Source organism: Amblyraja radiata, chromosome 3, assembly GCF_010909765.2.
Source record: "Amblyraja radiata isolate CabotCenter1 chromosome 3, sAmbRad1.1.pri, whole genome shotgun sequence".
NCBI lineage: Eukaryota > Metazoa > Chordata > Chondrichthyes > Rajiformes > Rajidae > Amblyraja > Amblyraja radiata.
In genome coordinates this window covers 94,097,492-94,200,580 of record NC_045958.1, presented here as the reverse complement: position 1 = coordinate 94,200,580, position 103,089 = coordinate 94,097,492, and the positions used below count along the sequence as shown (strand labels likewise).

Genomic DNA, 103,089 nt, shown 5'->3' with positions numbered 1-103,089 from the left:
GACCAATATTTCAGAGATGTGAGTGGTTTTGCATATAGTGAAGATGGTTGTGAAAGATTGCAGCAGGATCTGGATCAATTAGCCAGGTGGGCAGAGGAATGGTTGATGGTTGCATGGTTCCTTGAAGGTCATGTCGCAGGTATATCAGGTGGTCAAAACATATTTTGGCACTTTGTCCTTCATCAGCCAGAGTATTGAGTATAGAAGTTGTGAAGTCATGTTGCAGTTGTATAAGACGTTGGTGAGACCGCATTTAGAATATTGTGTTCAGTTCTGGGCACCACGTTATAGGAAAGATGTCAAATTGAAAAGAGTACAGAGATCCCCATCCTGGATCAGTCCAATCGGTTGTGTCGTCCGCAAACTTGAGAAGCTTGACTGAGGTGTTTGTGGAGGTGCAGTCATTGGTGTGGCGAGAGTAGAGGAGAGGGGAGAGTACGCATCTTGCGATGCTCCTATGCTTAGCGTTTGCGGGTCCGAGAAAAGCTTTCCCGTTTCACATGCTGCTTCCTGTCTGTCAGGAAACTGGTGATCCACCGACAGAGGGGTTCAGGCACAATCAACTCAGAACGTTTGGAGAGTAGTAGCTCTGGTACAATGGTGTTGAATGCAGAGTTAAAATCAACAAACAAAATCCTTGCATAGGTCCCCTGGCGGTCTAGGTGCTGGAGGATGAAGTGTAGGCCCAGATTGACTGCATCATCCACAGATCTATTGGCCCAATAGGCAAAATGCAGAGGGACCAGCAGAGGGATTGTGATATTTTTCAGCTTGGTCAGCACAAGCCTTTGAACGGTCTCCATGACTACAGAGGTCAGTGCGACAAGCCTGTAGTCATTAAGACCAGTAATCCTTACCTTTTTGGGTACAGGGACAATAGTGGAGACTTTGAAGCAGGCAGGGACAGTGCATCTTTGCAGGGACTGGTTAAAAATGAGTAATTGGGTGTGAAGTGTTGGTGGGGGTGGGAAAGGGTTCACTCTTTTCATTACTGGAGTCTTGCCTTAAGTAGGTGTGAAGTGGTGAATGGGAAGGAGAGGGTGCAGGGTCCATTCTTTGCAGACTGGGGTCTGGCTGTGTTTGTTGGGGAGGGGGTACCAGGGTTACGTTTCTGATTTTCAAACCTGCTGTAAAACTCATTCAGGTAGTTCGTCAGCTGACGATTGTCCAAAGAGCGGGGGGCTTTCTTGCTGGTGATTTCTTGCATGCCCTTCCAAACTGAAGAAGAGTCATTAGCTGAGAACTTGCTCCTCAACTTCTCAGAGTACCTTTCCTTGGCAGCTCCGATTCCTCTTCTCAGCTCTTTATCGCTTAGGCTATCTTTTAACTCTTTAACGATTAGGCTATCGGCTTGATGCATATTTGCACCCCCCCCCTCCCCGATCTCGAAATGGAAATGTTACATCTGTATATAATGATCCCATTAAAATGTATATTTATGTCACAAACTATGGAATTTTTCAGTATTATTATCAAGGAAAAGAAAGCAGTTCCAATTATTTGATATTATTTGATATTGTTTAAAATTATTCATTTATGGAGGAGAAAATATAATAGCTCTAAAACCTACCTTAATTTTGCAATCTCACTAAAGATAATCCCCCTTTCCCTCTTCCCTCCCCCATCTCTCTCTCCCCTCCCTTCCCCTCTCTCTCTCCCCCTCCCACAAACGAAGATGAAGGTGGCATGGGCCCAGCGTGGGGGGGCGTGGGCCCAGTGGGGTTCAGCGGGGGTGGCGTGGGCCCAGTGGGGGGTGGCTTGGGCCCAGTGGGGGGTGGCTTGGGCCCAGCGGGGGTGGCGTGGGCCCAGCGGGGGTGGCTTGGGCCGTGGGGGTAGCTTGGGCCCAGTGGGGGTGGTGTGGGCCCAGCGGGGGTGGTGTGGGCCCAGCGGGGGTGGCTTGGGCCCAGTGGGGGTGGCGTGGCCCCAGCGGAGGTGGCGTGGGCCCAGCGGGGGTCAGCCGGGGTGGCGTGGGCCCAGCGGGGGTAGCGTGGGCCCAGCGCGGGTGGCGTGGGCCCAGTGGGGGTGGCATGGGCCCAACAGGGGTGGTGTGGGCCAAACAGGGGTGGTGTGGGCCTAGCGGGGGTGGCGTGGGCCCAGCGGGGGTGGTGTGGGCCCAGTGGGGATCAGCGGGGGTGGCGTTGGCCCAGCGGAGGTGGCGTGGGCCCAGCGGGGGTGGCATGGGCCCAGCGGTGGTGGCGTGGGGGGAAGATGGCTTGTGCCCCGGCGGCGGGGGGAGGCGAGGGGAGCGGGCCCTACTGCAGCGGCGTCTGGTGTTGGGGTTACTATCCTAGTGGCGGCGCGGCTCTGGCTGCAGCGGCTCTCCGACAGTCCTGTTTGTTTTGTGTTTTTTGGGTTGTTTATTTTCGTTTTGGTTAGTCTAGTTTTGGTTTTTAGTTTGTGTTTTTTGGGGGGGGGGGGTTGAAACGGGGCTTGCGGTCTCTCCCTGCGGGGGAATGCGACTTTTTTGTCGTATTCCCCTTCTCTGCCTCCGTCTGCGCTGAGGCCTAATGGCGGAGCTGGCGACCTCGAGGCTCAGGAGGCAGAGCCCGCCAGGACTCGCACTGAGCTCGCTCCCGTGAGGACGGCCCGGCTCGGGGCTGGAGCAGGGCTTTTGTGAGGGGCTGTGACGGCCGGCCCGAGGAAGGAACGTGCTGTCGGAGTGGCCGAGCTCGGGGAGGTACGGCGTTCCCAGCCCGAGGGAGGAGCGGCGCCCGGCGGGTTGAGGGCCCAGCCCAGAGGGAGGCGGTGCCCGGGGGGGCGGCCCCAGCCCAGGGAGGAGCGCGCCCGTCGGGCTCCCATCCCGAGGGAAGCGGTCCGGTCGTGGGCCGCCAGGGAGAAGCGGCGCCCTTCGGGCGGCCGCCCGAGGAGAAGTCGGGCCACCTATTGGAGCCGCCCGGGGGTTCGCCCCGTGGAGAGAGGAGATCGGTCCTGGTCTTTTCCCCTCCCGCAGTTCACTCTCCCTACGGGGAGCCCATCCAGGGAGGAGCGGCGCTCCGGTCGGGGCGGCCCAGCCCGAGGGAGAAGCGGCGCCCGGTCGGGGCGGCCCAGCCCGAGGGAGGAGCGGCGCCCAGTCGGGGCGGCCTGGCGCGAGGGAGGAGCGGCGGCCTGGCGCGGGGCTGAGACGGTGGCAGTACTCACGTGAGGGCGATCCGGCCCGGGGCTGGAACGATGCTCCGGGGGCTGGGACGGCAGTTCTGGCGGCGGTGGCCTGAGACCGGGGTTCGGCCGCGGGCCAGCGGCTGCGTCAGCAGGTCTGGTGAGCGGCAGCTTCGACCACCCCGGGCCGCGGTGTTTGAGCCGCAGGACAGGTTTTAACATCGCCCGGGGGGTATCGCCTCAGCGCAGAAGGAGAAGAGGAGGGAAGAGACTGCAGCCCTAAGACTCATCAGCCCTAAGACTTTTGCCTCCATCACAGTGAGGAGATGTTGGGTGGACTCACTGTGGTGGATGTTAATATGTGTTTATTGTTGTTTTTTATTGTATTGTATTGTATGTATGACTGCTTAAATTTCGTTCAGACTTCGGTCTGGATGACAATAAAAGGCTATTCTATTCTATTCTACAGCCGCTGGGTTCAGATTCAGCCACTCCCGCCCGGCGACAGGAGGACGGTCTCCTGGTCGCCAGGCAAGCCGTTGGTGAGGCTCCGATGCCGCGGATGGAGACGCTGGCCCAGGCGGGCAGACACCGCACCCCCCCTGGGCCCGGAGAAATGGGCACTCCCTTATCCCGCGAACCAGATTTTTTTTGTCCGATTTTAAAAAAAAGAATCCGATTTTTAAAAAAAAAAAATTTCCCTCGGGATTTTTTCTTACTCTGGGGGGGAAAAGGGGGGTGCGGTCGCACCCAACGCACCCCCCCCCTTCGGACGGCCATGTCCAGGAACAGCTTCTTCCCTGCGGCTGTTACATTACTCAACACTGTACCTCGGTGATTGCCAATCACCCCCCCCACCCCGGCCACTCCTTCCACCAGGAAAAAAATAATTGCACTACTATGACTGTATGCACATAAGTTCAAAGTTCAAAGTAAACTTTATTGTCAATTCAAAAAATGCAACAAGTAGTTACACAGAGGATTGAAATTGCGTTTCCCCATACTCCAATGTGCAAGTAATATTTATAACACAGACAGACAACATACCAATAAAGATAGACAATGGACATATACATTATATAATATATTCACAGTGTGCCAGAGTGTAGTAAAATGTTGAGGTATGTTATTAAGGTGCAATATAGAAAAGTGCAAATAGCATCCTGCAGACATTGAGTTAAAGTTAATTTGACAGTCAGTTGGTCTTTGTTTGTGTAATGTTCATGGAATTTTCTTGAGTGTGTTGAGTAGTCTGATGGCCTGAGGGAAAAAGCTGTTTTTGAATCTGGTGGTTTTGCTCCGCATGCTGCGGTAGCGCTTGCCGGATGGTAGGAGGGTGAACAGTTTGTGTGCTGGGTGGGTGGTGTCTTTGATGATATTGGTTGCTCTCTTGCGACAGCGAGATGGGTGTAAGTCCTGGATTGCTGGTTGGGGTGATCTAGTGATCTTCTCCGCTGTCCTCACCACTCTCTGTAGGGCCTTCTGGTCAGCAGCAGAGCAACTGCCATACCAGACTGAGAGACTGCTGGTAAGAATACTCTCAATGGCACCCCTGTAAAAAGTGGTGAGGGCAGAAGGGGGGAGGTCGGCTCTCCTCATCCGTCGAAGGAAGTGGAGGCGCTGCTGTGCTTTCTTGACTAGGGAGATGGTGTTGGTGGACCATGTCTGATCATCTGTGATGTGCACTCCCAAGAACTTGGTGCTTTTCACAGACTCCACTGCACTGCCATTTATGGTGAGTGGGGTGTGTGCTGTCTGTTTCTTCCTGAAGTCCACAGTTATTTCTTTTGTTTTATTGACATTGAGTTGAAGGTTATTGATGTCACACCAGTTGATGAGTTGTTGTACCTCCTCTCTGTAGGCTGAGTCGTCATCGTGGCTGATGAGGCCCACCACTGTTGTGTCATCTGCGAACTTGATGATGTGGTTCGAATTGTGTTTGGCACAACAGTCATGTGTCATCAGCGTGAACAACAGAGGGCTCAGCACACATCCCTGTGGGACCCCGGTGTTCATGATGGTGGTCTCTGATGAGTTTTTGCCAACTCTTACTGTCTGTGGTCTGTCAGTGAGGAAGTCCAGTAACCAGTTGCATAGTGGTGTGCTGATGCCTATTTCGCCGAGTTTATTCACCAGGTGTTGGGGGATGACTGTGTTGAAGGCGGAGCTGAAGTCGATGAACAGCATCCGCACGTAACTGTTATTGTTTTCCAGATGAGCCAGGCTTAGGTGGAGTGCTGTTGCTATGGCATCATCAGTGGAACGGTTGGGACGGTATGCAAACTGGAATGGGTCAAGTGTAGAGGGGAGACTGGATGTTATGTGGGCCTTGACCAACCTTTCAAAGCACTTCATCATGATAGACGTGAGTGCTATGGGCCGGTAGTCGTTCAGTGTTGAGGCTGGGGATTTCTTGGGTAGCGGTATGATGGTGGTGGCTTTGAAGCATGCTGGTATGATGGCTTGGCTCAGAGAGGTGTTGTGGATGTCCGTGAGAACATCTGTGAGTTGGTCAGCACAGTCTCTGAGCACACGCCCTGGTATGTTGTCAGGACCTGCAGCTTTTCTGGGGTTCACCTTGAGTAGGGTCCTCCGCACATCAGCTGGGTCCAGGTGAAGTGTTTCATGGTCTGGGCAGGGAGGGGCTTTTGTTGGTGTGGTGGTGTTGTCTTCCTCAAACCGGTTGAAGAAGGTGTTAAGTGTGTTGAGGAAGTCTGTGTTGTCCTCGCACGGTGGGGGTGTTGGCCTGTAGCCGGTGACAGACTGGATGCCTTGCCACAGGCGCTTGGGGTCCTTAGTGTCTGTGAAGTGTGCTTGAATTTTCTGTCCATAGACACGTTTGGCTGTTCTCACACCCTGGTTCAAGTTGGCCCTAGCAGTACTAAGGGCGTCTTTGTCCCCGGACTTGAAAGCAGCATTCCGTGCTCTCAGGAGCTCACGTACCGCCCTGGTGAACCAGGGTTTGTTGTTGGCCCTCGTGGTGATGTTTTTGATGACGGTCACATCTTCCATGCATTTGAATATATATCCAGTCACAGATTCAGTGTATTCCTTCAAGTTGACATGATGGTTGGTAGTGGCAGCCCCCCATAAAAACGGTCCAATCTGTGCAGTCGAAACAGTCTTTGAGAGCTGAGGTGGCTCCCTCTGGCCATGATCTGATCTGCTTCACAGACGGCTTGTTCCTGGTCAATAGAGGTCTGTAAGCTGAAAGTAGCATAACAGAGAGGTGGTCTGAGATCCCCAGGTGGGGATGGGGAGCAGCTCTGGATGCCTGTTTGATGTTGGTGTAGACTTGGTCGAGTATGTTATTTCCTCTGGTTGCAAAGTTCACATGTTTGTAATAATGTGGTAGTACTGTCTTCAGTTTGGCCTGATTGAAATCGCCAGCGATTATGTAGACTCATATTCTATGTCGCTCTTCTAGGGAGATGCTAACTGCATTTCATTGTCTCTGTACTGTACACTGCACAATGACAATAAAGTTTGAATCTGAATCTGAATCAGGAAACTGTGAGAATATCTCATTTATGGACAAACAATTAGTTAATTTTAATTAAAATTGCAGGTTATTAACTGTTGCAGGTTTATGGCAGGTATTGGTGGGATTCAAACTCAGGTGTCTGCATTGTTGGCCCTGGCCTTTGGATTAGTTTAGTTTAGTTTATTGTCACGTGTACCGAGGTACAGCGAAACAAAAATGTTTGCATGCTATCTGGTAAAAGGACAGACTATAAATGAATACGAACAAGTCGTCCACAGTGCACAAATCAGTGCACAAATAAAGGATGAAGATTACTAGTAACCAGTGTGGTACAGTGAAACAGCAAGCCCAGGTGAATACATCATGAAGAAGCGATGTGGAGTTCCCACCTGAGATATTCTGGGCCAGAGACCCAGAGTTGACCCTGACCTCAGTGCTGTCTGTGTGGGATTTGTGCATTCTCCCTGTGACCGCATGCGATTCCTATGGATGTTCCGGTTTCCTCCCACATCCCAAAGACATGCGGGTTTGTAGGTTAATTGGCCTCAGTGAAATTGCACATGATGTGTAGGGAGTGGATGTAAAAGCGAGAGAACATTGAACTATTGTAAACGGGCGATCGCTGCTTGACGTGGTCTCGGTGGATCAAGGGGCCTGTTTCCACCCTGTATCTCTAAACTAATCTCTTCTATATATCACTAAAATTTTCATCTTGTTTGTTTGTCCGTTTGTTTGCCCAGTTTGTATTTGCACAAAAACGGTACATGATAGGGCTACAATTTATGGCCCATCTTATTAACCATTGTCCTGTGATGTAAATTAAACACGTTTCATTCAGATTGATGGTATATTTTACAAGTTATTGACGTTTAAAAGGTTAAAAAATTAAACAATGCCCCCATGTGCCCCGCCCTCACTTGCCATCTTGGCAGGCATCACAAAGGCCACCCCACGGGTCATCAACACGGCGACCCGACGGCTCCACGGGTAAGTTACCTTCTATTTTAATTTCTCTCCCCTCGGGTCCTGGGCTGGGACCGGGGTGGGGCGAGGCCAAGCCGGGTACCCTCAGCCTCTCCCTCTCCATCCCCTGGCTCCAGGATGCTTGCCCCCTCTCCCCAACAGCCCCTGCCTCAAGCCCTTCCCCTCCCCCAGCTCCAGGACACTAGCACAACCCCCGACAGCCCCCGCCTCAACCCTCTCCCTCCCCCCGGCTCCAGGATGCTCGCCCCCTCCCCCGGACATCCCTGCCTCAAGCCCTCCCCCGGCTCCAGGATGCTTCCCCCCCCGACAGCTCCCGCCTCAGGTACAACTTAATCGCCACCCTGATGGAGAAAACAGGACCGGTGGGGGTTTACATCGAGATCCTGGGGAGGTGAGGAATGAGACTGGGGGGATTGAGGGAGAAGAGGGGGTAGGGAGGGAGAGGGAGTGGAAAGTGGGGGAGGTGAGGAGGGAGAGTAGGGGAGGAGGGGGGATAGAGGGAGATGATGGGGGTAGGGTGGGGAGAGGGGTTATGGATGGAGGGAGGGAGTGACTGAGGGTAGGGGAAAGGAGAGGGAGGGAGTGGGGGAAGGGAGGAGGACAGGGGAAAGAGGAGGGAGTGTGATGAGGATAGGAGGGAGTGCTTGGGGATGAGGGGGAATGGAGGGGGATAGGGGTAGGAAGAGGGATGGCAAGGCACTGTTGGGGGAGGGTTGCCGTGGTGGCGAGGCACAGTGGGGGAGGATTGGCATGACTCGCATCACAACGGGGATCTCTGGCGTCAGCCATCAGCTGTGCCTGCGCAATTTGGGGCTATGGGTGAGTGCTGGAATATTGCGTTGGGGAAACGGGACCCAACGGGTCCCACTTGGTCTAGTATATTACTAAAACTCTCATCTTGTCTGTGAGTGTGCGTGTGTGTTTGCGTGTGTGTGTGTGTGTGTGTGTGTGTGTGTGTGTGTGTGTGTGTGTGTAATTCATGGCCTGAATTAATCCAAATTGGTACACAATAGCACTACAATTTTTGGACCACCTTACTCACCATTGTCCTGTGGTGCGGTGTATCAAAGATTTGTTCAGATTGATGTTATATTTTACAAGTTATTCATATTTTTAACTTTACAAAATCCTGCTTTGAGAAACATTTCTTCTATCTGCCCAGGCAGTTACAACTATGATGTCACAATAGGATTATAGCCCTGCCCGCTACAATGTTGCAAATCCCAGGACACTGAGTCCTGCAATTACAATTTTTTTTCCTGGCTGCATGTGCAATTGGATTTTTTTTAAACGTTTAAAAATAGGGAGGGTGAATAAGGGGAACTGAGCCGCCCCTGCACATATGCGGGCTGTGGGTGAGTGGTGGAATATTGCGTTGGGGAGATGGGTTACGTTGGGGGAACGGGTGAGTGGTGGAATATTGCGTTGGGGAACGGGTTGCATTGGGGGACCAGGCCTCCCATGGGGGCTATGGGCAAGTGGTGGAATATTGCATTGGGGGAACAGGTTGCATTGGGGGACCAGGCCTCCCATGTGACAGGGACAATGGCAAGCAGTGACTAGTGGGGTACCGCAAGGCTCAGTGCTGGGACCCCAGCTATTTACAATATATATTAATGATCTGGATGAGGGAATTGAAGGCAATATCTCCATGTTTGCGGATGACACGAAGCTGGGGGGCAGTGTTAGCTGTGAGGAGGATGCTAGGAGACTGCAAGGTGACTTGGATAGGCTGGGTGAGTGGGCAAATGTTTGGCAGATGCAGTATAATGTGGATAAATGTGAGGTTATCCATTTTGGTGGCAAAAACAGGAAAGCAGACTATTATCTAAATGGTGGCCGACTAGGAAAAGGGGAGATGCAGCGAGACCTGGGTGTCATGGTACACCAGTCATTGAAAGTGGGCATGCAGGTGCAGCAGGCAGTGAAGAAAGCGAATGGTATGTTAGCTTTCATAGCAAAAGGATTTGAGTATAGGAGCAGGGAGGTTCTACTGCAGTTGTACAGGGTCTTGGTGAGACCACACCTGGAGTATTGCGTACAGTTTTGGTCTCCAAATCTGAGGAAGGACATTATTGCCATAGAGGGAGTGCAGAGAAGGTTCACCAGACTGATTCCTGGGATGTCAGGACTGTCTTATGAAGAAAGACTGGATAGACTTGGTTTATACTCTCTAGAATTTAGGAGATTGAGAGGGGATCTTATAGAAACTTACAAAATTCTTAAGGGGTTGGACAGGCTAGATGCAGGAAGATTGCTCCCGATGTTGGGGAAGTCCAGGACAAGGGGTCACAGCTTAAGGATAAGGGGGAAATCCTTTAAAACCGAGATGAGAAGAACTTTTTTCACACAGAGAGTGGTGAATCTCTGGAACTCCCTGCCACAGAGGGTAGTCGAGGCCAGTTCATTGGCTATATTTAAGAGGGAGTTAGATGTGGCCCTTGTGGCTAAGGGGATCAGAGGGTATGGAGAGAAGGCAGGTACGGGATACTGAGTTGGATGATCAGCCATGATCATATTGAATGGCGGTGCAGGCTCGAAGGGCCGAATGGCCTACTCCTGCACCTAATTTCTATGTTTCTATGTTTCTATGACCCTACTGGTCCAACTTGGTATTCTAACTAAGAATTACCCTAGTCAAAGTGACTATATAAGGTGTAGGGAAGGAACTGCAGATGCTGGTTTGCACTGAAGATGGACACAAAAAGCTGGAGTAACTCAGCGGATCAGACAGCATCGCTGGAGAGAAGGAATGGGTGAAGCTTCCAGTCGTGACCCTTCTTCAGATTATGATTTTCTGGTTATTGTGGTATGCTGCCATGCAGAAGTAATCGGCTGCAGTTCCTGTATTGCAGTAGTGACGGGCCTTCAAAAGTATGTCAAGATTTTTGGGAACTCCTGAGGTTGTGAAATACAGTGTAGCGTGACATGCCTTTCATTGTTTGATGGGAGTTCAGTGACCGTGGCATGGAACCTGGCTTTCTGCTCTTGGCCAGCAGGGGGAGCTAAGAGCATAAATTGCTATTGGTATAAGTTCATAAATTCATACGTTCTGGGCGCAGAATAAGGCCACTCGGCCCACCATTCCGCCATGCAATCATGGCTGATCTATCTTTCCTTCTCAACCCCATTCTTTTGCATCCAAAACCCCTGAAACCCATACTAATCAAGAATCCACCTGTCAATCTCCACCTTAAAAATATCGATTCACGGCCTCCACACCCGTCTGTGGCAATGAATTCCACAGATTCACTCCCCTCCGACTTGACAAATTCCTTCTCATCGCCTTTCTAAAGGGACGTCCTTTTGTAAGCGAGTTCGGTATTCCGAAAAACGCAAGGAATCATGGGATTTGTCAAAGGTGATTCACCATAAAGAAAATGCGAATGAAGCGCTGGCTGAAGAAACAGAGTATAAATTCTTATCTTTATTCATAATTTATGTGTAAAACTCTCACCCCCCCCCCCCAAAGGAACAGGTAGCAGGAGAACGGGGTGTAACAGCGAGAGAGAGGGGGCAGATGCGAGTGGGAGACAGGGGAGAGCGCGCACAGACCCACGCCTCATCCGCAGCCAGGATCGAGCCCGTGTCCCCAGCGCCGCAAGCACTGCCGAACCCCCACTGGACCACCCCACCTCCCCCCGTCCACCCAAGTGTCCCATCCCTGCCCGGGGAGTGACCGGAGACGTCCAGGGCGACCCCGGACCGACGACACCAGAGACCCCAGGCCCACAGCCAGCGCGGAGAAGAAGTGCCAACCCCAGCTCAACTACGCTTGTCCCGCTGGGTCAACCGACAGCCACTAGACAAGGCGAGAGGCGCAGCCGATGGTCCCTGGCCTGGGAGCCGGAGCCAGCTCCTTCTCCCCACGCTGGCTGCAAGCCCGGCCCAACACCTCCGGCCACTTCTGGACCCTCACGGGACAGGGACGGGACACCCGGGAGGTGACGGGGATGGCCCAGCAGCGCCCGCAGTGCCGGAGACCCAGGCCTAACCCCTGACCACGATCTTGCTCAGTCACCAAAGCATAAAGCAATAAAAACAACAAAATAATTTTAGCTTTTAACAAAGGAACAATAAATACAACTAATTCATAGATTGAAAGCAGTATTTTCTTATCTAGAAGAATCAAAGCAGGAAAAAACAGATGAAATGAAGGTCTACAAGTACACAGCTCCACTTCCTCCAGCAATGTTTATGCATAGTGACCTTTGACCAGGGCATGCACAGTCGGAATAACAAACTCGGTTATTCTGAAGCTATGGATTTTGGTCCTAGACTCTCCCTCTTTGTATTGTGTAATGAACTGGATTTGATAAAGGTACTCAAGATAAAGGAACCATTAGGAAGTAGCGACTACAACTTCTAAGTTTTAATCCGCAATTTGATAGGGAGAAGGTGAAATCGGATCTGTTGGTATTGCAGCTCAGCAAAGGGGGCTACAGAGGCATGGGGGAGGAGCTGGCCAAAGTTGACTGGAAAAGGACCCTAGAAGGGATGACGGTGGAACAGCAATGGCAGGAAAATCTGGGAGTTATTCGGAAGATGCAGGATCTTTTCATTCCAAAGAGGAAGATTCTAGGAGGAGATGGAGGCGACTGTGGCTGACCATCAATCACCCACTCACGCTAGTTCTATGTTATCCCACTTTCTCATCCACTCCCTGCACACTGGGGGCAATTTACTGAGGCCAGTTAACCTACAAGCCCTGCACGACTTTGGAATGTGGAAGGAACCCGTAGCACCCGGAGAAGGACGAACGTACAAACTCTGTACAGACAGCACCCGTAGTCGGGATCGAACCCGGGTTTCTGGTGCTGCAAGGCAGCAACTCTACCAGCTGCGCCACTGTGCTGCACTTAGTTAGTTGGCAGGGATAAGTTGGTCCAAAGGGCCTGTTTCTGTGCTTTATGACTCATATGAACTATGAGCTATTGGCAAAAGGAATTTCACTACATCTAGGTGTATGTGACAATAAATCAACCTTTGAACCTTTGAACCTTTGAGCTATGAACCATGGTCCCTGTCTTTGGTTGCACTAATGACTAATTTATCGAATTGTTGTTTATTATATCTTATCTGTGTGTGTTGTGTACACAGGGCTGTTAAGATGCAGCCAGTAAAAATATCACGGTTCTGTTGGTACACATGACAATTAATGACGCTGGACACTTCTCGTTGGTGCCTGCAGGCAGTCCCAGCCAAAGATCTTTGGTCCCAGCGAGGCAACTCCGCCTCTCAGTCCCCAGCCACAGGGGGAAAGGCGCTAGTACCAGGCAAGTACCCGCTCGGAGAATCCAGCGCCCGAATGGCATTCAGAAACTGAACTCTCACAAAACATTATTGGCAAAGGCCACCGACTTCTTTCTCGCCGCTTCCAAAGTTACAGAAAGAAAATGTGAAGTCGTTGTATCGTTTTGAGGAAGTACAGAGAGAGAGAGGAGGGTGGGGGCTCAAATAACGAGGAAAATACTTCATCCCAAATGACTGTCTACTGAAATAACGTTAAGTTGGATTCCGCTGGGAGCTTTACTCAGGTAAGGCAACATTTATGGGTTTAAATAAATAGAGTTTAGCTAGATTGAGTTAAGTGCAATGTAAACTGTACCTTTGGACAAAGCGTCAAGCGTGTGTGTGTGGGTTGTACCCTCTCTCGGTGTGAGTGGAAAGTGTTCGCCTATAGACAGTGGAAACACGAGCTTAGTCCGGGCATTTGTGTGGTGTGTGTTTATTCCGGGCACATATGTGTGTATGTGTGTGTGTGGTGCGCTTAATCCGGGCACACATATGCGTGTGTGTGTGGTGCGTTTATTCCGGGCACATATGTGTGTGTGTGGTGCTTGGGTGTCAGGCTCCGTGCTGTAAGGGGCAAAGGGGAGAGTTGCAGGGAGAGAGCAATTCACCTCTCCTGTCATTTATGAGCACGACCCTTTGCAATGTTTTAATGGGATTTCCGCCGGTGACTCTCACTCTAAAATATAAGACCATTTGTGTGCCGCCGAGACGGAAAGGAATGTTTCCACCGAGTGTTGATGGCAGTTTACAGGGTCCAAGAGTCAAATATTTCGACTGGCGTTAAGTGTGTCTTGGTATTTCAAACCTACAGCCGGTTAAATTCCGAAAATCAGTCTTTAAAAGAGCTTGTCCAACAAATCCACCCGTGGCAGTCACCAAATGGTCTTATCTATACTGGGAAAAGTGCTATCAGGATGTAGGTAAACAAAAATGCTGGAGAAACTCAGCGGGCGAGGCAGCATCTATGGAGCGAAGGAAATAGGCGGCGTTTCATGGTCGAGGCCCTTCATCAGACTGATGAGGGGGGGATAGAATAAAGGAAGAGGCGGAGACAGTAGGCTGTGTCAGGATGTAGTTTCTGCTTCCATGCACAAAGTGCTGGAGGAACTCAGCGGGCCAGGCAGCATCTGTGGGGGGAATGGACAGACAACTGAAGGAAGGGGGAGAAAGCTGGAAAAGAGAGTTGGATTTGGACAATGGCAGGCAAGTGATAGGTGGATACAGGTGAGGTGGGGTTGATTCAGATTCAGATTCAGATTCAATTTTAATTGTCATTGTCAGTGTACAGTACAGAGACAACGAAATGCATTTAGCATCTCCCTGGAAGAGCGACATAGCAAATGATTTAAATAAATAATAATAAGTGATAATAAGTGTCCGGGGGGTGGGGGGGTGATTGGCAGTCACCGAGGTACGTTGTTGAGTAGAGTGACAGCCGCCGGGAAGAAGCTGTTCCTGGACCTGCTGGTTCGGCAACGGAGAGACCTGTAGCGCCTCCCGGATGGTAGGAGGGTAAACAGTCCATGGTTGGGGTGAGAGCAGTCCTTGGCGATGCTGAGCGCCCTCCGCAGACAACGCTTGCTTTGGACAGACTCAATGGAGGGGAGCGAGGAACCGGTGATGCGTTGGGCAATTTTCACCGCCCTCTGCAATGCCTTCCGGTCGGAGACAGAGCAGTTGCCATACCATACTGTGATGCAGTTGGTAAGGATGCTCTCGATGGTGCAGCGGTAGAAGTTCACCAGGATCTGAGGAGACAGATGGACCTTCTTCAGTCTCCTCAGGAAGAAGCGACGCTGGTGAGCCTTCTTGATCAGAGTTGAGGTATTGTGGGTCCAAGAGAGGTCATCGGAGATGTTGACTCCCAGGAACCTGAAGCTAGAAACACGTTCCACCTCCGTCCCGTTAATGTGGATGGGGGTGTGCGTGCCGCCCCTGGACTTCCTGAAGTCTACAATGAGCTCCTTGGTCTTCTTGGAGTTAAGGGCCAGGTTGTTGTCAGCGCACCATGCTGCTAAGTGCTGGACCTCCTCCCTGTAGGCCGACTCATCGTTGTTGCTGATGAGGCCAATCACTGTTGTATCATCTGCATACTTGATGATGGTGTTAGTACCATGTACAGGTGTGCAGTCATAGGTGAAGAGGGAGTAGAGGAGGGGGCTCAGCACACAGCCCTGTGGAACGCCGGTGTTCAGGGTGAGGGTTGAAGAGGTGTGCTTGTCTAACCTAACAGACTGGGGTCTGTTGGTTAGAAAGTCCAGTATCCAGTTGCAGAGGGAGGGGTCGATGCCCAGGTTACCGAGTTTGGTGATCAGTTTTGATGGTATAATGGTGTTGAATGCTGAGCTGTAATCGATGACCAGCATTCTTACGTAAGTGTCTCACTGTGGCAGATGTGTGGAATAAGTGACAAAGGCTAGAGGTGAAAATGAGACAAAAGAGTGTGCTGATGAGGGGAGGAGTGAAATGTAAAGTCAGAGGGAGGTGGAAGGAGAAAGAGGGGGGATAAAATGAATTCTGGGACTTAGGGATGGGGAATGAGCATACTGGGGAGCAGGAAGGAGCAGGGTGACTGGGGTTGGCTGATGGTGGGAGAAATATGTGTATGGGGATGGAGAAGGGGCAGAGAAACGAGAGGAAGGGGGGGTATTACATGAAATTGGAGAATTCAATGTTCATACTGTTGGACTGTAAACTTTGATTGCTTGTGTACTGAATGTTGTTAGAGTTTCTTCTGGAATTTTTTTAGGATGTAACAAGAATAATGCATAAGGGAGAGCCAGTGGATGTGGTGTATCTGGACTTTCAAAAAGCCTTTGATAAGGTTCCACACAAGAGGTTAAGGGCGGTCACGGTGGCACAACGTTAAAGTTGCTGCCTTACAGCGAATGTGTGGCCAATCAACCCACACATCTTTATGGGTGTGGGAGCCTCAGCAGCCGTGTGCAGATTGTGCATGCTCCACACACAGACAGCGTCCGAGGTCAGGTTCGAACCGGGGGGGGGGCTCGCGTTGTGAGGCATCAGCTCCACACGCGCGCATTATGACCTTCCAACCTACCTTGTAGTGGCCCTTGCACATTTTTTTTACCTGCACTTTCTCTACAGTTGTAATGCTCTGGGGAAACATTGAGTTTATTTTATTGTCATGTGTACCGAGGTACAGTGAAAAGCTTTTGTTTGTTGTTGTTGCTATTGCACGCTGTCCAGTCAACGGAAAGACTATACAATCAAGCCGTCCACAGTGTACAGATACAGGATAAAGGAATAGCGTTTAGTGCAAGATAAAGTTCAGTAAAGTCAGATTAAAGATAATGTGATGGTCTTCCATGATGTAGATGGTAGGTCAGCATCTTTCTCTAGTTGGGTGTGTAAGAAGGAACTGCAGATACTGGTTTAAAGGCAAAGGCAAGGCAAATTTATTTGTATAGCACCATTCGTGCAAACAGCAATTCAAGGTGCTTTACAGGAAAGAAAAAATAAAATAGTCAATAATTAAAAATTGCAAAATAAGCAATACGACAAATGTATGAATAATAAAACAACGTCAATGAAACAATAAAACGATTTTAAAAAGCACATAAAAGGGTTAAAATTAGATGGTTAAGATTACCTGCATGTCGGGTTATGGAAAAGCTATAGTAAACAGTGTTTTTAGGCCTGATTTAAATGCGCTTACAGTCTGTGCACACCTCAGGTGTTCAGGGAGCTTGTTCCACAGGTGTGGAGCATAAAAACCGAATGCTGCTTCAACCTTTTTAGTTCTGACCCTGGGAACACAGAGTAAACCTGTCCCTGAAGACCTGAGGAGTCTAGGCGCCTCATATACAACAAGTAGGTCAGAGATGTATTTTGGACCTAGACCATTCAGTGCCTTGTAGGTCAGTAACAGAATTTTAAAATCTATCCTCTTACACACAGGGAGCCAGTGCAAAGATTTAAGGACAGGTGTAATGTGGTCCATTTTCTTGGTGTTGGTCAAGACTCTGGCAGCGGCATTTTGGATAAGCTGCAGTTGTTTAATTGATTTTTTATTGAGACCTGTAAAGATGCCATTACAATAATCTAACCTACTAAAAATATATGCATGAACAAGTTTTTCAGTGTCTTCTTTGGACAGAAATCCCTTGATTCTTGCAATATTTTTTAGATGGTAATAGGCAGATCTGGTAATGGTCTTTGTATGGCTGTTAAAATTCAAATCCGAGTCCATAACTACACCAAGGTTTCTGGCTTTGTCTGTGGTTTTCAGTGCAATTGAGTCGAGTTGAGCACTCACTTCTAGCCTTGTTTTTTTGGGATAAAGGCAATAATTTCTGTCTTATTAGCATTGAGCTGGAGGAAGTTCTGGTTCATCCACTCATTGATATGTTTGACACACTGGCTCAGTGAGTGTCATGTGGTGACACTGCGATATATAGTTGAGTGTCATCGGCATAAGTGTGGTAGGATATGTTAAAATGCTCTATGATCTGAGCTAGGGGGAGCATATAAATGTTGAACAAAATGGGTCCAAGAATGGAGCCCTGAGGAACCCCGCATGTGAGTTTTGTACGTTCTGATTTAAAATTACCAAGGGAAACAAAATAATCCCGATCTTTCAAGTAAGATTTGAACCAGTCCAGCACAGAACCAGAGAGTCCCACCCACTTCTCCAGTCTGTCAAGCAGTATGTTGTGGTCCACCGTATCAAAAGCAGCACTGAGATCTAGCAGTACCAAAACTGAAGCTTTTGATGCATCACTGTTTAGATGTATGTCGTTTAGGACCTTAGTGAGTGCAGTCTCGGTGCTGTGATGTGGCCGAAATCCCGACTGGAAAACATTAAAAATATTGTTTTGGGTCATAAAGCAGTAAATTTGTTGGTAAACTACCCTTTCAATAATATTTGCCAAAAATGCTAAATTAGATATGGGCCTGTAGTTGCTCATAGCTGAGGCATCCAAATTAGGCTTCTTCAATAGGGGCTTGATCACTGCTGTTTTTAAGGCTTCGGGAAAATGCCCCGATTGAAGGGAAGTGTTTACTATGTTCAGTACTTCTGGTGCAACACTGTTAAAAATATTTTTAAAGAAGCTTGTGGGCAGCAGATCAAGACAGCAGGTAGTGGACTTTAGCTGTTGAACAGTTTCAGTCAGAGATGCACAATCTAAAAGTTTAAAATGTTGTAGATCATTAGTGAAACTGGAGGCATAGGTGACAAAGCCATGTTCCCTGAGGTGGAGCTAGACATTGTTTGTCTTATCTTCAGAATTTTATCGGTGAAGAAATCTGCAGTCATTGCACGACTTGCTGGACAGGAGCTCAGGAGGGATTGATGATGAGGCAACGGCAAACAGGGTGCGGGAATTATTATTTTTGTTGATAACCTCTGAGAAAAAGGACTGCCTTGCCCCTTTCAATTCCTGATTATAGATACGGAGGTTGTCTTTGTAGATGTCGTAGTGGACCTGTAGTTTGGTTTTTCGCCACCTACGTTCGGCCTGTCTACACTTTGTTCTTTGGGATCTCACTGCTGTGGCATTTCTCCATGGTGACTTTTTCCTTCCAGATAAAACCTTGGTCTTTAGTGGTGCAATAGCATCCATAAGAGTCATAACATTGGAGCTAAAACCATCCACAAGGTCATCGACAGAGGCCGAGGGCAGAGTTGGTGGTGGTGTATAGGCCTGAGTAAACAATGCGCCGGTGTTTTCTTTGATACAGCGCCTTTCGATCACCTCTGGTTCTTTTCTGATACTGCTAGCAGAGATGGTCGTTTAAAAAAATACACAGTGGTGATTGGAAAGAGCAACATCAGTCACCATAACATCAGAAATGTCGAGACCCTTGGAAATAATCAGATCCAATATATGCCCCCTATTGTGAGTTGGCTCTGTTACGTGCTGATTAAGTCCAAAGTTGTCCAAAATGTTCAGGAGCTCTTTAGTACCTCCATCCTCTGCATTATCTATGTGAATATTAAAATCACCCACTAAGACAACACAATCGAAATCAATGCATACAATGGACAGTAATTTGGCAATCTCATCAAAAAACTGTGCATCATATTTAGGTGGCCTGTAAATAGTTAAAAGTATTGTTCGCTGGGGAGAACTCAGCTGAGCAGCGACATATTCGAAGGAGTTGAAAATTCCACAGGACATTTTCTTGCATTGTAAAGTCTCTTTATATAAAATGGCGACTCCACCTCCTTTTCTGTGTATTCTGGCTTCATTTATAAAAATAAAACCGGGAGGTGCTGATTCAATCAAAACTGTGTCACTATTATTTACACTTAACCATGTTTCTGTTAAAAAGATAAAGTCAAGATTGTGCTGAATAATAAAATCATTGATTAAAAATGACGCCTATTAGTGATCTAATGTTCAATAATGCCATACTTGTATTAAAAGCATGATTTGCAACAGTTGGTAGAGTTGGTAGAGGTGTGTAGTCCACCGACCGCAGATTGTCCACACAGACTCCAGCGCCCCTGTTCCTCCTCTCTCGGGTACAGTGCAGCTGGAACGCCAGGCAAACTCGGTCAGGGACGGCCAGCTGACGCGACAGGTCTGGGAAGAGTTGATTTGAGGTGCCCCGGGGAGCCAGCCGGAGGAATGACAGCCCCGCACCGGGAGTAGCCGGCAGCCAGAGTGGAGGCGAAGGGTCTGGGTAAACCAACCGGAGGCACGACGGCCTCGCAGCGGGACCAGGAAGCGCTAACAGCCATGGTGCAGGAGATGTGCATGCCGAGTTCGAGCAGGAGTGAGACGGGCGAGCCTTCTCGTCCTCACCGAGACACCTGCCCGTTTTCCCCGTTTTCCCCGTCTCCTGGTTCGCCTGCGCCTGCGGGGACAGCTGCAGCACGCATTCACGGCTCCCTCAGGAAAACTCCGATGCACGGCACAATGGAAAGTCCTCGCCTCGGGGCCTCGAGAGCACGCCACCGAGGCACCAATGTCCAGTAGCGCCTGGCTTCTTCCACCAATGTCCAACAGTGTCCGACGGTCGTAGGAAATAAATGACTGTGCACTATGCACACACAGCGACACGAACAGAGACAGGTTTAAACCAAAGATAGACACGAAAAGCTGGAGTATCTCAGCGGGACAGGCAACATCTCTGGACAGAAGGAAAGGGTGACGTTTCGGTTCGAGGCCATTCCTCAGTTGCCTGATGACAACTGAGGTATAGAAGTTTGAAAACGCATACATGCTCTGCATGTGTGCCTCTGTGTCGTCCTTGCACCTGTCCTGCCAGGCTTCTTAACCTGCTCCTTAAACATGTCTAACCCTCGTCTCTCTTGAGTCCGTTCTGCCCGTGAATGAGTAGGTTATGTCTCAGGGCTGTACATTTCTGAGGGGAAGTGTTACTGCAACACCATTTAAGCGTCAACTCTCTGTAAAATTACTCTGCCTCTTTGTCACCTGTGGTTCGGAAAGAGCAAACTTGCATGATGCAAGCTTTTGCTCATGGCCTCCAGCCAGCTTGGGGAATATTTCTCAGCCAAAGCTGCGCGTACTATAATCACGATTGCCTGCAGGTAACTGGCTGGTATGTAAGGTAAAGCTGTCCAATGGAACCAAGAACTAGAGGAGGTGGAGTTGGGGGAAGTTTTAATAGGAACCTGAAGGGCAACATTTTTACACAAAGAGTGGTATGTATATGGAATGAGCTGCCAGAGGATGGACACATCGTGCTGGAGTAACTCAGCAGGTCAGGCAGCATCTCTGGAGAAAAGGAATAGAAACATAGAAACATAGAAATTAGGTGCAGGAGTAGGCCATTCGGCCCTTCGAGCCTGCACCGCCATTCAATATGATCATGGCTGATCATCCAACTCAGTATCCCGTACCTGCCTTCTCTCCATACCCTCTGATCCCCTTAGCCACAAGGGCCACATCTAACTCCCTCTTAAATATAGCCAATGAACTGGCCTCGACTACCCTCTGTGGCAGGGAGTTCCAGAGATTCACCACTCTCTGTGTGAAAAATGTTCTTCTCATCTCGGTTTTAAAGGATTTCCCCCTTATCCTTAAGCTGTGACCCCTTGTCCTGGACTTCCCCAACATCGGGAGCAATCTTCCTGCATCTAGCCTGTCCAACCCCTTAAGAATTTTGTAAGTTTCTATAAGATCCCCTCTCAATCTCCTAAATTCTAGAGAGTATAAACCAAGTCTATCCAGTCTTTCTTCATAAGACAGTCCTGACATCCCAGGAATCAGTCTGGTGAACCTTCTCTGCACTCCCTCTATGGCAATAATGTCCTTCCTCAGATTTGGAGACCAAAACTGTACGCAATACTCCAGGTGTGGTCAATGTGGCATTTCGAGTTGGGACCCTTCTTCAGGCCTGACTCGAAATGTCCCTTTTTTCTCCAGAGATGCTGCTTGATCCGCTGAGTTACTCCAGCACTTTGTATATATCTTTGGTATAAACCAGCATCTGCAGTTCTTTGTTTCGACATTACAAGCTGCCGGAGGAGGTAGTTGAGGCAGGTACTATCACAACGTTTAACAGGTGCATGGTTAGGACCGGTTTAGAGGGACATGAACCAAACACAGGCAGGTGGAACTAGTGTAGATGGGACACGTTGGTTGATGTGGGCAAGTTGGGCCAAAGGGCCTGTTTCCACCCTGTATCACTCTATGGAGACACAAGAGACTGCAGATGCTGAAATCTTGAGCAAAACACGAAGTGATGGAGCAACTCATTGGGTCAGGCAGCACCTGTGGAGGGATTTGACCGGCCTGGTTTTTGGTTGGGACCCCACAGTTCACTTGACAAACACCTCATCCACTGCCCTAACACTGCCCTAACTACCCACCCTGCCACAGTTGTTTCATCTGCAACCCTCACTATGAGATGATGCTGACCACCCGCCATATGTTTTCACACATCGGTACCTCTTGCCTGAAGGGAGAGGGGAGAAAAGGGATTAAAACAAGGAACTGCAGGTGCTGGTTTACAAAAGCGTCTGAAGAAGGGTCCTGACCCAAAATGTTGCCTATCCGTTTGAAGAAGGGTCCCGACCGAAATGTCACCTAGCTTTGTTCTCCGACCTGCTGAGTTACTCCACCACTTTGTGTCTTCAGCTGTAACACTATATTCTGCCCTCTGTTTATTTTATCTTTTGAACTGTCTGTTATACACATGTATGGTATCAGCTAACTGGGCAGCACAATAAAACAACATGTGTCATGTTTATCTCGGTACACATGGCAATAATTCACCTATACCAGCCTGTGACCTCTGCCAGCAAGATAGACAAGGGCACTTCCTTCAAAATAGACAATAGTTTTTTTGCTTTCTGTTGGGTTTGAATCCTGGAACTGCATTCTCATGTTCAATGTACTCCGTTCCGTGTTACGAGCAGCTTCATAGAAACATAGAAAATAGGTGCAGGAGGAAGCCATTCGGCCCTTCGATCCAGCACCGCCATTCATTGTGATCATGGCTGATCGTCCCCTATCAATAACCTGTGCCTGCCTTCTCCCCATATCCCTTGACTCCACTAGCCCCTAGAGCTCTATCTAACTCTCCCTTAAATCCATCCAGTGATTTGGCCTCCACTGCCCTCTGTGGCAGGGAATCCCATAAATTCACAACTCCCTGGGTGAAAATGTTTTTTCTCACCTCAGTCTTAAATGACCTCCCCTTTATTCTAAGACTGTGGCCCCTGGTTCTGGGCTCGCCCATCATTGGGAACGTTTTTCCTGCATCTAGCTTGTCCAGTCCTTTTATAATTTTATGTTTCCATAAGGTACCCCCTCATCCTTCTAAACTCCAATGAATACAAGCCTAGTCTTTTCAATCTTTCCTGTGTTCAAACTGCCCAATACGTTGCCATTGCAAGCGACGTGATCACTGGGGTTATTGTGCAAGGTGGTCAGGCAGTCAGATCAAGTTCTTTTCATTCCTCTGTAGCTGACTGGTCTAAGTCATTTACTTTCGCTTTGGTGACGAGTGTTGTTGTTGCTGATACAGTTTATGGGAATACTGGGGGTCCCATGCCGCGGTGATAGTCATACCGCATGGGAAAAGGCCCTTCGGCCCTACTCGTCCATGCTAACCCATCTAAGCAGCCCAGCATGGTTTTGGAACAGCTCCATCACACAAACCAACCTCCCTTCAATTCACTCAATTTACAACTCACGCTGCCTCTGCAAGGCCACCAATAAACAAGGACGAGGCACACCCTGGCCATTTCTTCTTCTCCCCTCTCCCATCAGGCAAGAGGTGTAGAAGTGTGAAAAAGCACACCTCCAGATTCAGTTTATTTCCCAGCTGTTATCAGGCAACTGAACCATCCTACCACAACTAGAGAGCGGTCCTGAACTACTATCTACCTCGCTGGAGACCCTCAGACTATCTTTGATCGGACTTTACTGGACTTTATCTTGCACTAAACGTTATTCACGTTATTCCATTTATCATGTATCTGTACACTGTGAAAGGATCGATTGTAATCATGTATTGTCTTTCCGCTGACTGGTTAGCACTGTACCTTGATACACATGACAATAAACTAAACGCAGACTAACTACACTCAACTCAGATCTAAACTGGTCCCATCTGCCAACATTTGGCCCATATCCCTTTTGACATTTCCTATCCATGGATCTGTTCAAGTCTCTTTCAAATGAGAGTAATAAATATCTGCCACAGCTGCTGCCCCTGGCAGCTCATTCCAGTCTGATCCACTGATTACTAAACTAAGACTACATGAGCTTCCTTGTGTAGACCTCCTGACCCATTGGGCTTGAGCTATAGGTTAGCCAGGCATGTGCCCATGTAATAACGAGGAACTACAGATGCCGGTTTATCCAAATAAAGGTACAAAATTCTGGGATGATTCAGCGGGTCAAACTCTGGTAGACCTTGCTCCCCTTCCCCCTCCACCTGAACCATATATCCCTGGTGCGATTGGGAGTAGGGGGAGCAAGTGCGAGGTACTGAAGAGACACTTGTGAGAGCCTCATCTATGATAGAAGAGGGGAACCCCTGTTCCCAAATGAATGAGGACATCTCAGATATCCTGGTATGGAACACCTCATCCTGGGTGCTGATGCGGTGTAGATTGTCAATAGTCAGTTTTATTCATCACATACACATATAAGTGCAGTGAAATGATTTTGCCAGCAGCGGTACAATTAAAAAAGAACACACAATACACAATAAGATTTAACACAAACCGCCACCACAGCATTCTTCACTGTGGTGGAAGGCACAAAGTATAGTCAGTCCTCCTCCTTGTTCACCCATGGTTGGGGCCATAAACCTCCACAGTCGCTGCTACGGACGGCCGGATGTACAGGCCCTCTCGTCAGGACAGTCGAACATACTCTGCGGCTTGGAGGTCCCGAATCGGCGCTTTCTTACCGGAGACCGTGGCTTCAGGATGTTGTAGGCCGCCGGGCCGGCAGTCAGAGCTCTTCTCTGGGGATCCCTGACGGGGGATCCCAGGCTCCGGACGCCACGCCAGCGACTAGAAGCTCTGCAGACCGCAGCTTCAGGCTGTAACAGTCCCCGGGCCAGCGATCGGAGCACTCCCGTCTGGTGACCCCCGGCAAGGGCTCGCCCGCACCGCGATGAAAACTCCACGCTACGCCCGCGGCTGAAACTCCAGGCCCGACTCCGGGAAAGGCCGCTCTAATCCATGGTGTTAGGCCGCGAGGGAGGCAACGTGGAAAAAGTCGCCTTTCCGTGGAGGAGGCGACCGAAAGCGGTTCCCCCCCCCTTCCCCCCCCCCCCCCCCCCCCCCCACCACCCCCCCACACCCAACACAAGACACACCGAAATACACCAAAACAAACATTTGAACACTGAAGTGGGCGCATGTGCGGGGGATTTCGGGTGGGAAAGGCCTGCGGATTCAGCCATGTTTGCCAGACGTTTCTGAGTTTATGTATTAAAGAAATAAGTTGCTTAAATTGTTGTGAGGCAAATGAAACTTTACACTAATGTAATTAACTTTATTTAAGCTTTAAGCAACTTATTTCTTTAAAGATCTACTGAGGGCGAGTTAGTTTATTGTCATGTGTACCGAGGCACAAAGAAAAGCTTTTGTGGGGTGCTATCCAGTCAGCGGAAAGACAATACATGATCACAATTGAGGCATTTACAGTGCATAGATACATGTTTAGTGCAAGGTAAAGCCAGCAAAGTCCGATCAAAGATAGTCCACGGGTCACCAATGAGGTAGATAATGGCTCAGGACAGCTCTCGAGATGTGGTAGGATGATTCAGTTGCCTGATAACAGCTGGGATGAAACTGTCCCTGAATCTGGAGGTGTGCATTTTCACGCCTATACCTTTTGCCCGATGGGAGAGGGGAGAAATGGCCAGGGTGTGACTCATCTTTGATTATGCTGCTGGCCTTGCTGAGGCAGCGTGAGGTATAAATGGAGTCAATGGAAGGGAGGTTGGTTTGTGTGATAGTCTGGGCTGCGTACACAATTCGCTGCAATTTCTTGCGGTCTTGGATGGAGCTGTTCCCAAACCATGCTGTGATGCGTCCCGATAAAATGCTTTCTACAGCGCATCTATAGAAGTTTGTGTAGATCTACAATCACATATTGCGTGCTCGCCACAGAAGCAGATCATCCCTCTATATCCCTGGTTTATTCCCTGGTTGGAAACCTGTATTCTTGGGGTCTGACACGTTTCAATGTCATTGTTTACTTAATTAACATTGGTTAGGTTGCTTTTGGTGTGTCCTCTCCCTGATTCTACGTTGATTGCCATCATATCTGCCCTCATACTCCATAGTGACAATTAGAACATAGAACAACACAGCAGAGGAACAGGCCCTTCAGCCCACAATATCTGTGCCGGACATGGTCAAGTTATACTGGTCTCTTCTGCCTGTATATGATCCATATTCCTCCATTCTCTGCATGTCCGTGTGCCAACTAAAAGCCTCCTAAACGCCACAACTGTATCTGTCTCCACCACGACACCTGGCAGCATGTTCCAGGCACCTACGACTCGCTCTGCATGAAGATCTTTTCCTGTAAATATCCTTTAACCTTTCCCCATCTGACCTTAAAGCTTTGCCCTCTCGTCTTTGACATTTCTACATGGGGAAAAGGGTTCTGACTATCTTAAATATGCCTCATAATTTTATCTCAATCAGATGTTTCCTCAACCTCCAGCACACGAAGAAAACAATCCAAACTCATCCAACCTCTCATTATAGCTAAGGTAGACACAAAATGCTGGAGTAACTCAGCGGGTGAGGCAGCACCTCTGGAGAGAAGGAATGGGTGATGTTACGGGTTGAGACCCTTCGTCAGACTAATGTCAGGGGAGGGGGCGGGACAAAGATAGCTTGTAGTTGGAGACAGAGAGACTAGTGGGAGAACTGGGAAGGGGAAGGAGAGAGAAAGCAGGGACTACCTGAAGTTAGAGAAGTCAATGTTCATACCGCTGGGGTGTAAACTACCCAAGCGAAATATGAGGTGCTGTTCCTCCAATTTGCGCTAGGCCTCACTCTGGCAATGGAGGAGGCCCAGGACAGAAAGGTCAGATTGGGAATGGGAGGGGCAGTTGAAGTGCTGAGCCACCGGGAGATCAGGTAGGTTAAGACGGACTGAGCTAATACCTTCTAATTCTAGACGCAAAAAAACGGACAACATCTCAACGTCAGACAGCATCTCTGGAGAAAAGGAACAGGTGACGTTTTGGGTCGAGACCCCTCCTCAGACCGTCTCGACCCGAAACGTCACCTATTCCTCTTCTCCAGAGATGCAGTCTGAGCCGCTGAGTCACTCCAGCTTTTTGTGTCTATCTTTTGTTTGAATCAGCATCGGCAGTTCCTTCCTGCACTCTCTGATTCTGTCAGCATTCTGGTAAATCACTTCTGTACCCGCTCCAAAGCCTCCACATCTTTCCTCTGATGGGGTGACTAGAACTGCACGCAATACTCCAAATGTGGCCTAAACCAAAGCCCTGTAAAGTTGCAAAATAAATTCCTGAGTCTCATACTCAATGCCCCAATCATTCAATGAAGGACAGGGGGCTTTCCACCCTAATCATGGACCGTAGATACATTTAGCAATTTGGCTCAGTCTCTTGTCTGTTTTACATTTTCATGCCCCGGCCTTAACTGGGGGAACACAAAACACATCAGTGCAACTGTTCCCACTTAATTTAACTCCAGATCTTGCTGGCGTTGTGGTGAAGCAGCCAACACTCGAATGGATGCAGTGGGAAAGTAACTTGCCTTGGGATGGTGGGAGGTGTACAACATCATTAGGCAAATAGTTAGGGTGAATGCACAGAGTCTTACCCAGGGTAGGGGGAATCAAGAATGAATGAATAATGAATGAATATGTTTATTGGCCAAGTATGTTCACATACAAGGAATTTGCCTTGGTGCTCCGCTCGCAAGTAACAACACCACATACTGTAACAATTAAGAATGACACATAAAACATTAATAACCAGAACCAGACGACATAGGTTTAATGTGAGATGGGCAAGATCTAATACGACCCTGAGGGGCAACATTTTCACTCGGAGGGTGGTGGGTGTATAGAACGAACTGCCAGAGGAGGTAGTTGAGGCAGGCACTATAACAGCATTTAAAAGATACATAGATATGAAATGTATCAAGGGATATGACTGAACTTTGGACTTCCTGTAAATGACACCAATATATAGCGACACATGAATGTGTGATCAATGTAAAAAGCATTTCCCTGTGCAGTGGACGTGTGACAATGGAGCACCACTGATCCATGAGCAAATCAGACCAGCTTGAATGGGGCATCTTGGCTGGCAGGGATCAGTTGGGCCAAAGTGCCTGTCTCCAGGTTCTATGAGTCCATGTATCTGTTGATAACCATTCTGTCGATAAACTGAGACAGAAGAGGAGTGGGATAAATTTTTGTCAATATATATATATAAAAATATAGAAACATGTATACATATAAGTATATACATATACATCTGTAGGAGGGAACTGCAGATGCTGGTTTACACTGAAGATAGACACAAGATGCTGGAGTCACTTAGCAGGTCAGGCAGCATCTCTGGATAGAAGAAATGGGTGGCACGTTTTGGGTCGAGACCCTTCCACAGACTGAGAGTCAGAGGAGAGATATATGCGGATAGATGCACGGATATATGTGTGTGTGTGTGTGTATATATACAAATATTTTTTAATAACTGTTTTGTTGCTTATAATGGTGTCTACAAGGTGCTATGTTTACATATTCTGTAGTGCTGCTGCAAGTAAGAATTTAATTGGTGCGTTTCGGGACATGTGACAAAACATGCTTGACGGGGCATGAACATATTGAATGGTGGGTCAGGCTTAAGGGGCTGAGTGGCCACTAGGTCTGTTTTCTAATGTGTTCACTCACTGTGACCTGTGAGGGCATACGATTGCTGTTCTGCTCATCATTGTCTCTCGGTGGTGAGGTTTGGTACCGGTATTGGTTTATTTTTGTCATTTGTAACAAGGAACGGTGAAAATCAAAAAAGTTGTTTGCGTGCTCTACAGTCAAGTTGTATTATACATGACAACAATCAAGTCAAACACATGCACAACAGGCAGTACAAAGAGAACAACATTAGCTTGTAGGATGTATATTTGCAGTGTTACAGTTACATAGAAAAAGTCCAATGTCTGGAATGAGGTTGGTTGGAAGATGGAGCAAAACCCCAAGTTGCTGGAGTAACTCAGCGGGTCGACAGCCTCTGTGGAGGGAATGGATAGGCGACCTTCTGGGTCATGAACCTTCTTCAGAAACATAGCCTACTATTCCCTCCACAGATTCTGCCCAGCTATGCTACCCCAGCACTTTGTGTTTTTCTCAAGATTCCAGCACCTGCAATTCCTTGTGTCTCTTTAGGTTGGGGGATGGGACTACAGCCTTGGCTTATGAGAGGTCAGTTCGATAGTCTGATAATAGCGGGGAAGAAGCTGTTCCTCAATCTGGTGGATTGGTACGTGCTGTCTGACATGAGAGGGCTGAAGAGGGAATGACCAGGGTTTGATCATGTTGGCTACTTTCCCAAGGCAGGGTTAGGTGTAGGTGGATAGTGGGGGGAGGGAGGGGGGAGGGGGGGGGGGGTGGGTGGTCTGTGGGATGAATTGAGATTGCTTCAGTTTTGAAGGTGACATAATGGGAAATGAAAAACCAGATTCCAATTTGCCAATGTCCCCCATGGTTATAACCCCCCTTGTTTTGAATACTTTCTAAAAATGAATCAGATGAAATCCCCCTTCACAGCTTCCTCCATTGCTTGAGTTACTATTACTTTCTATCCTTAAAAATGCAGTCAAGACCTTGATGAAAATCAAAAGAAAACTACATGATGCAGCAGATCTGAAATGTACAAAAAATCAGTTGGTCATGCACGGCATGAGTTGAGTCTCTCCCTCTCCCTCTCCCTCTCCCTCTCCCTCTCCCTCTCCCTCTCCCTCTCCCTCTCCCTCTCCCTCTCCCTCTCCCTCTCCCTCTCCCTCTCCCTCTCCATCTCCCTCTCCCTCTCCCTCTCCCTCTCCCTCCCTCTCTCCCTCTCTCTCTCCCTCTCTCTCTCTCTCTCTCTCTCTCTCTCCCTCTCTCTCTCTCTCCCCCTCTCTCTCCCTCTCCCCCTCTCTCTCTCCCTCTCCCTCTCGCTCTCCCTCTCTCTCCCTCTCTCTCCCTCTCTCCGTCTCCCTCTCCCCCCCCCTCCCCCCCCCTCCCCCCCCCTTTCTCTCCCCCTCCCCCTCCCCCTCTCCCTCTCTCTCTCTCTCCCCCTCCCCCCCTCTCTCTCTCCCCCTCTTTGTTTTTTCTACGAAATAGATTTGATGGGAATAGCATTGGCAGAGACAAGAGGAACAAGGGGGAGACTTGCTCTCACTTTCACTTCAGTACCTTTCCCCAGAATAACAAGCCACCAGACGTGGTGGTCCTGTTTCCTCTCACACTCCAAAGACATGCAGGTTTGTAGGTTAATTAGTTTCTGTAAATTGTCCCTGGTGGGTTGGATGGTGCTGGTGTAAGGGGTGATCGCTGGTTGGCGGTCACAGGGAGAGCATACAAACTCCGTGCAGAGAGCATCCGCAGTCAGGAGCGAACCCGGGACCCTGGTGTTGTTGGGCAGCAACTCTACCGCTGTGCTGCCCAGTGTTTTGTGGTGTTTTGTGGCAGCCTGATGTGTGCTGGCAAGAAGCTGTTCTTAAACCCAATGGTCACGGTTTTCAGGCGCTTGTACCGTCTTCCCGACGGCAGCAGCGAGATGAGAACGTGGCCACGGTGAGTGTGAGTCTTCAACGATGTTGGCTGCCTTCTACAGGCTGCGCTCGCTGTGGATCCCTTCAATAAACACAAATGTCTCCGCTGAACCTGCACCCAGGTGAACATGACCAAGGTCAAGGTCGCCTGAGGTTTGCTTGGCATCTGGTCTTGGTGTGTTGGTGTGGTGTGTACTGCGATACAGTGAAACGCTCCGTGTGCTGAACCAAATAAAGCATCCATGCATCTTCCCAAGGACGCAAGAGTTGTGGATGTAGCCAAATACATTGCACAAATCTGCCTTAACCCCACCCCCGCACAACTCCGTCTGCAGTTCATGCTGCCTTGGCAAAGCAGCCAACATAATCAAGGACCACCCGCACCCCGATCATTCCCTCTTCTCCCCTCTCTTTCTGCGTGGAAGATGCAAGAGATGAGAGCACATACTCCCCGATTCAGGATCAGCTTCTTCCCAGCTGCTGTCAAACTACTGAACAGCCCTCTCATAAGTCAAGTGTGTAGTCCTGTTCCCCCAACCTATCCCATTGAGCCCTTGCAAAACATAATGCAGTTTCTCTGTAGCTGTGTTGCTTTAATGCAGTGACACACAGCTCCCTTTCTCTCTGCACTACCTGTTGTACTTGCGCATGCCGTGATTGTGCTCATGGTTTTGACTGGATTGCACACAAAGCTGTTCACTGCATCATGGTACACGTGACAATAATAGACCGATACTAATACATGAATACAATTAAACCATGGCGAATATAGTGTTACAGCAGCAGTGGAGGTTCAGCGTAGACATTTGGATTCAGTTCAGTCCTTGCCTGCTCCGCACTTTGTCCTGGTTGGGATGATTTGCATAGTAATATTTTCGTATTTGGTGGCGCAGTGGTGGAGTTACTGCCTCACAGCGCCAGAGGCTTCGATCCTGCCCTCGACAGCTCTCTGGGTAGGGTTTGTACCTTCTCCCTGTGACCATGTGGATTTTCTTCGGATGCTCCGGCATCCTCCCACATTCCAAAGAGGTTATAGGTTTGTAGGTTATTTGGCCCTCGTGTGTAGGATGGAACTACTGTCTGGGTGATCATCGGTCAGCGCAGACTCAGTGGGCTGCTGGGCCAGTTTCCACATGGTGGCTCTAAATGACACTAAACTAAACTAGCCTGCATTGCGTCAAGGTGGGAGAGGAGAGATGTATGAGGGACCTCGGGGGCAACCTGTTCACTCAGCGGGTAGCCTGTATCTGGACTGAGCTGCCAGAGGAAGCTACAGAAATGGATGCAATAATGACATTGGACATATATATGGATAGGGGTGGGTTTAGAGGGCCAAATGCAGGTAAAATGGGAGTAGCCCAGAATACCAACTTGGTCAGCATGGACAAGTTGGGCTGAAGGGCCTGTTTCTATGCTCATTTAGCACATGGTGGCTTGGAATCTCTGATCCTTTTATGTCAGCAGAATTTGCAGCATGTTCCTCATTTTATTTTAATGGACAATGTTTATATCTGTTTCCAACACAACACTGAAAAGCTAATACGCCATCATTAGAAGTGGTTGTTGCACAGGGAGACCTGTTTTGCAAAGCCTTAATTTAATTTAAATTTAATCTCTCATTATTGCTGGATGTTTCTAGTTTCCTTTATTCACCAAGACAGAGCTTTGTAAAAGCCGACCGGACAGAATGCTGGCAAGCTCAGTCGGTCTCTGTAGAGAGAGAGAGAGTGAGGCAGGCTTAACATTGTCCTCCGATCTGAACATAAAATATTTTCCTCAAATGTCGAGGAGACTTCACTACAATTTAGTTGAGTTTAATTTCGAGATATAGTGTGGAAACAGGCCCTTCAGCCCACCAAGTCCACGCCGACCAGCGATCACCAATGTACTAGTTCTGTTTAGTTCAGAAATACAGTGCGGAAACAGGCCCTTCAGCCCGCCGGGTCCACGCCGACCAGCAATCCCCGCACATTAACACTATCCTACACCCACTATTGACCAAGCCAATTAACCTACAAACCTGAACGTCTTTGGAGTGTGGGAGGAAAGCAAAGATCTCGGAGAAAACCCACGCAGGTCACGGGGAGAACGTACAAACTCGGTACAGAAAGCACCCGTAGTCGGGATTGAACCCAGGTCTCCGGCGCTGCATTCGCTGTAAGGCAACAACTCTACCGCTTCGCCACCGTGACCTAGGGACCAATTTACAGAAGCCAATTAACTGATAAAGCTGCATGTCTTTTGAATGTGGGAGAAAACACAAGCGGTCACAGAGAGGGCGTGCAAACTCCGTACTGAGAGCACCGTTAGTCAGGATTGAACCCCGGTCTCGGGTGGTGTGAGGCAGCAACTCTACCGCTGCACCACTGTGACCATCCTGCTCCACTCTTACAGCAGCGTTCCCATTCACCAGTGGCCACGGGCTGCACAGCACTTGGACATTGTAAAGTTGTGAGACTTGAACTGAATTGAATAGAAAAACACAGCAGGGAAACAGGCCCTTCGCACCACTGAGTCCATGCTGACCTTCGATCACCCGCTCATGCTAGTTCCATGTTATTCCACTTTCTCATCCACTCCCAACTCACTTGGGGGCAATTTGCAGTCCTACAAACCCGCACATCCTTTGGGATGTGGGAGGAAACCAGAGCACCGCGGTCACAGGGAGTGCGTGCACACTCTGCGCGCAGATAGCACGTGAGGTCAGGATCAATTCCAGGTCTCTGGCGCTGTGAGGCAGGAGCTCTGCCAACTACATGCTGATGTAAATGTTCTTTCTTATTTTTCCTTTTGATTCATCATTTCAAACAGCGTTTACAGGAAATTCCTTGAGTTTTTTTTTGATGGACTGACTGAAAATGAAACGTCCTGAGATAGCGATTTCTGTATTTCTCTATTTTCTATATTTGTGCCTCGGGAGTGTGGGGTGGGGGTGTGTGTGAGGGAGGGGTGGGGTTATTCAGTAGAGAGTGGGTTGTGATCATGTATTGTCTTGCTGCTGCAGGGATAGCACGCAACAAAAGCTTTTCACTGTTCCTCTGTACACGGGACTATAAACAAAACTGAACTGAACAACTGGACTAGAGGGCTGCTCTTCTGGAGGTCTCCTGGATATTTGTGGAGGGGGGTGGGGGTGGGAGATCTGTACCTGGATGGGGGGGTGGGGGGGGGGGGGGTGGGGGGGGGGGGGGGGGGATTGGGATCAAGGCAACACTGGAAGGAAGGGGGAGATGGGCCAACGAATGGTTCAATGCCACTTTCTTGTCACATGTACCTGGATAGAGAGGAATCCTTTGCTGTGCATACAATTTGTACCGTCCCGTCCGATTAACTCCCACGCATGTGCGCGGGCATCTTGTGCGTATGCGTGCGGGCATCCCTGCCGGCCAGGAACATCACGGATGCGCGCATGCACGATAGATTTGAAAGATCGTCAAATAGTGCGGGACTCAGCCAGGACACTATCTGAAAGGCTGCAGCCATCATTTGTGAGTTACGATGATGTTTCAAGTTCGCAGTTAATTAGTAAATTACTTGAGGGCCTGTCCCACATAGGTGATATTTTAGGCGACTGCCAGCGACTAGGCTTGTCGTAGCTTGTCTTCTCCTGACATATGTGGTGTCGTAGGTTGTCGCCAGGTGACGTATGTTGTTGCCGGCGTTGACTTCAGTGCATTCCATTGTCGCAGTCGCCGGCGTTGACTTCAGTGCATTCCATTGTCGCAGTCGCCGGCAGTCGCCTATAAAATCACATAAGTGGGACAGGCCCTTTACTCCATTGTGGTTATTGTTCAGGGTAATACATAACACAATTCAGTTACATCATTCTATAAATATATTGGTCGGCGCAGTGGTAGAGCCGCTGCCTCACAGCACCAAGGTCCCGGGTTCAATCCTGACCTCGGGTGCTGACTGTGTGCACCTTCTCCCTGTCCCTGTTTCCGCCCACATTGCAAGGAAGTGCAGGTTTGTAGGTTAATTGGCCTCTACATATTGTCCCTCGTGTGGAGGGAGTGGATGAGAAGGTGGGATAACATGGAAACTACTGTGAACGGGTGATCGATGGTCAGTGTGGACTCGGTGGGCCGAAGGGCCTGTTTCCTTGCAGTATCTCTGAACTAAACATAAACATAAGTGCAACGACTGTAATGTGAGAATGTGTCGTCACGTTTCCGTCGCCTCTTGTAACTTGCAAGATTCAAGTTTAGTTTAGAGATACAGCGCGGAAACAGGCCCTTCGGCCCACCGGGGTCGCGCTGACCTGCGATCCCAGCACATTAACACTATCCTACACCCACTGGGGACAATGTTTACATTTACGAAGCCAATTAACTTACATACCTGTATGTCTTTGGAATGTGGGAGGAAACCGAAGACCCAGGAGAAAACCCACGCAGATCACGGGGAGAACGTACAAACTCCGTGCAGACAGCACCCGTAGTCGGGATTGAATCAGGGTCACCGGTTGCTGTAAGGTAGCAACTCTACCGCTGCACCACCATGACCGCCCGGTGTTCTTAAAATCAAGTTGGCGGAAGAGATTGACAAGGAACTGCAGATGCATTGATGCAACAGCCAAGAAGGCACACCAACACTTCTGCTTCCTGAGGAGGCTGAGGAAATTCAGCATGTCTCCAGTGACACATGACAGACTTTTACAGATGCACCATAAAATGCATACTGTCTTTGGGAACATCTCCGCCCAAGACCGCAAGAAATTACAGAGAGTTGTAGATGTAGCCCAGTCGGTCCACAGACCAGAATCTCCACTATTGACGCCATCTACACTTCACACTGTCTTGGAAAAGATTTGTTCTGCCCCTGTCATTCATTCTTCTCCCCGTTCCCTTCAGGCATGAGGTACAGAATCTTAAAAGCTCTCACCACCAGACTCAGGAACAGCTTTTAACTTGCCATTAATTGGAGTACTGTGTACAGCAGCCATCCCTCGGCCACTGGGTCTCTGACTTTCTGACCCACAGGCCACAATAAGTGAGGAGGGGTGACAGTGCTCTCTACAATTATGCTCAACACTGGTGCTCCGCAGGATGCACTCTCAGTCCCCAACTACACTCACAGCCAAATGTTGCTCTAAATCCATCTACGCTTGCAGATGACACCACTGTATTGGACCGGATCTCGAAGAATGATAAGACAAAGTACATGAAGATGGATAACTTATTAACATGGTGTCAGGACAACTGTCTACCCAACCTATGCCTCATAATTTCATACACTTCTGTCATGTCTGTCTCGCCTCTCCTAGTTACTCACACCCTCTAATTGAAGCATCATTCTGGTAATCCTCCTCTGCGTCCTTCCTGTAATCGGGTGACCAGAACTACACTCAGTATGACAAATGCGGCCCTACCAAAGTGCTACAGAGCTGCACCATGACTTCCTGACTCAGTGCCTCGACCAACGAAGGCAAGCATGCACTACTCAACCTTTACCACTATCTACGTGTCTTGCCAGTTTCAGAAAGTTATGGACTTGGACCCTTGCACCCTAATTCTGTTAAGGACTTAGCCAGAGGGTGGTGAATCTATGGAATTCATTGCCAAAGATGGCTGTGGAAACCAAGTGGCAACCAGGCGGCATGATGGCACAGCGGTAGAGTTGCTGCCTTACAGCTCCAGACCCGGGTTCGATCCTGACTACGGGTGCTGTTTGTACGGAGTTTGTACGTTCTCCCCGTGACCTGCGTGGGTTTCTCCGGGGGTTCCAATTTCCTCCCACACTCCAAAGATGTACAGGTTTGTAGGTTAATTGGCTTTGTAAAATTGTAAATTGTCCCCAGTGTGTGTAGGATAGTGTTAGTGTGCGGTTAGTGTGTGTGGTTGGCGTGCACTCAGTGGGCCGATGGCCTGTTTCTGTGCTGTATCTCTAAACTAAACAAAGTCACTGGGGATTTTAAGGCGGAGATTGATAGGTTGCGGGGAGAAGCCAGGAGAATGGGATTAAGAGGAAAAGATAGATCAACCATGCATGTACGACTGGTGGAGTAGACTCGATAGGCCGACTGGCCTACTTCTGTTCCTATGACTTTAGAACTTCCTTTAGATCTTGCCATTAATTATAGGTTCACATAACACAACAGCCACCGAGACACTGGTTCATTCAATGGAGTTGCTGCAGCGTGACCTGCAGTCAGTATGGGTGCGAGAGGTTTATGAGGCAGCACGGATGTGCACTAAAACACAACCTCCACTTGCACCAAGGCACGTGCGTCATCTAAATATTTCCCCTACTACAAGGAGCAGTTGTTTCTTCAAATCGGACAACCTTCAGGCTGTTTGTGATTTAGTGTGAAACCATTGCCTTGTCTACTACTCCTATCCTCAGCAGCTGTGAAGCAGGAAGTGATATTTTTATAATTTGGGTTTGAAGGTAGGTGAGTGTAAAAGCGTAGGAGGATGGGCCCGGCTAACAATATCCGTCACCAGCAATGGCCCTGGAGTGATACGTTCCCACGGGGATGTGAGAACTGCAAGAGGATGCTACTCTCTTCAGGTAGCTTGTGGATAATCAGATTCTCCAACCACTCTGATAACATCATCACAGTAGTTCAATGGTTCTTTATTGTCATGTTTTAGTTTTAGTTTTTGAGATACAACCTGGAAATAGGCCCTTCAGCAAGTCAACACCAACCAGCGATCACACTTACGCTAGTTCTATCTTTGGGTAGACAAAAATGCTGGAGAAACTCAGCGGGTGAGGCAGCATCTATGGAGCGAAGGAAATGAGCAACGTTTCGGGTCGAAACCCTCCTTCAGACTGATGTGAGGGTGGGTGGGGGGGGGGGCGGGAAGAAGAAAGAAAGATGTGGAGCCAGTGGGCTGAGGGATAGCTGAGAAGGGGAGGAGAAAGTAAGGACTACCTGAAATTAGAGAAGTCAATGTTCATACCGCTGGGATGTAAACTGCGCAAGCGAAATATGAGGTGCTGCTCCTCCAACGTCGGGACAGGAGAGGCGGGGCCGGACGTGGCGCTCCGACCCGACAGTCCCCTCGACCCGGGTAGTAGCAGTCAAATACGGGACAAGGGCGGTCCCGCATGGGACAAACCAATTTAGCTGGGATGTCCCGGCTAATATGTGACATTTGGCAACCCTATCTATCTTGCACATTAGGGACAATTTACAGAAGCCAATTAACCTACAAACCCACACATCTTTGGGATGTGGGAGGAAACCCACGTGGTTACAGGGAGAACATGCAAACTCCGTACATACAGCACCCATAGTTAGGATCGAACCCAGGTCTCTGTCGCAGTAAAGCAGCAACTCTACCACTGCACAACTGTATCGCCCTGGTTACATAATCTCAATCATTCTTTCTCGTCACGTTTTATTCATAGAGATACAGTGTGGAAAACGGCCCTTCAGCCCACCTATCCTACAGACTAGGGACAATTTACAGAAGCCAAATAACCTACAAAGCTGCACGTCTTTGGAATCTCACACAGTCGCAGGGGGAACGTTCAAACTCCGCACAGAAGGCACCCATAGTCAGGATCGAACCGGTTCTCTGGCGCTGTAAGGCAGCGACTCTGCCACTGCGCCACCCAGCATTCATTGGGGAGGTTTGGGGTGGTGGGTGTGGTAACCGTTTGATCCTGCTCGGAGCTGTTGTTGATCCACAATGTGCTTTGTGTTTTGATTCAGTGCCATGGCCGTGAGAGGGCAAGAGCAGTGGCCGGTGCCAATGAGAGCAATTGGTGCCCAGAACCTGCTCACCATGCCAGGAGGGATCACCCAGTCCGGCTACCTTCACAAGAAAGGGGCTTCTCAGTGGAAGATCATGAAGTGTAAGTTTATCACCGCCATCGATACACAGAACATAGAACAGCACAGCACAGGAACAGGCCCTTCAACCCAAAATGTCCGAGCCAAACATGATGCCCAGTTAAACAAACCTCCTCTCTCTGCATGTGATCCATATCCCTCCATTCCTTATATATCCATTGGCTGATCTAAAAGCCTCTTAAACACCACTATCGTATCTACCTCCACCACCACCCCTGGCAGTGCGTTCCAGGCCCCCCACTATTCTCTGTGTAAAATAAAACTTGCCCCAGAAAGAGTGTCGCAGAACTCCCATTGGAGAGAGGAGGAGAGCGTTTTCAAAGTTGGCAGACCTTGTGGAGCACTAATATGCAAATGCTACATCTGAACCTTCATTGTCGCTGCAACATTATATTCTGCATGACTTGAATGCACTCGTGTATTGATTTATGTTTGTCACGTGTGCCGAGATACAATGAAGAGCTTTGTTTGCTCGTTATCAGTCAAATTATACTATCCGTGGGTACAATCAAGACATACGCACCTACAACAGGTAGTGCAAAGAGAAAAATAACCAGAGTGCAGAATATCCTTTTACAGTTACAGGCAAAGTGCAGTTAAAAAACTGCTTGGTCTCCAAATGAAGTAGGTTGGAAGATCGAGACTATGCCTAAGCTTATGGGAGGACTTTAGAGATACATCGTGGAAACAGGCCCTTCAGCCCTCTGGGTCCATGCCGACCGGCGATCACCCCGTACACTAGCACTACCTTACACACTAGGGACAATTAACCTACAAACCTGTATGCCTTTGGAGTGTGGGAGAACTTTAATGTTATATCTTGATCTAAGTGTTGTACTTTTTACCCTTTATCTGTGGATGGCTTGATTGTAATCATGTATAGTATTTTCTTTGTCTGGATAGCACACAACAAAAAGCTTTTCACTGTACTTCAGTAAATTTGACAATAATAAACTAAACTAAACTTGTGTTGTTTTTGTTTCTTTCTTCCGCCTGTGCTGTCCTAACATTGATGTTTTTGGTGTGATTCCAGGGCCTCTGCGGTATGTGATCATTCACAAAGGCTGCATCTACTACTTCAAGTCCAGCACTGCTGCCATTCCACAAGGTGCCTTCTCCTTGAACGGCTACAACAGGTCAGTAAACAGTAGCTGCATCACCTCTGCACCCACTCCAAAGACGTACAGGTTTATAGGCTAATTGACTTCGTAAAAATTGTAAGTTGTCGCTAGTGTGCATAGGATAGTGTTAATGTGCGGGGATCACTGGTTGGTGGGCCAAAGGGCCTGTTTCCGTGCTGTATCTCGAAACTAAAACGTGTACCAGCCCCTGTGCCCTGTTGCTGACTGACTGGAGAAACCTGCTGGGCTGTTCTGCTGATAGTGAGAGCTGACAGTGGCCTCGGAAGCTAAAGTTCAATGGTTTGGTTTAGAGATACAGCACGGAAACAGGCCCTTCGGCCCACCGAGTCCACACTGACCAGCGATCCCAGCACACTAACACTGTCCTACACACGAGGGGCAATTTACAATTTTATCGAAGTAACTTGGAATGTGGAGGAAACCAGGTCACAGGGAGAACGTACAAACTCCATACAGACAGCTCCCAACAGTCAGGATGGAACTCGGGTCTCTGGCGCTGTAAGGCAGCAACTCTACCGCTGCACCACCGTGCTGCCCCTTCTTTATTATCAAATGTACTGAGGTTCAGTGAAATTCTTTTTTTGAACACAGTTCAGTAAATTATTACAATCCATAAGCACAATCCCATATTATGCACAAAGTGTATAGAAATAGTCCATATACAAGAGTTTCGGCAACATTTTGACAGTCCCAGCTGAAGCTGGCCATAAAGGCCCGTTGCAACCAACCTCCATCTGGTCCTCCCATGAACCAGCGTCCCTCTCCTCACCCGGCCACCGTTCAGCCTTTGTGGTGTGCGCTTTCAAGCTTCTGTATCTTCAGCCAGATGGGAGCAGGGAAAAGGAGGAATGACCGGGATGGGACAAGTCTTTGATTATGCTGGCTGCTTTTCTGAGGCAGGCTGAAGTGTAGATGGAGTCAATGGTGGGGAGTCTGGTCTGTATGATGGACTGGGCTACATCCACAACTCTCTGCAATCTCTTGCAGTCTTGGGCAGACCTGTTGCCAAACCAGGTTGATGCAACCCGACATTTCTATTTGAGTTTGGACCTTCCATAGTGTGAGCTATTAATTAAATGTGGAGTTAGCATTTAGTAATGTTACAGTAATCATGAAGATATGATAAAAGGAATCCTCTTAATCTTACCCACACTGGCCTCCATGTGGCTTGAAACGCAACAATACCCGTCAACATTTTACTCACTTTTAAAACTGAGTTCATTGTGAACAACGAAAAAAGGTAATTGCGTTTTGGTGGAAACTGAAGACTGCCAATGGCCCTACCAGTGAAAACCAAGACCCACGAACCAATAAAAGAAGGTAAATGCAAAGCAATACTTTTTTTTAAATGTCATTTTATTTGGAACCCTTCATTTATCACTCCTAGAGGTATTGGAGATGGGGTCAAACACACGGTAATGCAGCTGGTGGAGCTTCTCCCTCACAGCCCCAGAGACCCGGGTTTGATCTTGACCTCGAGTGCTGTCTGTGTGGAGTTTGCACGTTCTCCCTATGACTGTGTGGGTTTCCTCGGGTGCTTCGGTTTTCTCCCATGTCCCAAAGACCTTGTAGGTTAATCGGCCTCTGTAAATTGCCTCCAGTGTGTAGGGAGTGGATGCGAAAGTGGGATAACAGAGAACTAGTGTGAACGGGTGATCGATGGTCGGCGTGGACGAAAGACTAAAAAAACATCTAAACAAGTACCTGAATCACCATGACATAGTATTATAAATTTGTAGCATGGCTTCCTTGACTCTTATACTCAACACCCTGGGAGATTATTAGTTAGTTTATGATTATTGTCACGTGTACTGAGGTACAGTGAAAAGCTTTTTGTTGCGCGCTATCCAGTCAGTGGAAAGACCACACACGATTACAATCAAGCCGTCTACTGTGCACAGACACAGGATAAAGGGAATACCATATCGTGCTGCCGTTGGAGTAGAGGTTTAAAAGAATGGAGCGAACGTAATGTGTGACGGCAGATCCACGTCTGGGGCCAGCACGCAGAGAGTCGCCCGGCCTGGGCGCCATCTTGCTAGTTCTCAGAGACCGTGCTGCTTGGAGCCGCCATGATGCTTGTGTGTTGTGGTGAGGAAGAAGAGCTTGTTCTAAAGTTAGCTTGCTTTTAATAGATGCAAGATTGTGGCTTCACCTTTGTACATTGTCCGTGCAAGCTGCACACCAGTGGGGGTGGGTGAAAGCGCACATTTTAAACACATAGATCATTTACCTCTCACCTTCCAGCTATGCCTTCTAATGGGAATAGTGCTCTGACTGTTAAGTAGGATTGTAACGTACAAGAGTGGGAGTGGAAGTAGGCCATTCATCCCTAACCCTTGCTGCTATCCATCAGTAAGTTCCTGGCCGATGGATAGCAGCAACTAAACTCATCTAAACTATGCCTCTAGGTTTTGACATTTCCTTGCCATAAAGGTTCTGACTGTCTACCCTGTCTGTGCCTCTCACCATTTCGTATACTTTCATCATGGCTCCCCTAAAAGCCCTGTCCCACTGTACGAGTTCATTCAAGAGCTCTCCCGAGTTTTATAAAAAATCAAACTCGTGGTAAGCACGGAGAATGAACGTAGCGGGTACGTCGGAGCTCAGGGTCGTCTCATAGCGGCTCGTAACGCTAACGGCAGGTACTCGGGAAACGCGGTAGCTCGGGAAGACTCGTGAAAATTTTTCAACGTTGAAAAATGTCCACGAGAGCCCCGAGTACCTGCGAGCGGCCATTACCGTAAATCTCCGAGTTCGAATCAGGGTAAACTCGGGAGAACTCTTGAATGAACTCGTACAGTGGGACAGGGCTATTAAGTTCCAACACTCCAGTGAAAGCTATCCAACTTCGTAACGTCTAAGTTCAAGTAACAATTTAATGTGAGCTCAGTAATGGTGTGAGAGCATACCTGGTGGGGGTGGAAGATTGTAACCTTCCTGTGGTCCACCCTGTTTCAACTAATGCAATCAACACAACGTGCACAAACGGAAGATCAAATAGAACAAGTTGTCCAACAACTTTAGGCTGTGCACGCCACAGGAAAGACGAAGAAGGAGCATACCTGGTTAACCATATAACCATATAACAATTACAGCACGGAAACAGGCCATCTCGGCCCTACAAGCCCGTGCCGAACAACTTTTTCCCTTAGTCCCACCTGCCTACACTCATACCATAACCCTCCATTCCCTTCTCATCCATATGCCTATCCAATTTATTTTTAAATGATACCAACGAACCTGCCGCCACCACTTCTACTGGAAGCTCATTCCACACCGCTACCACTCTCTGAGTAAAGTTGTTGTGAGCACCCATCTGACTCATTGACACTTTCAGGAAAGGTCATCCATCATCCCTTATCCAGTCTGGAGACACTCTACATGTCACTCCAGACCTAACACAATGCAATTGACAATTAAGATCCATGCAAGTAATTGTCAGTAGGTAAGAGAGTTTTGGATGCAGCACAGACCATCACACAAACCAACCTCCTTTCCATTGACTCCATTTACACTTCATGCTGCATCCCTCGGCTGCGGAGATTCCCTTTGCTGTGCGGGTTTCCCCTGGATGGATAATCGGCCACATCCTGAAGACGTGTGGGTTGGTTGGTTAATTGGCGTGCACAGTAAAACCCTAACAATCTGAAATTCTCGGGCTATTGGCAAGAAATTGCAGAAAGCTGTGGATGTAGCCCAGTCTATCACACAGACCAACTTCTCCCCTCCGATCGTCGACTCTTCACACCTCCTTGGGAAAGTTTAATTTAGTGTAGTTTGGAGATATAGCACGGAAACAGGCCTAGGACGCCAGCCAGTGGAAAGGGAGCAGAGAAACATATGATGAGCGTTTTATGGCTCTGGGACTGAACTCGCAGGGGTTTAGAAGGATGAGGGGACACCTCATTGAAACCTACCGTACAGTGAAAGGCTTGGATAGAGTGAATGTGTAGAGGATGTCTTCACTAGTGGGAGGGTCTAGGACCGAAGGCGATAGCCTCGTTGTAAAAGGACACACCTTTAAAAAAGAGATGAGGAGGAATTTCTTTAGTCAGAGGATGGTGAATCAGTGGAATTCATTGCCACAGACTGCTGTGGAGGCAGTCTTTAGTTTAGTTTAGAGATACAGCGTGGAAACAGGCCCTTCGGTCCACCGAGTCCACGTCAACCAGCGATCCCTGCACACTAATGCCCCTGTCCCACTTAGGAAACCTGAACGGAAACCTCAGGAGACTTTGCGCCCCACCCAAGGTTTCCATGCGGTTCCCGGAGGTTTTTGTCAGTCTCCCTACCTGCTTCCACTACCTGCAACCTCCGGGAACCGCACGGAAACCTTGGGTGGGGCGCAAAGTCTCCAGAGGTTTCCGTTCAGGTTTCCTAAGTGGGACAGGGGCATAACACTATACTTCGGACAATTTACATTTATACAAGCCAAATAGCCCACAAACCGGTACGTCTGTGTGAGGAAACCAGAGCTTCCTGGAGAAAACCTACGCAGGTCACGGGGAGAATGTACAAACTCTGTACAAACCCGGGTCTCTGATGCTGTAAGGTAGCAACTCTACCGTTATGCCACTGTGCCGTCCCCATGGGTGTTTACTGTATGGCAGAAATTGACAAATACTTGATTGGTAAGGGTGTCAAGGTTTAAGGGGAGAAGGCAGGGGAATGGATTTGAGAGGAAGAGATAGATCAGCCATGATGGAATTCCTGAGTAGTTTCGAAGAGCCGAATGGCCTACTTCTGCCCCAATAACTTATTTTAATAAGGCCAGAGAGAGAGGGAAAGTAGTGCAGGCCCTGTGGTCCTGGTGAATTGGAAAGTGAGCAGGCAAACTATAGCCCTAGTGAGTTGAAAGTTGCAGGGAAACTGGGCCCCAGTTAGTGTCAGAATGCAGGAACTGTGACCCCAGTTAGTGTCAGAATGCAGGAACCGTGACCCCAGTTAGTGTCAGAATGCAGGAACCGTGACCCCAGTTAGTGTCAGAATGCAGGAACCATGGCCCCAGTTAGTGTCAGAATGCAGGAACTGGGGCTCCAGTGAGGGGGAGGGAGCACATGAACCGTGACCCCAGTGAGGGGGAGGGGGGAGTGTGACATTGCCTGGTTTGCCAGGAGCCAACATCGGGATTTCCGAATTGACAGATTGCGGGATACCAGGGCTTTGCTGTGGATGAGTGGTAGAATCTGGAGGCAGGTGCAGGGAGAGTTGATGGGAATGAGGGAGAATTTAAAATAAAATAAGATTGGTGTAACTGGGTGGATGATGGGCTGCCAGGTATCTGCTGGGCCAAAGGGCCTGTTTCCGTGCTGTATCATTATGTCTGGCCCTTCCAGTAGTGAACCCTGACAGGAGTAACTCAGCAGGTCAGGCAGCATCTCTGGTGAACATGGATAGGTGACATTTTGGATCGGGACCTTTCTTCAGACTCAATCCATGTTTTCCAGAGATGCTGCCTGACCCACTGAATTACTCCAGCACTTTATGTCCTTATTTCTGTAAACCAGCACCTGCAATTCCTTGTACTTTTACTGTTAGTACACCCTGTTTGGCTTGACAGGTTTGGTTTGAGCTGTTTATGGTTTTATTAAACTGCATGTCTATTTTTAGTGGTTTCTCATTTTTGTGCTAAAAACAGAAAACGCTAGAAATACTGAGCAGATCCAGAAACGCCCAGCGAGATAGAGAGCAGAGTTGGTGTTTCAGTGCAATCATCTTTCAGCGCCGAAAGTTATGTTCGGAGGAGAGGATGGGGGGTTTATTCAACACATCATGTTCGCACCAGTCCAAAATAAGATAAGCGATTAATCCCATTTATCAGCTCTGAGTACCTAGCCTTGTAGATAGCAGAACATGATTGTACCACACAAAAATAGGCTCTTTGGCTTATGATATCTATGTGACCATGATGCCAATTTAAACTGCACGTCTGCCTGAAATCATAGAATCATATTTACACTGCGTTGAAATAGGCCCTTCAGCCCAACCTGCCCACATTGACCAACATGCCCCATCTATACTACTACCACCTGCCTGCATTTGGCCCATATATCCCTCTAAACCTGTCCTACCCATATACCTGTCCAAATGTTTTTTAAACATTTTGATGGTGCCTGCCTCAACTACCTCTGGCAGCTCATGCCATACACCGACCACCCTTTGTGTAAAAAGAAATTGCCCCTCAGGCTCCTATTAAATCTTTCCCCCCCTCACCTCCAGCCATGTCCTCTGGTTCTTGATTTCCCCTACTCTGTGTAAAAGACTGTGCTCTGTGTAAAGACTGTGCATTCACCTTATCTATTCCTCACATGATCTTATACACCTCTACAAGATCACCCCTCATCCTTTTGTATTCCAGGGAATAAAGTCCGAGCCTGCTTGACCTCTCCCTATAGCCCCGGCCCTCGAGTCCTGGCAACATCCTCGTAAATCTTCTCCGGACCTTTTTCAACCCTTATCCCTCCATTTCTTGCCTGTTCACGTGTGTGTCTAAATGGTTCTAAAACACAACTGTTGCATCTTCTTTTACCGCCCCCTCTGGCAGTGTGCTCCGGTCACCCAATGCAGTGTTTAAAAAAAAACTTGGCTTGTAAACCTCCTTTACAGTTTTCCCCTCTCCCCTGAAAGTGATGCACTCTGGCATTAGACATTTCTAGCATCTGCAGCTCCTTGTGTCCTGCTCATACAATTTTTCTTGCTTGCTCTTCCAGTTTGTGTCGACAGGTTGAATCAGATAACGTGCTGGTTGGGCCTAGTGTTTTTTTGATGTATTGCACTGGAAGGCAGCGGCACTAGGACCCAGTGGAATCTGCGCCCGCTGCCTCCCCCGTAATGCAACCTCTGGTTTATTTTTGGTTCTTCCGTTTTACTTCAGACATCTCATATGTCCTCTTCCTATGTGAGCTGTGTAACCCACACTACTCTGCCAGTGTCATAGGTCTTTACAGCACAGAAACGGGCCCTTCAGCCCATCTTATTCATTCTGACCAAGTTGACGTTCTGGACGAGTCCCATTTACCTGCATTTGGCCCAGAGCTATCTAAACTCTTCCTATCCATATATCTGTTCAGATGTCTTTTAAAAGTTGTATTGTATCCACTTCTAAACAAGATAAGAGCTGGGTTGAGCAGGCTAGGATTTTATGCCTTGGAACGCAGGAGGATGAGGGGTACAAAATCATGAGAGGAAAAGATCCAGTAAACGCACAGCCTTTTGCCCAGAGAAGGGGAAATTGAGCACCATAGCTTCCGTTGAGGGGGGGGGCAAGATTTAATAGGAACCTGAGGGATAATGTTTTCACAAAAAGGGTGAAGGGTGTATGGAACTAGCTGCTGGAGGAGGTAGTTGAGGCAGGTACTATCCAATCCAATCCAATCCAACTTTATTTTTAAGCACTTTAAAACAACCAATGTTGACCAAAGTGCTGTACAGAAGAATAAACAAGACATCATAAACAGACAACATAACAGCTCACATGAGGCGCAAAAATTACATATGAAATACAACAATAAATTAAAAGACATAAAACATGAGTAAAAATAATAACCACGCAATAAAAGCAATCAAAATAAGAAATTAAATCAAGTAAATAAAGTCGACATCTTACTGGGTATCAAAGGCCACGGAGAAGAGATGAGTTTTAAGAAGTGATTTAAAAACAGACAGAGACGTTCAAGATGCTTTTAGACAGGTACATGCACAGGATAGGTTTAGAGGGATATGGGCCAAGTGCAGGCAGACGGGACGTGCAGGTAGATGATGCATGTTGGTCGGTGTGGGCAAGTTGGGCCAAAGGGCCTTATTCCATGCTGTATGACTCTATATGGACTACTTGAGTGAAAAAGTTGCCCCTGAAACTCAGCTTAAGCCTACACCCTCTGGTTTTAGAATTCTCTACCCAGGTAAAAACACTGTGAGCTTTCACTTTATTCATGTCCCTCATGATCTTGCACACCGCAATAAGGTCACCACCCCCCAGTCTGCTACGATCCAAAGGAAAATAATCCCAGCCTATCTAACCTCTCCCTATAACCCAAGTCCAATAATTCAGGTAATATACTGGTGAAGCACATGTCCACCCGTTGTAACTTAATGACATCTTTCCTGTAGCTGGGTGAACAATATTCCCAAGTGTGGTCTCGCCACCATTGACTAAAGGTATTTGTAATGAAGCTCTCTGTTTGCCTCCGGTTTAAATCATGTCAAAGGTTTCAAAGGTCTTTTATTGTCACATGTACCAATTAAGGTACAGTGATATACGAATTATCAGCCATACGGAAAAAAAAGCAACAAGACACACAACTGCATAAAAGTTAATATAAACATCCACCGCAGTGGATTCCTCACTGTGATGGAAGACAAAAAAGTCCAATCTATTTCCTCTTTAGTTCATTGCTTCTACAGCAGCTCAAAACGGTAATAATGATGACCCCAACTGCAGGGCTGCCAACTCTCACGCATTGAGCGTGAGACTCACGCATTTGACGAAATTCTCACGCTCTCACGCTGATGACAGAAGTTCGCACGCTCAAATTTTTTTTAATATATCTGTCTATATATTAAAACTGTGTGTGTGTGTGTGTGTGTGTGTGTGCGCGCGCGCGCGCGCGCGTGTGCATGTGCGTGTGTGTGTGTGCGCGCGCGCGTGTGTGCGCGCGTGTGTGTGTGTCAGATTCCATTTTCAGATATTTTGTTTTTGGCCTTTGATTCCTTGGTCGTCCAAAACCACATGCTGAAATTCCGTGAATTTTACCATTTCGCTAGCGATTTCACTTTTACATTCGTTAATCCACTCATTACATTTGAACATTGTTATGTACACATTTTTTAATAAAATCCCCCCCCCCCCCACTCACTCATTTTAAAATATAAACCGGACTCACGAGCTGCTTGATGCCACATGCCGAACTATCCAGGCCCACCTGCCTCCAGGCCCCGCCCCCCCCACCGCTGTGGATTAAAGGCGCAGAGAGATCGAGAAAGTTCTGCAGAACAAACATTCTACAGCTCCGTTCCGCTGTAGCTTCTTCATTCTACACATCTCGGGACAGCGACTCCTCACGCGCTGAACCTTATCATCACTGTTGGCGCAGCTCGTGAAGCCTTGCGCTCTCATTCCAGCTGTGGGTTTACAGAGTCAGAAGCCGCTTCTCTCTCTTTTCATTTGGCAGCCCGGCTCTCCTGCACCACCCACACCCCCCCCCCCCCCCCGCTGCCCGCACCATGCCAAGTACGCTCGCGCCACGCCTCCCGCAGCTCGAGTCCTGCCCGCTCGCTCCTCCCCTCCCCCACTTCACCTCTCTCCCCCAACCTCCCCTTTTCCAAAATTTGTAAAAAAAATTGAAAACCATGTATCATTTTCCTTCCACTTCACAATTATGCACCACTTTGTGTTGGTCTATCACATAAAATCCCAATAAAATACATTTACGTTTGTGGTTGTAACGTGACAAATGCGGAAAAGTTCAAGGGGTATGAATACTTTTGCAAGCCACTGTATATAAATAAAATCACACTCCTCCACACTGACCAATGAGAATAGTTTTCTGTCAGTGGGTTTCCCGTAAAGAACGAGCAATTTAAAGTGGCAATGTAAAGAGAAACTCAGTGGGTGAGGCAGCATCTGCCCCTCACCTCCCCCGGACTCCAGCTGGACACAGAGCACCTGGGCCGGCCTGCATTCCCGGGGAGGGGGGGAGAGAGGAAATGCTCCCCAGACATCGCCAAGTCTCCGCTCACTCCGGGCGTTGTTGCCGCTTCACTGACACACACTCTCACACACACCCTAACACACACCCTTACACACACCCTAACACACACCCTTACACACACACACACCGGCACACACAAGGTTGAAAGGGATATGGGCCAAATGCGGATAAATGGGACTAGTTTAGGTGGGGCATCTTGATCTGCATGGACAAGTTGGGATGTAGGGCCTGTTTCCATGCTGTAAGACTATGACACACTGTAGAAAGGGTGTGATTGCTCTGGAGAGGACCCAGGGGCGATTTATGAACATATTGGCAGGGCTGGAATTTTTTCACTTTGAAGAAAGATTTGATAACTGGGATTGTATTCTCTGCAGCAACAGAGGTGAAGAAAATACTTAATTGAGGTGAATAATATTATGAGAATAGGATCTGTTTCACTTAACAAAGAGTGTAGGAAGGAACTGCAGATGGCGGTTTAAACTGAAGATAGACTGAAGATAAACTGAAGATAGAATAACTCAGCAGGATGGGCAGCGTCTCTGGAGAGAAAGAATAGGTGATGTTTTGGGTCAAGACCTTCAGACTGAAGAGGTTGAAAACCAGCCATAAAACACAATGACTGGAGATGTGTGTTATCCAACTAAGGGCAGAAATCAGAATCATGGTCCATCTTTATTGACGTGACACCATAATAAATATATTACAGAAAAAAGAATTCAATGGGGTGGCACGGTGGCGCAGCAGTAGAGTTGCTGCCTTGCAGCACCACAGACCCAGATTTGATCCTGACAACATGTGCTGTCTGTACAGTCTTTGTACATTCTCCCTATGACCACATGGTTTTCTTTGGATATTCCGATTTCTCCCACATCCGAAAGAAGTGCTGGTTTGTAGGTTAATTGGCTTCTGTAAATTGTCCCTGGCATGTAGGATACAACTGGTGAAGGGTAGATTGCTGGTCGGTGTGGACTTGGTGGGTCGATGGGCCTGTTTCCATATATATGTTTTACATATTTCATTGAGCCATATACGGTTGAATATGTGGCATTATTTTCGTCTTGTTTCTATAGTGAAAGGGTAAGGTTGATTTATTTGTGCAGAACAGTGATGGAAGTCTGACTCCTCTTTCAATTCAATTCAATTCAATTCAACTTTAATGTCATTGCACAAATACAAGTATGGGTACAACGAAATGCAGTTTAGCGTCAGTCCGTAGTAATAGTGCAATATAGAAATAAAAATACAGAATAAGCAAACAATGTGGACGGAGAGACTGGAGAAATCTATCGGCGGGACTCCGAGTTCAGCAGTGTGATAGTGTTGTTGTAGAAGCTGTTCCTCATCCTACTAGTACGAGACTTGAGGCTCCTGATGGGGGGAGGGCAAACAGTCCATGGTTGGGGTGGGAGGGGTCTTTGATGATCTTCCCGGCCCGTCTCAGACACCGTTTTCGGTGGAGGGCATCCATGGCAGGGAGCGGGGCACCGATGATGTACTGAGCGGTTTTCACCACCCGTTATAGTGCCTTCCTGTCCGCTACGGTGCAACTGCTGTACCATACCGTGAAGCAGGTGGTCAGGATGCTTTCGATGGTACAGCGGTAAAAGTTGGTCAGGATCTGGGGGGACAGGTGAGCTTTCTTGAGCCTCCTCAGGAAGTAAAGGCGCTACTGCGCCTTTTTGATCAGCTTGGAGGTGTTGATGGACCAGGACAGATCCTCCGAGATGTGTACCCCGAGGAATTTGTAGTTGGAGACGCGCTCCACCTCAGTCCCGTTTATATGGATGGGGGTATGTCTGCCCCCTCTGTTCTTCCTGAAGTCAACAATAACTTCCTTCGTCTTCTTGGAGTTGAGGACGAGGTTATTGTTGGCACACCAGGTTGTCAGGTGCTGGACCTCATCCCTGTAGGCTGACTCGTCGTTGTCACTGATCAGTCCTACCACTGTGGTGTCGTCGGCAAATTTAATGATGGCGTTGGAGCCATTCTTAGGGATGCAGTCATGGGTGAAGAGGGAGTAGAGGAGAGGGCTGAGCACACAGCCCTGTGGCACGCCGGTGTTCAGTGTTATAGTGGAGGAGGTGAGGTTGTTGACCCTAACAAACTGTGGTCTGTTGGTGAGGAAATCCAGTGTCCAGTTGCAGAGGGAGGTGGAGATGCCAAGTCCGCTGAGTTTGGTGATCAAGCTGGCGGGGATGACAGTGTTAAAGGCAGAGCTGAAATCAATGAACAGCATCCTGATGTAGGTGTTATTGCTGTCCAGGTGGGTCAGGGCAGAGTGTAGGGCCGCCGATATGGCGTCCTCTGTAGACCTGTTGGTCCGGTAGGCAAACTGATGGGGGTCCAGTGTGGTGGGGAGGCTGGCTTTGAGGTGAGCCAAGATCAGCCGCTCAAAGCACTTAGCAATGACAGGGGTGAGTGCCACTGGGCGGAAGTCGTTGAGACTCCCTGTAGCTGATTGTTTGGGCACTGGCACAATGGTTGATGTCTTGAGGCAAGTGGGGACAACACCCTGGGCCAGTGACAGATTGAAAATGTCAGTCAAGACCAGGGATAGTTGTCCAGCACATGCCCTAAGCACCCGCCCGGGGATGCCATCGGGGCCGGCAGCTTTGTGCTCATTCACCTTGCTCAGTGCATCTTGTACAGCAGAGGTGGAGAGACTGAGGGGTTGTTCATTCGGGGGTGGAGCAACTTTGATGACTGGAGTTTTGTTGTCCCGGTCAAAGCGAGCATAGAAATGGTTCAGCTCGTCAGGAAGGGAGGCGTTGTCTGGGGGGGGGGGGGTGTTAGCTTTATGGTAATCGGCAATGGATTTGATTCCTTGCCACATGCGGCTGGGGTCGGAGTTGTTTTGGAAATGCTCCTCAATCCGCCGTTTGTGATTGATTGAGCATTCCTAATTCCCTTTTTCAGATTGGCCCTGGATGAGCTGTATCCCTCAGCGTTGCCAGATCTGAAAGCGGCATCGCGAGCCTTCAGCAGGAGTCTGACCTGCCTGCTCATCCACGGCTTCTGGTTAGGGAAGGTCTTTATCTCTTTGTGGGTAGTGACGTTGTCAGTGCAGAATTTTATATAGTCCAAAACGGTTGAGGTGTATGAGTTGATGTCCACTTGGGAGTTAAAGATGGCCTGGGTGGCAAACAAACTCCAGTCTGTTTGCTGAAACTGTTCCTGTAAAACAGAGACAGCCCCCTCTTGCCTTGTTTCTATGTTTTTGTTTCTCTATATATGTGCATAACAGCATGAATTATAATCTGATTTCCATACATGAATATACTAAGGTCATTCGTGTGATGCACCTGTTGATCAGAGCCTGGCTCTACTGTGGAATGTAATAAGGAATTTAATTTAGCCTAACCTTATTCATACCTAATCCAATTTGAAGCATAAATGTTGCATTCAAGTGTAAGTTAAAAGACTCACTACAGTATGCACCAGATTGCACAATTTCAAGCTGAAAAATGCAAAAGCTCCCTACCGTGGGAGGGGGGGCACTCTCAACTCTCACCCAATGTTGACAGCCCTGTACCTGGCTCTGTGTGCACTCCAAAGAAAAGATGTCCCAGCCTGTCCATCCTCTTTGCACTAGGCATGAGATGTCCCAGATGTCCAAGCCTGCATGTTCAGGTAACGTCCTGGTGAATCTCTTCTGCACCCGATCCAACTTAATGACATCCTGTAGATAGGTGACCATAATAGCCATAAACAGTTATTTACCTTTTTGTTCTTTACATCCACCCCCCCCGTCCCCACCTCTCACCTCCTCACGACCTCTGTACCTCCTTGGTCTAGGGGTACCCTGCTCTTTAGACACCATGAATTGGCACCTACTGGTGACTGTGTAACTGTCTATGGGCCTATTGCACTGGGCATGAGGTTAATTCCCGGGATGGCGGGACTGTCATATGTTGAAAGAATGGAGTGACTGGGCTTGTGGAATTTAGGATGAGAGGCGATCCTATTGAAATATATTAGATTATTAAGGGATTGGACAAGCTAGAGGCAGGAAACATGTTCCCAATGTTGGGGGAGCGCAGAACCAGGGGCCACAGCTTAAGAATAAGTGGTAGGCCATTTAGAACGGAGATGAGGAAAAATGTTTTCACCCAATTCTGGTGCAGATAAAACATGTATACACCTTGCCCGCTGCTCCTCGAACCTTTCCATTCAGTGGTTAATCTTGAGTTAGTGCAAGTGCGGCTGAAACATGGCCTGTGCCAGGGTGCTTTTGCCACACTGGCCAGTCCCCCCTTCATCTCACCCTGTTGTACATTTGGTTGTAAAGGTCACAAGCGGTGGATATCTGAAATGAGGCGCCTGTTTTATTTTAGCAAGTGGGCCGCGGTCACGGACACTAGCACTATGCAGAAGACATATCCACAATGCGTCTCCTTTCGGAGAATCTGCATGTGTGTGGTTACGAGCTGGAGGCTACCGGAGGCTGCGCTGTATCCACTTGTGCAGAAACAGGATGTGATCGCATGCAGAATCCTTGCAGAGTTTCGACTCTGGATCTGAGGCGAAGTAGATTCATGAGAAAGTTGTCAGGACTCGAGGTGCCTGAGCTATAGGGAGAAGTTGTGTAGGCTAGGACTTTATTCCTTAGACAATAGACAATGGACAATAGACAATAGGTGCAGGAGTAGGCCATTCGGCCATTCGAGCCAGCACCGCCATTCATATTGAATGGCGGTGCTGGCTCGAAGGGCCGAATGGCCTACCCCTGCACCTATTTAATATTGATGATATTAGTATTGATGATCCTGGATGAGCAAAATCCAAGGGGAATGTTTTGTGGAGAAAAACCAGAAGCTAAATCGTATTGGACTACAGAGTTTTTAAAGCTTTAAACTTGAGGTCAGCATACTTCCTTTTCATTTCAAGTTTCCCGGAAATCAAAGGGCTCAATCAGAATCTTCAAAAAGCAATTATGAGTCAATCACATATGGTCAAGAGGCAAGAGTGTGTATTTGTAGATGTACTGGGACAATTAAATTCTTATTTGCTGCAGCCTCACAGGTACATAAGAAACACTAATACCAATTAAAAAATTAATATACAATAAATGACAACTTATTTTAAGTAAACTAGTCATGATGTGGAATTAGACCATGAAGTTTGGTAGAAAATTTGGCGACGTGCTGAATCACAATACAATACAATAGAAACATAGAAAATAGGTGCAGGAGGAGGCCATTCGGCCCTTCGAGCCAGCACAGCCATTCATTGTGATCATGGCTGATCGTCCCCAATCAGTACCCCGTTCCTGCCTTCGCCCCATATCCCTTGACTCCGCTATTTTTAAGAGCCTTATCTAGCTCTCTCTTGAAAGCATCCAGAGAACCTGCCTCCACCGCCCTCTGAGGCAGAGAATTCCACAGACTTACCACTCTCTGTGAGAAAAAGTGTTTCCTCGTCTCAGTTCTAAATGGCTTACTTTCATAGACTTATGAACAAGGACCCCCAGATCCCGTTGTACCTCCCCTTTCCCCAACTTGACGCCATTTAGATAGTAATCTGCCTTCCTGTTTTTGCTACCAAAGTAGATAACCTCACATTTATCCACATTAAACTTCATCTGCCATGCATCTGCCCACTCCCCCAACCTGTCCAAGTCACCCTGCATTCTCATTGCATCCTCCTCACAGTTCACACTGCCACCCAGCTTTGTGTCATCTGCAAATTTGCTAATGTTACTTTGAATCCCTACATCCAAATCATTGATGTATATTGTAAATAGCTGCGGTCCCAGCACCGAGCCTTGCGGTACCCCACTAGTCACTTCCTGCCATTCTGAAAGGGACCCGTTAATCCCTACTCTTTGTTTCCTGTCTGCCAACCACTTCTCTATCCATGTCAGCACTCTACCCCCAATACCATGTGCCCTAGTTTTGCCCACTAATCTCCTATGTGGGACCTTATCAAATGTTTTCTGAAAGTCCAGGTACACTACATCCACTGTCTCTCCCTTGTCCATTTTCCTAGTTACATCTTCAAAAGTAGAGTACAAGAGGATGAGGGTTGATCTTATAAACCGGCATCTGCAGTTCCTTTCTACACATCCTGGTATAATTCAGTTTGGTTTAGTTTTTTTAGTTTGATTTAGTTTAGTTTAGTTTATTGTCAAGTGTACCGAGGTACAGTGAAAAGCTTTTGGTTGCGCGCTACCCAGTCAGTGGAAAAACAATGTATATGATTAAAATTGAGCCGTCCACAGTGTACAGATAGAGGATAAAGGGAGTAAAGTATATGTGTCTTTTTACAATACTGGCGAGTTTTTGACGAACAAGATTTTTAAAAACTTTTTTACACCAATACACTGTTCTTTAAAAAAAATTGCCCATCATGTGAAACCTTATAAATAGCAGATATAAATTCGATAACTTCAAGACTGAAAGTCAAAAACTTTTTTCATGACAGACAAATTTTCATCGTTTTACCACCAATTTGGACACCAAAAATGTGACATTAAAAACAGTGCCACATTTAGTCATGAATATTTAATTCATAAATAAGCTTCATTTGGCCCCTCATACATATATGTTTTGATAAAGATCTGGGCTTAATATCTTCATCAATACTAGGAGAAAAATACAGTAAATTAAAGATAATCCAGTACAGTAAAGATCCCGTAACGGTGATGCTCTGTGTCCATTGTCACAACGACTGTTATCGGGGTCGGTACCTCCGTAAGTTAACTCATGGAGACTCAAAACCTCTAATGCTTTTCAAAAACCCATCGAGGTGTCCTAAGGTAGTTGCGATTTGTGGGTGAGTTAATTATTTTTTCTTATTTTCCAATTTAATATATCAAAAACATCGTGGTGTCAAAAACGCAACGACCGTTTACGATATACGACTTTAAAAAAAAAACATTTTTTTGACATAAATTGGTCATCAAAACTAAGAAACTGAGCCAACCTTCAATTTGGCAACACACTGTCTCTTGTTTCCCCGTCGTACGGGCCAAGTTGCTAACTTCATTCCTTCGTGTCAACTTTGGGAAGCTCCGCAACGACCGTTACGGAGACATTTTACAAACAAAAAAATTAGCCCAGATCAAACAATCTGACGAATCATCAGCCATCGATGTCGCTCAGATCCATAAGGTAATGTACCGTCTAGATCACATTGGTGAAAATGCTTGGTTTTCGCTGGGACACCAAAACAAACGTTTTTTTTAGTGTCCACCGCAACGTACGTTTGTGGGTATGATGTGTAACGCATGTTGCGGTGCCCACTCAGATGGATGCAGTATTTTAACACATGATCAGGTGAATTAAGTAGAAATGGTGTTTGCAGTTTTATTGTTCCATGTGGTATTCATCAACATAGAAAGGAAAAATAAATATGTGCACTTACTGTGCCAACCAGGTCACTGGTGGACACCACGTGACAATCGTTACACAAAATGTATTTGTGTATCCTGATGCCATTTTCAGAAACTTGCCATCAATATGCTATTTTACGAGGACATACCCGTAGGTTTAAGGCGAGAGCAGGCAAGATTTAATAGGAACCTGAGGAGCACCTTTTTTTACACAGCGTGGTGGGTATATGGAATGATCTGCCAGAGGGTGATAGGTATATGGAATGAGCTCTCGTAGGAGGTAGTTGAGGCAGGTATTATCACAGGTTTAAAAAACATTTGGATATTTGGCCAAACACAGGCAGGTGGGACTAGTGTCGATGGGGCATGTTGGTCGGCGTGGGTAAGTTGGGCTGGAGGGCCTGTTTCCATGCTGTATGACTCTATGAGTTCGACATGGTTTAACACTGCACCAGACCAATGCTGGACAGCAGTCTCTCTTACACAGTGTTCCCAACAAAGTGTCCACCTTAGGAAGAAGCACAACTCCAGGCCAATGTTCCTGGTGGTCGTGTTTCAAGTCAACACACTTTGAATGCAGACACAAGGAACTGCTGATGCTGGTTTACAAAATAAAAGACACAAAGTGCTGGAGTAACTCAGTGGGTCAGGCAGCATCTCTGGAGAACATGGATAGGTAATGTTTTGGGTTGGGACCCTTCTTCCGACTGATTATAGTAGGGGGGAGAAGGTTGGAAGAGAGGTGGTATATTTAGCTGAAAGTTATCACAAAATAAATACAGAAATTCTCTGTCTGAAGAAGGGTTCTGACCCAAAACGTTTCATGATGCAGCTCTATAGGACGTTGACAGAAACGGAGCACCCGGAGGAAACCCACGCGGTCACAGGGAGAACGTGCAAATTCCACACGGATAACACCCGAGGTCAGGATCGAACCTGGGTCTCTGGCGCTGTGAAGCAGCAGCTCAACCCACTGTGCCACCGTGCCGCCTTGTTTAGGGATACTCAGCATCATCTGTGGGGAGAGGTGTAAAATTAAAGTTTCAAGTCAATTGTCTTGCATCAGAGCCGAACCATATCAGGGGAGAGGTCATTGAGTTGGAATTCTACTTCTGGTTCTCTCTCCACGGTTACTGCCTGACCTGCTGTGTATATCCAGCATTCCCTCTCTTTATGTGGACCTGGGTCGCTGGAGCTGTGAGGCAGCGTGTCTACACTGGCAGCATCAGCCATGATCACATTGAATGGCGGTGCTGGCTCGAAGGGCCGAATGGCCTACTCCTGCACCTATTGTCTATCACTGTGCCGCCCCTCTGAAGGAAAGATTTAATATGAGTATTGATTATCCTGGATGAGCAAGATCCAAGGGGAATGTTTTGTGGAGAAGAACCAGAAGCTAAATGGTATTGGACGACAGAGTTTTTAAAGCTTTAAACTTGAGGTCAGCACACTTCCTTTTCATTTCAAGTTTCCCGGAAATCAAAGGGCTCAATCAGAATCTTCAAAGAACAATTATGAGTCAATCACATATGGTCAAGAGGCAAGAGTGTGTATTTGTAGATGTACTGGGACAATTAAATTCTTATTTGCTGCAGCCTCACAGGTACATTAGAAACAATAATACCAACAAAAAAATAAATATACAATAATTGACAACTTATGATGTGGAATTAGACCATGAAGTTTGGTAGCAAATTTGGCGACGTGCTGAATCACAATACAATACAATACAATTTATTGTTGTCATTTGAACCTCATTGAAGTTCAAATGAAATTTGGTTTCTGCAGTCATACAACAAGTAAAGAACCAAGACACAACACAATTTACACAAACACCCATCACAGTGAATCTCCTCCTCACTGTGATGAAGGCAAAGTCTTATCTCTCCCCTGCACTCCCCATTCTCCTCCCGATGTCAAAGTCAAAGCCCCCGGCGGGCGATGGTAAATAAGTCCCCCGGCCATTAAAGCCGCGCCGGGCGATGCAAGGCCGTGCTCCGGGTCTTGATATTGGAGCCCCCGGCCGGCGCCAGCAAGTCCCCGCGGCCATTAAAGCCGCGCCGGGTGATGTAAGGCCCCGCTCCAGGTCATTTTCAACCCCGCAACTCGGGCGGGAGAAGTTGCTGTTGCGGAGTTGAAAAGCGGTCTCCCACCAGGGACCCGCGAGCTCCCGATGTTACCATCCACCGGGCCTGCGGCTGGAGTCTCCGAATCTCCGGGGTCGGGCCACAGCAGCGCGCCACCACAGCTCCTCCCGTTCCGAACTCGACCAGCAGGCCGCAGGCTCCGCGACTGGAGCCCCCAGGTGGTTCCGGTTGGAGGCCGCTCCACGGTGCTTGGCCCCAACGACAACGGAGACCCGACAGAGAAACGGTCGGGCCCCTCGTATAGGGAAGAGATTTCAAAGTTTCCCCCACCCCGCCCCCAACACATACCCAGTTAAAAAAAACTCTATAAACTACACTCAACGGGACAAAGAAAATAAAAAAAGACAGACAGACTGCAGAGGCCGCTGCGACGTGGGTCGCGCCACCCACCCCTCAATCACCTCAAACTTCTGAGGAAGTAAGACTATTGGTGAACTATCTTTGTGATTACAACAATGTCTTGGGCTCAGGACAGATCATCAGTGGTGTGTACGCCCAGGAACTTGAAACCGTTGACTTTCCACCACTGACCAGCCAATGCCTGGTCCCGCAACACAAGCCTTTAGAAAGTTGAAATGGTATCCTCTTCTACAGCTTCCTCTGGCAAAGATACTGCCATTATTAATTAGTAAACAATAACTATCGAGTAAGCTGCACATTCACCACACACATCTCCAGCTGATTTCTCTACCGTTTTTGACGTGTGAAATTCTGCAAACAAGCCTGACTTTACAATTCTTTCTCTCTCTCAGGGTTATGAGGTCAACAGAGGAAACAACATCAAACAACGTGTTCCCCTTCAAAATCATTCACGTGAACAAGAAACACAGAACCTGGTACTTCTCCGCAGCGTGTGAGGAGGAGAGAAAGGTGAAGCCAGTGTTACATTTGTTTAATTCATTAAACAGTTGATTAATTGAAAAAGTACAGCTCACAAATATGCCCAGAACCTCAGAAGAAGGGTCTCAACCCGAAATGTATATTGCTTTCCTTCTCTCTGGAGATGCTGCCTGTCCTGCTGAGTTGCTCCAGCATTTAGCATCTATCTACCAGCATCTGCAGTTCCTGCACAAATTTGTACATGCTGCAGCTTTAAAAGCTCATTAATGCGATAACACACAGATAAATAACCAGATTCTTGAACACTACACAACACTAATCTCCACTATGAAATTCTTTGGAATGTCTTTGGTTGCACGAAGGACTGTGGAGTTTGTTGCATTAGTATTGGAGTTATTAATTTGTTGATTTTTTATTTATTCTATATCATCTATGTATATTGCACTTACAGGCGTGTTATGCTATTGCATGTAAGAACTTAATTGTTCCGTGCCAGCACATATGATAATGTAATACTTGATTCTTAATTAGGAATACAATAAATTAATAATAATTGAAATAATTAATAATTAATAATGATGGCAATAATAATTATTAATAATAAATTAATAATCAGTAATACTAGGTAACCAGCGACCATAATAGTGCAAAACCGAAGTCTGTAGTGCAACCTGAACCTAACTGGCTTTTAAAGCCAAGGACAAGAACTTTGTACAGCCAAGTAGTGTCTCGGTGAAATCTGCTATTACACTACAATTCTTGCACTTCTTTACTAATGTATGATTGTGCTTATCTATCGTATGACTTTTCTGGATTATATGCAAAACAAAAGATTTTCACTGTACATAGGTACATGTGACAAAGTATCATCATAACCAAAGTTCCCAGTAGATTATAGTTGCTGAGGCTGTGGTTAGTGTTGTGCAGTGTTCATGAGCCTGATGGTTAATGGGGAGAAGCTGTTCTTGAGCCTGGAGGTCAGGGTTTCTCAGACTCCTGTACGTTCATTGGTAGTGGAGAGATGAGAGCATGGCCAGGGTGGTGTGGGTCTTTTGCTGCTTTCATGAGGCAGCGCTTGCTGTCGATCCCTTTGATGGTGTGGAGGTCAGTACCGGTGATGGGCTGGACCATGTCCACCACTTTCTGCAGTCGCCTTCATTTCTGGGCATTCAGGTTACCGAACCATGCCGTGATGCAAGCACTCAGTATGACCTCTGTCCTGATTTAATGTCAACAACTTCTTGAAAATCCTGCTGCTTACATTGAACGTGTTCCAAAATGTAAAGAAAACTTACTTTGAAAAAAACTCTACCGTTATTTTCGCTTATTTAATTCTGGTTCCATTTTTTTTAGACTGAAAATACAATTTGCTGTCTGTACATCAGTATGGCCCAGTATTTTCCACCTCATTGCCTACACACTAAAGCTCCAATGATCTCCATGGCCAGAGTGAGCCCCACCACAAATTGGAGGAACAACACCTCATATTTCGCTTGGGTAATTTACACCCCAGCGGTATGAACATTGACCTCCAATTTCAGATAGTCCTTGCTTTCTCCCTCCTTCCCCTCCACTTTCCAGCTCTCCCACAAGCCTACTGTCGCCACCTCTTCCTTTCGTTTTCCCGCCTCCCCCCCCGACATCAGTCTGAAGAAGGGTCTCGACCCGAACGTCGCCCATTCCTTCTCTCCATAGATGCTGCTTCACCCGTTGAGTTTCTTCAGCATTTTTTGTCTTCCTTCAATTTTTCCAATATCTGCAGTTCCTTCTTAAACATTTCTTATTACCCCAAGACAGTTCAATGTCTATTTGTAAAAGCAAACAGATCTGTTCATCATGTATTGCTCTTCCTTTCAGAAGTGGATGAAGTGTTTGCGAGAAGAAATTGACCGGTACCACGAGAAAGTGGAGTCGCTAGGAAATCTGAGGTACCATTGCGATGAATTTTTAATTTAGGTTGTAGAGAAATGTTGACTTTTATAGAGGCACATAATGCGTTATGACTATATTATATTGCACCAAGGATGATGGGTGTATGGAACGAGCTGCCAGAGGAAGTAGTTCAGGTGGGTACAATAACGACATTTGGTCAGGGACATGGATAGGAAAGGTTTAGAGGGATTTGGTCCAAATGTGGGCAAATGGGACTAGATTGAAGTAGGGTTCCAACTTGAAATGTCACCGATCCATGTTCTCCAAGAATGTTGTCTGACCTGTTGAGTCACTTCAATACTTTGTATCTTTTTTTGTACCTCCGTTAAACTTAGTCCCTTTCAGCTTAAAGTTATGAATCTTCTACCGCAGAGTCAGGAAGGCCAGGTGGTTGAATATGTTCAAAGAGGACTCTGATGGATGTTAAAATCACGAGAGACTGAAGAGATTATGGAAGAGTGGAGTTGAGGCCATGATTGAGTCGGCTGTGAATGGTGCAGGAGGCTTGATCGGCTGGTTGGCCCCATCCCCCTCCTGCTATTTCACCTCCTGATAACATTCTGATTCTAGTCACTAGTTGGCCATACAAACGGCCAACTGGCAGCTGGGTCTGACAGTAAATAAAGCTTGGGTGTCATGTCCAGCTCTCTCATTTAATGGGTTGGCAAATCTCTCTCTGTAAAGATGAGCTGTTGGACTATTGAGTGCTGGACTAACTTCAGGGGTGGCACAGTGGTAGAGTTGTCGCCTTACAGCATCACAGACACGGGTTCGATCCCGACTACGGGTGTTGTCTGTGCGGAGTTTGTACGTTCTCTGTGTGACGGCGTGGGTTTTCTCCGGGTGCTCCGGTTTCCTCCCACGCTCCAAAGGCATGTCGATTTGCAGTTTAATTGTCTCTAGTGTGTAGGATAGTGCTAGTGTACGGGGTTATTGCTGGTCGTCGTTGTACTGGGTTATAGCGGACCATTGAGGTGATTGCTGGTATGGGCAGACTCGGTGGGCCAAAGTGCCCGTTTCTACATTATATCTCTAAACTAAACTAAACTCTAGCAGGTCAGGCAGCATTTGTGGAGGGAAATGGACAGGCAATGTTTTGGGTTAGGACCCCAGCCACTGCTCATTATTACCCAGTTTAGTTCCCCTTCACCAAAGACCCTATCTGTCCATTGCCCATCTTGTTAACCAAGTGCCTCCCCCATCCCTTCCCATTTGCCCACCATCCTTCCGGGACCGGTCCTGAACCGAAACTTCGCCTGTCCATTCCCTCCATAGATGCTGCCTGACCCGCTGAGTTCTTCTAGCACTTTGTGTTTTCCTCAAGATTCGAGCACCTACAGTTTGCGTCTTTGAGGCCAGGATATTGCCGGCGGCGCTGTAGCTGATACAGGAATGGGGCAACTGATGGAGGTTCAGTGACCCTCCACATAAACATGGAAACTATGGAAATATTCTGTAGGTCAGGCTGTGGATAATGGAGAAAGAAACAGTCAAGGTTTCATCAGAACATTTCATCCGATCCATTTGTTTTCTTCTCAGCGACAACAGTGACACAGAGAATTTTTACGGCGCAGTTGAACGACCTGTCCAAATAAAGTACAATTCTCTGGAGTCAGAAGCTGGAGGCAAGTCATTCATATTTTCTTTTCCTTTAAGTTTGAGTGTGTTTAATTGTCATATGTACTGAGAATTGACAAATGAAATTCTTGCTTGCTACATCTTTGCAACCTCTTAATACAACAAGATACACAGAACATAGAACACGACAGCACAAGAACAGGCACTTCGGCCCACAGGTTTAGATTAATTTGGTTTAGTTTAGAGATACAGTGTGAAAACAGGCCCTTCAGCCCACTGAGTCCACGCCCACCAGCGATCACCTGTTCACTAGTTCTATCATACACACTTTACAAAAGCCAATTAACCGACAAATCTGGCGGTCTTTGGATCGTGGGTGGAAACCAGAGCACCCAGAGGAAACCCACATGGTCACGAATTCCGTACACATAGCACCTGATAGACAGAGGGTCAGGATAAATCCTGGGTCTCTGGTGCTGTAAGGCAGCAACTCTACTGCTTTTTTCCACCGAGTTATCTATTATAGAATTCAACAGCTGCTTTCCTCGAATCATCAGATTCTTGAACCGACCTCTCCACATCCTTCCTGTAATCGGGTGACCAGAACATAAATATACAATCATTAGTAACACAATATGATTCCAGTAATACTGGATAATAAGACCATAATAGTGCAAACTCAAGTATGTAGTCTGACAGGTTTGGATTCTAAGGTTAGACTGGGTCTCTTTAACCTGGAGCATAGGAGGTTGACGCATGACCTGATAAAGGTTTATAAAATCATGAGTGGCATAAAGAAAGTGAATATCCAGTCCTTTCCCCAGAGTAAAGGAGTCTAAAACTAGAGGCATAGTTTTAAAATGAGAGGGGAAACAGACAATAGACAATAGGTTCAGCAGTAGGCCATTCGGCCCTTTGAGCCAGCACCGCCATTTAATGTGATCATGGCTGATCATCCACAATCAGTACCCCGTTCCTGCCTTCTCCCCATATCCCCTGACTCTGCTATCTTTAAGAGCCCTATCTAGCTCTCTCTTGAAAGTATCCAGAGAACCAGCCTCCACTGCCCTCTGAGGCAGAGAATTCCACAGACTCACAACTCTCTGTGTGAAAAAGTGTTTCCTCATCTCCGTTCTAAACGCCTTACCGCTTATAAAAAGATTTAAGAGGGGACCAGAGGGACAGAATCTTTGCACGGGCAGTGGTGGGTTTATGGAACAAGCTGCTAGAGGGAGTGGTAGGGCCAGATACAATGACGACTTTCAAAAGTCACTTAGTACATGGGTAGGAAAGGTTTGGAGGGATGCTGCCTACTCTAGTACATTCTTACCGGTGTTATTGTCCTCTTCCAGATTATGCAGAAGATGATGAGGAAGATGAAGATGACTACATGAAACCAGATGCACCTCAGGACAGCCCAGAGCCAGAAGGTAATGAACTATTCAAGCCATTTTATTTGCGTCAAAGAGTAGATGGCACAGCTTTATGGTCAGAGAGGGAAAATGTAAAGGAGATGTGCTGGGCAGTTTTTTTTACACAGAGTGGTGGTGGCCTGGAACGGGCTTTCCAGGACTGGTGATGGAGGCAGATACAATAATGACGTTCAAGTGGCTTATAGGTAGGCTAATGGATAAGCCGTAAATGGGGGGGGGATATGAATCACCTGCCAACAGAGGACATTACTTTAACTTGACATTGTGTTCGGTTCAGACATTGTGGCCAATCACTTATTACTTATTAATTCCTCCATCTACACCGCATCTGCGCCCAAGATGGGATGTTCCATACCAGGGCATCCAAGATGTCTTCCTAGTCCTTACCTTTCACCCCATCAGCCGTCGCATACAACACATAATCCTCCGACATTTTCACCAACGGGATCCCACCACCAGCCACAACTTCCCATCTCAACCCCTTTCCGCTTTTTGCAGAAACCATTCCCTCCGCAACTCCCTGGTTAACTCATCCCTTCCCACCAAAACCACACTCTCCCCAGGTACCTTCTCATGCAACTGCAGAAGATGCAACACCTGTCCTTATACCTCCTCCCTCAACGCTGTCCAGGGACCCTGACAGTCCTTTCTGGTTTGGCAGAGGTTCACTTGCACCTCCTCCAACCTCATCTACTGTATCCATTGTTCAAGGCTCTTATACATCTGCGAGACCAAATGTAGACTGGGCAATCGTTTTGCTGAACACCTTCGCTCAGTCCGCATGGACCAACCTGATCTCCCGGTTGTCAAACACTTTAATTCCCCTTCCCATTCCCACACTGACCTTTCTGTCCTAGGCCTCCTCTATTGTCAGAGTGAGGCCAAATACAAATTGGAGGAACAGTATTGCATGCTTACAACAGTCTGAAGAAGGGTCTCCACCTGAAACGTCACTCATTCCGTCCCTCCAGAGATGCTGCCTGTCCCGCTGAGTTACTCCAGCATTTCGTGTCTACCTTGGGGTGGGAGCTTGCAACCTTCACGTGGTCCGCCCTGTTTCGACTAATGCAATCAACTCGACGTGCACAAACAGAAGATCAAATAGAACAAGTTGTCCTACAACTTTAGGCTGTGCACGCCACACGAAAGAAGAAGTGTCTACCTTCAAACTAGTTCTATGTCACCCCACTTAGTCATCCACTCCCTATCCTCTTGGGGTAATTTACAGACACCATCTTTAGGATGTGGGACAAATTCGGAGGAAACCCACAGGGAGAACATGCAAACTCCACACAGACGGCACCAGACTTCAGGTTGGATCTGAATCGTGGATATAGTTGGGATCACGGAGACATGGCTCCAGGGTGACCAAGGCTGGGAGCTGAACATCCAGGGATATTCAATATTCAGGAGGGATAGAGAGAAAGGAAAAGGAGGTGGGGTAGCGTTGCTGATTAGAGAGGAGATTAACGCAATGGAAAGGAAGGACATTAGTTTGCAGGATGTGGAATCGGTATGGGTAGAGCTGCGAAACACTAAGGGGCAGAAAACGCTGGTGGGTGTTGTGTACAGGCCACCTAACAGTAGTAGTGAAGTTGGAGATGGTATCAAACAGGAAATTAGAAATGCGTGCGACAAAGGCAAAACCGTTATAATGGGTGACTTCAATCTACATATAGATTGGGTGAATCAAATTGGCAGGGGTGCTGAGGAAGAGGATTTTTTGGAATGTATGCGGGATAGTTATCTAAATCATCATGTAGAGGAACCAACGAGAGAGCAGGCTATTTTAGACTGGGTATTGAGTAATGAGGAAGGGTTAGTTAGCAGTCTTGTTGTACGTGCCCCCTTGGGCAAGAGTGACCATAATATGGTTGAGTTCTTCATTAGGATGGAGAGTGACATTGTTAATTCAGAAACAATGGTTCTGAACTTAAAGAAAGGTAACTTTGAGGGTATGAGACGTGAATTGGCCAAGATTGACTGGCAATTAATTCTAAAAGGGTTGACGGTGGATATGCAATGGAAGACATTTAAAGACTGCATGGATGAACTACAAAAATTGTTCATCCCAATTTGGCAAAAGAATAAATCAGGGAAGGTAGTGCATCCGTGGATAACAAGGGAAATCAGGGATAGTATCAAAGCGAAGGATGATGCGTACAAATTAGCCAGAAAAAGCAGCATACCGGAGGACTGGGAGAAATTCAGAGACCAGCAGAGGAGGACAAGGGGCTTAATTAGGAAAGGAAAAATAGATTATGAAAGAAAACTGGCAGGGAACATAAAAACTGACTGCAAAAGTTTTTATAGATATGTGAAAAGAAAGAGATTAGTTAAAACAAATGTAGGTCCCTTGCAGTCAGAAACGGGTGAGTTGATCATGGGGAACAAGGATATGGCGGACCAATTGAATAACTACTTTGGTTCCGTCTTCACTAAGGAAGACATAAATAATCTGCCGGAAATAGCAGGGGACCGCGGGTCAAAGGAGTTGGAGGAATTGAGTGAAATCCAGGTTAGCCGGGAAGTGGTGTTGGGTAAATTAAATGGATTAAAGGCCGATAAATCCCCAGGGCCAGATAGGCTGCATCCCAGAGTACTTAAGGAAGTAGCTCCAGAAATAGTGGATGCATTAGTAATAATCTTTCAAAACTCTTTAGATTCTGGAGTAGTTCCTGAGGATTGGCGGGTAGCAAACGTAACCCCACTTTTTAAGAAGGGAGGGAGAGAGAAAACGGGGAATTACTAGGACTGGGTGAGTGGGCAAATGTTTGGCAGATGCAGTATAATGTGGATAAATGTGAGGTTATCCATTTTGGTGGCAAAAACAGGAAAGCAGACTATTATCTAAATGGTGGCCGACTAGGAAAAGGGGAGATGCAGCGAGACCTGGGTGTCATGGTACACCAGTCATTGAAAGTGGGCATGCAGGTGCAGCAGGCAGTGAAGAAAGCGAATGGTATGTTAGCTTTCATAGCAAAAGGATTTGAGTATAGGAGCAGGGAGGTTCTACTGCAGTTGTACAGGGTCTTGGTGAGACCACACCTGGAGTATTGCGTACAGTTTTGGTCTCCAAATCTGAGGAAGGACATTATTGCCATAGAGGGAGTGCAGAGAAGGTTCACCAGACTGATTCCTGGGATGTCAGGACTGTCTTATGAAGAAAGACTGGATAGACTTGGTTTATACACTCTAGAATTTAGGAGATTGAGAGGGGATCTTATAGAAACTTACATGTGTATTTAGTTTAAGAAGACATAGATGTGGATTAAGGTGGAAAGAAATTCTCATTGGATTGATGTCCGGGTGCAACGGGGAGCTGGGGGAGTCAAGAAGGCTACTCCAAAAAAAGCCGCCCTAATAGTAAAATGCATGATATAAAGGTGAAGACTGGGGGTGATGGAGTAACCTTCTGTAGTTGGAATGTAAAAGGAATTAATGAACCAATTAAAAGGGGAAAGGTGTTAGCTCAGTTGAACAGATTGAAGACAGATGTCATTTTCCTTCAAGAGACTCATCTTAAAAAAGATGCTCAACATAGATTAACAGCTAAATGGATTTCTAAGGTGTATCATTCTACATTTATTCATAAATCTAGAGGAGTTGCAATAATTATTCGCAAAGGTATACCTTTCATACAAAGTTCTATTATAGAGGATAAAGAAGGCAGATATGTAATAATTACAGGGGAATTATATTCAAAAAAGGTAATTTTAATGAATATATATGCCCCTAATTTTGATAATCCATTATTTTTTAAGAAAATATTTAATAATATTCCTATATCCACTCAACACAATTTAATAATTGGAGGTGATTTAAATTGTACTTTAGATAATTATCTAGATAGATCATCTGCAAAAAGGAAAGCTGCCTCGAAATCAAGTAAATTCATAAATGCTTTTATCAATACATCTAATATTAAAGACATCTGGAGGTTAGATAATCCATCCGGACGAGAATATTCTTTTTTCTCGCCCGTACATGGAACCTATTCGAGGATAGATTATTTTTTAATAGATTCTAAATTACTTCCTTTTACGTATGATGCAAAATATCATAATATTATCATCTCGGATCATGCGCCATTAACATTTAAGATAAAATTAAAAGATATATCTAATAAAACTACTACCTGGAGATTTAACCCTCAGATATTAAAGGACAATGACTGTTGTAAATATGTGATGGATCAGATTAAATTATTTTTTGAAACTAATGATAATCCTGAAACTTCTCCATCACTATTTTGGGACACATTTAAGGCATTCATGCGTGGCGCAATAATATCCGCACAAGCACATCTCAATAAAGAAAATCGAAAAATAGAACAAAATTTAGAAAATGAGATAAAACGTCTAGATAATGAAAATATAAAACAGCCTTCCAAAGAGTTAAGTAATAAAATTGCATCAGTAAAATATAGATTAAATAAAATATATTCTAATCAAGTGATTAAACTTTTTCAACAAACTAAGCAAGTGTATTTTGAATTTGGAGATAAGCCACAAAAATTACTAGCACGACAGCTTAGAAAATTAGAAGATGAGAAGATGATACACGGAATTAGATCTGAGTATGGAAATATATTAATTACTCCAAAAGATATTAATGATAGATTTTTACAATATTATAAAAATCTTTATTCGTCAAAACTAACAGGACAAACAGATAGTATGGAAATATTTTTACAAGAATGTCAAATCAATAGCTTAGATCAGGAAGGTAGAGAATTGTTAAATGCTGAAATAACAGTAAAAGATATTATAGAATCAATTAGTTCGCTAAAGAACGGAAAAGCAGCGGGCCCAGATGGCCTGAGTGCAGAATTTTATAAAAAATTTCAAGATCTGATTTCCCCAAGATTACAAATAATGTATAGATATGCATATGACCAAGGAAAATTACCAGATTCTTTAAATGAATCCACAATTACACTCATCCCTAAAGTAGATAAGGATTTGGAAGATCCTGGATCATATAGAGCGATTGCCCTTTTAAATACAGACCAAAAAATATTAACTAAGGTCTTATCTAGGAGATTAAGTTTAGTGATCTCTAAATTAATACATTATGATCAAACAGGTTTTATCCCAAAACGTTACTCATCCCATAATCTCAGACGTTTGTTTAATATTATATATTCAAAAAGAATACGAGATACGGAACTAGCGGTTATATCACTAGATGCAGAAAAAGCGTTTGATCAGGTGGAATGGATGTATTTATTTAATATAATGGAAAAGTTTCAATTGGGGGATAGATTTTGTAAATGGGTAAGAATTTTATACTCGAATCCTATGGCAAGAATTTTGACTAACCAAATTTTATCAGCCAAATTCAAACTCTCTAGGGGATGCAGACAGGGATGTCCGTTATCACCCTTATTGTTCGCATTGGTGATAGAACCATTGGCGGAAAAAATTAGATCTGAACCTGAAATATATGGCTATAATACTGATACAACAATTAATAAAATTTCTTTATATGCAGATGATGTTTTGATTTATATTACAAAACCGGAAATTAGTATTCCCAACCTGCTAAACATTATAACTAAGTTTGGTGCATTTTCTGGGTATAGGATTAATTGGGATAAAAGCGAGATTATGCCAATAACAGGAATAAATCTAAATACATTACAACAATACCCATTAAAAGTAGTTACAGACAAACTTAAATATTTAGGGATTAACGTAACTAAAACTCATAACTCATTAATAAAATCCAACTATCCTCAACTATTAGATAAACTTAGAAAAAATATTTTATATTGGAAAACACTTCCTATATCCATGATTGGTAGAATAAGTGCCATAAAGATGGTATTTCTACCGCAGTTGTTATATTTGTTTCAGGCTATTCCTTTTTTTCTTCCGAAAACTTTTTTTTTAAAAATTGATAATATTGTCAATAGTTTTATTTGGGATTATAAAAATCACAGAATAAATAAAAAACATCTATGCAAAGCTAAGATAAATGGAGGATTAGCACTTCCAAACTTTTTATATTATTTTTGGGCTGTTCAGATTAAGAATATGAATTTCTGGTGGGTAAATATGGATCATGAACCGACATGGTTAAATATAGAAAAGGAGGACTGTCTACCTTTCAATGTAGGTTCGATAATTTTTGCACCAACGGAAGTACAAAAAAAATATTATAAAGACAACCTAATAATATATAATAATAGACGTATTTGGAAACAAATAGTTAAGACTCTACACTTGGATAATCTCTCATTTAGATTACCAATTATGAATAATCCACCTGCTATATTAGATGGGGGGTTTAAACAATGGGATGATTTAGGAATTACAAGGATAGAACACCTGTATAGAAAAGGAAAATTTCTTTTATTCCAGGAGTTACAAGATATTTATGGATTGTCTCCACAACATTTGTTTAGGTATTTACAAATTAGAGATTATATTAAATCCAATACACAAGATTATAAAAATAAAGAAGCAGGATTGTTAGACGAACTGTTTAATTTATATCCAAATACAGAAAAATTAATAGCCTATATATATAACATCATTTTGGATAAGGAGAATCCAATAACGGAAGTATATCGTCAAGCATGGGAAAATGAAATGGGATTGGCTATAACAAAAGAAAACTGGGAAGAAAGTCTACAACGAATACACCGGTGTTCATTAAACGCCAGACATATACTGATACAATTTAAAGTATTATATAGGTTACATTATTCGAAAACTAAATTAAATAGTATTTTTCCGAATCTCTCCGCTATTTGTGATAAGTGCAAGAAAGCAGAGGCAAATTTAATACATAGTTTCGTTACATGTCCTAAATTGAATTATTACTGGACAGAAATTTTTAAAGTTATTTCTGAAGTCATCAAAGTTAAATTGGACCCTAACCCAAAGCTAATAATATTTGGAATTCCGGATTTACATCTATCACTTACAGTAAATCAAAGAAATTTCTTTGATTACTGTTTGATAATTGGGAAAAAAATCATATTGAAATTTTGGAAGGGAACATTATCCCCCACAACCAAAATGTGGGCAACAGAGATGATGGAGACGTTACATCTGGAAAGAATTAGATTTGTCCTATTGGACAAGTATAATTCTTTTGAACAGATATGGTCTCCATATATACAGTATTTAGAGAAGTAGCTGTTCTTCGGCGTGCACCCTGCGGGATTTGGTGAGAATAATTCATTTTTATATTGGAATTAACATATATGCCTTTATTGATACTATCACTTGTAGTAGTGTTATTAATAATACATATTGTGGTTACTAAAAATTTTTTTTTTTTCGTTTCTCTTTTCTTTCTTATATATAATCAAATTATTATTTAATCACTCTCTTAATGATTTATAACTGTTCTATTCTTTCTCTATCATTATTTCTAAAAAAATAGTAGATAAGTATTACTAGTGTTTTACTTAATGCAAATTGAATTAATTTGATATAAAGTTGTTTGAAGCATTGTAATTGATTACCTTTAATAAAAAAATATATTAAAAAAAAAAAAAAAAAAAAAAAAAAAAAAAAATAAACTTACAAAATTCTTAAGGGGTTGGACAGGCTAGATGCAGGAAGATTGCTCCCGATGTTGGGGAAGTCCAGGACAAGGGGTCACAGCTTAAGGATAAGGGGGAAATCCTTTAAAACCGAGATGAGAAGAACTTTTTTCACACAGAGAGTGGTGAATCTCTGGAACTCCCTGCCACAGAGGGTAGTCGAGGCCAGTTCATTGGCTATATTTAAGAGGGAGTTAGATGTGGCCCTTGTGGCTAAGGGGATCAGAGGGTATGGAGAGAAGGCAGGTACGGGATACTGAGTTGGATGATCAGCCATGATCATATTGAATGGCGGTGCAGGCTCGAAGGGCCGAATGGCCTACTCCTGCACCTAATTTCTATGTTTCTATGTTTCTATGTTTCATACTTTGGATGAAGTATCTCACAAGTCAGAAGACCTCTGCAAAAATAATTATAATCCTGTTTAAATAATTCAGCAGCCACTTGCTGCATCAGAGTAATGTATTTATTCTCTCTTTCCAACATGTCTAGATTGCCAACCGGCGTTGAAACTTCATCCAGTCTCATCTGAAATGAGCGGCGTGAAGTCACCACCTCCTCCCCTACCTCCCAGTCCGAGACTGCACTCACATGGCTTAGCAGCTGGGACAGAGGGTTCACCGGAAGCTTTGCCCTTGCCTTCCCATGAAAATAATGCATCCCAGAGACGTGTGCCTCCCGCTATTTCAGCAGGCTGCCCAACACCCCCTCCCATTCACTCAAAGCCCACCCTGAGTGAACTGGAGCATCGCAAAAAAACGGTGGAAGTCCCAAATGCCTGCGTGAAGAGCAGAAGTAACTTTTCATTGGATTTGAATAAGCAGTTGCAACACGTAATGGGAAATAGGGAACTGTTGCGCGTTTCAACTCCTCAATCGCCTTCACACAGAGGACCTACAACAGGACCACCTCCAGTGCCTCTGCATAAAGGATCTATTGGTGGGTCCCCTCTTATGCCTCCCCACAAAGGATCAAGTGGTGGACCTCCAGTGCCTTCCCACAAAGGATCGAGCAGTGGACCTCCATCGCTTTACCGCAAAGGATCGAGTGGTGGACCTCCTCCATTGCCTTCCATCAAACGATCTAGTAGTGAATCTTTTGCAGCGCTTTCCCACAAAGGATCGTTTGGTGGACCTCCTCCACTCACTTCCATCAGCAAATATAGTGGTGGACCTCCCCCAGTTCCTTCCATCAAAGGATCTAATAGTGGACCTCCTCCAGTTCCTTCCACCAAAGGATCTAGTGGTGGACCTCCTCCAGTTCCATCCATCAAAGGATCTAGTGGTGGACCTCCTCTAGTTCCATCCATCAAAGGATCTAGTGGTGGACCTCCTCCAGTTCCATCCATCAAAGGATCTAGTGGTGGACCTCCTCCAGTTCCATCCATCAAAGGATCTAGTGGTGGACCTCCTCCAGTGCTTTCCAACAAAGGATCTAGTCATTCAGTGCCGATGAACAAATCAACATTGTCACAAATACCAACTCAAGCTGAAATGATTAAACATAAACTATATAAGCCAGACTTGTTACCAAAAGCAGCTACCAATGTTCCAAAACCACCACCTGTTTCAGCCAAGCCTAAAGCTGTAAAGCACAACACACTTCCCTTACAGTAAGTACAATGACTGTGATTAAGGGGTATTTCATGCTCTGTGTTCTCCACAAGCGGGCTGGCTATACAACTAAATCAGTCTGCACTATTATCTATCCTCCAAGAAAACAAACACTTCTTCTTACCTTTACTTTTCCTGTTCCTGTGATCTTTCAAAATATCCATTCAGTAAAACCTTGAAAATGAATTCCATACCCTTATGACTTTTTTTATACAACGGAAATCCCTTGCAGCCTGTACCAAATAGAGTCATAGTCATACAGTGTGGAAACAGGCCACCGGCCCAACTTGCCCCACACCGACCAACATGTCCCATCTACACTGGTCCCACCTGCCTGAATTTCCCACCAACATGTCCCATCCACACTGGTTCACCTGCCCGTATCGCTCTAAAACTATCCTAACCATGTACCTGGCGAAATGTTTCTTAAACGTTGTGCTGGTATCTGTCTTAACTACCTCCTCCGGCAGCTCATTCCACATACCCACCTCCCTTTCTTCCAAAATAAAGTGAACCCTCAGGTTCCTATTTAATCTCTCTTCCCCCCCACCCCCTCCCTTCCCCCCCTTACCGTAAACCTACGTCCTCTGGTTCTCGATTCTCCTACTTTCGGTAGGACACTATGCGTTTACCTGATCTATTCCTCTCACGATTTTGCATAAGGATCACCCTCATCCTCCTGCGCTCCAAGGAATAGGTTCCTAGCCTGCTCAACTGCTCCCGATAGCTCAGTCTTGGCAACATCCTCAGAAATCTTCTCTGCACCCTTTCCAGCTTGACAACATCTTTCCTATAACATGGTAAGATAAATCTCAATTTATCTTGCATCTAACATAGAACAATACAGCAAAGGAACAGGCCCTTTGGCACATAATTTCCAGATTAAACTAATCTTTGCCTACAAGTGATCCATATCCTTCCATCCCCTGCATATCCATGTGCCTATCTAAAAGTCTTGCAAACACCTCTGTTGTATCTGCCTCCACCACCATCCCATGCAACGCATTCCAGGCTCTGGAACACCTAATTCTCTGTGTAAAAATAACTTGCTCCGCACACCACCTTTACACTTTACTCCTCTCACCTTAAAGCTGTGCCCACTAGTTTTTGACATTTCCACCCTGGGGCAAAAAGGCTATGACTACCCTACCTACGCCTCTCATGATCTTACATACTTCTATCAGGTCTCTCCTCAGGCTCCGATGCTCTAGAAAAAACAATGAAAGTTTGTCCAACTTCTCCTTTATACTGAATACTTTCTAATCCAGGTAGCTCTCTGGTAAACCACTTATGCACCTTCTCCAAAGCCTCCATATCCTTCCTGTAATGGGTTACCAGAACTGCACACAATACTCCAAATGTGGCCTAACCCAAGTCCTACAAAGCTGCAGCATGACATCCTGACTTTTATACTCAATGCCCTGACCAATGAAGGCAAACATACCGTACGGAAATGTAATTTCTTTAGCCAGAGGGTGGTGAATCTGTGGAATTCATTGCCACAGGTGGCTGTGGAAGCCATCATTATGTATTTTTAAAGCGGAGGTTGACAGGTTTGTGATTAGTAAAGGCGTCAATTATTATGCGGGGGAAGGCAGGAGAATGGGGGTGAGAGGGATAGATCAGCCGTAATTAAATGGCGGAGTAGACAGGATGGGCCGCATGGCCTAATTCTGCTTATGAACATGGATAGATACCGTTTCTGGTTGGGACCCTTCCGACTGAAGAAGGGTCTCGACCCGAAATATCACCCATCCATGTTCTCCAGAGATGCTGCCTGACCTGCTGTGTTACTCCAGCACTTACTGTGTTATTAATGTTTGTAAACCAGCATCTGCAGTTGTTTGTTCCTACAATGTACACAATAACACCAAAACAGAAGACTTTAACATTACTTGAATCCTGATATAGATATATCAATACAAATTAGCCAGAAAAAGCAGCCTACCAGAGGACTGGGAGAAATTCAGAGTCCAGATGAGGAAGACTTAAAGGGCTTAATTAGGAAAGGGAAAATATATTATGAAAAAAAAATAAAATAAAAACTGGCAGCGAACATAAAAACTGACTGCAAAAGTTTTTATAGATATGTGAAGAGAAAAAGATTAGTTAAAACAAATGTAGGTCCCTTGCAGTCAGAAACAGGTGAATTTATCATGGGGAACAAGGACATGGCAGACCAATTGAATAACTACTTTGGTTCTGTCTTCACTAAGGAAGACATAAATAATCTGCCGAAAATAGCAGGGGACCGGGGGTCAAATGAGATGGAGGAATTGAGTGAAATCCAAGTTAGCCAGGAAGTGGTGTTTGGTAAATTGAATGGATTAAAGGCCGATAAATCCCCAGGGCCAGATAGGCTGCATCCCAGAGTACTTAAGGAAGTAGCCCCAGAAATAGTGGATGCATTAGTGATAATTTTTCAAAACTCTTTAGATTTTGGAGTAGTTCCTGAGGATTAGAGGGTAGCTAATGCCCCTGTCCCATTTAAGAAACCTGAACGGAAACCTCTGGAGACTTTGCGCCCCACCCAAGGTTTCCGTGTGGTTCCCGGAGGTTTTTGTCAGTCGAAAGTGGTTTCCGCTTCTTCTATGTTCCGGCGATTATTTCAAAAAATTCAAAATCGGCCGCAACTAAAAATAGGTTGCAGTTTTAAAAATTGGTAATTTTTTAGTCAAAGCCAGTTGCCATGCTAATTGAAGGCGGTTGCCGGAGGTTGCAGGTAGTGGAAGGTCTTTCCATAATTGAAAAGCATTGTTTACGCACTATCTAGGCAAATCTTCCACGTGTTCAACCAAGCTGTACACGAGTACGACAGGTAGTGCAAAGAGAAAAATAACCAGAGTGCAGAATATAGTGTTACACCATTATATGGTTAGTTATGGATAAAGTGCAGATTTTAAAAAGTGCAAGGGCCTAAATGAGGAAGGTTGGGAGATCTGGACTCTACCCTCTAGCTTATGAGAGGTCCGTTCAGGAGTCTGATAGCAGCAGGGAAGACGCTGTTCCTGAAACTAGTGGTACGTGCTTTCAAGCTTTTGTATCTACTGCCCAACAAAGCGCGGCATGGTGGCGCGCTGGTAGAGTTGCTGCCTTAAGGGCCTGTCCCACTTTCACAACCTAATTCACCACCTCTGCCGAGTTTGCCCTTGACTTGTACTCACAGCATGGTCGGCACGAAGTCGTAGGAGGTCGTAAGTAGGTCGTAGCAGGCCGTGATGCTAATCGTAGGTACTCGTGGCATCAAGTAGGTCGGGGCGTTTTTCTAGCATGATGAAAAATGTCCACGAGTAAAAAAGGTCGCGAATTAGGTCGTGAAAGTGGGACAAGCCCTTTCCAGAGCCAGAGACTCGGGATTGATCTTGACTATGGGAGCTGACAGTATAAAGTTTGTACGTTCTTCCCATGACTGCATGGGTTTTCTCCGGGTGCTCCAGTTTCTTCCTACACTCCAAAGACGTGCAGGTTTGTAGGTTAATTTGGCTTCTGTAAATTGTAATTTGTCCCAAGTGTGTAGGATACTGCTAGTGTGTGGGATGATTGCTGGTCAGCGCAGACTCAGTGGGCCGAAGAGCCTGTTTCTATGCTGTAACTCTAAATCTCTAAATGAACCTAAAATATAGAGAGGGGAGAAGAGGGAATGATTGTGGTGTGAGTGGTCCTTGATTAGTTTAGTATAGAGATACAACATAGAAACAGGCCATCAGCCCACCGAGTCTACTCCAGCCGTCGATCACCCATTCACACTATTTCTACGTTATGCCACTTACTCATCCACTACCTACACAGTTGGAGCATTTTTAGAAAGGCCTCCAAACCTGCACATCTTTGGGATGTGGAGGAAACCGGAGCACCCAAAAAAAACCACATGCGGTCACGGGGAGAATGCAAACTCCACACAGACAGCACCTGAGGTCAGGATTGAACCCTGGTCTCTGGCACTGTGAGGCAGCAGCTCTACCCACTGTGCCACTGCGCCACGCTAAGGGTGTACGATTGTCGGATGTTGTCAACCAGTTCTCACCCTATTAATAGTGAGGACTACACTACTATTACATCTATAGCACAGTGAGTTCTTCGCTAGTTTGCTTCTCTCCTTGTGCCCAATAGTTGCCCCCCCCGAGATACACAAACACAGTCAGTATGGGTAATGCTGATGTAAGATGATGCATTAGTATGTAAGATCAATCAAGATATGTAGATGATGAATAAGGATCCAAACAATATTCTTTTGTGCAGACGTTCGTCACCCGATGGACAAAGTTTTCGCTCTGTTCTCCCGGAAAAACCGCTTCCTCGATCTCGTTCTCAATCCCAACCTCTGGAGCTGATTCACCCGTCTGATGAAGAAGATGATGATGATAACGATTACGAGAGCGTAAGAACTTTTATTTCATTTTGTCCGCGGCCTCTGTCCTATATTTAGTGTCATCAATGGTCAGGGAGCACACGGCAGAATATGATAACATTCACAGCTCAAATCAAACATTTGTGAAAAGATTGTGTTTTAATGAAGGTATAAATTCTGACTATGGTTTCTACATTTATCCATGTTGAAGTTTGAGCAGAAAGTGAAACACTTCTCATAGTCACAGACCAACATGCCACATCTATACTCGTCACACCTGCCTGCGTTTGGCCCATATCCTTCGAAACCCATCCTATCCATGTACCTGTCCAAAAGTTTCTTAAGCATTGCAATAGCACCTGTCTCAACTATCTCCTCCGGCAGCTTGTTCCATACACTGACCACGCTTTGTGTAATGGGTCTTTTCTTTAATCTCTAGGAATCAGACTCTTGTCCTCGAAAGTTTTTAAAATCCGTTTTTCAAGGTTGTTGCTGAGAGATTTTGTATTTGTAAGTGCCATGTCATTAAGGGCCCAGGTTTTCACGACGGGTTTTGTTGAGATGGTGCTGACATGAATAGGGGGATGTTTAGGTGGCAGTGGCTGAAAAAGGAAAGTTGCCAAAATGCCAGAAAACGTTGTGAAACAGCCTCTGGAAGAGATAGGCGCCACCTCTAGTTAACTCTTCCTCTGACCCAATATATCGTTGACACCACCCCCTCCCTCCATGAATTCTCATGTGTTGAAATCAAAGCTCCCAGCATGCTCATTCCTTCCCCCGACCATATTACATTCCTAACTCCACTGAGCCTATTACACCACGATGCTCAGAGTTTGTTAATTCAAAAATATACTTTAATCATGAAAATATATTCAGGAAATTCAATACAATTCATATATCTTACTTTTGCATTCATTCTGCCATCAACTTGATAATATATCAAGTCATAGAGCCATGAAGCAGAGAACCAGGCCCTTCGACCCACTCTGTCCATGCTAGACAAGTTTGCGTTCTGGGCTAGTCCCAGGAGCCTGCATTTGGTCCATAGCTCTCCAAACCCTTCCCTTCTGTATATTTGTCTAAATGCATTTTCCTGCAAAGCATAATGTCAGTCATGTTTCCTCTTTACCATTATGCCTAAGAAGGGTTCAATGTTTAAAAAGATAACCCAGCACATGTTTAAGAAAGAACTGCAGATGTTGGAAAAATTGAAGGTAGTCAAAAATGCTGGAGGAACTCAACGGGTGAGGCAGCATCTATGGAGAGAAGGAATAGGCAACGTTTCGGGTCGAGAAGTTTTCAGTCTGAAGAAGGGTCTTGACCCGAAACGTCGCCTATTCCTTCTCTCCATAGATACTGCCTCACCCGCTGTGTTCCACCAGCATTTTTGTCTACCCAGCACATGTTTGTCATTTTACCAACTTGTGTTCTCTGTAGAGACATAGTCATATAACATATATATATATATAGGCCCTTCACCCACCTCGTCTATGCCAACCAAATTGGCATATTGACTGCCCCATTTGCCTGACAATAGACAATGGGTGCAGGAGGTGGCCATTCGGCCCTTCGAGCCAGCACCGCCATTCAATGTGATCATGGCTGATCATCCCCAATCAGTACCCCGTTCCTGCCTTCTCCCCATATCCCCTGACTCCGCTATTTTTAAGAGCTCTCTCTTGAAAGCATCCAGAGAACCTGCCTCCACCACCCTCTGAGGCTGAGAATTCCACAGACTCACCACTCTCTGTGAGAAAGTGTTTCCTCGTCTATGTTCTAAATGGCTTACTCCTTATTCTTAAACTGTGGCCCCTGGTTCTGGACTCCCCCAACATCGGGAACATGTTTCCTGCCTCAAGCGTGTCCAAGCCCTTAACAATCTTATTTGTTTCAATGAGGTTCCCTCTCATCCATCTAAACTCCAGAGTGTACAAGCCTAGCTGCTCCATTCTTTCAGCACATGACAGTCCCGCCATCCCGGGACTGTGGCCCATGTCCTTTTAAAGCCTTCCTGTCCAAATGACTTTAAAAAAATGCAATTGGAACCACTTCTATAGTTTTCTCTGGCAGCTCAGTTCCAGATACAGACTACCCTCTGAATGAAAAAGTTCACCTTGAGGTCCCTCTTAAAGGTCTCCCCTCTCATCTTAAACTGATGCCCTCTAGATTTAGAATCCTCTGCACATTGATCTTGTACAGATCAATAAAGTCACCACTCTATCTGCTACACTCTAAAGAAAAAAGTCCTAGCCAACCCTTTAACTCAAATGCAATGCTAGCATTTATTTCAAGAGGACTAGAATACAAAAATAGGGATGTGATGCTGAGGCTTTATAAGGTGCTGGTCAGAATGCATTTGGAGTATTGTGAGCAATTTTGGGCACCATATCTGAGGAAGGATGTGCTGGCGCTGGAGAGGGTCCAGGGGAAGTTTACGAGAATGATCCCAGAAATGAGTGGGTTAACATATGATGAGCATTTGACGGCACTGGGTCTCTACTCGCTAAAGTTTAAAAGGGATGAGGGTGGACCTCATTGAAACTTACCGAATAGTGGAAGGCCCGGATAGAGTGGATGTGGAGAGGATATTTCCACTAGTGAGAGAGTCTAGGACCAGAGGTCATAGCCTCAGAATAAAAGGACGTTCCTTTCGGATGGTGATGAGGAGGAATTTATTTAGTCGTAGTGTGGTGAATCTGTGGAATTCATTGCCACAGAAGGCTGTGGATACCAAGTCAAGGGATATTTTTAAGGTGGAGATTGATACATTCTTGATTAGTACGGGTGTCAGGGATTATGGGGAGAAGGCAGGAGATCGGGGTTGAGAGGGAAAGATAGATCAGCCATAATTGAATGGCAGGATCTCCATTGTCCGAGGAGCGAACAGGAGATTCTGTGGCGGCAGACGAGACACAAGGACGGTCTGTTGCCTCCCTGGTGCCAGGGTTCAAGATGTCACGAGCTAAATTCAGGACATCCATCTGGCAGTAGTTGTGCATGTAGGCACAAACGACATCGTGAAGAAGAGGAAGGAGGTTCTGCAACGCGAGTTCAGATTTCTAGGGTGGTTATCTCTGCATTGCTTCCAGTACCTCGTGCTAGTGAGAACAGGAACAGAGAGATAGGGGATCTGAATGTGTGGCTGAGGGGCTGGTGCAGGGAGCAAGGATTTAGATTTATAGACCACTGGCATCTCTTCTGGGGTAGGGGTGACCTGTACAAAAGGGACGGGTTACACCTTAACTGGAGGAGGACCAACGTTCTTGCAGGCAGGTTTGCTAGGGCTATACGTGTGGGTTTAAACTAAATAGTGGGGGGGAGGGATTGACAAATTGGGAGTATAAGTATGGAGTTGAAGGGGAAGTGAGTACAGGAAAAATTACAAAAGACTCTCGAATTAATGGGAAGGAAAGTTTGAGAAAAGATAAGAGAGTAAGGTCAGGGCCAATTGCGAGCGGTGAGAGAGGGGGAGGTGAATACGGAAGTCAAAGTGCTGTATATGAATGTGCAAAGTATAAGAAATAAAGTGGACGAGCTTAAGGCTCAGTTAGAAACTGGCAAGTATGATGTTGTGGGAATTACTGAGACATGGCTGCAAGAGGCCCAGGGCTGGGAACTGAATATTCAAGGGTATACCTTCTATCGAAAAGACAGACAGGTGGGCAGAGGGGGTGGGGTAGCTCTGTTGGTGAGGAATTAAATTCTGTCCCTTGCAAGGGGTGACATTGAAACAGGAGATGTGGAGTCAGTATGGATAGAATTAAGGAATTGTAAGGGTAAAAATACCGTAATGGGACTTATCTACAGGCCCCCAAACAGTAGCCTGGATATAGGGTGCAAGTTGAATCAGGAGTTAAAATTGGCATGTAGTAAAGGTAATGCTGTGGTTGTTATGGGAGATTTCAACATGCAGGTAGACTGGGAAAATCAGGTTGGTACTGGACCCCAAGAAAGGTAGTTTGTGGAGTGCCTCTGTGATGGATTCTTAGAGCAGCTTGTATTGGAGCCTACCAGGGAGAAGGCAATTCTGGATTTAGTGTTATGTAATGAACTGGATTTGATCAATGAACTTGAGGTTAATGAGCCATTCGGAGGCAGTGACCATAATATGGTCAAGTTTAATCTACAATTGGAGAGGGAGAAGGGTAAATCGGAGGTGTCAGTGTTGCAGTTGAATAAAGGGGACTATGGGGCCATGAGGGAGGAGCTGGCCAAAGTTGACTGGAAAAATACCCAAGCAGGGATAACAGTGGAACAACAATGGCAGGTGTTTCTAAGCATAATGCAGAAGTTGCAGGATCAGTTCATTCCAAAGAGGAAGAAAGATTCCAAGGGGAGTAAGGGGCAACCGTGGCTGACAAGGGAAGTCAGGGACAGTATAAAAATAAAAGGGAAGAAGTACAACATAGCAAAGATGAGCGAGAAGCAAGAAGATTGGGTAATGTTTAAAGAGCAACAGAAGAGAACTGAAAAGACAATACGGGGAGAAAAGATGAGGTATGAAGGTAAGCTAGCCAAGAATATAAAGGAGGATAGTAAAAGCTTCTTTAGGTATGTGAAGAGGAAACAATTAGTTAAGACCAAAGTTGCACCCTTAAAGACTGAAAAAGGTGAATTTATTATGGGGAACAAGGATATGGCAGATGAGTTGAACAGGTACTTTGGATCTGTCTTCACTAAGGAGGACACAAACAATTTCCCTGATATACTCGTGGCCAGAGGATCTGGGGTGACGGTGGAGCTGAATGAAATCCACATTAGGCAGGGAATGGTGTTGGATAGACTGATGGGACTGAAGGCTGATAAATCCCCAGGGCCTGATGGTCTGCATCCCAGGTACTTAAGGAAGTGGCTCTAGAAATCGTGGATGCATTGGTGATAATTTTCCAATGTTCTATAGACTCAGGATCAGTTCCTGTGTATTGGAAGGGAACTATTGTTATCCCACTTTTTAAGAAAGGCGGGAGAGAGAAAACAGGGAATTATAGATCAGTTAGCCTGACATCGGTGGTGGGGAAGATGCTGGAGTCAATTATAAAAGATGAAATAGCGTCACATTTGGATAGCAGTAACAGGATCGGTCCGAGTCAGCATGGATTTACAAAGGGGAAATCATGCTTGACTAATCTTCTGGAATTTTTTGAGGAAGTAACTAGGAAAATGGACAAGGGAGAGCCAGTGGATGTAGTGTACCTGGACTTTCAGAAAGCATTTGATAAGGTCCCACATAGGAGATTAGTGGGCAAAATTAGGGCGCATGGTATTGGGGGTAGAGTGCTGACATGGATAGAAAATTGGTTGGCAGACAGGAAACAAAGACGAGGGATTAACGGGTCCCTTTCAGAATGGCAGGAAGTGACTAGTGGGGTACCGCAAGGCCTGGTGCTGGGACCGCAGCTATTTACAATATACATCAATGATTTAGATGAAGGGATTCACAGTAACTTTCGCAAATTTGCAGATGACACAAAGCTGGGTGGCAGTATGAACTGTGAGGAGGATGCTATGAGAATGCAGGGTGACTTGGACAGGTTGGGTGAGCGGGCAGATGCATGGCAGATGCAGTTTTATGTGGATAAATGTGAGTTTATCCACTTTGGTAGCAAAAACAGGAAGGCAGATTACTATCTAAATGGTGTCAAGTTGGGAAAAGGGGAAGTACAGTGGGATCTGGGGGTCCTTGTTCATCTGTCAATGAAAGTAAGCATGCAGGTACAGCAGGGAGTGCAGAAAGCGAATGGCATGTTGACCTTTATTTATTTATTTATTTTAAAATTATAACAAGAGGAGTTGAGTATAGAAGCAAAGAGGTTCTTCTGCAGTTGTATTGGGCCCTAGAGAGACCACACCTGGAATATTGTGTGCAGTTTTGGTCCCCTAATTTGAGGAAGGACATTCTTGGTATTGAGGGCTATTGTATACTCTGGAGTTTAGAAGGATGAGAAGGGATCTTACTGAAACATATAAGATTATTAAGGGTTTGGACACACTAGAGGCAGGAAACATGTTCCTGATGTTGGGGGAGTCCAGAACCAGGGGCCACAGTTTCAGAATAATGAGTAAGCCATTTGGAACGGAGATGCGAAAACACTTTTTCTCACAGAGAATTGTGAGTTTGTGGAAATCTCTGCCTCAGATGGCGGTGGAGGCCGGTTCTCTGAATACTTTCAAGAGGGAGCTAGGGCTCTTAAAGATAGGGCTCTTAAAGATAGCAAAGTCAGGGGATATGGGGAGAAGGCAGGAACTGATTGGGGAAGATCAGCCATGATCACATTAAATGGCGGTGCTGGCTCGAAGGGCCAAATGGCCTACTCCTGCACCTGGAATAGACTTGGTGGGCTGAATGGCCTAATTCTTCTCCTATCACTTATGTACATATGTCCTCAAAAATTGGTGATGTCCTCTGCAACTCGTTTGGTAGGAAAATATTATTGCTTGAAGAAAAAGTAAAGGAAGTCATAATGGCCTATAAAAGTACTAGGAGCAGTAAACGTGTGATCGAGAAAGAGGATTAAGTACACAGTACATGGAGTTGGTGATTGTGTGAAGTTTGCTCTGGATGATTCCAACAAATGCTGTCCTCTGGTGGATTTGTTGAGCAATTACAAGAAGGAAGAACCTACAAGCTCAGGCATGGAGACAGCCAACATCTGTTCTGGTTGAATAATGTTAGAAGAAACAACATTTGTCGGTTAGCAGGAAACCAATAACTATAATTATTACAAAACCGAGCACAACCACAAAGCTACAGCGTGATTTGAAATCTCATGGCTATATTTTCATTGTAAATGAAAATAAAAAAGGCGGATGCTGTTAATCTGCAATTAAGGCAGAAAATATTGGAAAGACTCAGTGGTTCAGGCAGCATCTGTGGAGAGAAAGTTATGTCTCAGGTTGAACACTCTTTGTTAATATTCACTCTGCTTCTCCCTCTGCAGATGCTTGCCTGACTTGCTAAGTTTAATTTAGTTTAAAGATACAGCATGAAACAAGCCCTCAAGATCGCACGACTCCACGCCACCCATGGATCACCCGTTCACTAGTTCTACGTTGTCCCGTTTGTGTATCCACTCCCGGCACATTAGGGGTGAATTTACAGAGGCCAATTAAAGTACAAACCTGCACGTCCTTGAGACGTGGGAGGAAATCGGAGTACCCACTCGGTCACAGTGAGACTATTCAAACTCCATACAGATAACACCTGAGGTCAAATTGAACCCGGGTCTCAGGCATCGCGAGGCAGCAGCTCGACCATACTTCCAAAAATTCTATATTTACTTTGAATCCAGCAGCTCAGGGGCATGATTTAGCTCATGATTTCCGTACCAGTTGATTAAAAGAGCCCTCCAATTAATCTTAGTTTCTGCCCTTTCTCTCTTTTTGTCTCTTCATGTCCCCATTGAAAACAAATCCACATCTGCCATCAATTCACAACAATATAGATATTTTATGTATTACAAAAATTATGTCCATAAAATAAACTTTTACTTGTTTAAAAAAACCAAACACAAAGTGCTGGAGTAAAGTCAGCGGGTCAGGCAGCATCGCTGGAGAACATGGATAGGTGATGTTTCAGTTGAGGACCCTTCTTCAAACTGAAGAGAGCTATCCATGTTCTCCAACTATGCTGCCTGACCCACTGAATTACTCCAGCACTTTTTTTTTGTAAACCAGCAACTTGAGTCCTTGTTTTTACGTGTGTTGCCCTCAATTATTCTGCCTCCCACCTTTCGTCTCTAGTAATATGCTGGAAGTACACAGTAAAGGGCCTGTCCCACTTAGGCAATTTTTTTCGGCAACTACAGGCGACTATGCTGTCGCCACATGGTCGCGGGGTGACGCCTGTATGGTCGTGAGTTGTCTGCTCAAGTCGCCTAAAGAGTCGTAACTTTTTTCTTGTCGCCGCTGGATTTTGAAATGTTCAAAACCTTTCAGCGACTGTGGGCTTGACGTAGCCTGTCTTCTCCTGTCGTAGGTACTGTCGTAGGTTGTCGCTAGGATGACGCTGGTCATCTTCAGGTGACGTAGGTTGTCGCCGGGTGCTGACTTCGGTGAATTCCATTGTGACTCCCTACATCAACCTATGTCAACCGGCGACTGAATTGTCATCAGTTGTCTTCAGTTGTCACAAACAGTGTCGTAGCTTGTCGCTGGTTGACTTCGGTTGTTGTAGGTTGTCGTATGTGTCGTCGTAGGTGTGGTCGTAGGTGGACGTCCTAAGTCACGAAGAATTGGGTCGCCAGTTGTCATAGCTTGACGTCGACTAGGTGATAGGTTGTCGTAGACATTGTCGTAGGGGGGGGGTCCAGTTGCCGGTTTTTCAGCGATCCTCTACGACTGTGACTGTTGCTGGCAGTCGCCGAAAAAAATTGCCTAAGTGGGACAGGCAGCTTCCTGCAGTGAGAGGAGAGACAATGTTACAGGTTCATGACATCCCATCAATAATATTATTTTCAATTTGTAGCATTCAGGATTTTCTGTTATTCGATTTCTCATGCTTAATGGCCTTCTCGGCACCTGCTACTCTCAGAGGTGGAATATAGAACAGTACAGCACAGGAATGGACCCTTCAACTCACTGTGGTTTTATCGAACACGATGCCAAGCCAAACTGATCTCATCTGCCTGTACATGATGTATGATACATGATCTCCCTCCATTCCCTGCGTATCCATGTTCCTATCGAAAAGCCTCTTAAACGTCACTATTGTATCTGCCTCCACCACCACCCCTGGCAGCGCATCCCCCCCCCACCCAGGTGTAGAGCTATGACTCTCTGTTACTGCACCCACTTTAAACTTACAATTTAGTGTCTGATTCCTATTCCCATTCTTTCCAGCACACGTTGCTGTGTCAAACAACAGGTGCCATGTATCTGTCTGATCTTCTCTCTTTCTGGCCTCTCATTATCATCTCTTGTCACTCCCTGCATTCATTCCTTCCCTTTGGCCCTAAACTTTGAAATTGTGCAATGTATGGCAAAGCTTAGGTTAGTAATGTATAATATACTGAGCCAAATACTAAATCCTGGAGAATATATCTTCAGGGATGCAATACAACAGTCACCTTGATTAGCACCTTTTATATTGACACTCTTCCTTTATAAAGTCATAGTGTCATACAGCATGGAAACAGGTCCTTCAGCCCAGCTTGTCCATGCTGAGCAAACTGCCCTCGCTTGACCCATGTCCCTCAAGTCAAGTTAAGTCAAGAGAGTTTATTGTCATGTGTGCCAGATAGGACAATGAAATTCTTGCTTGCTGCACAACAGAATATAGTAAGCATAAATACAGAACAGTTCAGTGTGTATATATAGCAAAGACCATATTTTTATATACTCATAAATAAACAGATAAAGTGCAATAGGCTGTTGTAGTTCAGAGTTTGTTTGATGGCGAGTTTAATAGCCTGATGGCTGTGGGGAAGAAGCTGTTCATGAACCTGGATGTACCAGATTTCAGGCTCCTGTACCTTCTACCTGATGGCAGTGGAGAGATGAGTGTGTGGCCAGGATGGTGTGGGCCCTTGATGATGCCGGCAGCCTTTTTGAGGCAGCGACTTGCTGTCCAAATGTGTTTTAAATGTTGTTATATAAACCCATGGGATTTAATTGTGTCCACAAGTATATTGTGTGATGCTTCAACAGATGCCTTGTAAAATTCCTTGCATGCATCAACCGTGCAAGTGTTGCCTCTTCGTTACTTCATCATTGATCTCAATCCCGTCGAACAGGATTTGCCACAACATTTCTTTTGTGACTTTCAATTTGTTAGGTGATCATTTCAGAACAGCCAGTTAAATTGTACTGAATTATTGACGAAAAGATGGCGATCACCAACGAGACACGGATTTGTTCGCTTCTTGCACAATGGTTATTGTGCTCCTTTATTTTTGAACGTCGGTGCAACTTTTGCAATTCTTGAAACACCCCCACACATAAGGAGGGTTTTAAGGCTCTGGGCCACAAGTGAGATTTCTAACCTTACTTTTGCATCTTGTCTCTCATCATGTTTGAAGAGTTAGATAGAGCTTTAGGGGCTAGCGGAATCAAGGGATATGGGGAGAAGGCAGGCACGGGTTACTGACTGTGGATGATCAGCCATGATCACAATGAATGGCGGTGCAGGCTCGAAGGGCCAAATGGCCTCCTCCTGCACCTATTTTCTATGTGTTCCCATATATTGTATATCCTTTGGCTATAAAAAAGTTTCGGCATTCTGAGATTTAGTTTAGAGGTACAGCGCGGAAACCGGCCCTTCGGACCATCGAGTCCGCACCAACCAGTGATCCCTGCACAGTAACACTACACTACATTTATGCCAAGCCAATTAACCTACAAACCTGTACGTCTTTGGAGTGTGGGAGGAAACCCAAGATCTCGGAGAAAACCCATGTGGTCACGGGGAGAACGTACAAACTCCGTACAGACAGCACCCGTAGTCGGGATTGAACCGGCGCTGTAAGGCAGCGACTCTACCGCTGTGCCACCGTGCCGCCCTGTAGTAATGATCATCATTATGTACAATGAAGTCTTTCTTTTTACTTCTGGGCATTCTGCTACTCTCAGGTGCAGCAATGTCTCTCTGTTACTGCACCCACTTTAAACTAGTACCAATTAGTGCCTGGTGCCTATCTGCATTCTTCCTGGCAACATACAATAGCACATTTTCCTGTATTAGTTTAGTTTATTATTGTCATGTGTACCAAGGCACAGTGAAAACATTTTTGTTGCGTGCTATCCTGTCAGCGGAAAGACCATATGTGATTACAATCAAGCCGTCCACAGTGTACAGATACAGGATAAAGGGTGTAAGGTTTAGTACAAGATAAAGTCCTATTAAAGATAATTCGAAGGTTCCCATTGAGGTAGATGGGAGGTCAGGACCTGTTGTTATTGAACAACAGATGTCATGTATCTGTCTGATTTATTATCTATTACTGGCGCCTCATTATCATCCTTGTAACTTCCTGCAGAGTACGGAGGATATTCAAAACCCCAGTCTAATCACAAGATGTTCCTCCTGACTGTGCAGCTAAATTAATAGCATTGTGTTTGACATCCTGAAAAAGATAGAAACACAAGGCGGTGGAAATGCTCAGCAGGTCAGGTAGCATCTACAGTCGTCAAGCTGGAACGTTACCTCTGCTTCAGATGATGCGTTCCAAGCATTCTCTGCTTTATGTCATGTTTTCAGCATCTTCATTATTCTGTGTTTGCAAAGCCCCAACGTTAGTTAGATAAGATACTGATCTGAACAGACCTTGTCATTGTGTGACGTCATGAAAAACACTCCATGGACCTGACTCTTGTGGAACTATTGTCTCAATTAGATTCAAGAGTCAAGAGTGTTTTATTGTCATATGTCCCAGATAGAACAATGAAATTCTTACTTGCAGTAGCACAACAGAATATGTAAACATAGTACACTGTAAACAATATAATAAACGAGAAGAAGACAAAGAAAGTTTGGAGAATGTAACACAAGGAACTGCAGATGCTTGAATCTGCGTAGAATCCAAAATGCTGGAGTAACTCAGTAGGTCAGGCGGCATCTCTGGTGGACATGTGTAGGTGACGCTTCAGGTTGGGACCTTCTTCAGACCTCTCTAATCTAGAGAAGTGTCACAACCTGAAACGTCGCCTATCCATGTCCTTCAGAGATGCTGCCTGACCCACTGAGTTACTCCAGCACTTTGTGTGTATTTTTTTTGATACAACTTACTTTCCATTAAAAAAATAATCTCTCTGGTTCTTTTGCCATTTTTCAAACTGTCCTTCTGTATTTTCATGTGTTCTATTGTCTCTCTTAGTTAAATTACATCATTTTTTTATTGTGTTGTTTCATTGCAGGTACAGCTACCAGACTCTGTGTTTCTGAATACAACAGAATCGAATGATGTTGAGAGGTACTTACTCACCACACTAATAAATATGGATATCATATATTTCATTATTACATAGGAAGCCATTCAGACCATCAAATGCATGCCGATTCTCAAAGCTGACGATTGTAAAGAGTCAAGTCGCAAATATTTAATTGTTACATGCCCCAACTGCAACAATGGAATTGTTACTTGCTGCAGTTTTACAGGCACATTAATGCAACAACACAACAAATAGATATGCAATAAACAATAATACAATTAGTCATAAGGTCAATCAGCATGGAAACTGATCCTTCGGCCCAACTCGTTCAAGCCAAACAAGATGCCCCATCTAAGCAAGTCCCATTTGCTCGCATTTGGCCCATGTCCCTTTAAACCTTTCCTGTTAGGTAACCAAACAATTAGAGTGCAAACCGAAGAACATTGTGTCACTTCGAACAAAGGAGTTTTAAAGGGGATTTGAGTGCAATGTTTTTGACACAGAGAGCAATTGGTTCTGGAACACGCTGCCAGAGGAGGTGATGGAATCAGATACAATCACAACGTTTAATAAACATTTAGACAGGCACATGAATAGGCAAATCATAGAAGGATCAGGTACTAATGTGGGGAAAAGGACACAAAGTGCTGGAATAACTCAGCAGGTCAGGCAGCATCTCTGGAGAATATATCCATGTTCTGCTGAGATGTTGCCTGACCTGTCGAGTTACTCCAGCACTTTATGTCCTTTTGTGTACTAACCAGCACCTGCAGTTCCTTGTTTCTACACTAATCCGGGCAAATGATATTAGTATAGATGGACAATAAGGTCAGCATGGATGTTTCTCTGCTGTACAACTCTGAGTCGATAACAAGCTGAGACATAATTAAAGTACAATGTATGGTTCAAGCAACCATTTAACAAACATAAAAATTAAGTGCAGGAATAGGCCACTTAACCTCTCAAGTTCACTCAGCCAATTAATTAAACCATGATCAGACAATAGCCTCAACTCTGATACCTCATCTACACCAGTAACCTTTCATCCCCTTCAGGGACCTACCTTCCTCTGTTTTAACAGTATTCATTCTTCTTTCACCCGCCCTCCCTTTGAGGATAAGAGTTCAAAAGACACCGGGGACCTTGAAAGAAAACATCTTCTCATCTCTGCCTTAACCTAGCGACCTCTTACATTTGAACAGTGATCCCCAGCTTTAGGGTCACCAACAAAATTATACTTCTGTAAAACTAAAGAGGACACGAGGAGCTTTTTTGAGGTATCGTGGCTTCTTACACTCATATAAAAAGATTGTTTAGGACACAATTGTTCCCTTTGAAACATAGAAGACCATGCAGAGATTTAACAGGATAGAACATAGAACAGTATAGCACTGGAACGGGCTCCGGCCTACAGTGTTAATGCCGAACATGATGCCAAGTTAAATAATCTCAAGTGCCGACATGTGCTCCATTCCCTCCATTCCCTCCATATCCGTGTACCTATCTAAAAGTTTCTTAAATTACATTATGGTATCTGCCTCCACCACCATCCGTAGCAGCACGTACCACCAACCACTCTCTGTGTTAAAAAAAAAACTTGCCCCGCACGTCTTCTTTGAACTTTCCACCTCTGATCCTAAAGCTATGCCGCCTAGTTTTTGACATTTCCACCCTAAACATCTCACTTCTCCAGAATTGAGTAATGGGCTAATGAATGAGATTGAACTTTTATCAAAGCGCACCGGTTAATAAAGTAATTATATTAAAATCCTTCTTGTCTACTCACAAAGGTTGTTCATATCTTCAAGTCCCGGCAACAAACCAGCGAATGGATTGTACTGCATTAGGAATTCTTCAAAGTCTGGGCAGGTATGAGTATAAAAACTGGTGAAAGGTTTTACAATTTGCTGCTTTTCTGATAGCTCATCATAGACAGATGTAAATCAATTTGTTCCCTCTTTTGTGAAAGGTTCTAGTTGTATGGGATGATTCAGAGAAGAAAGTGAGGAACTACAGAATATTTGAAAAGGTCAGTAAATTTTTTTCAAAGTTTTGTATTATATTAATAGTCCTACGGCAAGGAAACAAGCCCTTCAGCCTACCTTTTCAGTACTGGCTGTCTTTTTACACTCATCCTATGTTGTTCCTTACACCCTCCTATCAACCTCCCCAGATTCTACCACCCACCCACACTTGGCGACTCTCTGCGTGCTTTCTCAGGAGAGGATCCATGATGATAATGTATAGTACGATTTGATGGATAGCATGCAGAGCAATTATTTTTGCTGTATCTCTGAACATGTGGCAGTCAAGGAACGATTGAAACTCGGGACAAATTATAGCGGTCAGTTAACTGATCAACCTGCATGTTTTGGGTTGTGACAGATAACTAGGTCAGCCGCGGGGAACCCGCAGTCACATGGACAACGTGCAAACTTCATATAGGCAGCACAGGAAGTCCCTGGAGCTGTGAGGTAGCAGCACTACTACCTACAACATAGAACAACATAGAACACTACAGTACAATATCTGTGCCAAAAATGATGCCAAGATAAACTAATCTCTTCTGCCTGCATGTGATCCATATCCCTCCATTCCCTGCATGTCTATGTGCCTATCTGAAAGCCTCTTAAACTCCACTATCGTATCTGCCTCCACAACCACCCTGATCGGATATACTAGGCAAGCGCCACCCTCTGTCTAAATAAAAACTTGCCCCGCACATCACCTTTAAACTTTGTCCCTCTCACCTTAAAGCTGTGCCCTCTAGTCTTTGGCATTTCCACCCCGGGGATAAAGATTCTGACATGTCTACCATATCTATGCCCCTCATAATGTTATGTAATGATCCGCCTCCTCGCGCTTTGTTCATCAATTCTTTGAAACCCCAAAAAACTTTTGTCCAATCGTTTAGTCACTGGACATAGATGGCTAATTAGAGAAAGATGACGATTTTGATTAGGAAAAAAAAAATGACAATTGAACAATGGTGTGCTATGTTACTGCAGAGTTAATCAGTGATGCTAGTAGATGCGTTTGCAAAATCATTAAATTAAAAGCACTCTGTGTGTTTTCTTTTCAATTGTCATGCATGCTTTAATTACTTGGTTACTGATTATTGGTTACGTACTACAATGATGTGCAGAATGCATGGAAACGACAGACAACAAAAACACTCGGAAAATTTGTATAGATGCGGGAGCTGTAATTATAGTCAGCTAAACAAGAGTTGTAGAGGGCATGGATTTTAACAATAAAAACAAGAAAATGTGGAAATTCTCAGCAGATCAGGAAGCATCTGCAATATAAAACCAAATGATCTAATGTGGTAGTTAAGTCATGGTTAGGATTAGAATAACCTTCTTTGTCAATGTGACGTTGCCAATGGGAAGGCTGTGGTACATTGCCAGTGGGTCAAAGAGCTGCACAGCATTGAAACAGGCTCTTCGGCCCACCTTGTCCATGCTGACCTGGTTGGCATTCTTGGCAAGTGCCATCTATTCCAGACATGGTCTACTCTCCGAGTGAAAAAAGTTTCCCTTGACCTCTCGCCTTAGCCGATGACCTCTAGTTTTAGAATCCTCTACCTTGGGGGAAAAGGCTGTGAGCATTCACTTCATATATGTCCCTCATTATCTTGTTCATCTCGTAAGATCATCCCTCAGACTCCTATGCTACCAACAGGTCAGTCAGCATCTCTGGAGAACTCGGGTACGTGGCGTTTCAGGTCGGGACCCTTCTTCAGTCTGATGAAGAGTCCCAACCGGAAACGTCACCTATCCATTTATTCAGGAATGCTGCCTAACTCACTGAGTTACACCAGCACTTTGTGTCCTTGCTCATTATTCACTTGAGACTGAGAAAGAGTCGCAATCCATCTTCTCCAGAGATGCTGCCTGACCTGCTGAGCTATTCCAGAATGATGTATTCCATGTAAGATTCCAGCACCTGTAATCCCTTGTGTGTCCATTCAATTAATGTTGCCTTGTTTGTACTGCAGTAGAGATGGGAAAACACTTGGTTTTAATGACATTTTTTGATTCCCTTGCAGGAGTCCAAGTTCTATTTAGAAAGTGAGATAAAGTTCATGTGCCTCCCGAGCATGGTTGAATTTTATTACAACCACACACTGCCAATCCATGAAAAACTGTATCTTAAGGCACCCTACGGACCCAGAAACCCACCCTGATACCATCAGCTTGCTTTCTCCACAACCGACTCGTTTTTATGACTTGAAACAAAGTGAAATAGGATAATTTAAAAGCTGCACATCTGGAGTTTGGAGACTCTTGCACATCTACAAGAAGGGAGATAGAACAGATTGGTGGTACGCCCTCATTCCTGAAGAGCTATGTATCTCAATTCATTATCGACATGCTTGGAGAGACCCTGGCAGTGGAGTCTGCCGAGCCACCGCTGCTTGCCCACCGAAGACCAGAGACAGGGAGGAAGGTGCCAGCCACGATGATGGACGTGATGGGAGAGGAGTGAGGCTGGTAGGAGAGGGAACTGGGACCAGGGTCTGGCCTACTACGTCTTCAAGGTCAGCTGCGGGAGGCGGCCCCGGAGCACAAAAGTGGACGGGCAAGGAGAGGACGTCAGCTGCTGGTCAGTTGAGGAAGGTAACAGCTGGAGGCTTGAATCAGCATGGAGTTTGCCTGAATCGGGCACCGCTCATAAGAACTGGAGCGTGGACTAGACTTGGAAAATGGTGCTAACACATGGCGACTCTTGCATGCGTTATCAGTCGGCCATTTCTATACAATTGCTAATCGAGGATGTGCTTAGGTATGTCAATATTCTACTGGACTATTTGTAAGAAAATAATTTCACCGTGAGATTGCACGTCGTACAAGTGATAATAACCGTTGAACCATTGAACCAGTTGAACCATTGAAGAGGAAACAGCTGTCAAACCAAACTCCTATTGTTTCTTCCCCCTTCTTCTCCGCTCCCTGACAACACAACCAAGATAGCTGTGAGAGAGATTGAGTCAAACATCCACCTTAGAATAACAAATAATATTGAACTTTGTCTACATTACATTAATTTAAGAGAATTATATCGTGGAGGGATAACATCGAAATATACATATTGTTAATTATTTAGAAATTGTAAATAGATGTTTTTTTTAATGGAAATAAACTATTTTTGACATGCGTTAGTCTGAGAAAACTTCATTATATAGTTACTGGTGGTTTGCTTCACAATTAGTGTCATTAGTGTCACAGCATGGAAACAGGCCCTTCATTCCAACTCATCACGGTTGGATCGAAGGCCCGACCTTCAACCAGGATTTTATAAAGTTGGATGACCTCTCTGTTCTTGTATTCATTGTCCGGCCGGTATGACATCTTAACCACTTCATGTACCCATGTTGCTCTCATCTTCAGCCATGCCCATCAAAGTTCTTCTATTCCCCAACGCTCCCTAAGACCTTACCATTTCATTGTGTTTGTTCCAGCCTCATTAGTACTCGCACACAACTCAGCCCTGATGCAGGGTCTTGATCCAAAACACCTTTTGCCTCCATAGATGCTACCTTACCCGCTAGTTCTCATGGTGTTGTGTTCTTTTGAGCCTCAGTATTGCTGTTCCTTTGCTCATTTTTCATGTGTTTTAAGAGGTCATGTCAGACAGTCATTACTACATTCCTGTCTTCATTTCCTGTTTTCAGCAAGCCAGGATTCCAACTGTGGTTTTGTGCGGATTTAGGGCTGAAAAAAAGGAGAAAAAAAAATATTTTGCCACACAATTCTTTGCTGAGCCAGGCCCCTGCCTGCAGATAGCAATATTTCTTTTGTTAGAACAACAGAATTTTGCCAATGGAAAACTTTAATGAATAGGCTCCCTTTTAAGGACTGGAAAGTACACTGAATGACCACAGGAAATGTTGAAAAATGCCCAATAACTTGGCTCATAATGGAGAAAGAGGGGAGCCAGCATTTGAGAAGACTTAAAGCTGAGTTGGGACCTCCATTAACACAACCCCAGTGCTGTGACTGTTCATGACTGGTGTTGCCACGACATTCAGCATTTACTTCTAATTTTCATCCATCACGAGTTTTCTCTGTTCCCATCATATTTATTAATACATTTTCTTATCAGATTCTCTGCATACTAATTTGCCAAGGTTCTAAACCAAGGGCTTGTGCATCCTGCTCAAAAGAGCAGATAGTTTGCCTTGCTAATATTGTGTATTATGTTTGTTCGTGTACTGTTCTTATCATGAGGTACAGTGCTTGAGAGAGCACAGGACAGTACAGCACAGGAACAGGCCCTTCAGCCCACAATGTCTATGTTAAACATGGTGCCAAGATAAACTAATCTCACCTGAGATCACACCTGCACGTGATCCATATCCTTCCATGCTCTGTATTATCATATGATTATCTAAAAGCATCTTGAACCACGATTGTATCTGCCTCCACCACCACCCCTGGCATCATGTTCCAGGGACTCAACACCCTCTGTATGTAAAAATAAAACATATCTCCTTTAATCTTTGTCCCTATCACCTTAAAGATATGACCTCTAATCTTTGACATTTCTATCCTGGGCTCTGACTGATTACCCTATCTACTGTACAGTATGTCTCCCATAATTGTATTTACTTCTATTGGGTCTCCCGGCAACCTCCAGCACTCAAGTGAAAACAATCCAAGTCTGTCCAACTTCTCCTTATAGCTAATACCCCCAAATCCAAAGGGCATTCTGGTCAACCTCTTCTGCACCCTCTCCAAAGCCTTCTTATCCTTTCTGTAATGGGACAATCAGAACTGCACACAATACTTCAAAAGTAGCCCATTTGAATGGCACACCATCCACCTTAATCTCTCCACCATCAGTGCATAGTGGCTGCAATGTGTACCATCTACACTGCAGTTACTTGTCCAGGTTACCCATACGGCTTGAATTGGGAATATATTATCTGTCCTTCCATTTATAAGAATCCTTTTATAAGTATCAATATAATCAATTATAACAAGATTATACATTCTCAATACTCCTTGGGGAAAGTTTTCTTCTTAATTCCCATTTCTTCAGAGAGCCACACTTCTTATATTGCCAGCCTCGCATTATATTCTCTCCATCTATTCTATCAAAACATCTTATAATTTTAAACCCTTCCATCAAGTTACCCTTCTGCTTTCTCCAGAAATAGGATTCCCAATCTGTTTATCCTTTCTTGATATTAATACCCTTACTTTTCTGATATCACGCTGCCAGCCCTATGTTTCTCTATATTAACTTTCTATTATGGAAACCAGAAGTAAAAAGGAAATAATTTAGGTTTGGCTTAGGATCAAGTCAAGTCAAGTCAAGTCAAGTCCAGTTGAGTTTATTATCGTATGCATGAGTAGAATGAAAATCTTGCTTGCATCGTACATGCATAGACTTAGATAAACACACTTAAACAATAATTTATACATAAATTACACATAAAATCTCTGTAATAAACAAAAGATATCAGTGCAAAATACGATTGGAAAAGAAACAAGAGTTTGGTCTGTAGTGGTCCATTTTGAGTTCTGCAGGTTGGTTAGAGTATCTGATTGTTGCAGGAAAGAAGTTCAACAGCTTCCCTATTTTATAAAATCTATCCCTCAGGAAGTAAACTCGGAGCTTTCATTGCTTCTCATTTATGCTAACCTGTGGCACAACTTTGTGACGGGTGTGCTTGTACCGCGGGATCCTTCTGGGTTCCTCTACCCTACCCAGACTCCCATGTAATAAGTGACCCCTCACCCACATTGTTCCAACCAACAGGCAATACCTAGTATACCATGTTGAACTTCTAATTTGACTGCAACCTGAGCTCCACATTCCTAGGCCATTTGCACACTTGCATCGGACAGCACAGTGGCGCTGCGGTAGAGTTGCTGCCTCAGGTTTCGATCTTGACTATGGTTGCTGTCTGCACGGTATTTGTACATTCTCCCTATGCCCGCATGGGTGGGTTTTCTCCAGGTGCGCTGGTTTCCTCCCACACTCCAAAGATGTACAAGTTTGTAGGTTAATTAGCTTTGGTAAAATTGTAAATTATCCCTAGTGTGTTGAATAGTTCGAGTGTATGGGGTGATCGCTGGTCAGCGTGGACTTGGTGGGCCGTAAGGCCTGTTTCCACACTGTTTTTCTAAAGTCTAAAGTCATACCAAATAAAGATTTATGGCTTAGGAATATTTGAAAATTCTGCCTCCTTTGAGCAAGGGAGCTCCATAGGATTTTTACAATTTTTTTGTATGTTCTGCAAGTTTAATAACATCCTTCTGTAATCTGTTACTGTCCTAAACATCCAATTTGGTGTGAATCAGCGTATTTAAAGATTATGTATTTGACTCCAGTGTCTAGATTGTTCATGTATATTGTGGACACTATTGATCTCAGCACTGATATGCGTGAATAGTTCCCTTGATGTGAAGCCATCTAACAATCCATTATTTCACTTGTTCACTGCCTTCGTATTCTCTGACGTTATTCATAGTTTGCTATCAAAGGCCCTTTGAAAATGTATATAAATTACAGCCATTGCATTATCATTATCTCCTCTCTATTACCTGTTCAAAAATTCAACAAGGATGGGCATGCAAGACTTTCCCTATTGAAACACATGCTAACTAGTCATTATTTTTTTTATTGTTTCTGTCGTTATAATGATCCCATTGTTTACCTGAATTGCTGTTAAACCGACTGTTTTATTAATCCCCGAGACATTCTATTCCCCTTCTTAAATATAGATATTGCATTTGCTTTTCACCAATCATTTGGCATTGGGACATTTTCCAACAAATTATTGATATGTGCTAATAAATTTGAAATGCCTCTACCATCTCTGCCTAAGATTATAAAAAAAAATGAGGATGCACATTTACTTTTTTCTAAACCTATTGCCTCTTATTTTAAGGTAGACACAAAATGCTGGAGTAACTCAGCGGAACAAGCAGCATCTCTGGAGAGAAGGAATGGGTGATGTTTCGGGACGAGACCCTTCTTCAGACTCTTCAGACTTCAGTCACAACCCGAAACGTCACTCATTCCTTCTCTCCAGCATCTGCAGTTCTTTCCTACGCCCCTTATTTTAGACACCTCATTTAGACACCTTATTTTATTTTTATAGCGATACAGCATGGAAACAGCAGGTGTCCACGCTGACTAGTTCACACTAGTTCTATGTTATCATAACTTCCCATCCACTTCCTTCGCAGTATGGGGCAATTTGCAACGGCCAATTAACCTACAAACCTGTACATCTTTGGGATGTGGGAGGAAACCAGAGCACCCAGAGGAAACCCATGCGGGTCACAGGGAGAACGTGCAAACTCCACACAGTCAGCACGCGAGGTCAAGATCGAAAAACCGACAGTTGCATCACGTTGCCGTAGATGGAGTGACTAAATCGCTCCATCCCAAGCATCCACCAGAACATCCTGGTGGTTCTTCTCTGCACCTTCTCCATGCAATCATATCTTTCCTATAGTGTGGTGACTAGAATTACAAATAATACTCCAACTGTGGCCTACCCAAAGTTATCATGACCTCAATGCTTTTGTATTTTGTGCCAGGGCTAATGAATGCCAGCATCAGGTATGACTGATAAGTTTTTTGATGATCCAACTACTAATTCTACTTGTAATAAAAATGAACTGGAGTTGCTGATTTATACTGGACAAAATTCTGGAGTAACTCAGCGGACCAGGCAACATCTCTGGCGAACATTGGAGATATATATCTATATTTGGCTCGCTGTGGTGTGATTTCCGAGAGAACGCCGCCACCTACGGCCCTCATTTTTGGCCACCTCGCTCAGAGCCCACCTCCGCCTTCCGGGACTGGAGGATTTTTCCCATCGATGAAAAATCAGAGAGATATTAATGTTTAAAAAAAATTCCCCATTCTCTCTCTGCTGCCCCCGCTGGCTGCAGGGGGGAGGGACTATAAAATCCGGAAGTGTAGTCCCTCACTCAGTCTCTGCCAGACCCAGGAAGCGAGAGGGTCGCGGCTCTCTGAGCTGCGAATAACACTGAACGCACGTCTACTCCACGGTGAGTTCCCTCGATGCGGCTGTAAGGTGGCTGCTGCCCAATTGTTTGCCTCTCCTTTTTAACCAGTTTGTGTTCACAAAATGAATTTTGGTTGTCGGGTGGCTGTTGCCCAATTGTTTGCCTCTCCTTTTTAACAAGTTTGTGTTCACAAAATGAATTTTGGTTGTCGGGTGGCTGCTGCCCAATTGTTTGCCTCGCCTTTTTAACAAGTTTGTGTTCACAAAATGAATTTTGGTTGTCGGGTGGCTGCTGCCCAATTGTTTGCCTCGCCTTTTTAACAAGTTTGTGTTCACAAAATGAATTTTGGTTGTCGGGTGGCTGCAGCCAAATTGTTTCCCTTGGTTTGGCTTTTAAAATCGTTGCAACAGTTGGCTGCCAGCCCAAGAATCCATTCGGCCCACAATGTCTATTCTAGCCCTCTGGAAACCAGTACCTTCGGCCCGCAACACCCATACTAGCGCAACAGAAAGCCCCTCTCCCACTGGCGAGCAATATTGCAATTGGTGGAGAGGTGGAATACTGCGTTGGTGACCAGCCCTCCCGTGTGATGCTGAGACCCAGCGGGTCCCACTTAGTCTAGTGTATATATATATATATATATATATCCATTGTTCACCAGAGATGTTGCCTGGCCCGCTGAGTTACTCCAGAATTTTGTCTAGTATAAATCAGCAACTCCAGTTCATTTTTATTACAAGTAAAATTATATATATATATGTGTGTGTGTTTATCTATGTATATATATGTGTGTATATATATATATATATACATAGATAAATATATATATATATATATATATAATTGCTGATTTATACTAGACAAAAATATATATATCGTCAGAGAATACGAAGGTAGTGAACATATATATATATGTGTGTGTGTGAGTGTTTATACCTATATATTACCTACATAATATTTTATACCTATACATAAAACCTAAATGCACACGCATTCACACACACTACAAAAAAACATGAATCCATTTTCCCCAGAGAAGCTGCCTGATTCACTGAGTTACTCCAGCAGTTTGTGTCTATCTTTACTATTTTTACTTCCTTGGGTCCAATTAGCACCTTCACAATATGGGTCTTAGTCTTAATTTTCCCCATTCAGGGATTATTGGCCATAGTACCTGGGATCCTGATTTCAAACTTATCACTATAGCAATAGAGAACATGGGAAAGTTTCTACGGGAATGTAGGAACTATCGTAGTCTTGAAAGGACAGTTGAGAATCCGGCTTTGAATAGTATTTCCTGCTTTGTTTCGTGTTGGCCGGCAACAGGAGATTCAGCAACATATTATTCCCAGTCATCAGTCAGCATTGCATAGCTACAGAGAAGCCCGACACATCTGGCACTGCATGTCTGCCAAGAGCCGAAGGTGACGAGGATACAGCCCACATCTGGCTGTGGGCCATTATATGAGTAATGCTAACTTAAAGAGATGAGGCCTAACAACATTTTCTTTAAGACTCTTTCTTCTCCCTCAATCCTGCATGTCTTAAATGTATTTCTGCGTTAAACCTATAAAATGGTGCCATAAAATAATTGGCCTTTTCTGTTTTAGCTTCATTTTCAAAGCATTTCTCAGGCAATTTCCAGGCCAAACACAATTTTATTTTTTCCCCGGACATTTTCTTAAAAGAAGCAATGTGGCTAAACTCAATGAGAGTTCACTTTCCATCCTGGATAATTTAGTGGAACTGCCATTTAAAACATCACGTGAAAAGAACACTGTGGCGAATAAGTAAGGATAATGAAATAGTGTCACCCATGGTAGATGCAAAGGAAATACAAAGGGTCAGTCCGAACATGGGATTAACGCAAGTGGATCCAATAACATTATTTCTTTAATTCAAAATATTTTGCTGGTGCTTTTAGATCCTGTTATCAGTCAAGGACATTGAAAGGCTTGAATTTCCTGCAAAGCCATGAGCAGAAGTGGAACGTTGAGGGTAATGGCTCTCTTATAATCCTTGTTGGGGGAAGGAAAATAGTTCTATCAAAAAATAAACAACAGCCGCGCTTCAGTTGTATGAACAGATCACTGTCACACTGTAGGTAGTGCAGCTGTCTCACAACACAAGTGTTTGATCCTGACCTCTGTCAGAGTCATTGAGCTCTACAGCATGGAAACAGGCCATTCACCCATCTTGTCATTGCTGACCTAGTTGGCATTCCGGGCAATTCCCATTTGTCTGCATTTAGTCCTTATCCCATTAAGCCTTTCCTATCCATATATTTTTCAAATTACTTTTAAAACTTGTAATTACATCTGCTTCTATGACATCACCTGGTAGCCCATTCCAGATACAAACTCCACCCAGAGTGAAAAAGGTGCCAATGAGGTCCCTCTTAAATCCCTCCACTCTCACCTTAGCCCCGTGCCGTTTAATTATAGAATCCTTCATCCTGGGTAAAATACTGTGGGCGTTCACTTTATCTATGCTCCTCATAACCTAGTACTCCTCAATAAGGTCACCCCTCAGCCTGCCCTCTATCCAGATATCTGACCAGATGTCTTTTAACCCTCAGATGCACTTCCTCCGGTGCTCCACATTCCACAAAGACCTACCTGTATGGTGATTTTCTGCGGTAAGTTACCCCATGATCTTGGTGGGTGGAAGGAAAAAACAAACAGAAGAAGAGATGGCAGATGCTGGAATCTGGAGCATTCAACAATCTGCTGGTTGAAAGCAGTGGGTCAGACAGCATCTGTGCAGAGAAAGAAATTGTAACAATTTTGGGCCAAGATTCTGCCTCAGGGCCAAATTGATAAACATGTAAATGAAAACTTGGAGAAAAATCTGTGGAGAAATTTGGATTCTTCACAGCTAAAGTGATAATTTAACTGAACAACCTGATCTTGATAGTTCTTTGCTGATATAAACATATATATAATTTTTGTGGGATCCTCTGACCATGCATCTGTGCATATTGGAATTAGCTCGTATTTTTACTAATGTCTTGATGGAGGGAGAAATCTCTGAAGAAATTCTGTCTGGAGACCTGCCAAAGAAAATGTCCTTTGCTGCAGATGATTTCCCACCACCCAACCATCACGGCTACTCTCAAGTGATCTGGTCACAGACGTTTGAGTAAATGTGACTATCTCTATCATCCCACAATTTCCTCCATGTACTGCAGGCAGGAAATGCCGCTTAGTAGTAAGGAGGAGGAAGTCTGTTTTGATTGAGAGGTAGGGAGGTCAACTGTGGTGTCTGGTCATAATCCTGTCTATATCTCAAGAGTGGATAACATTTAAGGGACTGAGTTATAGGGAGAGGTTGGGGACTAACACTTTATCCATCATGCATGGGAGACTGACGGGTCATCTTGTGGAGGTTTATAAAATCATGAGGACCATAGATAGGGTGATCGAGCACAATGTATTTTCCAAGAACTAGAGGGCAAAGCATTAAAGTGTGTGATGAAAAAATTCACAAGAACCTTAAAGGAAACATTTTGTATGGAAGAAATAGTTGAGACAGGTACAATAACAACATTTTTGTAATTAATTTATTAGCCAAGTATGTAAAAATATTACAAGGAATTTGATTTGCCATACAGTCATACCAAAAACCAACGTCTAAAAGACATTTGGACAGGTGAATGGCAAGGAAAGGTTCAGTGGTATTGGCCAAACACGGGAAAAT

At 45.4% G+C, this 103,089-nt stretch overlaps 1 protein-coding gene across 2 annotated transcripts; it reads left to right on the top strand.

Moving 5' to 3' along the window:
- The first annotated feature begins 12,778 nt into the window (after nt 1-12,778).
- Nucleotides 12,779-94,549, top strand: sh3bp2 (SH3 domain binding protein 2). 2 transcript variants are annotated; one of them, XM_033018369.1, is made up of 14 exons: nt 12,779-13,101; nt 37,738-37,880; nt 38,912-39,014; nt 58,969-59,086; nt 60,914-60,984; nt 62,528-62,613; nt 63,919-63,996; nt 72,056-72,154; nt 72,185-73,175; nt 77,416-77,554; nt 89,375-89,430; nt 91,180-91,258; nt 91,359-91,418; nt 93,441-94,549. In XM_033018369.1, the coding sequence occupies exons 2-14, from the start codon at nt 37,742-37,744 to the stop codon at nt 93,576-93,578; spliced, it is 2,157 nt and encodes a 718-aa protein (XP_032874260.1). In that variant the 5' UTR covers nt 12,779-13,101; nt 37,738-37,741; the 3' UTR covers nt 93,579-94,549. The 2 variants fall into 2 exon arrangements, with proteins under 2 accessions (XP_032874260.1, XP_032874259.1); XM_033018368.1 differs by having other exon boundaries at nt 72,056-73,175.
- The last annotated feature ends 8,540 nt before the right edge of the window (nt 94,550-103,089 follow it).

Excerpts from the sequence above, each read along its gene's own strand:
- sh3bp2 (XM_033018368.1), top strand. The coding sequence starts at position 37,742 with ATGGCCGTGAGAGGGCAAGAGCAGTGGCCGGTGCCAATGAGAGCAATT. Across the intron at positions 77,555-89,374 it reads ATGATAACGATTACGAGAGC|GTACAGCTACCAGACTCTGT; the intron begins GTAAGAACTTTT and ends GTTTCATTGCAG. Across the intron at positions 89,431-91,179 it reads GAATCGAATGATGTTGAGAG|GTTGTTCATATCTTCAAGTC; the intron begins GTACTTACTCAC and ends CTACTCACAAAG.